Source organism: Myotis yumanensis, unplaced genomic scaffold (genome assembly GCF_028538775.1).
Source record: "Myotis yumanensis isolate MYYU_CA2020_CCGP unplaced genomic scaffold, mMyoYum1.0.hap1 SCAF_19, whole genome shotgun sequence".
In the NCBI taxonomy this organism is placed as follows: Eukaryota; Metazoa; Chordata; class Mammalia; order Chiroptera; family Vespertilionidae; genus Myotis; species Myotis yumanensis.
The window spans coordinates 14,220,148-14,362,448 of record NW_027223770.1 but is presented as its reverse complement, the minus strand read 5'-3'; the positions used below and the strand labels follow the sequence as shown (position 1 = coordinate 14,362,448).

Below are 142,301 nucleotides of genomic sequence, written 5' to 3'. Positions count from 1 at the left end.
ACTCAACCCGCAACAGGGAACCGAAAGTCACACCCCACACCAGTCTGTCTCAGCTGTTCTCGGGGCGCCTTCCTGTCCCGAGAAGAGGTGGCCCCGACACGGACGGGAAACTGAGGCACACCCAGGGCTAGAGCTGACACCGGTGGGTGGTCCCATCATTATCCCACCAAGTGCGGAGCGCAGGGCTATCTCGCGGAGCTACAATACTTGTCCCAAATATGCCTCCCGGGCGGGACAGGAGCTTCCTGTCCCTCAGACTCCAGACAGGACCCACCACGCCCCTCAGAGCCTGGGCTCCCCATCCACTCCCGGGGACAGGGCCACAGCCATTCCGCTCTCCCCGGAGGCGACAGCCCAGAGGAAGCCAGCGAAAGGCCCGTCTGGGCACAGGATTCTCTGCTCTGAGCATCCTCTTCTGGCCTCTAGCCTGACATTTCCAGGGTATTTCCATCTATAGAAAGAAGATACTGTGGGTCTTTGAATATGAACCCAAGGATGAACTACAGAGGGGTGGAGAGGGAAGCATTCGCCCTGAGAACAAAGTTGTTAATAGGACACGTGTTTGTGCAAATGGCTCTCAGCCCGGACCCCACCCTGTCCCTAATTCTTGGGAGTGCCCAGGCCCTAAGTGCAAGGTCAGGGAAGTGGAGCAACAACTTCACCAAACAGGTTAGGACCCAGGATAATAATGAGCTTGGCTGCTACCAGCCAAGAGAGGGCAAGCCAGTTGTAAAGCCCTCTGTGAATGCCAGGCAATGGCAGGAGGGTGTGGTGGGGGGAGGGGGGAGCGGGGGGTCAGTGGCAGAAATAAAGACAGCAAAGCAGAGGCCAGAAGGTAAAGGGATAGCGAGGAAAGAAGAAGGGGCCAAGGAGCCAATATTAGATGATGGAAGTTACAGAAACACCAAAGGCAGAGCGCAGTTAACAGCCGCTAACTTATTCCTTAATACACCGCACACTGTGGACAGTCCTTTATTCTCATCCATCTGGGGAGGGGGACTCCACGTCTTGTTTTGCTGAGACGAGTCCAGGAGACACTTGCTGTCCAGACCAGCTCTGGAGTCAGTAGCATCCAACAGGCATTAGGCTTCTGTGGACGCAGGTTAAGGGGCGGAGAGCAAACTAGAATGATTAGCTAATATCCTCAGGAAGACAGCTACTTGTGTCTCGGGGGCTGAAGGACGGAGAAAGCTGGGAATACAAATGAGCTGCAGTTACTTGATACTACACAGGAGCGCATGGGCATCAGCGGGCGAAGGGGCGGGGCCGTCGCCAGGGCTCCAGGCTTGCCATCCAGACTCCAATAATATGGAAAACCCATCTTCCCATCTCAGACAGAGAAAAGCCGAGGAATAAGGCTCATGACTGCTCATCTCACTGCCCTCTGGAGATGCTGCCTTTGGGCCTCTCAGAAGACCATGTCTGTCTGGGGCGGGAATGCTCAGAGAGACATTAAGACTATGTCCTCATCCAGGCTTTCTACACTCAGTGGGCAAGCGGGGACCTTGCTGACCTGGTTGTACTCAGATGAAAGACAATTCTCACACACACCGTTAGCGGGGCCCTCCAGCCCATGTCTGGAGCGTCCTCTGATCACTGCACCTTGGGAGCCAGTTTTCTTAAACGTCTTGGAAGGCCCTGCACCTACTTGAGCACAGGTTCTTAGAGGAGCCACGTCACAAGGTCTCAGGCACTGCTACTCCACGTTGAACCCCCGAGGGGGAGCCCCCATTTTGGAAGTCAGTTTCTTTCTTTCTTTTTAAAAAAAATATATTTTATTGATTTTTTTTACAGAGAGGAAGGGAGAGGGATAGAGAGTTAGAAACATCGATGAGAGAGAAACATCGATCAGCTGCCTCCTGCACACCTCCTACTGGGGATGTGCCTGCAACCAAGGTACATGCCCTTGACTGGAACCCTTGAGTCTGCAGGCTGACGCTCTACCCACTGAGCCAAACCGGTTAGGGCTGGAAGTCAGTTTCTTAGACTCTTGAACAAAAATCAAACGGTCAAACCATATGACCGATTCCACTCCTGGAGAGTAGGTGAATGTGTGGTTCTTGTGATTCCTGACATGTGGGTGGTGTGGGTCACACCATGAAAATGATGAATCTGTATGAGCCCAGGTTGTGACATAGAGAAGTGGTGGCCCTCGAGCTGACAGTGGCGGCTGCATCTGAGCTTTTATGTCTCACCATTTCTACAATGCATGTGCTTCCTCTTATCCCAAAAGCATGCCTTCTTTAAAAATGTAAAAACCCACCACAATAAATGCACAGAAAGGCAAAAAAGAAGAAGAAAAAGGAGAAGAAGAAGAAGAAGAAGAAGAAGAAGAAGAAGAAGAAGAAGAAGAGGAATATGCCCCCATGTGTGGCTCAGTGGTTGAGCGTTGACCTATGAACCAGGAGGTCACAGTTTGATTCCCGGTTTGTGGGCTTGATCCCAGTGGGGAGCATGCAGGAAGCAGCTGTCAATGATTCTCTCTCCTCATTGATGTTTCTCTCTCTATCTCCCTCTCCCTTCCTCTCTGAAATCAATAAAAATATTTTTTCAAAATAAGAATATGCCCTTGCCCTAACTGGTTTGGCTCAGTGGATAGAGCGTCGGCCTGCGGACTGAAAGGTCCCAGGTTCAATTCCAGTCAAGGGCATGTACCTTGGTTGTGGGCACATCCCCAGTAGGGGCTGTGCAGGAGGCAGCTGATCGATGTTTCTCTCTCATCGATGTTTCTAACTCTCTATCCCTCTCCCTTCCTCTCTGTAAAAAAATCAATAAAATATATATTTTTTAAAAAAGAATTGTCTCTCATCTCATGGTGGCATGGCTATTGCTCATGGAGTGCCAACAAGCTGCTGGGTGCAGGGCCAGTCCTGAGACAGACCTTGCCTTATCCCAGCTACTTCCTGTGCATTCCAGCCCTTAATCTATGTTTTGGGCCAGATGACAACTGGGCCACTCCTACCAGTGCTCCTCGCTGGGCCCTATGGGTGAGCGGGGAAAACCCCTTTGCTTCCTGCTGCTCCGGGGCGTGCCAAAGAGGACGAGGTGGCTCAGATGCTTTCACTCACCTACACAAGCTCTCCACTCTTGACTCACCTGTTATTTGCCATCCCTTTCACACCACCTCCTCAAACCCCGCAGGGTGTGGGCAGTAGTATCTGAAGGAAATGAGGGAAGGGATGAGCTCCTGAATCCGAAACTAAAGGAAAAGATCCTCCGTTCTTATTGTGAATAGACCTGTAATTTTCAAAAAACGCTTACTATGGTTTCATGGTATCAAACACCTGTAAGACGGGCGCTGGCTGTTAATGGCCTGTCTGCCCACTGAGTATCAGGCCCTACTACTAGCAAGCCCTACTGACCGTCCACAGGAGTTTGGGGCAGCCAGTGTCTGTTTAGGCCTTTCAGACATGGCAACAAGTGTCCTCCCTGGGTTTTTCAAAGGGACCCAGGGACCCAGGGACGTGACTGCTTGAGGAAGTCTATGAGGCTAAGTGCCAGGAGAATAAGCCATTAAGCAACAGAACCCCGACTTTCACCACACGCACAGGCATCGCTATTTGAACAGTCTGTACCCGCTGCCTCCCACTTCTGTCTTACTAACCAGAGAATAGTCCACCTTTTCATGATAGAATCAAGACCCAGGCCCTTGATTAATGGGGTAGGAGTGGGATATTAGGAGAAATAGAGATTATTTAACCTTTTAAAGGTTCAGTTTCATATTAGGTTTTTTTTTTGTTGTTTTTTTTACTGAGAGGCCAGTGGTGGCTTTGAGGCAGAGTCCACCCTGGCGCAGACACTGCTTCTCTGCACCTCAGTTCTCTCATCTGTAGCATGTGGATAACATATACCTTGCAGAATGGCTATGAGAATTAAACATTATGTGTACAAAGGGCCTGGCCACATTAACTAGGTTTGGTAAATGGGGCAATTATTACGTCTTCATGAGCTTGTATATGATACTAGGATCAGATATTGATGACAATTGATAGAAACCAATGGCCATTTACAAGTGAGAACAAAATATAGGGGGTCACAGGATCAGAGTTCTTAAAAGTGAGTGCCATTATATAACAGGTTTGACCTGCTAAATTTTTAATATCCTGTGTGCACATAGGTGCATGTATGTGGGTATCTGTGTATGCATGTGTACACATACACAACTTCACTCACTGAGTTATTGTAAGCATCAAGGTAACACATGTTGAATTTCAAGCTGACAAGGGTGAATGTATGGGTTGAGTGAAGTGTCATAAAACGAGCAAAGCTATTATTATCTCAAGTGTGTCAGATGTTGAAATCTTACTAAGGGTTGTTATTAAATTCCTTCCAGCTAACACCGTCAAAAGATAGATAAGCAAGGTGACCATGTATCCAAAAAGACCTTGTTTCTCAATAAAAGACAATGTTCTAGAAGGGCTTGGCAAAGAGAGTCCTGCCATTGATATAACTGGTCACAAATAGGGGCTTCATCTCCTTAAGACTGGATTGATGGGTCCCATGGCATGAAGAATGGGAGACCATTCTCAGCCAAGCAAGGGGGGCAGCCCTGCTTCCAAATGGTCAACCAGTGGCAGCAGCAGGAATAATGAGGACAACCTGGAAGCAGCCAGCCCTCAGGAAGGGAGGAGTCGATTCGGCAAGTGGTTAAATTTATTACAGTCTCCCGAAGTCACTTTGTTCGGGGGGGTGGGGGGAGGGAAGGGGGGGTGGTGGTGGTGGTATATAAAGCAATATACGATACTGCTAAAAGGAAGGCAGCCTCTGGTGGCCTAGGCATACAAGCTGAGGACAATTTCTCGTTGCTCCAGTATCTGAAAGTAACAATTCACTTATTCACTTAACAAATACTTGCTGAGTGCCAATTATGTGCCAGGCACAGTACTAGGTGCTGAGGGTACATTGATGAATAAGACAGGCACAGCCCGAACCTCAAAGAATTTAGTTAGTTGAATGGGACAGAGCCACGCAGAGACATAATTCCACCTCAAAGAGCTGTAGGAGAACAAGCAATCGCTTATAGAGGTATGTCTGTACTGCTGGGCTAACTCTGGGAGTGTTTGGAAGGCGTCACAGTAGGAAACGTGAGAGGCAGATTTGAAGGAGAGCTAGGCGCATGCCCGTGGAAGAGAGAACAGCAGGACCAGCAGAGCGCATGAGCCCTAGTGTGTGCACCACCAAACACGAGGAGGAAGGGGACAGTTAAATGCCACAGGAGGAACTCTGTGGAGCTGGGGACACCTGCGCACAGTGAGGAGCTGCAGAAGGTATGGCCACTGTTACTTAGGATGGGACAGTCGAGAGCCTTAAAAGCCAATGTTAAGGAGTTGGAATTTTATCCTTGGGACAGTTGGGTGTTAAGACAAAGAGGTTTTTAAGGAGGGTTGAGACATAATCAGATTTATGTTCTTAGGGGAGAAATGGCCATGTTGAAGCCTTTTGTCAGACTTCTGGCTCTAGGCCAAGATCGAATAGATGCAGTTCTCCTTAATTTACTTGCTAAATACTAAAAACCCTGGCATTATACACAACGTAAAAAAAACTCTGGTCCTAGCTTGTTTGGCTCAGTGGATAGAGCTTCAGCCTGTGGACTAAAGGGTTCCAGGTTCAATTCCGGTCAAGGGCACATGCCCAGGTTGTGGGCTCGATCCCCCGTAGGGGGTGTGCAGGAGGCAGCCGATCAATGATTCTCTCTCATCATTGATGCTTCTATCTCTCTCTCTCCCTCTCCCTTTCTCTCTGAAATCTATATATATAAAAGGCTAAGTGTCCATCCGTCCAACCAGTAGCTATGATGTGCACTAATCAGCAGGGGCAGATGCTCAGCGCAGGAGCTGATATGATGCGCACTGGCCATTTAAAAATAAACGGCACCACTGACCAGGCACTGACAAACCAACACTTGGCTTCCCCCAAGTGGGACACAGGCCCTGCCACCACCCCAGAGTGACATCCCACCAAATCGCAGCCAATGCTGCCAAGACCCCATGATGCAAAATGTGGCCCACAGCACAGCCCTGAAACGGTCGCTGTGGGCACCGGGTAATGACATCACATAGCAACGCCCAGCTTTCTCTCCCTAGCGACTAGCCTCCTTGGAGTTTCTTTAGCCCAGGAACATGACTTGCTTTATAGCCAGGTATAAACATTTTACAGTTTAATCAAATGTTTGTGAGGCATTTTCACATGCCTCATCTCATTTGATCCTCACAAAAGTCCTGGAGTAGTTAGATAGGAGATTTGGTAGAATCCCATTTTCTTTTCATTAGCCAGAAAAATGGAGATTTAGAAAGTTTAGAAACTTGACTGACTGAAAAGAAGTAAGAAATGGTGGAACTTGAAAATGACTTCAGGTTTTCCCATTGCACAGAATATAGTCAAACACTGCTGCAGTTAAATACTTTACCTTTTGTTCTCCCTGCGTGATCTACAATAATAATCTGCTTCGTGTTGATATTTACTGCTGTGTTGCTGACAATTACCTGAAAGAGAAGTTGGGGTGCTTCACTGGCCTGGAAAAGTTTAGCTAAATCAGAAAGCAGGTCTAATTAAGCAAGTTTATTCTATATTTATAAAAGGCTAAGTTGACTCGTGTGTGCGATACATAGAAAGCTCTCACTGGCACCAATCGCACATGTGTGTTTCTACCTGTCATTGTTGATCATGAATTTGGTTGACACTTCTATTATAGAGAAAGGGTGAATAGCAATATTAAAATATTTCTTCTGCCCTGACTGGTTTGGCTCAGTGGATAGAGCGTCAGCCTGCGGACTGAAAGGTCCCAGGTTCGATTCCGGTCAAGGGCATGTACCTTGGTTGTGGGCACATCCCCAGTAGGGTGTGCAGGAGGCAGCTGATCTATGTTTCTGACTCTCTATCTCTCTCCCTTCCTCTCTGTAAGAAATCAATAAAATATTTCTTCTAATTAATTTCCTTTCAATGTGCACGAATCTGTGCACCAGGACACTAGTAAAAATATATTTTAAAAAAAGAAGACTCTGCAAAAGTAGAGAGAAGGCAGATTAGTGAGGAGCCTCCAGACCTAAGGAATGACAAAGTAGTGTTTTAGAGAGAGAGGGAAAGAGAAAAAGAGAGGGAGAAGGGGAGGGAGAGGGAGGTAGGAAGAGAGAGAGGTAGGAGGAGAGAGAGAGAAACATCGATGTGAGAGAGAGGCATTGATCAGCTGCCCCCGCCCCCATGCATCCTGACCAGGGCTTGAACTCAAAACTGAGGCATGTGCCCTGATCAGAATCAAACTGGCAACTCCGAGGTGCATGGGAAATGCTCAGCCAACTGAACCACACTGGCTAGGGCTGGGTTTACTTTTGCTTCACCTCCCCTTGACTGGGTGCTGGAGAAACGAGCAATCTACAAGTGCCAATCACACAAACAAGAAGAAAGAAAAAACACCAATAAAAGCTGGCTGTATCCAGCTAAAGGAACAAGAAACACTACAGAAAACACTTCCATCTGCCCCACCCCACTGCCATCAGCCTTGACTTCCATTTGCACCTGGCTGGGATGAGTTGTCCCCTGAGCCCCACCTTCAGGAGGGTGTCAGAGAACTCCAAACAGGAAGCCAGGACTTACACGCCATCTTCCAGTGGCAATGAGCACCCCACCTCCACCCCCACCACCATGGGTTAGTGGAGGTCATGTGGGGAGCAGGAAGGAGGCACCTGCTCCCTCCCATGCTGGGTGGTGTCAGTGGAAGCCCAGGAGGGAGCCAGAACTCCCACTATCCAAGCAGTAATGAGGTGCCCTCCCCCACCCCGCCAAGGGTAGCAACCGAGGCTAAAAGGAAAGCTGGTTGCTACAGCCCGCCTGGCAAAGAGGAATAAAAACTCGATCCAACTACATGCTATCATCACTTTCTTAAAAAAGTAAACATACACTCATGGTACAACCCCAGTTGCACTCCTTGGGCATTTAGTCCCAATAAATGAAAATATCTGTCCATACAAACCTGTTCATAATGTCCATAGCAGCCTGTAATAGCAAAAAACTCAAAACAACCACAATGTCTCTCCATAGGAGGATGGTTAAACAAGTTGTGCTACATCCACACCATTGAATACTACTCAGCAATATAAGAAACAAATCATTGATGATGCAACCACTGGATGAATCTCAATGGCATCATGCTAAGTGAAAGAAAGCTATCTCAAAAGATCATACTGTGATTCCACTTATATAACATTCTTGAAATGACAAAATTATAGAGGTGGAAAAAAGATGGGGAGGGGTGTGGTATGGCTCTAAAGCTGCTATTTTCAATTGGTATGCTGCAAGAATATTTAAAACATGCAATACCTGACTATTTAGTCAGGGACACTGACCTCCTTTCCCTTAGATTGTCACATTAAAAAACAACAACAGGCCCTAGCCGGTTTGGTTCAGTGGATAGAGTGTCAGCCTGAGGACTGAAGGGTCCCAGGTTCGATTCCGGCCAAGGGCGTGTACCTGGTTGCGGGCACATCCCCAGTAGGGGGTGTGCAGGAGGCAGCTGATCGATGTTTCTCTCTCATCGATGTTTCTAACTCTCTATCCCTCTCCCTTCCTCTCTGTAAAAAAATCAATAAAATATATTAAAAACAACAACAACAGCCAACACAACAATAGCCATCGAGTGTGAATGCCCTGTCTTGAACCATAAATAGGTCAGATAATAGAGTTTCACCTTATTGGTCATGTCGTATAATGAGGTTGCGTGTGATTGGCTAATTCTTGGTACCAGAAATCCTTATATACAAGTGTGGCACCTGATTTTTTTAAAAAGTCACTTTGGAGTAAAAAGGGTAATTACTATTATTTTTTGTAAATCAATCAAAATTATACTACTTCTTGTCAGATCAGCAACAAATTTATATTTTGGTGTGCTGCAGAATTTTAGTAGTTTATGTGTGCCATGGGATGATCATGGTTGGACATCACTGCTCTATAAGGTACGATCAGGGAAATGTTTGTGGCAATGGATTAGTTTTGTCTCGATTGTGGTAGTGTTTACAGAATCAACACATGTGAGAAAATGTCACACATAGAACTATATGTACACATTGTACCACGGTCAGCTTGGTATACTGGACCTATCTGAACTATTTTTGCAATTTCCTGTAGATTTATAATTCTTTTATAAAAAAATTTTGTAAAGAGTGGGGGCAAAGCAGCCCTTTGTCAACCTTTTTAAATGTTTTTATTATTATTATTATTATTATTATTATTATTATTATTGATTTCAGAGAGGAAGGGAGAGAGAGACGGAAACATCAATGATGAGAGAGAACCATTGATTGACTGCCTCCTGCACAACTCCCCACTGAGCTGCAACCCAACCTGGGCATATGCGCTGACCAGGAATCGAACCGTGACCTCCTGGTTCCTAGGTCAATGTTCAACCACTGAGGCACACCGGTCAGGCCCTTTGTCAACTTTTCAATTTCTTCTAGTACTTCTCAGTGTGATAATTCTAGAAACAGGGGGCTGGGGGGAGGGGGTCCTTACCTTTTAAATAGAAATCTTTTCCCTTGAGAGCATGCAGTGCAGCAGCATGGTCAGCTGTCCTTGTTAACTCCAGTTAACACCTAACTCACCCTCATCAGTGCAGATTTCAGGATACTCCCTGCCTTCCAAGTTATTCTTACTTAACTTCCTCTTCACCTCCGGATGGCGAGGAGAGATAACACTCTTTCCTCAGACAAGGACATGTAGGCTTACAGAGGAGAACTGGTACCTGAGCCACAGTGATGGTGGCGAGATGAGATACCAGCTCTCCCAAGGGCAATCAGCTTCCTTCTCAGCACCTAGGGTAACTATGGGACTGCCTACCTGCCTTACACTGTTTTGTGTCTATAATTGGGAATACCTTTTTATTGTAACTTTGTGAAGCAAGAGCAATAAAACAGGGAGAACAGGTTGGACAAATGAAGTTGAAAATTAGGTTTAGAAACCAGAAGCACGTGACTTCAAAGACCTATGATTTTTTTTCCACAGGAAAGGACTGAAAGGTCTTTAAGAGGAGACTTTTACTAGGAAGATTAAAGGTCTGAGTAAACAACCCAGGGCCACACAGTAAGGACTGGAGGTAGTCCTGCTACCCCTAGATGTCTATGGCAGCAAAGGCAGACACTGATCTGGAAAAACTCTTACATCTCCTTTGGCCCAGCACTACCTTCACCCTAGAATTTTCTCACAAAACTCCTTAGTTCTGGTTCCTAGTCCACTGTTGGCATTCCCAAAGAACAGGCTACAAGATGCAGAAATCAAGTCCCAGATTGAAATTCCTGAGTAGGAGGGTTCTGATCCTAGACCAGTGATCGCAAACCTTCTGAGCTCGGCGTGTCAGCATTTTGAAAAACCCTAACTTAACTCTGATGCCGGGTCACATATAGAAATTTTTTGATATTTGCAACCATAGTAAAACAAAGACTTATATTTTTGATATTTATTTTATATATTTAAATGCCATTTAACAAAGAAAAATCAACCAAAAAAATGAGTTCGCGTGTCACCTCTGACATGCGTGTCATAGGTTCGCCATCACTGTTCTAGACCAACCTTCTGAGAAATCTTACTCTCAGGCCCAAGCCTCCCTCATTCAGAACTAAACATCATCTAAATGTTCCCCTTTATGCCAACCTGAGCTCCAGTCATTTCTATTTACTGAGCACTGTTTCTGAACCTTTTGCTCCTTCCTACTAATGCACATGGAGAGGTTCCTCCCAGTTTCTAATGACAGAGCTTCAGTTGGGGGGAAGGGGATGCCCAGGCATCTCTAGAAAAAAACCAGAAAACTCGTCAGTCTCTTTCCAAATCCTGTGCCGCCTTATTAAGTCCTTCAAGTCTAATCAAGACCGTGTCTATTTATTGCATAGAATGAGATTTAAGATGCTCACACAAGCCTCAAAATTAAAAAATTCAATCAGGTTGCAAATAGATGAACTATAAATGAATACACAGCTCGGTTAATTAACAAGTATTTAAAAAGTCAAATCTGAGTTTTCTTATGAAAATTTCCAGCAACACAAACTTAAGAAGACCTGTATGCTCACCTTTATAATCAGATCCAATCTAATGAGACTTAGTTTGTGATCAAGAATTATCTTTCTTTGCCCTAGCCTGTTTGGCTCAGTGGATAGAGCGTCAGCCTGCAGACTGAAGGGTCCCAGGTTCGATTCTGGTCAAGGGCACATGCCTGGGTTGCGGGCTCAATCCCCAGTAGGGAGTGTGCAGGAGGCAGCCGATCAATGATTCTCTCTCATCACTGATGTTTCTATCTCTCTCTCCATCTCCCTTCCTCTCTAAAATCAATATATATATATATAACATATATATATATAATTATCTTATATATATATATAATTATCTTTCTTTGAAACTATTTTTATCAAAACAAGAAAGGATACAGAAAACATTTTATGCTTCAGTGGGAAATTATGCATTATCCAGAGAAGTCTGATTTTAGCCCATAGTTGATCTAATTTACAATTCTTCAAATTGTAAATAACTATGGAAAAGATCAGTTTTGCGTCCATTTGGACTTTCAACATTCTTTTAACCATATGAGGTTTTTTCCTTTTCCTTTTTTTTTCAGAATCAGTTATAACATCTGTTTATTTCCCTAATGAGTTAAAAAGTCTTTAACACATGTTCATTTAATATCTGTATGAGAGTCGTGATTTTACCTTTTTAGGAAAATTATCCTTTAATATATATAAACAATTATCATGGAAGGCAGAACAAAAATATGTGCTACATAGAGTTACAACGAGTGTACCAGGTTAGCCAAGAGGAATTATTGCTTCTGATTGAGAGAAATCAGGTAGGTTTTTTAAAAATTCTTTTTTTATTGATTTGAGAGAGAGAGGAAGGGAGAGGGATAGAGAGATAGAAACTTCAATGAGATAGAAACATCATCCATCAGCTGCCTCCTGTATGCCCCCTACTGGGGATCGAGCCTGCAACTGGGGCATGTGCCCTGACCCAGAATTGAACCCCTGACCTCTTGGGTCAATGCTCAACCACTGAGCCACACCAGCCAGGCTCAGGTAGGTTTTCATGGGGCAGGTAACTCTAAGTTATGGAGGAGTAGTAGTACTTTGCCTTAAGGGTGAGTAGAACTTCAACACTCAGAAGTGAATGGGTATTTCAGGCAAAAAAAAAAAAAAAGGCCTGCTATTCCTAAGGGACTCTCTTGACCCAAACGTTATTAGCACCCAGCACCCTAGAGTCCCAAAGGAAAGGCCAGACTCAATCCAGAGATTCATGTAGGAGCAATGCTCAATTTAGAACCAACCCCAGAGGACGTCCCTATATATTATCCTACCTGGCAAAGCTTACAGTTCCCACTGCTCTGCGGAGGAAGGGCTCCTGGCAGGCACAAGGAGCATGAGGCACAAGAATAACTGGGACAACTGGCCCCATTAATTCAAAACAGTGTGTCTTGAAATGAGCATCACAACCTATTTCCTGTATGTCATCTAGCAGAACTATGCGACAGCCTAAACAACTTCCCTACCTCCTGCTGCCTCCATAGGCCAGGTATAAAGTTGTATGGATCTAACTGCATCTCACTTCTGGGGTCAAACTAATTTCATTAACAGCTATTAATCTATACATTTCCATTTTGCCAGTGATCAAGAGGAAGAGGTAGATAAGGGGTTCAGAAAATGTAATAGGTAAAAAAAATACATATTTAGCAAAGCATTTACTAAGTCTCTAGATACCACTGTTGACCCGCATCAGATTATATTCCTTCATGAATGGATTTCCCAGCCTAAGCCACTACGTGAAAGTCATACTTTCTAGACTTCCTTTTAAGACACTATAGTGTGAGGCACTAAATGTGAATCTACTAACAACAAACCCATCCGCAGTCTTCAGAGACATATGCCTAGCTAAACTACTGACTCCTATGGTGTTGGTTCAAGCTCCAACCCTACTTGCAAACTCTCTTTTCCCTTGATCTTCCACTGTTCATCTGTCTCAGTCCTGCTCCTTGCATTTGTCTGTGTAGTCAAATCTCAGCTGTTTCTGGTCCCCCTTTATCTACTATCCCTGACCCAAGTTACTTGTACGATAAGAAAAAGGAGTTACCTTCTATGAAAAAAGTCTCCCTGACCCTGAACCTAAAAGACTAAGCTGTATAACAATCAAGTTTTATGCATGGGATATAAAATCCTAATGAGTGACAGATAAAAATGTGCTTGTCAGCTCTAATGGCAATTGCTTTCAACTCCTTAGTAAAAACAGAGAGCCCACCTGGGAAAACAGGGCAAGGCATGTCCTTCCTCTGGCTCAGCCATCCATTACTCAATCTTGGCAATGTGATGGAGTGGGTGGATCCTGCTGGATGAGGGTACTTACCTGTTTTCAGCCTGAAGAATTCAAATGTAGGCATCATCTCGCCCTCTGGTTGAGCAACAAAAGGCGTTCTAATTTGCAATTTAAATGATATACCGATCCATTTGGCAACTAGGAACTCTCTTCCCTTGATTCTCCCCCTTCTAAAAAAAAAAAATTGATGTTAGTGGTAAGAAGGCTCAGTGTAGGATGGAACAATGAGTCAAATCAAATCAAATGTCAATGTCATCATAACTTAGGGACATAGAAAACTTTTTCTCTTAGGCATTAATACAGAAGGTCAAATTGGATGTGTACCCATACCTACCTCACTCACTCCTGGCTAAAATATCCGAAACATCAAGGATTCCATGTGGCTAACCAAGGAAAGCATCAAGGCCTTGTCTCTTTGTACTTAACATGTTTCAGGCACTATGCTAACCACATACTATCTCACAACAACTCTGCTTAGTAAGTACTAAGTTATTTCCATTTTGCAGATGATGCCCGCATACAGGGTCTAAGTAACTTGCTTAAGGTCACACAACTGAAATGTAGTAGAACCAGGATTTAAACCTGACAGTGGTCTTAACCACTGCATACACTCTCCCCTAGCAGCAGGGCCTTTGAAAAACAGAGCAAGAAAGAACTTTAACAACAAAGAGCAATTTTTCAATCTCTGGAACAGTGACTTTCAACCTTTTTCATCTCATGACACACATAAACTAATTACTAAAATTCTGCACACCAAAAAAAAATATATTTTTTGCCAATCTGACCAAAAAATAGGTAAGATTTTTATTCATTCACAGCAGATGGATATGGTGTTGGCTGTTGTTTTTTATTTGACAATCTAAGGGAAAAGAGATCAGTACCTCTTTCTACAGAGTCAGGTATTGCATGTTTTAAAAATTCTTGCAGCACACCAGGCTCTAGAAGACTCTAGGGAATATAGAAATATAAGTGACTTTTCCCATCGCTGAACCGAACCATGTAAATATTCTCTTACTCCCAATTCACCCTAAGATTTCAAAGCTTCTTTTATTAAATTACTATTTTGTTCTTTATACCCTAACTAGAGGCCTGGTGCACAAAAATTTGTGCACTCGGGGTGGGGGGGTAGGGAGGATCCCCTCAGCCTGGCCTGCGCCCATTTGCAGTCCAGGACCCCTTTGGGGATGTCCACCTGTTGACTTAGGCCCACTCCCCTGGGGATCAGGCCTAAGCTTGCAGTCAGACATCCTTCTAGCAGCCAGGGAGTCCTCAGGGGATGTCGGACTGAAGGCTTAGGCCCCCAAGGGTTCGGGCATAAACCGTTAGTTGGACATTCTTAGTGCTGCCACGGAGGTGGGAGAGGCTCCTGCCACCACCTCTGCGCTGGCCAGCTATGAGCCAGCTTCTGGCTGAGTGGCACTCCCCATATGGAAGTGCACTGACCACCAGGGGGCAGCTCCTGCATTGAGCGTCTGCCCCCTGGTGGCCAGTGCGCATCATAGTAACTGGCCATTCTGCCGTTCAGTCCATTTGCATATTAGCCTTTTATTATTATTATATAGGATGTCCCTATTTCCCCCCTTCTGCCCTCTCTACCCAGCTCTTGCCCCCCACTTCTCTCTGGCCATCACCATACTGTTGTCTGTGTCCATGGGTTGTGCATATATTTTCTTTGGCTAATCCTTTCTTTAAATTCACTTCTTTAAATTTTTATTTTCAGATAAGTGCTTATAACTGCACTATTATATATTTTCTATTATATCATTTAGAATTAAGATATTTTTTAATTGAACCCTTATAAATTTTAGCACAATTTAATAAATTATGCTAGACACAATTAGGAGAAGATTTTTCATGTAATGCAGATACATTTCAATTAATATTTTAATTTTTAATTTTTTAATATTTTAATTTGAAATCTCATACATGTAAAAAAACTATAAAATACGACAGCATATTATATGTACCCTTCACCCAATTTCTTAGGTATTAATAATTTAAACATAACCATTATACAACTAACAAAATTTGGAATATATTTTTCTTATAATCACTTTAATGTTACTTAATCCATTTACTTTGTTTTTGTTAATCTTCACTGAAGGATATTTTTCCATTGAATTTTAGAGAGTGAAGGGAAAGGGAGAGACATATTGATTGGTTGCCTCCTGCACATGCTCTGATAGGGACTGGGGATCAAGCCAGCAACTGAGGTACATGCCCTTGACTGGAATCTAACCTGGGACCCTTCAGTCCAAGGGCTAATGCTCTATCCACTGAGCAAAACAGGCTGCAGCTTAGTTCATTTACTTTTAATCTATATGTGTCTTTATATTTAAAGTGGGTTTTGTTTTTGATTCACCCTCATAATCTGTCTTTTAATTGGTGCATTTATGCCACTGACTTTCAGAGTGCTTACTGATAGAGTTACTGCCATATCTGGCGGCTTCTGGGGCTTCCGGGGCCCACCAGCGGCCCGGGACCAATCCGGTCCTGGGCAGCAGGCAGGCAGCTCCTTGGGCTTGCAAGAGGTTTCTGGGGTCGCCCACAGGGGCCTGGATGGCGGCTGGCGCTGCCCCGCCCTGCCTGCAGTATGTAAATTAGCCGCCATCTTTGTTGGCGGTTAATTTGCATATCTCGCTGATTAGCCAATGGGAGGCATAGTGAAGGTACGGTCAGTTACCATGTTTGGCTATTATTAGATAGGATGTTCTTCATGGTCTTTCACCCCTGATCTTCTCAACCTTTATATGCCTGGGAATTCACCAGATTATAAAGCCAGGTGATTGAATGCCTAGCTGATTACTCAAGGTGTCTCTCTGATTACTTAGGGTGTGAGCTATGTTAGTGAACTTCCATACAGACCTGGCCTGCTGGAATGAACCTAATTTCTATTTAATCAGTCTTTCTTATAGAAAGGCCACAAAATACTGCAGCTTCTGGGTTCTAATCACCACCTGATGATAACTACCATGTCAGAAGTCCCACAATTAAGGGATATTCCTTTACTACCTAAACCTATTATTTGGGGGTAAGTTATAATGCTAACAAGGTTCTTTCAGGCCCATGGTTTTTAAAAGAAAAATTCACATACACACAAAAATAGAGCAAATAGAATAAAACTCAGACCTGCCAGTTACCTAGATTCACTAGCATTAGACTTTTGCTACTTATTTCATCTATTTTGTTCAATTATTTTAAAGTAAATCTCAAACATAATTTAATTTCATCCATATGTGCTTCAGGACATATCTATCTGTAGATATTTTCTTATACATCTCTAATGCCATCATCATACCTAAAAATTCCCAATGGCTTCCAAGATACCTTTTTCAGACTGTTGTTTTCTTTCACTTCAGGATCTAAACAAGGTCCATTCATTATAGTCTGTGATTGTAATATCTATAAGTCTATCAAAATCTTCCCATTTTTATTTTATTTTATTTTTACTATTATTTAAATTTTTATTTATTGATTTTAGAGAGAGGAAGGAGAAGGAGAAAGAAATATTGATGTGAGATAGAAACATCTATAGGTTGCTTCCCACACATTCCCTGACTGGGAATTGAACCCACCACCTTTTGGTGTACAGGAAAACACTCTAACGAACTGAGCCACACCAGCCAGGGCTATTATATTTTTTAAATCATTTTTTATTTTCCATTACAGTTGACATACATCATTATGTTAGTTTCAGGTGTATACCCCAGTGACCAGACATTACATAACAAGTGATCACCCCAATAAATCCCACACCCATCCAGCACACTTAGTTATTAGTATATTATTGACTATATTCCCTATGTTGTACTATTCTGTAACAATCAATTTGTATTTATTAATCCATAGGTCGCCAACCTTTTGGACCTCACAGACCACCATTGGTCTGCGGACCACTGGTTGGCAACCACTGTCTTAATCCCTTCACCTTTGTTGCTCATCTCCCCAACCCCTCTCCCATCTGGCAATCAACAAAAAGTTCTCTGTATCTATGAGTCTGTTTCTGTTCAGCTTGTTTACTTTGTTTGTAGATTCAATTGCTGATAGATATGTTTTTATTGCCAGTTTATTATTCATATTTTTTAATCTTCTTCTTAAAGACCCTTTAACATCTCTTATATAAAAGGCCTGTGGCCATGACGCCGTAATACTGTCACGATCAAATGAGCAGCGGCTCTCGCATGAGCTACTAGCAGCAGAGAGCTATGAGTGGCAGAGGACGGGGCATGAGCTACTAGTGGCGGAGGGCTACGAGCGGTGGAGGGCAGGGCAGCGAGCTACGATGGGCAGGGCGGCCAGCTGAGGCAAGCGGAAGCGAGCTATTTGTGCATGATTTTGTGCTCTCTGGGCCTCTAGTTTCATATAATACTTGTTTAGTGGTGGTGAATTCCTTTAGCTTTTTCTTATCTGGGAACTCTTTATATGTCCTTCGAGACTAAATGATAGCTTTGCAGGGTAATCTTGGTTGTAGACCTGGTTTTTCATCATTTTAAATATTTCTTACCAATCCCTCCTGGCCTGCAAAGTTTCTTTTGAGAAATCAGCTGACAGGCTTCTGGGAGCTCCTTTGTAGGTGACAAATTGCTTTTCTCTTGCTGCTTTTAAGATTGTTTTTAAACTTTTGCATTTTAATTATGATATATTTTGGTGTGGGCCTCTTTGGGTTCATATTTGGGACTCTCTGTGCTTCCTAGACTTCTATGTCTGTTTCCTTCATCAAGTTAGGGAAGTTTTCTGTCATTATTTTTTCAAATAGGTTTTCAATTTCTTGCTCTGCCTGGCCAGTGTGGCTCAGGGGTTGAGCGCCAACCTATGAACCAGGAGGTCACGATTCAATTCCTGGTCAGGGCACATGCCCAGGTTGCAGGCACATGCCCAGGTTGTGGGCTTGGTCCCCAGTGTGAAGTGTGCATGAAGGCAGCCAATCAATGATTCTCTCTCATCATTAATGTTTCTGTCTCTCTCTCTCTCTCTCTCTCTCCCTTCCTCTCTGAAATCAATAAAAATAAACTTTTAAAACATTTCTTGCTCTTTCTCTTCTCATGGCACCCCCATTATGCAAATGTTGGTACATATGAAGTTGTCCCAGAGGCTCCTTACACTATCCTTTTTTTCCCTTTCTTTTTGCTGTTCTGATTGGGTGTTTTTTGCTTCCTTATATTCCAAATAACTGATTTGATTCTCGGCTTCATCTACTCTGTTGATTCCCTGTAAATTATTATTCATTTCAGTTACTATATTCTTCATTTCTGACTAGCCCTTTCTTATGCTGTTGAGGTGCTAAGTTCATTGAGCATCCTTATAACCAGTATTTAGGACTCTGCATCTAGTAGATTGTCTCTATTTTGTTTAGTTTTTTTTTTTCTGGAGTTTTGTTTTGTTCTTTCATTTGAGCCGTGTTTCTTTGCCTCCTCATTTTTCCCAGGCCCCTGTATTTGTTTCTATGTATTAGGTAGAGCTGCTGCATCTCCCAGGCCTGGTAGAGTGGCCTAATGTAGGAAGTGTCCTGAAGGGTCCAGTGGCACAGCCTCCCCAATCACCCAAGCTGGGCACTCAATGTGTGCCTCCTGAGTGGGCTGTACACACTCCTATTGCAGTTAAGTCTTGATTGCTATTGGCACATCAATGGGAGGGATTTACCCAGGCTGATCAGCAGGGGCCCCACTGCACAGAGCAGAACTTACTTTAGCAGTGCTCTAGTATCTACTGGGTCCATCCCAAGTGTGTCACTTGTGGAGGTGGTTGGGTGCTGGTGCTTTGATGTGGTCTGAAGCTATCCACTGGGTACGCTGGCTCTGGGGCCCCCTGAGAGGTGAATGTCTAAAGTCAGCCACTGCCTGTCTTCTGCCTGGGGCCACCTGCAGAAGCAATCTACAGAAGGCTGCTTCTTATGCTGGGCTTGGAGGTGTCCAGGCAAGGCCAAGCTATGAAACCAAGGCTGGCTACTGCTGGTTCCAGGCCTAGGGCCTTATCAAGAGGTATAGAGCTTGCCGAAGCCAGATGCTACTTGTGAGATTTTAGGAAAATGTGAAGCATGAGTCAAGACAGGCCAGCCTATGGAGAAGCCACTGGAAGCAGTTTGTATGGGCCTAAAAGTTGGATGGAGCGGGGCCTCAGGGAATCGCCAGGGTGGGGGAAACAGTGTGATCCAGGATGATGGAATTTCAGATATGGCGCCTGACTGCTTTGTGAGGGAAGGGCTCATCAAAGGAACAATGGCTTCTGCCAACACTTCTGTCTAGGAAAAAGCGGCCCCACCCTGATGCCAAACAATTTACTTCCTCCCCGTATGCCTCTGATGCTTTTCAAGCTGCTGCCCCTGCATGGGAGCTCAGAGGGAGTGTCTGAGTAAGACTGTGTGCAGGCCCTTTAAGAGGAACTGCCAGGCACTCCCGCAGTCTCAGCCTCCCTCAACCTCAATCCTTGCTGGTTTTTACAGCCAGAAATTATGGAGACTTTTCTTCCTGGCACTGGAACCTGAGCTGGGGAGCCTCATGTGGGCCTAGGACCCCCTCGCTCCTCATGGGGGACCTCCACTGCTGAGATATCCCTCCCAATTTTTACCCACCACACCTGGGTACTAGACCAGCCTTTTCAAGTCTTTGCCCCTCCTACCAGTTTTGATGTGGCTTCATTAATTTTGTAGTTGTAGGACTTCTATTCAGCTTGATTTCAGGTGATTCAGAATGATGGTTGTGTAGTTTAGTTGTAATTCTGATGTGATAGTGGGAGGAAGTGACTACCACATTTACCTATGTCATCTTAGCCATAAGTCCTCCCCATTTTTAAAATTCAAGCCATTAACTTGTTAAAGAACTTGGATCAGTTTTCCTATAAAATGACACATTTTCTTGCTATCTGCTTTCTTGTGGTATAATTTGTTTCCCTCTCCCCATTCCTATAAATGGGATCCTTAAGGCTTTTCTCTTTACATATTATCTTCATCTAAACCAGAGAACAGAGGAAATTATTTGAATGACAATTTCCTCAATTCTCCCAAGTATGGTACATAACTAGTACCATTCTATTCTAAATGACTAGAGATTAATTTATTACATACAATGGATTCCCTAGGGCAGTGAGACTTAATTTTGTCCCAGAACCCAATGAAAACTGCTTAAAGGTTTGATAATATTGAGTTTCAACTTTTTGGAGGGACAAAACCACTTCACAGAAGACACTGTGTACTTCATACTGTGTCACATTAGGAGGCACAATGTCCTCATGTTTGTTAGTTATGCTTTTTTAATTTTAAAAAAAGGAAGCACAATGTCGGCTTCTCTCATTTTTAGTGATGTAAGGGTGGATGTGGGTTCAGATGATGACAATGTCCAATAGTTCCATCCATTAAGGATTGTTCTATGTGTTTTGGCGGGTGAGAAAGGAACCTAAGGCAAGAGTTGAGTGTTAACTTCTACCAAGGATGATCTCATCGTGGGAGCCTGGAAGGAATGATGACCCAAGCAATACAACACCAAACTGTCTTAAACAAAAGGGATCAATTTGACTTCTCCTTGGCAAACCTCTCTAATAGTGGTCAGTAATACTGAGAACAAGACCGGAGATAGACCACTCATTTATACTTTGAGAGCTTTAAAAATCTAAGTCAACATATTCAAAGTCTTTCACCCAGAAGAGTGGGCCTAACATGCCAGGAACACATTTGCTTTTATCTTCGATAATAGTTCCAATCTTCCAAATCTTTTTTCTGAGAAGCATGAAAAAAATACCCAAAATGGGACACAAAGAAAATAAATTATGCTCGCTACACTTAGAGGAAAACTAAAAGAAATATTTTGCTTCCCAAACCAGAATCTATATAAATAAACACAGAAAAGTAATAACTGCTACCTCCTTTATCACACCTTACATGGTTAGAAAACATAAAAGCAGCAGTTTCTAGACTCTTCACCCAGTGGGTAGTAAAAAAAGTTGGCAATCAACCTGGCCAGTGTGGTTCAGTTGGTTGGAGCCATTGCCCAATGCACCAAAAGGTTGTAGTCAGGGTGCATGGATGTTTTCTCCTCTCTCTCTCTCTCTCTCTCTCTCTCCAAAAATAAAAGTTGGCAATCTTATTCTTGCCCATCATAAAAGGCAAGGGTGAGGCCTGGACAATTAAGTAATAAACTGGAACAATGCAAGGGAGAGGACAGAGTTGACTAAATTAGAGCAATTTGTGCAAGCTGTTTAGGTTGGAATGTGCAGGAAAATATGTTGTGCATCAGCTTTCTGATTTTTGTTGTTGCAGGAAAACTAGTACATAAATATCCTCTGCCACCACCACATTCTGGCATTACTTCTATCACATATATGTTCCATCTCCTAGCCTGGATCCTGTAAGTGATAAAGTCCCTCTGGGGAACAGCACAGCCAAGCTCTTCTGGAGCTGTGTGCCTCTTACTGGACGTATGCCCATACTTTCCTCCATTCTTCTGTTCTGCCCTCCTAGTCCACTGTGACTTCCTGAACTTGCATCTACTCTGACAAGATCAGTGCTGAAGTCAGAATGAACTTGTCCCACCCTTACCTCACTGTCCACAGTAAAACCTATCACTAGATTTTTAGAGAGAGAGGAAGGGAGAGAAACAATGATCGGCTACATACCACATGTCGCTCCTGGGGATTGTGCCCTGGGCATGTGCCCTGACTGGGAATCGAATCGGCAACCCTTTGGTGAACGGGATGATGCCCAACCAACTAAGCTACACTGGCCAGGGCTCCCAAGCTCACTTTACAAGGCCAGCATTAGCTGAATTATAAAACCAGATAAAGACACTACAGAGAAAATTATAGGCCAATATTCCTTATGAATATAGATGCAAAATTTCTCAATAAAATATTAGCAAACTGAATTCAGCAAAAACATTACACCATGATCAAGTAGGATTTATTCCTGGGGTGCAAGATTGATACAATATCCACAAATCAATTAACATGACAGACCACATAAACAAAATGAAGGCTAAAAATCATATGATCATACGTCCAGTAAGAGGCACACAGCTTCAGGTTTGGCTCAGTGGATAGAGCATCGGCTTGCGACCGAAGGGTCCCAGGTTCAATTTCTGTCAAGGGCATGTACCTTGGTTGCAGGCTCCTCCCCAACCCAGGCCCTGGTCATGGTGCGTGCAGGAGGCAACTAATTGATGTGTTTCTTTCACATCGATATTTCTCTCTGTCTTTCCCTATCTCTTCCACTCTCTCTAAAATCAATGGAAAAATTGAGGATTAAAAAAAAATCATATGCCCACAGCAATAGATGCAGGAAAAGTATCTATTGACATAATCCAGCACCCATTTATGATAAAAACTTTCAGCAAAGTGGGAATAGAAAGAGTACATCTCAACATAGTAATACAGGCCATATATAATAACCTATAGTTAACATCATATTCAACCATCAACATCTTAAAACGTTTCCTTGAAGAACAGGAACCAGACAGGAATGTCCAGTTTCACCACTCTTATTAAGCATGGTACGGGAAGACCTAGCCACAGCAATCAGACAAGAATAATAAATAAAAGTCCTCCAAATTGGAAAGAAAGAAGTAAAACTGTCATTATTAACAGATGACATGTACTATATAGAGAAAACGTTAACGATTCCACCAAAACACTACTAGAACTGACCAATGAATTACGTAAAGTAGCAGGATACAAAATAAATATTCAGAAATTAGTTGCATTTTTAAACACTAATAATGAACTATCAGAAAGGGAAACTAAGAAAACAATTCCATTTACAATTGCACCAATAAAATAAAATACCTGCTAATAAATTTAACCACGGAAGTAAAAGACTATACTTGAAAAATTATAAGATACTGAAGAAAGAAACTGAAGAAAATAAATGGAAGTGTTAGCATCATTAAAATGTTCACACTACCCAAAGCAATCTGCACACTCAATGCAATTCCTATCAAAATGTCAATAGCCTTTTTCACAGAACTGGAACAAATAATCCAAAATTTATGTAAAAACAAAAGTATGAATAGCCATAGCAATCTTGAGAAAGAACAAAGTTGGAGGTATCACACTATCTGCTATCAAATTATACTACAAGGATACAGTACTCAAAACAGCATGGTACTGGCATAAAAAGACATACAGATCAATGGAACTGAATAGAGAGCCCAGAAATAAACCCACACCTTTATGATCAATTAATATTTGACAAAGAAGGGAAGAACCTAGTATGAAGTAAAGACAGCCTATTCAATAAATAGCATTGAGAAAATTGAACAAATATATGCAAAAAAAACCCTGAAACTAGATCACCTTCTAATACTGTATACAAGAATAAACTCCAAATGGATTAAAGACTTAATTGTAAGACTTGAAAGCATAAAACTCCCTAAAGAAAAGATAAACAGTTAAATCTCGGACATTTCTCTTAGTAATATTTTCCTGACATATCTCCTTGAGCAAGAAACAACAGGAAAAAATAAACAAATGGGACTACATCAAACTAAAAAACCTTGCACAGCAAAGGAAACCATCAACAAAACTTAAAGCCTACTGAATGGAAGGAGATATTTGACAATGATACATCCAATAAGGGGTTTATATCCAAAACTTATAAAAAACTCAAACACAAAAATCCAATTAAATAAAAAATGAGCAGAGAAACTGAATAGACAGTTCTCCAAAAAGGACAGACAGATGGCCAATAGCTATATGAAAAGATGCTCAAGGTCACTAATCATCAGGGAAATGCTAAGTAAAACCATAATGAGATACCCCCTCATACCTGTCAGAATGGCTATCATCAATAAATCAATAAACCAGTGTTAGCAAAGATGTGGAGAAAAGGGAACCTTTGTGCACTGCTGGTGGGAATGCAGACAGGTGCAGCCACTATGAAAAACAGTAAAAAGGTTCCTTAAAAAATAAAAAATGGAACTGTCTTAAGACCCAGCAATTCCACTTCTGGCTGTACAGGGTGGGACAAAAGTAGGTTTACAGTTGTTCATAGTTGTTATGACTACTGAATTGAAAATTAAAAACATTTTTCAGAATTATCACCACTATGGTAGCTTATTGGCACCTTTAGCAATCTCTTAGCTTATTAACACCCACAAAAATTGTTTCCTTCTATTAACGTAATTATTCCCCTTCCCTTTCTCGTAAAAACCCCTTGCCTTACTCCCTAATCAAAATATTGTTGTGAAACAGATCTCCACAACTTATTCATCTTGCAAAACTGAAACTACCCATTAAACAACTTCCCATTTCCCCTCCCACCAGCTCCTGGGTATGACCATTCTAATTTTTGTCTCTGAATTGTAGCACTCTAGGTGCCTCATATAAATGTAATCATACAGTACTTGTCTTCTGGTGATTGGCTTACTTCACTTAGGTTATGGTTCCTTAAAGCTCATCTATATTATAGCATGTGACAGAATTTCTTTCTTTTTTAAGGCTGAAGAATACATTATTCCATTTTATGTCTATACCATGTTCTGTTTATCCACTCATCTGGAGATGGACACTTGGGTTACTTCCACCTCTTGGCTATTGTGAATTCGTGCTGCAATGAACATGGGCGAGCAAATATCTCTTCAAGACCCTGTTTTCAATTCTTTTGGATATAGACCCAGAAGTAGGATTGCTGGATCATGGAGGCATCTCTTTAGAGTGACAAACGTGTTCTAAAATTTGATAATGGTAATAGTTGCAACAACTCTAGAATATACTTAAAACCACTGAATTGTATACTTCAGAAGGGTGAATCATATGGCCTATGAATTATATCTCAATAAAGCTGTTAAAAAATACAACTCTTAAAGGCTGAATCAAGGATATTGTTACTTAAGGATTTTGACTGAACTGGACGATGAATCTAGTTAAATAACCAATAAGTTTTGTCACACAGATCATTTTGATCCTTATTTTCCATGACCTGGCTAGATGTTTAGGTGTTTTTGAGACATAACCTAAATGCTCTTCAACAATGATCATTAGAGAAAGTATGAAAAAGAAACTGCCAGTATGCTCTTAATTGACAATATTAAACCTTTTCATATTTTATGTCAAAAAGCATTATAAAGAAATAACAAATCGCCCTAGCTGGTTTGGCTCAATGGATGGAGTGCTGACCTGGGGACTGAAGGGTCCCAGGTTTGATTCTAGTCAAGGGCACATGTCTGCGTTGCGAGCTCAATCCCCAGTGTGGGGTGTGCAGACGGCAGTCGATCAATGATTCTCTCTCATCATTGATGTTTCTCTCTCTCCCTGTCCTTTCCTCTTTGAAATCAATAAAATATGTATTTTTAAAAAAAGATATAACAAATTAATACTAGCTATAGGAATTTTTATGTCATCTGTTCTGTAGGTATGCCATTCAGCAAATTTTTAAAAGATTGGGAACTGAGGCAGGATTTTACTCACTTTGACTTCAGACGCACTTTTGAAATGTCACACAATTATTTCACAAAGAAGATGCTCAAAAGACAGAGGGTTTATTTTCCCTTTTTTGGCAATGAAAATTATAAAATTAAAAAGGTGTATGCCCAATTCATTGAATGGGGAAAGAGGTAATAAAACACACACACACACACACACACACACACACACACACACACACACACACACCAAAAAACCCCCAAAGAAATTTTTAGAAAAAAAGTGCATCAAATTCAAATCCTTCTCATCTCTAATTGTTATACACAACTAGAAAAGCTAGCAGGAATCTAGATGGCCACTGATGGTTGGAAACTCATTTCATCATCTTTCTTTTCTGCTTCTTCCAGACATTTCCAATTTTGTTAAGACTCAAAGATACAGTTTTAGAAAGACAATAAACACGGTAATCTCAAAGATTTCTCATGATCTCTTCAGATCAGAACAGAGCAAAGTAAGATAAATCTTACTGGTCTGACTGATCATTTTTAAAACAATAAACTCCACATGGTTCACAGCAAAGAGGCAAGTGTGGAAGTCAACTTTCCATCGTGGTCCCAAGATGGAGACTGAAACAATGGTTCCAATATAATTGCAGAGACTGTTGTTACGTGGGACAGTCTTCCTTTCCAGATTATACACGTTAACAGTTTTTCCTAAACAATCTCTCAGAGAACTGATTTTAAGTGAAGGCTGAAATACTAACAGTTGATTTCAGATTCTGAATATACATTTTTCAAAGTCCGTCTGTAGGCAGAAGCAAAATTATGAATGGCAGCTCGAAGAATCAAGGTCCCTCTATCACAGGAATTGATGACTGAATATAGTGCCCGGGTATATGCTGCAAATAAAGGTTTGAACCATGATGAATGAAGTCATATTTTAAACAACTCTCCCAACCTCTTTCCTATTACTACTGCTTCTCCACCCAGTCTCATAGGTATTAACTTTACCTATTGAGTAAATATTTATTGAGTACTTACTACATGCCAAACTCACCATGGGGATAGAAAAGAGAATGGAGAGGATGGACAAAAATAATTGCAGTGCAATAATTCCAATCCAGAGACATACATGAAATGTCACCACATAATGAAGTTTGGAATGAATTAAAACTATCTAAGAGAGGATGGAAAAGATTTCCAGAAGTGGACATTTTAGATGGTCTGAGGTTTAATAAGAGTAAAGGAAAGAAGGCATTTTAGGCAGGGAATCAATGTGTGAGGTTCCAAAGGTCTAACAAAAAATGTGACATGTATTGGGGTGTAACAATAGCAAGTTTGATAAAGCTGGAGAGTCTTGTCTGGGGCCAGAGAGAAAATATACCAAATGTAAAAACCTAGAGATTTGAGAATAGGGGAATGGCATCATCAGATCTGTAGGGTTTTCATTTTTATTGATTTCAGAGAGGAAGGGAGAGGGAAAGAGAAATAGAAACATCAGTGATGAGAGAGACTCACAGATAGGCTGCTTCCTGCACACACCACACTGGGGATTGAGCCCGCATCCCAGGCATGTGCCAGGACCAGATATCAAACACTGACCTCCTGGTTCCTAGGTTGATGCTCAACCACTGGAGCCACCCCAGCCAGGCATCGATCTGTGTTTTTTAAATATAACTCACAGAACTGATAAGAAACTCCTATCATACAGATGCACTAGGAATGTATATACTTGCAGTAATTTCAGTGCGCGCATCAAGCCTACATAATCATCACAGTGTGTAAACCAATATATTTAAGGATGGACAGGAAACAGAAACATTAGTGACAATAGAAAGGACTCCATTTCCTCCAGTTGGGATTCCTGATGAAGACAGAGTTTACACTGGTCCTCATTTTCCTCAGGATTCCCTGGCAGAACTGGCAGTCTAACGTGGATACACATGGTCATAAATCTGCGTTAGATAACATTAAAGTCTTTGGATAACAGGGAATTCAACTAGACAGAGGCCTAACTTAATGGCCATAAAGGCAAACTAACATTCTTCATTTACAGAAGAACCTGGAACCTACAGTAGAGTAAGCTGGAACCATTTCCCCAGCATAAATGGAGAAAGGATGATAATAGATCTCAAAGAGAAATAGAACTCACTATCATCTATTTTTATAGCCTCAGAGTGGTTTTATAAAGGGGTTGTAACAGCCTCTGATATATAGTAAGCACTCAATAAATGCTAAATTACTACAATCACTACTTTTTAAAAAATTGCCACCAGGCCCTAACCATTCCTTTAAGAAACTTACCTCTGTGGTTTTTATAGAAAATACAATTGTTGGCACAGGTATTAGGATGAGCATCCCAAAAGTCAGGACCACAGCCGCACAGTGGAGGTAAAGTAATATTATACAGCCGCATTTTCTCTTGGATCTGGACCCTTAAAGCTTCTAGATACCTAGAGAAACACAGTATGATCAGTGAACCACTAGAAAGAGAATGAGCACGAGTCCCCATTTTACTACCAGCTTTAACGGTTAAAACTATTCTGCACCTCTGTGCTCGACTCTTCCTCTTTGTATTGAGAAATAGGAATACACAGTGCTATTCCCAAGAGGTACTTGGTGAAGTTGTATGAAAAGACACAGGCAACTCTTGTAAGGAAAAGAAGAACACTGACTTCCCCAAGTCTCTTCTAGATCCAGAATTCCATGCAAGGATTTTGGAAGTACCTTTGGCATTCCCTTTCTCTTCGTTGCTGGTGTTTTTCTCTGGCTTCTTTCATTTCCTCGAGCTGTAGCTGCGCTAACATCTCACTCATCTTCTCCCCTGAATATGGCTCTTCGTGAAAGTTCATTCTTAATATCCTCTGCTCTTCAGCATAACGTTGCTGCTCTTTCTTTCTCTTAATTCTGAGAATAAAATCATAACATGGTTAGGAATTTTATAAAATCGTTATTTAGAATTAGCTTCTAGGTCCAAATAACTCAGGAAATTCCCAGAACTAAGGGAGTCAGAAAATGAGTTTAATATCCTAAAACAGCTTCCAAAACTCCTGCTGACTCATCTGAGCTTACCCTACAGCTCATGTATATAGAAAGAGCCTCTCAGATGGAAATGAGAGGTTACTATCAAGAATCCTATATAATAAAGGACTAATATACAAATTGTCCCCTCAACCAGGAGTTCAACTGAGGGTTGGACCAGGGGGCAGGGCTGGCAGGCCAGACACCCACGGCCCCTCCCCTCGGCTGGCCTGGTCCGATGGGCCCAGATTGGGGTGGGCCAGCCGGACCCCACCCATGCATGAATTCGTGCACTAGGCCTCTAGTTTGTCTATAAGAATCCAAGTACAAGAGCTTTCTCAGATTAAAACTACAAGTAGACAAGACTTCTGTTTTTGGCAAAAATAGAGTAACAGGGTCCAGAAACCAGGCCTTCCCTGCCACCCTACACAACCAAATCTATAATAATAAAAGTGTAATAGGCTAATTAGACCGGACATCCTTCTGGACGACCCTCCAGATGAAGCTGGGGCTGTGAGGGCCAAGGTGGTGGTGGGTGAGGGCTGAAGCAGCTGCCGTGGCAGGCGGGGGCTGAGGCAGAGAAGGTGGCCTCCGTGGTGGCGGGGCCGAGCCCCTTGCACCAATTTCGTGCATCAGACCTCTAGTACATAAATAAACAAACAAACCAAACAACTAGACAAAATACAAAAAACGATTGTTTTCAAAAATTTTGGACATCAGGCAACGAAAGACAATGATCCTTGACAGATGAGGTGAGCCCTGTAACTGCCCAAGCTTACTGACTGCAAAGTTTCCAGGCAGCAGTACAGGGCAAAGCAGTTGAGGTAGAATGTAGTGGATTCCCTGAGCTGAGGAGATGAAGGTGAAAGTCCAGGGATACAAAGGCAACCAGAGTTCACAGGACAGAATAGCAGAGAGGAGAGAGCTGCTCAGAGAGAGGACTCAGAGAGCTACAGAGGTCTCCTTCTAACACCCAGCAGACTACTGTGCATGCATGCGAGGAAAGGACCTGAGGTGAGGGACAGCCATCTAAAAGGGTATCAGGGAACAGTGCCTCGTGCTCACACAGAGCAGCGAACAGTGCCTGTTCCGCCAGTCACACTTAAAAACTACATCATGCACAGGCACTGGGTGGTTTTCAGGAAGATCTATGTCAGTTGAGGGGAATAATAATTAGTCCTAGACCGAGCACTGCTCCAAACACACCTAACAAACTGTAAAAACAAAGCCCCAAAGTAACTTAACTGCATCTGAAAACAAAGCTCAGGAAAATTCATAAGAATATAAAGATATCCAGCAACCAACAAAGTAAAATTCATAATGATGGACATCTAATCAAAGATTACCCGGCATGCAAAAAAGAAGGTAATCACATCTCATAATGAAGAGAATAATCAAGCAATCAAAACCAATGCAAAACTGACAAGTTATTAGAATTAGCACATAAGAACATTAAAACAGTTATTACAACTATATTCTATATATTCAAAAGTTAAGATATGAAAAAAATGAATCAAACATCTCAATAAAACTACAACTTTTGAGATGAAAAATACACTGAAGCCTGGCCAGTGTGGCTCAACTGGTTGAGCGTCGTCTCATAAACCAGGTAGTCACCAGTTCGATTCCCAGTCAGGGCACGTACCCGGGCTGTAGGCTCAATCTCCAGGAGGGGGCATGCAGGAGGCAGCTGATCAATGTTTCTCTCTCTCTCCCTTTCTCTTTCTCTCTCTGAAATCAATAAAAACATTTTTTTCTTAATGAAAAGACACGTCACAGACTGGGAGAAAATTTTTGCAAAGCGTATATTGGATAACGGACTTACATCCAAATTAATTTAAAAGCTCTTAAAACTCAACAATAAGACGACAACTAACTTAAAAATTTGGATTTGAACAGAAATTTCAACAAAAAACAATATACAATTGAAAAGATGCTCAAGAACTTTAGTCATTCGGGAAATGCAAACTAAGCCATAATAAGATACCACTACACACCTATATTCAAATAGCTAAAATAAAAAGGACTGACCATATGAAGTATTGGTGAAGATGTAAGGAAACTTGAATTCTCTTACACTGCTGGTGGTAATATAAAATGGTATAACCACTTTGAAAAACAGTTTGACAGTTTCTTTAAAAAAAATGAAATTTATACCTATCATATGATCATACTCTCCACTCCCAGGTTATTTGCCTAAGAGAAAAGGTAACATATTTTGAAAGATGTGTACATGATTGTTTATTTGTAACAGCACAAAACGGGAAACAACCCAAATGTCCACCAACCCGTGAATGAATGAACAAATTGTGGTATCCACACAATGGAATACTACTCAATAGCAAAAGGGAATGAACTCTTTATACACACAGTAAGGATGAATCTCAAAATAATAATGTGGAATAATTGGAGCGGGCCACAAGAACGTGTGTGTGTGTGTGTGTGTGTGTGTGTGTGTGTGTACTGAAGGCCGGGTGCACGAAATGTGTGCACGGGTAAGGTCCCTAGGCCTGGCCAGTGATCAGGGCGGATCGGGGCCTTCCAGTTGCTGGCCAGGGCACTCCTTCATTCCGTGCCACCCCCTGGTGGTCTGCACATGTCATAGCGAGACATCGAACTCCCAGTTTCCCACTCAAACTCCTGAGGGGACACTTTGCATATTAGCCTTTTGCGCGCGCGCACACACACACACACACACACACACACAGTATGATTCTAGAAAATGCAAACTAATCTATAGTGACCTAAAGCAAACCAGTGGTCCAGGGGAGGAGAGGTCAGAGAGGGGCCGGAAAGAGGGGCTATCATGGGCATGAGGAAACTTTTGAGGATGAGGGATATTTTCACTATCTTGATTATGGTAGGGGTTTCATGTATACATATGTCAAAACATCTAAGTTTATACTTTAAATATGTGCAGTTTCTTGAATATCATTTCACTTATTTTTAAAATCACCTACAAGTAGAGAGGAAATGAGTAGCTCATTGATTCATAAGAAACCTAAGTAAAGAGCTTTTAAGAAAAAGGACTAACTCAGGACTAGAACTTATAAACATATGCTGATAATTTTAGTTTCTAAAAATTACTTTGAAACAAATGAGTTACTATTTTCTGAACAGCAGTATGAAATCAATTCACACACTTAATAAATCACTGACTACTGAAAATTTTGAGCTATCCATTAATAGCAGGCTAATTGCTCCAGGGGAATTAAGGTGTTCCTTTTATTAGATTAAGAAGTAAAGACATATAAGGCAGTGACACAGGAATGTGAGAAAGGTGATGTGGGAGAAAGGTCAAAACAGGCACATGCTCATTCACAACTGACTTGAAAATATACGTTGCCTTGCTCTCTAAAAGAGTACTAAAGTTAAAAGGTCACAGTGGCTCTTGGCTTGGGATCTACTTACATAGAGATTTTATTCCGAAGATAGCCAGTAAAGAAAAGAATTTTGAGGACATTCATATTTGCTTAGTTCAATAACTACTTACCTTGTGAAAAAGGCAAATAAAACAATATTTTTTCTGTAGATAATTAATGAAATTGAGGCTTTCATTGGTGAAATTTAAGTAGAACCAAGTGAATGACAACAGGAAAGCTAAATCACTTATAATTCCCTATACCAGTGGTCGGCAAACTCATTAGTCAACAGAGCCAAATATCAACAGTACAACGATTGAAATTTCTTTTGAGAGCCAAATTTTTTAAACTTAAACTATATAGGTAGGCACATTGTTATTAACTTAATTAGGGTACTCCTAAGGCTTAGGAAGAGCCACACTCAAGGGGCCAAAGAGCCGCATGTGGCTCGCGAGCCACAGTTTGCTGACCACGGCCCTATACCAATTATTCCTTATACCACTAAACTAAGAGTTAAGGAAGCAGATCAGCATTGTTTTTCAAATACTGGCACCTTAGGTCTTAATAACAGGCAGTTACTATAAATAATGGAATCAGCCTCTCCCCTTCTCCTTGTCTTTATTTCCTGATGTCCTCACCCACTCCAATATGGCTTTAAGACCTATGAATTGTTCCACTGAAACAGCTCTCTCTAAGGTTAATGGCGTATAGGTCATTTAATCTATCTAGCACAGCAATTTTCAACCTTTTTCATCTTATGGCACACATAAACTAATTACTAAAATTCTGAGGCACACCAAGAAACATGTTTTTTGCCAATCTGACAAAAAAAATAGGTATAATTTTGATTCATTCACACTGGATGGCTATTGTTGTATTGGCTGTTGTCAGTTACCATCCACTACCACCTGTAACTCATAAAGCTACAGCGCCATCATAGACTATTCCCCTGAGAGTCAAACCAATTAACTACCTGCCAATTTGACATTTCCACCGTAGTATTTCAATGATATTTTTCTGGGAAAAGAATCCACAGCTTTGGTCAGATTCTCAGGTTTAAGAACTATTGCCATGCAGTAGTTTCAAAAGGATCATAAAATAAAAAATGACAAAGATGCCCTGCTCAGTGGTCAGAGCGTTGGCCCACAGACCAAAGGGTCTCGGGTTTGATTCCAGGTCAAGAGCAGGTACCTGGGTTGCAGTTTAATCCCCAGACCCGGTCAGGGTGTGTGTAGGAGGCAACAATCGATATATCTCTCTCATGACAATGTTTCTCTTTCTCTCTCTCTCCCCCCGCCCCCCAAGTCTCCACCCTACCTTCCACTTCATTTGAAAATCAATGGAAAAATATCGAGTGAGGATTAAAAAAGAAAAAAATGACAGATACATAAAAAAGTTGTTATAAATAACCATTTTATAAACAAGTTTTTAATCTTTTCTGATGTCTTTTAAGGCCTCTTGCATAAATATATCTTTTACTTATACATTAAACTAGGTCAGAAATCAACATGTCAATATATGCTTTTTTTCCAGAGCACTGACGTGAATATAATTATAGTAGTTTGCTGGGATGCTAAAGGTATTCTGAAACCATCGTCAGACTTCTAGTAAAATCAATAAATTATAAATAAGGTAGGTCCCATAAGGCTGTCAGCTCATTTCTCAACAGGAACTTTGCAGGCCATAGGGACCAGCACAAAATATTCAAACAGATGAAAAGCAAGGACCTACAACCAAGATTATTCTACCTAGCAAGGCTCTTATTTAGAATCAAAGGAGACATCAAGAGCTTCCCAGAAAAAAAAAAAGCTAAAGAAGCTCATTGCTACCAAAACAGTACTACCAGAAATGTTAAATGGACTGCTTTAAGAAAAAAAAAAGAGGAACATAATTATAAAGAAAATGGCAATAGCCCTAGCCAGTTTGGCTCAGGGTTGCAGGCTCGATCCCCAGTAGCGAGCATGCAGGAGGTAGCCGATCAATGATTCTCTCTCATCATTGATGTTTCTATCTCTCTTTTCCTCTTCCTTCCTCTCTGAAATCAATAAAAATATATTTTTTAAAAAGAAAGAAAATGGCAATAAATACATACCTATTAATAATCATTTTACATGTGAATGGATTAAATACTCCAATCAAAAACATGGGGTAGCTGAATAGATAACAAAACAAGACCCATATATATGCTGTCTACAAGAAACCCACTTCAGATTGAAAAAGAAACACAAACTAAAAATAAAGGTATGGAAAAAGATATTTCATGCAAATGGAAACAACAACAAAAGCTGGGATAGCAATACTTATATCAGACAAAACAGACTTTAAAACAAAGGCTGTAACAAAAGGCAATGAAGAACATTTTATACACAATAGCCAAAATATGGAAGCAACCTAAGTGTTCATCTACAGGCAACTGAATAAAGACGTGGTACATATATACAATGGAGTATTACTTGGCCATAAAGAAGAATGAAATCTTACCATTTGCAACAACATGAATAGACCTAGAGGTTATTATAAGTGAAATAAGTCAGAGAAAAACAAATACCATATGATTTCACTTACATGTGGAGTCTAAATAACAGAAACAAACAAAACAGAAACAAACTCATATACACAGAGAACAAACTGGCGGTTGCCAGATGGGTGGGGGGCTGGAGGCAGGAAGGGGGAAGGCGAAGGGATTAAGAAGTGCAGATTGGGCCGAAACCGGTTTGGCTCAGTGGATAGAGCATCGGCCTGTGGACTGAAAGGTCCCAGGTTCGATTCTGGTCAAGGGCATGTACCTGGGTTGCGGGCACATCCCCAGTAGGAGATGTGCAGGAGGCAGCTGATTGATGTTTCTCTCTCATCGATGTTTCTAACTCTCTATCTCTCTCCCTTCCTCTCTGTAAAAAATCAATAAAATATATTTAAAAAAAAATACTTTAAAAAAAAAGTGCAGATTGGCAGTTTCGAGATAGTCAAGAGAATGTAAAGTACAGAATAGGAAATATAGTCAACAAAATTGTAATAGCTATGTATGGTGCCAGGTGGGTAAAGGACCTACCAGGGAAAATCACTTTGTAAGTTATATAAATGTCTAACCGCTATGTAGTATACCTGAAATGAATATAATATTGAATGTCAACTATGATTTTAAAAACTGTTATAAGGGACTAATATAATATTGCTATCCCTGTGTTTGCACAATGAAACAAATAGACATCAATATTTACATTTTAAAGAGACTCCTAAAAATAAAATATCACAGGTAAACTACATTAAAAGTATCCTATATAATAAAAGCCATTAATATGCTAAGTGTCCGGTCGTCCATTCAACCAATCAAAGCGTAATGTGCTAATGATATGCTAAGGCCACTCAACCCCTTGCTATGATGTGCACTGACCAATAGAGGGCAGATGCTCCAACTGGTAGGTTAGCTTGCTGCTGGGGTCCAGCCAAACTGGACTGAGACATACCCTGGAGCCCTCCCAAGGTCCCTCCCCGGGTGGTCAAACTCCTGCATCCCTCCCTGGCCCTGACTGTGCACCAGTGGGGTCCCTTGGCCTGGCCTGCACCCTCTCGCAATCCAGGACCCCTTGGAGGATGTCAGAGAGCCAGTTTCAGCCTGATCCCACTCAAGGCAGGAGCTGCTCCCTGGTGGTCAGTGCGCTCCCACAGCCAGAAGCTGGGCTCACGGCTGGCAAGCGTAGCGGCAGTGGCAGGAGCCTCTCCCGCCTCCGTGGCAGTCTGACATCCCCCGAGGGCTCCCAGACTGCAAGAGGGCACAGGCCAGGCTGAGGGACCCCGCCCCCAAGTGCACAAATTTCGTACACCAGGCCTCTAGTATTCTTATAATTTCAACAACTCAAGAACTGTTGTTACTCAGTCATATATGATAAGGCCATACTACTAATCTTTTACAAAGTTAAAAGGAATTCTGCTTCTAAGATTAAGAAAACGATTTATTTCAGGAGTTAAAGAGGTGCCCTGTTAGAAAAATAACTTCTCAAGGAAGTGGAAGAAATCTTCCTCTTTGACAGAACAGGATTAAGGTCTAATCTGGCATGGTCTAAATCTTTGCCTGCTGATCCTGTTTTTCTTTCAACCTTCCTGTCTACTGTTTCCTGATTCTGACAGCATTCTTTCTTAGTGGTTTCTAAAATCATTACTAAAAATAACTGAATTATTTCCTACTAGACTCTCTACTTGGATCTCCTTTAAGCATGTCCAACCCAATACGCTCCAAACTACATGTATACTACCCACCTCTACCTACCTCCTTCCTGGAAAATCTGTTTTATGGCACCCCATTTACCTGGTAGCCTAAACCATAAACCTAAAATTTACGCTTGAATTCTCTGACAAAATCTTATCAATTCTCTCTCGTACGCTCTTAAAACTGCCTTCTCCTCACTGCCTCCTGGCCCTGGCTTATCTGAAAGGCTGTGTTACAGATCCAAAGAGGTTAGGTGTTGGAGTCAAATAAATCTGGGGTAGACTCCCAGTTCTACCATTGGTAGGTAAGATCTTAGGCAAGTTTCTTAACTTCTCTAGGGTTCATTTTTTTTCATCTGTAAAAGGCAAAGAGTAAAATTTACCTCACGAGGTTACTGAAGTGAGGAAATGAACTAATGCCTCTAACACCCAACACTGTGCCTGGCACACTGTAAACACTCAGGGAACAGTAGTTACCACTACCCTGCAGGATTGTGTACCAATTAGAGACAATTATGTAAAGTGCTTGACACACAGCAAGAACTTTACTGTAACGGGACTTTGTTTAAAATTTAATTTCATCTCTCATCTTCTAAGTGTATTACTTCAATGATCTCCTAATACATAGTTTCAGTCATCTTATCTGTTCCCCACTATGCCTCTATATGGCTCCTGTTTTCAAGATAAAATCCAAATTCCTTGTCATGAGATACAAAGCTCTTTACGATCTTGTCTGTCCTTATTCCTTAAGGCTTACCTCTTGCCATTATATTAGCCCCAATCCCATCAATGTCAGAAGTGTCACATTCTCTCAAGAGTCAATGCTTTTACAAAGCTACGCCTTTTGCCTAGAATTCCCATGTATGCTTTTCCCCAATCCAATTACCATTTTCTCTCACACTACGGCTTCTAATTCTCCAAAACTCAGCTCAGGAAGTCTTTCCTGTCCTGCTATACCATACCCCCAATTTGGGGTTCAAAATACAGTCTCTGGGCTCTCCATAGTCTTGTAATTTTTTTCTTCTAATGATATTACAAACAATAGTTTATTTTACTTGAGGTTTTTATAAGAGAAATTAATCTGTAATTTCTTTTTTATAAATGTCCTTGTTAGGTTGGTATTAAGGTTATAATGACCTCTGTAATTATTTGGGAAGCATTCCCTGTTTTCTATTCTCTGGGATAATTTATGTAAAACTGGGTATAACTTTTTCCCTTAAATATTTGGCAACTAACATTTATTGAGCACATAGTATGTGCCAGGTTCGTATTAAGCACATTTACATGTTACCTCATTTAATGCTTATAGCAACATTATGAGGCATATACCATCATCATCCCTGTTTTATAGAGAAGAAACTAAGGCTCACAGAGGTAACATTCCCAAAGTCACTCAGCTGGTAGGCAGCAGAGCAGGGACTTGAATACATCTCTCTCCATGTTCTTGACCACATGCTACATTATCTTGTAATACGTAATATATAGTATTGTCATTACCTGTTCATTTATCTGCCTCCCAATTAGTCAGTAAGATCCCTGAAGAGTGGGATCATGTCTTTCATTTTTTGTACCCCCTAAGTCTAGCTTCATGTCTACTAATTAACAGATGCTCAATAAATATCTGCTAAATAAATTAATGAAAACAATCATTTGATTCTTATTGCAACTGGATAAGTAAAGCAGTGTTCATCGGTTCCTGTTTAGAAAGCTAATATATGTTTACTTTAGAATGCTGTTAAAGAAATCTTACCTTTCACAACAGCATGGATGGACCTAGAGGTTATAATGCTAAGTGAAATAAGCCAGTCAGAGAAAGACAAATAACCATATAATTTCACTTAAATGTGGAATCTAATGAACAAAATAAATCAACAAACAAAAGTAGAAACAGACTAGCCCAGCTGAGGTGGTTCAGTTGGTTTAGCAGCATCCCATGCACCAAGAGGTGACCGGTTTGATTCCCCGTGAGAGCATGTGCCCAGGTTGTGGGCTCCATCCCAGTAGGGGGCATGCAGAAGGCAGACAGCTGATATTGATGTGTTTCATTGATGCTTCTATCTTTCTCCCTTTCCCTTCCACTCTCAATAAAAACATATGTGCGTATTTTTTTAAAGAAACAGACTCATAGATACAGAGAACAGACTGACAGCTCTCAGGGGGGTAGTTGGGTGGAAAAGGTGAAGGACCAGCAAACAAACAAACAAAAACACCTTATAAACAGTATAGGGATTACCAGAGGGAAAGGGGGTGGGAGGAGGTAGACTGTAAAGAGAGGGATAAATGGGGATGAAGGAGACTAGACTATGGGTGGTGAGAACACAATATACAGATGATGTATTATAGAATTGTACACTTGAAACCTATTTAATTAACCAATGTAACCCCAATAAATTCAATTTTAAAAAAGCTCAATGAAAAGATGGGCTAAAGACCTGAATAGGGACCTCACCAGAGAAGATATACAGATGACAAATAAGTACAGTTGATCCTTAAACAACATGGGTTGGAAATGCGTGGGTTCATTTATACTTGAATATTTTCCAATAAATCTAAAGTTGGCCCTTTGGATCCCCCAGGTTTGCATGTGTGGACTCAACCACTGCAGATGGAAACAGTATTTCCAATCTAGAGTTAGGAATCCGTGAATGCCAATGCCAATGCCATACCATAAATAAGGGACTTGAGCATCCACAGATTTTGGAATCCATAGGGGGGTCCTAGAACCAATCTCCCATAGATATGAGTGTAGTTAAGCTTTTGGGGAGTCAAAGCAATATGCAGATATCCAACTGTGTGGGGGTGTTGGTGCCCATAACCCCAACATAGTTCCAGGGTCAACTGTATATGAAAAGATGTTCCACATCATATGTCATTACGGAATTGCAAATTAAAACAATGAGATACTATTAGATACTTAGAATGGCCCAAAGCCAAAACACTGAAAACACCAAATGCTGGCAAGGATGTGAAACAACAAGAATTCTCATTCACTGCTGGTGGAATGCAAAATGGTTTCGCTACTTTGAAAGAAAGCTTGGCAATTTCTATCCAAAGTAAACAAACTCTTACCATACAATCCAGCAAACGCATTCCTTGGTATTTACCCAAAGGAGTTAAAAATTTATGCCCACATAAAACCTGTATATGAATATTTATAGAAACTTTATTCATAATTGCCAAAGCTTGGAAGAAACCAAGATGTCCTTCAGTAGGTGAATGGATAAATAAACTGTGGTACATTCAGACACTATAATATTACTCAGCACTAAAAAGAAATGAGCTACCAAGCCATGAAAAGGCATTGGAAGAACCTTAAAGCATATTACTAAGTGAAAGGAGTCAACTGAACAGGCTTTTTGGCTACATCCTGCACGATTACAACTCTGTGGCAGTAAACAATGGAGACAGTGAAAAGGTCAGTGGTTGCCAGGGATTGGGGGAGGGAGAGATGAATAAACAGCTGTAGGACGGGATTTTTAGAATAGTGAAACTATTCTGTGTGATGCTGTAATGATGGATACATGTCATTATACATTTGTCAAAACTGTAAGAATCTACTACACCAAGAGTGAATCCGAATGTAAAATATGGATTATAATGCGTCTACATAGGTTTATCAGTCGTAACAAATGTACCACTGTGGTACAGGATGTTAACAATAGAAGAAGCAGGGGGTAAGTGGGAACTCTTTGTACTTTCTGCTTAAGTATCACTATTTAAAAACATAGCCCTTAATCATCTATTAATACTTCCATCCAGATCAAAAATAGTTGTTCCCACTATGGCTCAGAAGGCAAAACCACTACCTGATTATTTCTAAAACTTAGCTTCTAAAATCACCTTAACTAGTAATTTAAGGATCACAATGAGGATCAAAAAACTCACTTTTCAATTCTCTTCCTGCATTCTTTTTGCCTTTGTTGTTCTTTTACTTTTTCTCTTTCAATATCCATGAAAAGTCGCCTATATCTCAGGTACCGCTTTTGACGCTAAAGGAAAGAAGTTAAAATTGTTAAGATTCTGCTCTCAGAGGACTTTCCAAGGAAGGAAATGATCTTTGTGCCTTAGACAAGAAAACGATATGATATGGAAGCCACATGGAACTAAGTCCTTAATTTCCTTCTATTTACGGTGGCTCAGGATATCACATATAGCAAGACCTTTATATCTTCAAGCACATGGCCATTATATGTTACAGACAAATTGGAGAAAGAAGCACTAATTTAGTTTGCCCTTGGTACAGTCCCTTGTTAATGGCACTTGAGGAAATGACTATACTTGGTAGGATAAAATATATACTATATTTATTATAACCAAGTAGTAAGTACCATAGAAGCCAGGCCACAGAAAGAATGTGAGATGTATTTTATAACAGTAGTCACTAACTTTTCAAAATTAAAACCACACTCTAAGCCTAGCCTAACGTGGTGGGGAGCAGAGAAGGACTGAGGAATATAAGAGCATCATACTTTTCAATGGAACAGGTATAACAAAAGCAAGTGCTACTACGATGTGTGATACATTCGTATCTCTGGGTTTATATATTCTCTTTTAAGGACATAGCTACTCAAATAGCAATAGTATACACACAGACATGTTTGTAACCTTTTAGTAAAAACATTAAAAGTCTAATAGCAGTTCTCAATATTGAAGATATAGCACAATCATCAGTGACACTTTTTAAAAAATACAGATGCCCCAAACCTACCTTTTCAGATACCAAAAAAATATATATATCTGAAAAAAGCTCCACATCTGATACTGGTGCATGGACAGTGTTAAAAACTGTTAGTTTACACTAACTTTGGATTGAAAGGGGAGGAAAAAAGGAAGCCATAAATGAAAACTCTTCCTTTAAATAAGTTATTGTGGCAAATATCACTAATTGAAGAAATTCAGTAGGATAATATCTCTGATTTCACATCAAGGTACCCTAAATCCTAGGAGCTTAGAAGTTTAACATATTATAATAACTCAAGTAATTTCTTAGCCTTTATGAAATTTTTAGTATTAGCTCTTAATTATTAGGGCACAACAAATTATTTCTAATTTCACATATATTGTTACAGTAGAAACACTGGTGTCCAAAAGCATTTATCATTACATACCTCTTTTTTGTCTTCTTCTTGATTTACTCCAAACTGAAGTCCTAGTGGAGTTTGGAATTCAGTGTTCCATCCTGATTGATATTTATCATAAACCTGTTCAAAAGTCCAGTCACACAAAGTGACAAAACTGCTAAAAGTTAGCCCCTTGCACACTTTTGGTATTTCCATCTATTGATTCTTTTCTCCTGCAACCTTGAGCTCAACTGAATAAAAAACCAAATACATATACATATAATATATATAAAAGAATAAAATTTTAAAAAGAATGAAAGGAAGCAGTTTCAGACTGAATTAACCAAATAAAAACAATAAACCAAAGAAAAAGATTCAGACCCTAGCTGGTTTGGCTCGGCAGACAGAGCGTTGGCCCATGGACTGAAGGGTCCTGGGTTCAATTCTAGTCAAGGGCACGTATCTGGGTTGCAGGCTCGATCCCCAGCCCTGGTTGGGGTGCTTGTGGGAGGCAACCAATCGATGTTTCTCTCTCTCTGTTTCTCCTCCTCCCTTCCACTGTCTCTAAAAATCAATGGAGAAATATCCTCGGGTGAGGATTAACAAAAAACCAAAAACAAAGAAAAAGATTCAAGTCAAAAACATGGATGAACTAATAACAAATCAAAATGCCCAGAATGAAAGTTCTTCTGATATAGTCACTTAATATCATTCTATCATGAGTGTGCTTGGGATTGAATCCAAGATATAAAACCAGCTCCCTTAATGTCTCAAATATATAAGCATTTTCAATTATACAACTCTCTTAAGAATAAGAGACTGAAAATATCTTAACAAAACAACTGACAAAGAGGGAGAAGACTGGAGCTAATTTCTCCCACATTATCAGGAAGTCTTATAACATAACTTGGTCTACTTACTTGGACATCATGAGTCAAATTATGATCTCTAACTTTTAGAAATAAAAGCTTAAAATTACTTTAATCTTTTTAGTTTAAAGATTATTTCTCTTTCAGGAAAGTTGCAGGATACAAGATCATTATACAAAAATCAATTGTATTTCTATATACTTGCAATGAACTATCTGAAAACAAAATTAAGGAGGAAAATTTATTTATAATACCATCAAGAAATACTGAGAAATAAATTTTTAACAAAGAAAGTGTAAATTTTATACTCAGAAACTTACAAAACATTGCTGAAAGAAATTAAGATCTAAATGAATGGGAGGACACCTCATATTCATGGCTCGGAGGACTTAATGTTGTTGAGATAGCAGTATTCCCCAAACTGATTTAATGCAATCACCATCAAAATGTTAGTTAGATTATTTGTAGAAATTAACAAAATGATTCTTTAATTCATACGAAAATGCAAGGGACCCAAAATAGTTGAGATGATCCTGGAATAGAAGACAAAGTTGGAGGACTCACTCTTCCCAATTTCAAAACTTACTACAAAAGTAGAGTAATCAAAGATCGTGTGGCACCAGGATAAGGATAAATTATATAGATCAACAAAATAGAAATGACTTTTCAGAAATAAACCCTTATATTCACACTCAAATGATTTTTGACAAGAGTGCCAAGAGAATTCAATGGGTAAGAATAATCTTTTCAACAAATAGTGCTAGGATAACGGGATAGCCACATGATAAAGAATAAAGTTAGACCCCTATTCTAACACTACATACAAAAATTAACTCAAAGTGAATCATAGACCTAAATGTAAAAGACATAAAATTCTTATGGGAACACCAAAATCAAATGCCACAAAAGAAAAAATAAACTAGTCTTCATCAAAATTAAGACTTTTGTGGCTGCAAAGGAAACCATCCAGAAAGTAAAAAGACAACCCACAGAATGGGAAAAAAACATTTGTAAATCATATAACTAAAAAGGAACCTGTATGTAGAATATATTAAGAACTCACATAACTCAATAATCGAAAGACAAAAAACTCAATTACAAACTGGGCAGAGAATCTAATAGTTTTCCAAAGAAGATATACACATGGCCAATAAGCACATGAAAAGATGCTCATCACTAACCATCAGGAAAATATAACAATGAGATACTACATCACACCTATTAAGATAGCTATAATTTAAAAACGCAGGTAATAGCAAGTGCTGGTGAGAATGCAGAGAACTGGAACCCTCATATACCGCTGGTGGGAATAAACAATAGTACAGCCACTTTGGAAACCAGTATGACAGTTCCTCAAAAAGTTAAGCATAAAGTGACATTATGTCCTAGAAATTTCACTCCTATGTATATACCCAAGATAAATGAAAACATATCTCAACAAAAAACTTGTACACAAATGTTCACAGCAGCATTATTCATAATAGCCAGGTAATGGAAACAATCCAAATTCCATCAACTGATAAATGGATAAATAAAATGTGCTAAATGCATAAAATGTAATATTATCCAATCGTCAGGAATGAAGTAATGCTACATGCTACAAGATTGATAAACTTTTGAAAACATGATGTTCAGTGAAATAAACCAGTCATAAAGGGTCATATTTTGCATGATTCCATTTATATGAAATGTCCAAAAAAGGCAAATCTATAGAGGCAGAAAGTAGACTAGTAGTTGTCTAAGGCTGGGGGTAGAGGTGAGGGAAAAAGGCTATAATGGGTATAAGACTTTTCAGAGTGATGAAATGTTCTGAAATTGTTTGTGGCCATGCTTGTACCACCTTTTAAATATGCTATAAACACAAAATTGTACAGTTTAAATAGGTGAATTGTAGAGTATGTAAATTACAGTCAATCCTCCTATTCACATATTCCTTATTTATGAATTCACCTATTTGCTGAAACTTATTTGAAATTCCAAAATCAATACTCACGGTGTTTTTGTGGTCATTTGCAGACATGCACAGAGCTATGAAAAATTTGAGTCACCAGATGTGCACATTACCAGCTGAGGCTGAACAAGTTTGATACTGTAAACAAGTATCCTTTTCAAGGTATAATTAGTGCCAAGTTTTTTGCTTTTTTGTTGGTGATTTTGCTGTTTAAAATGGCCCCCAAGCACAGTGCTACAGTAGTAGCTAGTATTCCTAAGCATAAAAAGGCTATGATGTGTTTTATGGAGAATATACATATATCAGATAAGCTTCATTCAGGCATAGGCCACAGTGCTATTAGCCCCGAGTTCAATGTCAATGAATCAACAATATACTATATTAAATAAGGGGTCTTTAAACAACAATTCATATACAACAAGGTAATGTATTGATCAGCTAACAGAAATGTGATCAGATGCTCCCAGGAACCTAACCTATATCTTCCCTAGGAGCAATGGTTCAGAATTCACTAATTTGGTGTCTGAGGCAACTATATAGAACATAGCTACCGTGAATGACAAGACTAGACTGTATATCTTAATAAGGCTATGATTTTTAAAGTGATTCATTTGTTTGTTATAGGAAAATGAGAAATAGCAAAAGGCTTATGATGGTTCTCTCTGGAATTTTTGTGGATTTTTTTCTTTCTGTTTGGATTTACTTTTGCTACAATAAAAATGAAATTATTTTCTGCTTTCAAAAAAGAAAGAAAAACTAGGCTTCCAGCACTGGTAAAGGAGTAAGCCCACGACAGATTTCTCTCTCTCTCTCTCTCTCTCTCTCTCTCTCTCTCTCTCTCTCTCTCTCATTGATTGTAAGAAAAATTGTCGTCAGTGGGATCTGGGGAGTGTAGAGGGTGGGTATCCTGAAGGGGAGCGAGCTAGAAAAGTGGATCCTTTAATTCCGTGTATGAACTGGCACACATCCCAGAGTCACACTGAGCTGTGTGTGTACAGGGCTGGACCTAGAGGAGGACAACGAAGGCTTTGAGAACTGAACACTGAAGTCACTGTTCATAGAAGGCGAGAAACTATTGAGAGTCTGAACCCAGCCAGGTGATGCCTGCTGCAAACAAAAAGGATGCAACATTCTTTAGAGGATTTTGACAGAAACCAAAGTCTTATATAACATTCAAAATTGGACACGGACGTAAAGGTAGCAGGAGAATCCAGAATATGGGTCCAAAGAGAGACAACTCTTCCTCTGAGATAGTAAGAATAGGCAGAATAGCGAAAAGTAAATGGCTGAGGCAGTTTTGTGTGATGGCTTCAATTTTCTTTATGAAAGCCAGAGAGTACGGGGAACAGCAAGAACTTTAAGAAGTGTTTAAGGATTAGAATTATCAGTGTGGGCTATCGGAGGGGCAGGCAAGAAAAATGCTAAGCAGTACTGGGGACCCAGCTGGGACTGTAAATGCTAGTATGAATGTGGTTCAAATCTACATGAATAAAGTGTTTTCTTCCATGAGGCTCGATTATTTGGGAATCTAAAATGAAAAAGGACTGATCAGGGCTGAGGATTTTCAGGGCTGGATGGCAGAAGGACAAGAGGAGGCTGTGACTACAAAGCCACACCCTCCATTGAACAGTCAGGGTTGGGTACCCCTCTTCTGTGCTTAGATAATGCCCTAATGCCTTCTCTACAACTAGCCACGTTGCTTCATAAGCATCTGCTTATGTCTCAGTCTCTCCTGTTTAGAAATTGAGTGCTGTGTCTTCTTCAGCATGCTATCTTTGATATTTAGAACCTAAATAATGGCTAGCACCTAACAGGTGCTCAATAAATGTTTGACTGACTGACTTATTCATTCAAAACATATTTAGCAAGAGACTACCAGGTACCAGTATTGTGCTAACGGCTGCCCATACGGAAGCTTACAGCCCAGTGGAAAAGATGTAAATAAGTAAATAATAACAAAGTCTTTTTTGTACTGAGAAGGAAACAGAAAGCAGGGATTTAAAATAAAAACCAAAGAAGAGGCGAGACCTATTTTTGATAATTTGCTCAAGGTAGTCTTTTCTACGGAGGTGAAATTTTAGCTGAAACCTGAAGGATAAGAAAGGACCAGCTTTGTGAAGAAAAAAAAAAAGACTATGCAGGGAGAGGGGGGAAAATATGCAAAAGACCTGAGGTAGGAAAGAGCCCAGCATAGTTCAGCATATATAAATGATGATGCAGAATAAAACATGACAGCAAACCCTTAGGCCAACCTTATAGACCCAAACTAAAAATCCCAAAAGAGTGGCAGTCTAGTTCGGAAAACCTCAGCCCAAATCTTACTTTCTGCCTTTGTGCCTCCTTTTCTTTTTGCTCTCCTAAAAGAGCCAAGAGGAAATTTCTCTTTATCTCTTTCATATATTGTAACAATGCTGGTTACCTGAGGCTGTTTTTAAAATAACAAGATAAAACCACAAGATAGAAATTATCCAGACAGTGGTAAAATTCTAATAGACTTCAGTTAAGCCATGGAAAAATCTTACTAGGGCCAGGGTATTTTAATATTTTCTTGAAAAACCATTGATCTTCACTCAAAACACCAAAACTTTAACAATATAACAAAACCCTAACAAGCTCCAGCCCAAACTCTGAATAGTTTATCTCTTGGTGACCCTGCCATATGCTCTAGCAGCTTATGAGGGAGATCTAGTCCTGGCCATTGGCTGGAAGATCCCCCTGACCCCTCCCCCTCAGAAACCACTCATTTCTTCTCCTCTCACACCATAAAAGAGAATAGCCACCAGAAATACACCTTTCACAAAGAACATACATATAACATGTAGTTTTCCCAATAGGCAACAAGTGCTCCTGAGTATACTGTAGGTTTCAGTGAGAGCCCTAGAGTAATCTTAGGTCAGGATAGGTTTTACACTCTATGATATAAAACAAGAATCTGCTTTGTGCTCAGCCTTACCACCCGCAGTGCAGTAAGTGCCTGTACTCCTGTTTACAGTCTACTGCTCCTACCTGCCTTCTGCTGGAAGCCTCTCTCCGGTGCTTGGCTGGAAGATACTGATGGCCATCCAGAAGCAAATCGCGCCACCTTTCAGCTGTCCCGACAGATGGCTGCTGCCTGGAGTATAAACTCTAAAAAGATACAAAAGCACCCACCAAATGTATGAGCAGTGGCAGAATGGTAGTGAAAATACTACAGGCTGCAATGATAGCCCTGAGATCATCTAAACAGGTCAGAAGAATATGATATAGTAAGGTATAAAAGTAGACATACTTCTGGCTACTATTTGGACCTTAACAGTGTCCACAAAGCAATCAAAAGTTTCTTCAACTATAAAACAAGGGTAATAATAAAATCTATCTCCCAGAGTTATTGTGAGAATTAAATGAGACAATGGACATAAGGTTCTAGATCAATTTTAGCTTAAGAATGTAAACTGTCAGTCATAATATTAATATTATTAATATTATTAAGAGACAACACTATCACCATCATCATCACTGTTGTTAGTAGCATAGCCCAGATCCAACTCTAATTTACTTTCTGCTGCTTACTTTTTACTCTGCTCTGCCTGCTCTCTGGCAGAGCCTGAATCCTGGATTTAATGTACGACATATTCATGGCACTCCAGAAATAACTCCCTTCTCCATATCTCAGCTGTCATATTACGTGAGGCCTGCTCATAGTTCCTGTGCTAAAAGATCTCATAAACACTGAATATTTTCCAAGCAGGAGCATCATGCCAGGGCAACAGTGAATGCTTCAGTGAAGAGGCCTGAAGTCGTTTCAATAGGTCAGAATGGTGTGATACATCACAAAACAAGAAGATATTATATCTTTGTCCATTATTACTGACCTTAAAACTAAACCCCTGGAGCAGTTACCACACTGCCCTGTCAATCTTGAGACAAAACCGAAGCAATTTACTCTCTGCTACTTACTCCTTATTAGAGCATTCTCTACTCATTCTCTGGAGAGCCTAGGTCTTGAATTCTGGGTGAAACAAGCCAATGGCACTCCAGAAGCAATTCCTGTTTCAAACTCTCATTTCTCAAAAAAAAAAGGGGGGGGAGTTGTTGCTTGGTATAGTAGTTTTAAAGAAATAACAAAATACAAAACTAATTGTATAAGCAAAAATGATGGGTTAGTGACAATAATGTAGACTTCAGTGACAATCCCAGAATAATGACACTAGGGTAGGATAATTTAACAGGGGTGTGTGTGTGTGTGTGTTTAATATAAAATTTCCAGACACACATCAAAATAGGGAAAAAACAGAGTATAATGAATCCCAAGATACCCTTCACCCAGCTTCAATAATTGGCAACGTTTTATTTTTTCATCTATCTCTTCTCCCACTTTTTTTCTGGAGTATTTTAAAGCAAAACCCAGATTGTTCTGGCACTTTTTCTTTCTGCAATAGCATAGTTAAAAGAAGATAAAGCAACAAGGCAATCTATATAATAAAAGCTTAAGTGACCATTACAGTGGAACGAACAGAAAGACGAGTTGCTATGATGCGCACTGACCACCAGGGGGCAGACCCTCAATGCAGGAGCTGCCCTTGGTGGTCAGTTGCTCCCACAGGGGGAGCGTCACTCAGCCAGAAGCCGGGCTCACACCTGGCAAGCGCAGTGGTGGTGGTGGGAGCCGCTCCCGCCTCCATGGCAGTGCTAAGGAGCAGTGAGCTGAACAGTAAGGAACAGCGAGTAGGTGGGCAGTAAGGAGCAAGGGGTCCCGGATTGCTAGAGGGATGTCCTCCTGCCAGTTTAGGCCCACTCCCAACGAGAAGTGGGCCTAAGCTGGCAGGTGGAAATCACCCAAAAGGTCCTGGACTGCGTGAGGGTGCAGGCCTGGCTGAGGGACACCTCCCCCTCAGTGCACAAATTTCGTGCACTGGGACTCTAGTATTTTTATAATGTTGCTAGCATTTTCTCAAGGAAAATCCAGGAGACAAGTTGGTGTCATTTTCACAAGTACTCCTACTTGGTGTCCCCAATAATTCATGCACAAACACTAGTAAAGTTCAGGAAGTTCTGAGGCAGCAAATAGCTTGTTGTAGCCATCATAACTGGTCTGCAAACTGGATGCCTGGGTTTGGTATCCTGCATTTGTTGATCAAAAGTAGACTCCCTTCAGCATTTATAAAATAACTAGAGGCCCGATGCAAAAAATTCGTGCAAGAGTAGGCCTTCTTTTCCCCGGCTGCCGGCACCGGCTTCCCTCTGGCACCCAGGCTTCTCTCCAGCCGCCAGCAGGCACCCGGGACCCAGGCTTCCCTTGTAGCCCTGGCTTTGTCTGGAAGGTCATCCAGTCTAATTAGCATACTATGATTTTATTATTATAGATGTATAAGGCCAAATAAATAGGCTAAAGGACTTGAGTTTAAAAAAACAATTTACTGTTAACCAATTATATAAATCCTGTCTCTCAGTTAACTCAAATCACAAGCAGGGGTCCACAAACTATGGCCCGCGGCCCACATGCGGCCCACCGAAAACATTTATCCGGCCCACCGGGTGTTTTTGCCGCTGCTGTGTGCATAGGAATTTTCATAGTATTTTTCAAACTATAGTCCGGCCCTCCAATGGTCTGAGGGACAGTGAACTGGCCCCCTGTTTAAAAAGTTTGAGGACCCCTGGACAAAGGTATGCTTTCTCATCTGCAGTCTTTAGAAGGGGCTCATTTTGAAATAACTGAAAAGATGATATTGTTAGCCTAACTCTAGAAGCCTCCAATCTATGTATCCTACATATAAGCTACCTTGATAAGCTCCAGCCCAAATCTTAATTTGTCTCTGTTACTCCTTTGAAAAGTGACATCCTCCCCACAGTCTTCTGTTCTACCTGATCTCCAGGGGAGGCTTGGTCCTGGACTTGAGGGTTAACATAATGATGATACTCCGGAGGAAATTCATCTCTCACTCTCACTTCTCTCAGAAAAGATGACGGCTGCTCGAAAAACATGTTCTAAAGAAAAAACAAAAACAGAAAAGAAATTGTCTAACCAGGGTAACATGCTAATCATAATGTTGTAGGCTGCAATGAGAACTCCAGGGAAATGCTATCAGGTGAAGATATTCTGATACATTTTGATCTGAACAAGAAGTGACACTTTTAGCTCAACTCCGTAGGCCTTAATTTTTAATCCCAAGCCATATACAGAATAGTCTCACAAACTCCTCAAATTTTAAGTAATTTAGGATCTACTACTTCTTCTTACTTTATTCATGTCAGGGCAATTACCACAAGGTAATTCCACTAGCTTCAGCAAAAGCTGTAATGTAATCTTAGTAAATTAAAACAGTCTGATTCTATTCCTAGAATATGAACATGGTGCCCTAGTCGGTATTGCTCAGTGGGTAGAGCATCAGCCTGTGGACTGAAAGGTACTGGGTTCGATTCCGGTCAAGGGCACATACCTGGTCACAGGTTCGATCCCCAGCCCTGGTAGAGCACGAGCAGGAAGCCACCAATAGATGTGGCTCTCTCACATAATGTTTCTCTGTCTGTCTCTCCCCCTCCCTTCCACTCTCTCTAAAAATCAATGAAAAAATATCCTCAGGTGAGGAATAACAACAAAAGTTGAATATGAACATGATTTATCAGCCTTCTGAATCACAGAACTGATTTGACTGATACAGTTCATTAGACCAGGGGCCTTTGCACCAGGCTCCACACTTCACATTGCCAGTTGTTGAGAATGTCTAAAATCCAGCACTTTATTTCCCATTTATCTCTCTCTTATTCCGATCTACCTGATCTCTGATGCATACCTGGTCCTGGACTTTAGGAGTAGGAGACTGATAACCTGCCAGAGAAAAGCCATCTCTCCCTTTCTCATTTATAACAGAATATGGCTCCTTGAAGTGGACTTTCTAAAAAAAGAAAATACAAACTGTAAATTGTCTAGTAGGAGTAATATGATAGAAATAACATTCTGGGCTTTATTGTAAACTTTATGGTAATTTTATAAACTCAAGAAACTATGGAATAAAACAGAAAACCATACTTTTTGTCCGTTCTAGCTGAGAACAATTTTTGCAAGCTCCAAACTAAACCCTGAACAACTCAGTTCCTGCTGGTCTCTCTCCCTTTTGTGTCCTACCATGTCCCTGATGGAGGCCTGATTTTGATGGACATCCAAAGAAAATACCTCTCTCCCTCTCCTACCTCTGGAAATTGATGCTGGCTGCTTTAACTTGCTTTCTAAAACAGAACAAACACAAAATAGCAATTGTTCAGTTAGAAAGACATGTTAACCAATAGTACTTTAGGCTATAGTGAGAATTCTGGAGTTCTCTGAGGTCAGAGAATAACTGGACATCTTATGGAATAAAAAAAACACTATACTCTATTCCACATTAGCCCAGCCACACTCCTAAGTAATTCCTGTCAATCTCTTCTTCCTTTTGGTCTAACTGATCTCTAGTAGAGGGCTGGCCTTGGAACCTGGTAAAAGATACTTTTGGATACTTGTAGGCCACACATTCACCCAACTTGAGCTGTCAAAGCAGATTCTGGCTGCCAGAAATAGTTCCTCTAATAAAGATTTTTTTTTTAAAGTAAATTGTCCAGCCCTAGCTGGTTTGGGTCAGTGGATAGAGCATCAGTCTGTGGACTGAAGGGTCCCAGGTTCAATTTCGGTCAAAGGCACATACTTGGTCACAAGTTCGATCCCCGGTCCTAGTGAGGGCACATGCAAGAGGCAACCAATTGATGTGGCTCTCTCACATAATGTTTCTCTGTCAGTCTCTCCCCCTCCCTCCCACTCTCTCTAAAAATCAATGAAAAAATATCCTCAAGTGAGGATTAACAACAAAAAGAAGAATCTAAACATGGTTTATCAGCCTTCTGAATCACAGAACTGATTTGACTGATACAGTTCATTAGACCAGGGACCTTTGCACCTGACTACACTTCACATTACCAGTTGTTGAGAATGTCTAAAACCCAGCACATTATTTCCCATTTATCTCTTTCTTATTCTGCTTTACCTGATCTCTGATGCACACCTGGTCCTGGACTTTAGGAGTTGGAGACTGATAACCTGCCAGAGAAAAGCCATCTCTCCCTTTCTCATTTATAACAGAATATGGCTCCTTGAAGCGGACTTTCTAAAAGAAAATAAATACAAACTGTAAATTGTCTAGTAGGAATAATATGATAGCAATAACATTCTGAGCTTTATTGTGAACTTTATGGTAATTTTTAAATTCAGGATACATTGGAATAAAACAGAAAACCATACTTTTTGTCCGTTCTAGCTGAGAACAATTTTTGCAAGCTCCAAACTAAACCCTGAACAACTCAGTTCCTGCTGGTCTCTCTCCCTTTTGTGTCCTACCATGTCCCTGATGGAGGCCTGATTTTGATGGACATCCAAAGAAAATACCTCTCTCCCTCTCCTACCTCTGGAAATTGATGCTGGCTGCTTTAACTTGCTTTCTAAAACAGAACAAACACAAAATAGCAATTGTTCAGTTAGAAAGACATGTTAACCAATAGTACTTTAGGCTATAGTAAGAATTCTGGAGTTCTCTGAGGTCAGAGAATAACTGGACATCTTATGGAATAAAAAAAACACTATACTCTATTCCACATTAGCCCAGCCACACCCCTAAATAATTCCTGTCAATCTCTTACTTCTTCCTTTTGGTCTAACTGATCTCTAGTAGAGGGCTGGCCTTGTAATCTGGTATAAGATGCTACTGGACACTTGTGGGCCACTCCTTCGCCTGTCTTTAGCTGTCAAAGCAGATTATGGCTGCCAGAAATAGTCTCCCTAATAAAGATTTTATTTAAAGTAATTGCCCAGCCCTAGCTGGTTTGGGTCAGTGGTAGAGCATCAGCCTGCGGTCTGAAGGGTCCCGGATTTGATTCCAGTCAAGGGCACATGTCTGGGTTGTGGGCTTCTGTGGGGGGCATGCAGGAGGTCGTCAACCGATGATTCTTTCTCATCATGGATGTTTCTATCTCTCTCTCTCCCGCTCCCTTCCTCTCTGAAATCAATTATATATATGTATATATTTAAAGGTACATCGTTCAGACAGGGTAACATGCTGCTGATATTACTTTAAGACTTAATGAGAACTCCAGAGCTTTTAGAAATCAACCAGGATATTATCTTTTCCAACTATGAATCTCCAAATTAGTTGCAATCTAGTCCCTGCAAATCCCACTCCAAACCTTAAGTAGCTTATTTCTTCTTGCTTTATCTCCTTCCCACTCCATTTTACCTGATATCTGGGTAGAAAATCCTGGTCCTGACATTTGTATAGAGTATTCTGTTCATTGGAGAAAACATGCTGATCTTTGGTGAGAACACATTGCTCTCTGGGTAGAAAATGCTGGTGTTGAAATTTGAATACGCTATTCTGGTTGTTAGCAAGAATATGCTGGTCTTTGCGTATAAAATGTTGGTTTGGACATTTGGGTATAAAATCCTGGTCCTGATATTTGGGTTGAATATCCTGGTCTTTGGGGAAAACATGCTGATCTTTACGTAGAATATGTTGGTCTGGACATTTGGGTATAAAATCCTGGTCCTGATATTTGGGTTGAATATCCTGGTCTTTGGGGAAAACATGCTGATCTTTACGTAGAATATGTTGGTCTGGACATTTGGGTATAAAATCCTGGTCCTGATATTTGGGTTGAATATCCTGGTCTTTGAGGAAAACATGCTGGTCTTTGCGTAGAATATGTTGGTCCTGACATTTGAGTAAAATATTCTGGTCATTGGGTAGAATGTTCTGGTCTTTGGGTAGAAAAGCCTGATTTGGGGATAAAAAATCATGGACTTCCAACATATTTCCATCTTCTAGTTCAATACTCTGGGCTTCCAGCATCAGACTCTGAGGTTCTATCTTAACAACCTGGACTTTAAGTTCAATGGCCTGGGCTTTGGGTTCAACAACTTGGCCTTCCATAGGCTGGCCTGCCAGCTCAACAGCCTGGGAATGTGGCTCAATATTCTGGGCTTCCAGCTTAACACTCTGCACTCCTGTTAGATCACCCTGGGTCTCCAGCAGATCACCTTGGGTTTCTGAAAGATAATCTTGGGTTTCTGGCAGAATATCCTGTAACTCATTTAGCTGTTCCTCTTCTATTACAGCATATAATGGAGTTTTAAATTGTATTTTCTAAAAGTGAACATAAACATCAAATATAGGTTTTCCAGAGACTCTTAAAATAATCTTAAAAGGATATGGTAGTCAAACAAATTATTAGAATAAAATGTGAAATTATAGACTTTGCTCCACGTAACCATTTAGATTTACTATAATCCCAAACCAGTACAACAGTACTGGCATCCCTAGTCTAAGTCATTTTAGTTTAATTTCAATTATACTAACTCCTTTCACTCTGCTTTACCTGAACTCTGCTGAAAGTTTTGTTCTTCTCTTCAGAAAAGAAACCCTGTTGGTTCTTCCAAAACAATTTTTCTTTCCCTTTCTTGTCTATCGTAATCGATGAAGATTCCTCAGAGTCAGGTTCCTAAAGAACACACAAACAAAAATGAAAATATTATGTCTATATAAAAATTCTAAAAATCCAAATGTATCTATTACAGGTGGAAACAATGTGACTGCAATAACATCCTAGGCTTTACCACACTACTAATACAATTTTAGTAGGTTAGTATAGTCAAATATTACAAAAACAGGACATCACAAAATAAGTGCAAAAATGTACACTCAAAACTATAAAATATTGTTGAAATGAATTAAAGAAGATCTAAATAAATAGATCTCATCTTCATGGATCGCCAAAGACAATATTGTAAAGACAGCAATAAACTCTTACACTTAATAGTACAGTCAACTAATTTTCAAGAAATGTCAAGACAATTAAATAGAGAAAGAATAATTTTTCAACAAATGGTGTTGGGACAAGTAGATATCCATATGCAAAAGAATTAAGTTAGAACACTTCTTCACACCACATATAGAGATTAACTCACAATGGATCATAGACCTAAATGTAATAGCTAAGACTATAAAATTATTAGAAGAGCATATAAGAGGAAAATTCAGGACCTCAGATTAAGCAATAGCTTATTAGATACCACACCAAAAGCACAAGCAACAACAACAGCAAAAAAACTAGATCAATTGGACACACCAAAATTAAAAATTCTGTGCTGCAAATGATAGCATTAAGAAAGTGAAATGACAACAACTCACAGAACGGGAGAAAATACTTGCAAATCATGTATCTGATTTGTACTGAGAATATATAAAGAACTCTTACAACTTAATAATAGGACAAATAACCCAATTAAAAAATGGTATCACACTGGCATTTTCTCCACAAGAAATACATAAGTGGGCAATAAGCACATAAAAAGATGCCAGTAACAATTTCAGAAAGCTTATGATTTTTGTCTTGGTGACCTGACAGCAGGCGAGCAAGTATATCTTCTGCTTAAAGCTCCAGGTCTGGAACAACAATAACAACCAGACAGATTCTAATGTCAGTAAAAAAAAAAATCTAACAAGGAAATGAAACCAGAATTCAAATAGACTATAGATGGTTCTCCTTTCTGACTGGAAGGTTTCCACTTCAGATAACTGAGAAGGTAGAAAACTTCAGATCTGAGGGAAGGATTACATATTTGAAATAAGTGATAAGAAAAACTTCACGAATTTCTTAATCACTCTCAATTATATGGAGATTTGTTTCTGATGTTACACCTGAAAAATATACATGAATTCTTTGAATTCAAGCAGCAGCCTGAATTAAACATCATCGTCATCACCATCATAATAATGTATTGCACTTAAATGGCATCTTTGACGTATACAACTGGCTTATCCAAGGATGTTATCTCAGGCTTAATCCTCCTTCCTTCTACTGGATAATTATTTCAGTCAGACCTGTGAACAGTACTCTTTGTGGGAAAAAACAATTGAGCAGTTTGAACATGTTCCACACAATATAAAATAACAATCTCTAGCATCAAATAACCCTTTTTCTCTGGTTTATTAGAATGTGTCCAATCGCCTCTTTCTAACAGTACCCTGGAATCAGTCCAAATCTAGGGTAGGTATGAAAAGTGTCAAGATACCAAGCCAGCCGAAACCGGTTTGGCTCAGTGGATAGAGCATCGGCCTGTGGACTGAAAGGTCCCGGGTTCGATTCCGGTCAAGGGCATGTGCGTTGGTTGCGGGCACATCCCCAGTGGGAGGTGTGCAGGAGGCAGCTGATAATATGTTTCTCTCTCATCGATGTTTCTGACTCTCTATCTCTCTCCCTTCCTCTCTGTAAAAAATCAATAAAATATATTTAAAAAAAAAAAAAGATACCAAGCCACTGAGAAGAATTTAGGTACAAAAGAAACTCTACGTTGAGTCTCAATATGGCAATGCTCTTTAGGAAAAGGTAACCAGTATGAATGCAACTAGATGGAATGCCATATATGGATACACACCGCTGCCCACTTGTATTTTGAAATTTAATTATAAATTTCTTAACACTGGGGAGGGAGACAGTATAGTTTAGTATTCTACCAACTGCAAACATATAAGTGACAAGTGTTTTTGACTGTTGAGATACTTAAGAAAAAAATACAAAAATAAAATATATATGTACAATGTAGGAAAATATAAAAGAATACTAATTGGGAAGCAAAGCTGAGGAAGAACTAAATAAAACAGAGTCTATGGTAGCAAAAATAAATAAATAAATAAATAAGCCTAATGGTCCATTTTTCTAGATGCTGCCTACCAAAACTTGAAATTAATCCCAAAATTATGTAAACAAAGGAAAGTAAAGGAGTTTAGCATCCAAATATGTGAACACTGAAATAAGTAGGCACCAAAACAGTGTTATTTTACAAGTATAGCCTTAAATATCCTTTTCAGTCTAGCTCCGCATTTGGGTTCCAATTATTCACTCTTATGTTATCTGTTGAATCAAAACAATTTCTTTCTTTTTTAAAAATAACAGTATTTTTTCCTAATTATAAAGCAAAATATATACATTATAGAAAAAATTTTAAGAAATTTTCTTTTAAGAAAGGAAACCAAGAGAAGAAAATAAAAATCACCTATAATACAACTACTCAGAAATAATCAGTATTAACTTCTTGATCCACTTCTTTCTAGGCTTTTGTCTATGTACACAGTATTCTCTCCCCATCTCTTTATTTTACTTTATTTTTTTTTCATAGCACTTACTGTTAGAAATTATATTCTACATAGAATATAATAGATATCTCTTTATTATATGCCTCCCCACAGCACAGAAGCTCCTTGAGGCATCTTTGTTCATCTTTTCACCTGCTTCTAACACAATGTCTTGGCATTTGTAGATGTCCCATAAATATTTGTTGAATGAATTTTTAAAATTGAGATTATATTGTATATAATTTTGTATCCTACTTTTTTCACTAAACTTTACCTTACAGACACTTTCCCTTGTCTTCAGATGTTCTTTGAAATCATGATAGTTTTTAGAATGGTTGTATATAGATGTATCATAATTTTTTAACCATTCCCTGCTATTGGATATTTAAGGTTATTTCCAATTATTTTACAGTTGTAAGTAATGTTGAAATTAGATATAAATAAATCTTTATCTATATTTTTATCTCTATTAAAAAACTTATTAGAAATTAATTTACCTGTTGGGTGGGACAGCTTTTCCTTGTATCTTCTGGAAACACTGCTGCATATTTTTGACTCATAGTTTTAAAGGATGCCAGCTGGTGACGTGCCTGTTTCATGGTTTTCCTAAGCTGTCAGGGGAAAGGGAAAAAAAGCAAACAAATGTCTTAATACCAAATTCACTAAAGTGTTCCAACAAGAACACAGGCCCCTATTATTAAGAAATGAGAGACCTAAGACAAGAGGATTACTTATAAAGGAGACTGTGACCTGTTGATAGTGTTTTTACATTATTTTTATTAAGAGACTGCATTTCATAACTTGATTTAAGGGCTCAAATTTTTTTAAATAAGGTATGTTTTATACTCTGTACACAAAAATATCAGAACCTAAAAGTTTGAATTATTACACTAGAAATTATTGAACAGACTTATTACCTTCTGGTCCTTGCATACCTAATTACCTTTTATTACTCCTTGCTAGATGTCTCTAATTCCTAGTCCTCCTAAAATCCTTTTTTCCTATTTACATGAACCCTTCTTCACCCCTACATTTGAAGAATGTTGTTATTTAAAGTATTTTTTCAAATCTCCCTTCTTCCATGAAGCCTTCCTAAGTTACCTGAGGACACAAACCCCAACATCTCAACAGAACCAATTAGTTTAAGTACTCTAAGTAACAGCTGATAGTGAGTATTAATACCAAGTATGTTGACTTTGTGTTCATTACTAATCTCTACCTAGTAATTTCAGTAAGCATCTATTTTTAATTCTTTTTCAGAGTAGCACAGCCTACTCGATATTTCACAAATCTGTATAGAATGTTCCTTAAAGGAAAATACAGAAATGAACAAAGTACCTTTTATTTAGGCTGAGCACTATATGTCATATGGGAGGAAAGCATATCCCTGTGGCACACAGTGAAATTATGGCAAAGCAGGGACCAGTTCTAACCCAACCAGTGAAAGTTTAATGAGATTAGTTCTCCCTTGGAAGGAAAATCATGACTCTTATTTATAGATATCTATCTATATAAAACCCTAATATGCAAATTGACTGAATGGTGTAACCACCGGCAGAACGACCAGTTGTTATAATGTGCACTGACCACCAGGGGGCAGATGCTCAATGCTGGAGCTGCTCCCAGCCCGCAGGCCCCAACTGGCTGCGGCAGTGGGGGGCAGGACTGGCAAACGGGCAGCACCAGGCCAGCCAAGGCGGGTTAGTGGAGGCCCCCGATTGCCCCATTGGTCACCCCACAGATTGGCCCTGATCCTAGGGACCAGGCTTAGGGAACCTACCCATGCACAGATTTCATGCACCGGGCCTCTAGTAAATAGTAAATACTGTTGCGATTTTTACTAATAGTGAAGTAGGGATAAAAAACACTTTCACAACCAGCCCATTTTCCTTACAGCATATATCACCTCTGTTTTGTTCTTGCTTCTACAATGTCTATACCTCTAACCAGAGAAATCTGCTTGAAACATCACTCTTTATTCAACTAGGAAGGAGATTTCTACATTTGGTTAGCACAGAGTAGCTAAAGGGATCACAACAGTTACTTAAAATGCAAAAAGAGGTATATGTGCAGTTGAGGTTATAAAAAAATACAAAGCCATGAATATGTCTCCTTTTAAAAATATATTTTTTATTGATTTTATGAGAAAGGAAGGGAGAGGGATAGAGAGAGAGAAACATTGATGAGAAAGAAACATCGATTGTCTGCCTCTGCATGTCCCCCTGGGAATTGAGCCTGAAACCCGGGCATGTGCCCTGACTGGGAATTGAACTGGCAACCCCTTGGTTCATGGGTCAATGATCAGCCACTGAGCCACACCAGCTGGTGAATATGCCTCCTTTTACTCATTGCCCAGTAGGATGCATGTTATTGCCCTACACAATGTAACAGATTTAAATGAGGATACATAATTTTCATTTCCCATTGAGTTTAAAACTCAATTAGAGTCACAGATTGATTTTAGTCCCATAAGCAGGAATTTCAAGTGGCCAAAGCAGTTGGAATATATATTATATTCATTCTTTTGCTCTGTCATTATCTAAACCCTTCGTCAAAACTCAACCCAAAGGCCCTTTCAGTGACCTGCTATGAGGACTGAACAATGGCTACCCAAAAATATCTGGTCCCAATACCTGAAACTTTTAAATGTTTCTTTATAAGAAAAAAGTGCCTTTGCAGATGTGATTAAGTTAAAGATCTTCAGATGAGGAAATAATACTGGATTGTTCAGATGGGCCCTAAATGCTATCACACATTCTATATAATCCTATATAATAAAGAGCTAATATGCTAATGGTTGTGATGCCCTCACACCATAACGACTGTTCAGCAGGAAGCTGCCTGCGCGGCAGGGCAGAGCCACGGCATTGCTCCGGAGACAGGGTGGCAGCAGGGAGGTGCCTGGAGGAGGCGGGACCATCCCGCGGCAGGAAGGGCAGGGGCGAGGGCCCGTAGTGCCCCCTTCACCGGCCCTTTGCCACCCACTGCTTGCACTCAGCATGCCCGCTGCCCACCTGCCAGGGGAAGGAGCGCAGCGCACGCGCCACCAGGAAGCGGCGCTCGAAACTCCACAGCAGGTACAAGGCTTCCACACTCTCCTCTGGCGCCATGATGGGGCGGAGCCGCCGTGTTGCTCTGGAGATGGGACCAGCCAGAGGCGACTCATGGGACTGAGGGCCGGGCTTGAAGTGGATAGAGAAGGCGGAGGTGTCGGGGCGGGGCCAGGCACACTCAAGCTCTGGATGGAGAGGTTAGGGTGTCAAGGTGGGGCAGTGGGTGGGTGGGCAGGGCCATGCAATTTCGCACACCAGGTCACTAGTATCCTTACAAGAGACAGAGGAAGATTTGACCCATAGGAGAGAAGGTGATGTGAAGACAGAGGCAGAGATTGGTATGATGTGGCCACAAGCAAAGGAATGCCAGCAGACATCAAAAGCTAGTAGAGTCAAGGAATGTAAAAATCCAAAAGGAGAAAAATGATAACTATAATCAAATACTTGATGTGTTCTTAGAGATCACCATGGTATTTTATCCTCTGTAACTTGAGAGTACAAAACTAGACCCAGAGTAAAACTTATAGATTTTTACTCAGTATATTGAAAAAATATTTGTAATTATTTCAAATCTTATAAAAAGTAAAGTCTAAAAAGTGAGTTGATCAACAGTGGCAATGTTCTAGCAGAAATTAGAGGGCCATATGTATACTTGAAACACTATAAAAAGAATTCCTTAGAGAGAGAAAGGTTAGACTAGATAATGTCTTTTCTTGTCTAACATTTAATGTAAAATGTAAATAAATTCAAATATATTAGAAACTTCAAACACATATAAAAGTAGACAGAATACTGTAACTCTTGGCCAGTCTTGTTTTATTTATAACCCCCTACTTCACCTCACCCTTACATTATTTTGAAATACATCCCAGATGTCAAACTATCAAACTATTTCATCCTTAAATCACAAGAAAATTGAAAAGTACACTTACATTCAGAACTATTTACTCAACCAGTTCTAGAAAAACTAAAGGTGGCTGTGCTTGAACAGTCTCGCTGTCTAGCTCTTAGTGACATCTAGTGGATAAGAACTGCAACAGAAACAGTAAACTTTAAAAAGTGTCTATTGTCATGGTATTGTGTGGACAAAAGTTTATAGGCTTGAAGTAGTTTACAGCGGTCGCCAACCTTTCGGACCTCGCGGACCACTGGTTGGTGACCGCTGGTTTAAATCACTGAACATTTAGTAGTTCATCTTTTAAGAAAAAAACATACTATAAAAAATTTTTGAAACATTTAAGGCTTCTCATAACTTGATTTCCTCCTACCTAACCTCATTTTCTGTTTTTTCCTCTATAAACTAGCATTAGAAAGGTTCTATCACTTACTCCAAATATATCAGGCTTAATACACATTCCAGACTTTTAACTGTCCCTCCTATCTCAAAATTCTCTTGAATTTACCAATTCAATTCAGCTTAACAATTCAAAATATACAGCTCAATTCCACCTCTTCCAGGAATTCTTTCCTAACTATTCCTTTGGAATTTAAATTTTTTTGAACTGCCAAAACACAACTTTATCACCAAATACAGCAAGTATCTCTATATTAATGTCTACTAAATTGGGGGTCTATTAGCTTTGTATGTCTACTTGTAAATATAAACCCACAAAGGGTCCTATTTCACATTTTATTAGTATCCCTACAATGTTGAACAAACAGTACATCTGGTGGACTGATCTATTTATGTTTTATACAGATGAAGTAAAATTCTTACTTCAGTGGGATTTGTAGCTACAAGGAACATAAAAGCAAGGACTGCGTCTGTCTTAATCAATTTTCTATCCCTTTTACTGTATGCAGTGCCTGGCTCAATAAATATTTGCTCAACAAATTATTCATAATCTTATAAAAGAAAACAAAAATGTTTATAAAAATGATGACTACAAACTGAACAAAGACAAGAAAAAGTTGTAGTTTTGGATAAAGAAAAAAAAAGTTTTTAAATATTTCAACATAACATGTGCTTATAAAGCTTTCCCTATTTATACTAATAGCACAATTGGATTTGCTTCATACTGTGATCAAACACGTTAGCAGTTACACAACTTTTATTTGCACAAAATCATCATTTTCCACATTTTGCTTTCCTCTCACTATCCCTAGGAATATAATTTTTAAGTGGTAAGATGAAGATAATTCCCACAGCAGACCTGAAATATATGATATCAACTGGACAAAAGCTCAGGCATACTATGAATAGAGTTGACTGGATAGCATCAAGTGATTCAAGTGAATGGATCTACTGATGGTGGTTAATTTTGAAATATCAGGTATAGAAAATGAATCACTAAATAAAAGTTACAGGTAAAAAAAACCTCTGAATGTGTTAATTGAGAATTTCCTATATTATTACTTGACTTTTAGAACTATTTATTATGAGAATCGGATTAAACGACAAAAAAAATTAACAAACAAAATCCCCCACATATGTAGTAACCTTTTTTGCACCAAAGGTTAGGATCACCTTGCCCATATGCTACAAACTGAGAGAGATGGAGGAAAGGAGAGAGAGAAAAACAATGATTTGTTGTTCTACTTATTTATGCATTCGTTGATTGATTCTTATATGTTCTCTACTGGGGATTAAACCCACAACATTGGTGTATTAGGATGACGCTATAACCAACTGAGCTACCTGGCCAAAGCTCTTTCTAATAACTTTTGAACTTTAACACTTTGGCACCTTATATAAGATGATTCTAAATTGTCTTACCAAAAACAAATATAATATTTTTTAACATATATTAAAATAAACATCATCCCACTATTTCCCACTTTATAAAGATTTTTAAAAAGGTGAGAAAAAGCAAAGTTGAATGTGATACCTCCTAATCTCTACTTCACATCCTAATATGTCATACATCTACAAAAAATTGTAGATATACAATAAATATGTACTTACAGCCAGGGCATGTTGTATTAATTGATTCTCATTCTCTCTATCTTGTATTCCATCATCAAGCTTCTGGGAAGAAGGTGACCAAGCACTTCCAATAGCAGCATTCAAAGTCTTCGGAAAAACTCTTGTTCTTTTAGAAGTGAAGTGTTCTAGATCTGAAGGCAGCATACCTACAGTGTCTTCTTTTTCTGCCTATACAAAGGAAGAAAGAGTGACATGATTCTAGTGAGATTCCACCCCAACCCAGTATAAATAATGTCTATAAGCAGCCCAAAAGATTTAAAATTGGTGCCAGGGGGAGGTAGCAGAAATCTGGCAAAAACACATTTACCAGGCACTTACTATGTGCTAATAATTTATATTATCTCATCTAATTCTCACAACAGTCTTATGAGACAAGAATTATATCCCCACATTATAGGTGAAGAAACTACAGTCCAGAGAAGTTGTCATTAGCCCAAAGTTCACATTGCTAATAAAAAAAGCATAAGCCAGGTCAGCATCATGGAAAAGTGAGAAGACCCCTTTGCATATCCCCTTACATCTACAGCAAGTAAAACATCTATACCATCATATACCATGATCAACTGGGATTCATTCCAGGGGTGCAAGGATGGTTCAACAGCCGCAAATTAATCAATGTGATATACCACATTAACAAAATGAAGGATAAAAATCACATAATTCTGCCCTAACCGGTTTGGCTCAGTGGATAGAGCATCGACCTGCGGACTCAAGGGTCCCAGGTTTGATTCCGGTCAAGGGCATGTACCTTGGTTGCGGGTACATACCCAGTAGGGAGTGTGCAGGAGGCAGCTGATCGATGTTTCTCTCTCATTGATGTTTCTAACTCTCTATCCCTCTCCATTCCTCTCTGTAAAAAAATAATAAAATATATATTTTTTAAAAATCACATAATTCCTTTTTACGAAGATGGCATCGAAAGTTAAGAAAGAAGCCCCTGCCCCTCCCAAAGCAAAGACTTTGGAGGCAAAGAAAGCAGTGTTGAAAGGTGTCCACGGCCACAGAAAAAAGATCCGCACGTCACCCATCTTCCAACAGCCAAAGACACTGAGGCTCCGAAGTCAGCCTAAATATTCTCGGAAGAGCGCACCCAGGAGAAACAAGCTTGACCACTATGCCACCATCAAATTCCCCTGACTACCGAGTCAGCCATGAAGAAGATAGAAGACAATAATACACTTGTGTTCATTGTCGATGTCAAGGCCAATAAGCACCAAATCAAACAGGCTGTGAAGAAGCTCTATGACATTGTTGTGGCCAACGTCAACACACTGATCAGGCCTGATGGAGAGAAGGCGGCATATGTTCGACTGGCTCCTGACTCTGATGCTTTGGGTGTTACCAACAAAATTGGGATCATCTAAACTGAGTCCAGCTGCCTAATTCTAAATATAAAAAAAAATCATGTAATTACCTCAAGAGATGCAGAAAAAGCATTTGACAAGTTATAATATATACTTATGAAAAAAAAAACCTAAAAAAAATGAGTATAGGAGGAAGTACCTCAACATAATAAAGGCCAATAAGATAAACCCACAGCTAAAATCATACTCAATGATAAGCTGAAAGCTCTTTCTTTAAGATTAGGAACAGACAAGATACCCACCTTACCTATTATTCAACATAGTATTAGAAGTCCTAGCCAGAGCAAAAAGGCAGGAAAAAAATTAAAGGCATCCAAATTCGAAGGAAAGAAGGAAAACTGTCATTAATTGCAATGACATGATTACATATATCGAAAACCCTAACAACTCCACCAACAAACTACTAGAAATAATAAACAAATCACATTCCTCAACTCCAAACTTTACTACAGAGCTATAGTAACCAAAATGATATAGTATTGGCAGAAAAATAGGTATACAGACCAATGGAACAGAATTGAGAGCCCCAAAATAAACCTACATATGCATGGGCAACTAATTTACAACAAAGGAGCCAAAAATATACAATGGAGAAAGGAAAGTCTTTCCAATAAACAGTGCTGGGAAAACTGGACAGCCATATGCAAAAGAATGAAACTAGACCACTATCGTACATCATACACGAAAATTACTTAAAATTGAATAAAGACTTGAATCTAAGACCTGAAACAATAAAATACATAGAAAAAAAATTAAGTTCCCAGACATTGGTCTCAGAGATGTTTTTTGTGAATTTGACTCCAAAGGCAAGGAAAACAAAAGCAGAAATAAACAATTGGGGCTACAGCAAACTAAACAGCTTCTGCATAGCAAAAGAAACCATCAGCAAAACAAAAAGGCAACCCACCAAATGGAAAAGATATTCACAAATGACACGTCCGATTAGGGATTAATATCCGAAATATATAAAGAACTCATAAAACTCAATAACAACAAAAAAAAAAACCCACAAAAAATCGGATTAAAAAATGGGCAGAGGATCTGAACAGCATTTTCCTAAGGAAGACATACAGATGGCCAACAGACATGAAAATATATTCAACATCACTAGTTATTAGAGAAATGCAAATCAAAACCACCTCATACCTGCTAGAATGGCTATTTTAAAAAAGACAAGAAATAGTAAGTGTTAGAGAAGATACGGAGAAAAGAAATCCTTGTACACTGTTGGTGGGAATGTAAATTGGTGCAGCCACTATGGAAAACAGTATGGAGATTCTTTTAAAAATTAAGAATAGAACTACCATATGACCCAGCAATTCCTCTTCTGGGTATTTACATGAAAAATATAAAAACACTAATTCATAAAAATATATGTATCCCTATGTTTACTACAGCAGTATTTACAATAGCCAAGACATGGAAACAACCTAAGTGTCCATCAATGGATGAATGGATAAAGATGTGATATATATATATATATATATATATATATATATATACACACACACACACACACACACACACATACACACACTACTTAGACATTAAAAAAAAATTGCCACTGTAGTAACATGAATGATCTTGAGGGTACTATGCTAAGTGAAATAAGTCAGATGGAAAAAGACAAAAATTATATGACTTCACTTATATGTCGAATTTCAAACAAAAAAGTAACAAACTAACAAAACAAACAAAAACAAACTCATAGGCAACAGACAACAGAATAGTAGTTACCAGAGAGAAAGAGCAAAATGAGTAGAGACGGTCAAATATCTGATAACAGAAGAGAACCAAATTTTGGGTGGTGAACATGTAATAGAGTACACAGATAATGAATTTTGTTGTACATCTGAAATTTATGTATTATTAACCAACTAGAGGCCCGGTGCACAAAAATTTGTGCACTGGGGGGGGGGGTCCCCCAGCCCGGCCTGTGCCCTCTCACAGTCTGGGACCCCTCGGGAGATAACAACCTGCTGGCTTAGGCCTGCTCCTGGGTGGCAGAGGGCAGGCCCAATCCCTAAGTGCAGCCCCTGGTCAGGCTCAGAGCAGGGCCGATTGGGGAGTTGGGGCACCGCCCCCTGTCATGCACAGAGCAGGGCGGATCGGGAGGTTGCAATGCCACTCTCAGGGTAGACTGATTGGGGGGTTGGGCACCGCCCCCTGTTACACTCAAGGCAGGGTCGATGGGGAGGTTGCGGCGCCACCCCGTCACGCACAGAGCAGGGCCGATCAGGGGGTTGGGGCGCTGCCCCCTGTCACTCACAGAGCAGGGCCAATCAGGGGGTTGGGGCGCCGCACCCTGTCACACACAGAGCAGGGCCAATCAGGGGGTTGGTGCACTGCACCCTGTCACACACAGAGCCGCAGGGCAATCGGGGGATTGGGGAGCTCCCCCCTATCAGGCACAGAGCAGGGCTGATCAGGGGGTTTGGGCGCTGCCCCCTGTCACGCTGATCCCGGTGCCGGGAGCCTCGCTGCTCCGCTGATCCCAGTGCCGGGAGCCTCATTGCTCCGCTGATCCCAGTGCCGGGAGCCTCATTGCTCCGCTGATCCCGGTGCCGGGAGCCTCATTGCTCCGCTGATCCCGGTGCCGGGAGCCTCGCTGCTCTGCTGATCCCGGTGCCGGGAGGCATATTACCCTTTTACTATATAGAATAGAGGCCTGGTGCATGGGTAGGGGCTGGCTGGTTTGCCCTGAAGGGTGTCCTGGATGAGGGTGGGGGTCCCCACTGGGGTGCCTGGCCAGGCTGACTGAGGGGCTGAGGGCTGTTTTCCCACTGGCAGTTGACTAAAAGCTCCCAACCGCTCCTTGTTTTCTTTTTTTTTATTCTGGACCAGCTTTAGCTCTGAGGCCTCGCTGCTGAAAACATGGATACAATGTTGCGGTCCAGGGCTGGTTTTGTTTAGCTTCTTATTTGCAACATAGTAATAGTTGCTTAGAGTTGCAGTTGAGAGTCTGGCAAGTGAGGCGGCAGTCCCTGGAGGAAGCAAGCCTCCCTGCTCGCTTCAGTGCATGGCTGCTGGCCGCCATCTTGGCTGACAGTTAATTTGCATAAGGATACGCTGATTAGCCAATGGGAAGGGTAGTGGTCGTACGCCAATTACCATGTTTCTCTTTTATTAGTGTAGATGTTACCTCAATAAATTTAATTGTAAAAAATAGCATAAGCCCGAATTCAAACCCCAAAAGGAATCCAAAACATTGTTTTTAATTAGTAGGAGCAAAAAATGAGTCAGAACAACACAGGAATAAAACATGGTTTCTCTACATACAAATCTACTGCTCTCACCAGCAAATCAGATTATACAAAGCATGGAATCTAAAGAAAGTGAGCTGGTACTGTCATAGCTTATCTCAGAACACATACACTTCCCACTCACTCTTTACCCAGGGCTCACTTTGAACTTACTTCTTCACAGAACTTCTGAAGCTGTTGCTTTTTTCTTAGCCTAACTCGTTGATTTACTCGGTGTTTGGCTTGTCTCTGAAAACGCTTCAAAGCTTCTTGTTTTTTTCTTAACTGTTCCTTTATTTCTTTCTCAATTACATATGCTGCAGTCTTTAAAGATGAAAGACAGAAAATGAACTTTAATGTCAACCATTTTTCCCAATAGGGCTCTGTTATAAACACAAGTCAGGAAACAATCCTGAAAAAATAACTCAGTTCTATAATCCACAATTCCCAGTAGAGTAAGGAAATCACAGGAGTTCAGAGGTGATAATCTAGACATAGCTAGTGAGTGCTGAGAACTTCAAAGCAAATCACAAACTAAAAATTGGAATTTGAGCCGAAACCGGTTTGGCTCAGTGGATAGAGCGTTGGCCTGCGGACTGAAGGGTCCCAGGTTCGATTCCGGTCAAGGGCATGTACCTGGGTTTCGGGCACATCTCCAGTGGGAGATGTGCAGGAGGCAGCTGGTCGATGTTTCTCTCTCATCGATGTTTCTAACTCTCTATCTCTCTCCCTTCCTCTCTGTAAAAAATCAATAAAATATATTTTGCCCTGACTGGTTTGGCTCAGTGGATAGAGCATCAGCCTGTGGACTCAAGGGTCTCAGGTTCGATTCCAGTCAAGGGCATGTACCTTGGTTGCGGGTACATCCCCAGTAGGGGTTGTGCAGGAGGCAGCTGATCGATGTTTCTCTCTCATCGATGTTTCTAACTCTCTATCCCTCTCCCTTCCTCTCTGTAAAAAATCAATAAAATATATTAAAAAAAATAAAAAATAAAATAAAATATATTTTTAAAAAATAAAAAATAAAATGAAAATTGGAATTTGGAGTATTCAAATCCAATCTGAATTTTTCAATGAACTGAGAACAAACAGTGTCTTCATTAATTCTTAATGAATCAATTCAAATCCATCTTATGTTCTACATTTTCTAAAATAGTGAAACAGTCCAGACACACCAGATTGCTCATCACTCACCAAAATATCTTATTCTAAAATGCCTTCATACTCAGAATTATGCTCCATTTTTAACCCCGCATGCCCTCCTGTAATCTCTATCTAGTAAAGACCTACTCCATCTCCCAGACCATCTAATACCCACCTCCTAGTACCTCCCACAATCCTTTCTTCCTCTCAGCTCTGTTATGCTTAGTACCTCTGATTAACGTTAACTGAGTACAGTGTTTCTTGATTCCTTCATTAGATTATGATCTCTTTGAGGGCAGGAAATGTATTTAATTCTCCTTTATTTCCTCTATATAACACAGAGACTTGAATATAAAGGTATTTAATATCTGTGTAATGCTCAATTCCAATACATATCCAAAACAATTTGGAACATTTTATCGCATTTGAGTCCCTGATCAGTATTCACAAAGTCTTATCTTTCTTCTTTAAATACCATAGTCTTAGCACTTAATCATACATTACCCAAACTCTTAAAATCCTTTCTGGAAATAGGCAGAGTAGAAATAAATGAATATGTACATACACACTTACATACATAAAAACATAAATAAAATAAACACTGCATTACTATTTAACATTTACTTTAAACATACCTCATTTCTCCTCTAAGGACCACTAAGTAAACTTCATACTTTTCACCTTCATGCTCATCATCCTGTCTATACTATACATTCAGAAACCTTCACACACTTTGTGCATTCCATAAATACTTACCGAATGCCCATATTTGTTAGGAACTAAGATGAAGATGGAAATGTGATAAGGTTTTTTCCCCCCCTGTGATCCAGGAACTCACACTCCATCAGGAAAAGTAGATATGTAAACAACTTATTATGAATGTAATGTGTTAAATGTCATAATAAAATCTGAACAAATAGCGAAGTGAAACAGGTTTGGGTGAAAGACTATAAAAATCTTCTTACAAAATTATCCTCATGCCCTAACCGGTTTGGCTCAGTAGATATAGAGTGTCGGCCTGTGGACTCAAGGGTCCCAGGTTCGATTCTGGCCAAGGGCATGTACCTTGATTGCGGGCACATGCCCAGCAGTGTGTGTGCAGGAGGCAGCTGATTGATGTTTCTCTCTCATTTTTTTTTTTTAATATATTTTATTGGATTTTTACAGAGAGGAAGGGAGAGAGATAGAGAGTTAGAAACATCGATGAGAGAGAAACATCGATTAGCTGCCTCCTGCACATCTCCTACTGGGGATGTGCCCGCAACCCAGGTACATGCCCCTGACCGGAATCGAACCCAGGACCCCTCAGTCCGCAGGCCGACGCTCTATCCACTGAGCCAAACCGGTTTCAGCGGTTTCTCTCTCATTGATGTTTCTAACTATCTCTCTCCCTTTCTCTCTGTAAAAAATATATTTAAAAAAATTATCCTCATGTGTTACTTAGTAGTAGGAGTCTAACCATGTAAACAGGCACACATGTAAACTTTGCAGAAGTTTCCCTTCATCTCCTTCCTCCCTGCCATCTTGTACTTACAGCAGATCCATTCTTTAAGGACCAACACAAGCTGTATTTCCTCATTCATTCATGCAACACGTATTTCCTGAAGACCTACCATAAACCAGGACAGGAACGAACAGCACATACAGGTCTCTGTCCTCATGGAATTAATAGGTACACATTTCCTCAGAATTCATCTTTTCCTCCTCTATTCTCTTACGGCCTGAATCTCCACGACCAAACTTATCTAAAACTGTAAGCGGTGCCCTAGCCAGTTTGGCTCAGTGGATAGAGCCCCGACCTGTGGACGAAAGGGTCCCAGGTTCGATTCTGGTCCAGGGCTCATGCCCAGGTTGCTGGGCTCGCTTCTCAGGAGGCAGCCAATCAATGATTCTCGCTTGTCACTGATGTTTCTATCTCTCTCTCCCTCTTCTTTCCTCTCTGAAATTAATAAAAAAAAAAATGTTTAAGAAAAACTTTAAGCGATGAATGTTGCATGAAATGTGGCCAACTGTGGTCCTGATTACACTGTAGAAGATATAGACGTTGCCTATTGCTTGTGCATAACAAGCACTCAAGAGTTTGTGAAGTAAACTGAAATACATACATGTATACATATGTGAGTTTTGGCAAATACACCGTGATTGTTCTATAATGCTAATGCAAGAATATATTATTTATGACCGAAGAGAAATTGCATCCTCAGACTGTTTATCTTTAAACACCAGAGAGGCAAAAAAAAAAAAAGGGAGGGGGGGGGAAAGATGGGGTAGGAACCCCAGTATTTAGTATTTCGGTTCACACTGACACTCACATACGCTGTGTTTCCCGAACTGTGCGGCGAGGCGGGTTCCACCCACGCCCCCACGGGCACGACAGGCTGGTTCCTCTCCGCCAGCACTGCCAGCACGTCCTTGCTCTTCCGGGGGTTTAAGGCCAGGGGCAACTTGGGGGTGTTTGGACGCTTCTTGAGGGGGGCCATACTTGCTGAAATCTGTGACTCCTGCTTAGGAGAAAGGACAAGCCTGTCATCTTCAAACGACCGCGTTAGAAGCTCAACTTCCTAACCCATGAGCCGCAGGCCCCTTGGGGAAGGCAGCCGCCTGACCAAGTGCAAGAACGGGGATTCCTGAAGAAGGTGCGAGGAAAGAAGGGAAAAGCAGTGGGAAGGAATAAGGGGGGAGGAGGAGGCTTAAAGATTGCCTAACGGAAGAAATGGGGGATAGAAGGATCTGACAGAGGACGGTACCCAGGGGCGGCACGGCGAGGTGAGACGGGAGGACCGACCGCAGCAGCGGGATAGAACGGGGGCTGGGAGCGGGGGTGAGAACCTGGGTCTGAGGGAGAGTCCAAATAATCCGTATCCGGTTACGGGGAAGACGCTGAATGAGGAGGGGGTCCCAGGACAGAGAGAAGCCTCTTTCTGAGGCCTTGGGGCCCCGCTACCGCTGAGACAGCGGCCGCAACTCGCCAAACTCAAACGCTCCCGGGGACGCTAAACGAACCCCCTCCAGTTAACTGCCACTTCCGGTGGGGCGCCCCGCCCCTCAGCCTCTCTGACCCCGCCCCTTCCTGCCGGACTACCCGGGGGCGGGCCGATAAGGTGTGAGGGCGGAGTTCGGGCCTAGTCCGTCACTTCCGCTGAGGGGGCGGGACTTGTGAAGGCGCCAGGAACCCGGCGGAAAGGAGTGGGTGCGCGGGGTCGCTGTGTAGTGTTCCCTGCCTCGCGCGTTGGTCTGAAGAAACTGCTGAGCCGTTACCAGTTTGGCTCAGTGGATAGAGCGACGGCCTGCGGACTGAAAGGTCCCAGGTTCGGTTCCGATCAAGGGCATGTACCTTGGTTGCGGGCACATCCCCACTAGGAGGTTGTGCAGGAGGCAGCTGATCGAAGTTCTAACTCTCTATCCCTCTCTCTTCCTCTCTGTAAGAAATCAATAAAAAATATATATATATATATTTTTTTGCCCTGACCGGTTTGGCTCAGTGGATAGAACGTCAGCCTGCGGACTCAAGGGTCCCAGGTTCGATTCCGGTCAAGGGCATGTACCTTGGTTGCAGGCACATCCCCAGTGGGGAGTGTGCAGGAGGCAGCTGATCGATGTTTCTCTCTCATCGATGTTTCTGGCTCTCTGTCCCTCTCCCTCTCTGTAAAAAATCAATAATATATATATATTTTTTAAAAAGATTGCAGCACACTTTGTTTGTTGTTGATGGGAATTACCCAATAGATAAGAGAAAACTGGTGACAGAGGAGAGAGATGGGAGAATTTTTGCATCTACGTCCTTAAGTGGGCAAGAGGAAATGGGAATCTAGTGAACAGGTGGAGGTAGTGTTTCTTCTTATGTTGAATCCTGTGTATGACGATCTATCTTCTTAGTGTCCCTGGACTCACTACTGGGAACCCAATATTTCTCTTGCTAATTAAGCTTTGTTTTCTACAGTCCCTTTTGCCCACCTTGATAAGCTTCACATCTTATTTCAGAGCCTTCCTTTTTCATACTGGTTTTTTCTTCTGGGCCTGACTGAATGCAACTTCTTTCAGGAGTATAGTATGGACACTAGGCAAAGAAGCACAGGCTGAGTTGGAACTATGCAGACTTACAAAATACGTGATTTTGAGCAGGTTCCTTAACCTCCGTGTTTCTCCTTGAAAAAAAAAATCCTGAACACAGAGTTGTTAGAAGAGTAAATAATATTTGAAAAGACAGTTTGTAAGGGGCAATGCAAATGTATCACCAATTATACTTACTTATAGAATTAGATGCTGCTTTTCCAACTATATTTAAGCACCTAGACAGGGATTGTCTTCTTCTACTTTTGAATGAGCCTCCTTCCGCCCTACCCTCCTCCCACTCCTCTTAGTGTTAGTGTAGGTAGCTAGTTAGTATCAATAAAGGAAGGGAGCAAATAGAATCAGACAATAAGCCTAATAAATTAGGGAGTTGAACCAGAAGATAAGCCTGGTTCACTAGGAAGCCACAGCATTCAAAGGGGACTGACACATCCTTGGCAGAAGGGACTTGATCTCATCCTGCCTTGTAGCAGGATTGGGGGGGCGCGGGGAGGAGAAGTGCATTCATCTTGGGCACATGCCCAATAGAAGCCAAGATGGTACAGAGGGAGGCAAGCACATGTGCAGTAGAAACCAGATGACAGCAGCAGAAAGTTAGGACTTGCAGCAGTAAAAGCAAAGACGGTGACCATAAAGGGGAGGTCTCTGGCCTGGGAAAAGAATCATTGGATAAGGGACACAGAACCCCAGAAAATCTAGGAAATGGATTGGTTAGGAGGAGGATCCAGCACAACCCCTGAAGGATTGGGAAAGAGATTGGTCAGTTTGAAAGACCGGGATAATATAATCAAAGCTTAACATAAGCCTGCGCTCGCGCTCTCTCTCTCTCTCTCTCTTTCTCTTTTTCTCTCTCTCTCTCTCCCTCTCTCTCTGTAGCATGCATTCATGGGGGCCCAAGTGAGGGCCCCAAGCGTGAACCTGGGAACAGCAAGGCACCATTGGCTGGAGCACAGCTGGGAACAGAGGCTAAGCCAGCTGGATGGGGTCAGAGACCGAACTGGGCTAAGCTTTGGCATGGATTGAACCAATGGCCCAGAATTTCTGGACCCTGGCCCTTCTTCTGGGCTTGATGAAAACAAGGCTGGACTTCTTCCACGTGGGATGGATGGAGATAAGACATGATGGACCTAGCGGCAGTCTTTTATTTGTACCCCAACCTTACCACTACACCCTCCCGTGTGTCGGTTCCTGGAAATGCTTTTCTTGCTACTTGGTGGAAGGATCCCATTTCCACCAGCAACATTACTCATCTCTGGAACTTGGAGTGCTCTTCACACAGCAGACTAGCTGATTTCCACTTCGGCCCCTCCCTCTTTGAAAAGGGGCGAGAGATGGAGGATGGGAGTGAATCCTTCCTGGACATGGTTGGTGGGAGGACACCATCTGAAAATCCAGGAGAAGGAAAACAATGAAGCCTTTCATGAGTTGGGGGTATTTGTGGCTTCCCCATGATTTTTCGCTCTGTTTTTCTTTAAGCACTGAAGCTTTAGAAGAACAGGACTCCAGAAATGTTCTCTAGAATGCCCTCACTACAGCTTAAATAGGTCAGCAAACTGGATCTTTCCGTCACTTGAAAGCCAATTAATTTCTCCTCTTTGTTCCTCTGGAGAGCTGCTGAATAGGGCACGTTCAGCAGCCATGGACACAAGCCTGAGTTCCCCTCAGTTTCCGCGGGGGCTGGAATTCTATTCAGAAATCAAATATTTACTCTCAGCATAAAAGGCTTTGGTGTTTTTCAGTTTTCCAGTATGGAAACGGGAGCAGCTCCTCTGCCTTACAGAAACGCACCCAGGACCCCATGCCACCCCGCACCCGGATCACATATTTCTCCCAACAAACCCAGACCTTTTGAGACATCTTCTCTCTGCAGAATGCTCTTCCTCTGAGTGACCCCTCACAGTTACAGAAATCTGCAGGCAGCAAAACCAACATTCAGGACGAGGCTATGGGAAGGCTTTGACTCCATCTCCACTTTCTATTCGATGTTTCTCAGCAGCAAGCCAGAGCGGGGCTACCTAGGAGAACTTCAAAAAAGAAAAAGGAAAGGAAAAAATGCCCTCACGAGGGCCATTCCTCCAGGGCCACAAAAAAATAAAAACTTGTTTTGTTCCAAAGAGAGCTAGCTAATCTGTCTTTTTTGGTGGCTACTAGAACAGCAAGGCTCTGCCTCCTCAGTACAAAGCCTCACACATTCCTTGTTTCCCAGGCAATGCCACAGCTCTACAAACTCTCTGGCTGGCTTGGCCTCCTGGATCCTCTCTCTCTCTCTCAAACTTATGGTAGGGACCGCTCTAACACCGTTCACATATAGGCTTATGGAACAAAGAATCAAAAATAACTTCAGCTGTAATAGGGGGCACAAGGAGTAGAAAGGCCACCTTCCATCATGTAGCTTAGTCAGAGAGTAAAGGCTACGGGTAAAAGGTTAGACCAAGCCTGAAACACACACACACACACACACACACACACACACACACAGAAGTTAGAGGAGGGAAGGTGTGGACAAGATGCCTCCATGTGAGAATCAGCCAGCAGTCTGAGGAATTAGCTTCCCCTCTCCCCTCCGAAGCTGCCCTCGGCCTACATCTGATGGTGACTAAATAGCCCAATTCCCTGGCCCCTTGGATGGGATAACCCTGAGGCATGGTCTTCATTATCTCCCAGAGTTCCCTGAAAGGATTAAGCTGTTGCTGCCCGTGATGGTCATTTGATTGATACGTAGCCTTTATTGGTTTCCTGCCCTTCCATGTCTCATTTCCCCAATATACTGCCTGGTTTCACTAGGATCACCTTTTGAATAAACCAACTTCTTATCTCAGGGTCTGCCTCTGGAGGAACCCAAACTAAGGTACCAATATTCAAATTTCCAAAGTCCTAGGACAGGACAATCTTTGACTCCCAAATCGTGCTTTCTCAGTATATAATCTCTCTCTCTCTTTCTCTCTCTCTCTCTCTCTCTCTCTCTCTCTCTCCTGTATTAGTTTTTTCTTTTATATTTATTGTTCATCTTTAATACCGATTTAACTGGATGTCGTGTATTTTTTTAAAATATGTTTTTATTGATTTAAGAGAGGAAGAGAGAGAGAGAGAAATATCAATGATGAGGGGAAATCATTGATCGGCTGCCTCCTGCACTCCCCACACTGGGGACCGAGCCCACAACCACGGTAATGAAACCATGACCTCCTGGTTCATAGGTCAAAGCTCAACCACTGAGCCACACCAGCCAGGCTCTCCTGTATTAGTTTTCTATGCTGCATAACAAATTGCCACAAATTAAGCATCTTGAACGGACATGCATTTATTATCTTACAGTTTCTGTGGGTCAGGAGTACAGGCACAGCTTAGTGGGTCTTTTGCTCAAGGTTTCAAAAGACCTCAGTGAAGGTGTTGGCTGGTGGGCATTCCTTTCTGGAGCTTGGGGTCCTCTTTCAAGCTCACATGGTTGTTAGAAGAATTCATTTTCTTGTGATTGTGGGAGTGAGGTCCCTATTATCTTACCAGCTGTTGGCTAAGGGTTGCTCTCAGCAACTAGGCTGCCAGCCATTGCTTGCCATGTGGCCCTTTCATACCATGGCAGTTATTTTATTAACTGAACAATCTCTCTCTCTCTCCCTCTCTTTCTCTCTCTCTCTCTCTGGTCTGCTAAGTCTGGGTCTTACATCATATCACCTAATCAAGGGAGTAGCTATCCTATCATCTTAGCTATATTCGATCAGCTAGAAACAAGCACACATACTGCATTTGTGTGTATTGAACTTTTCAGAAGACGGAAGAGGAAGGGTTTTTAGTGTAGCAATGCAAGTTGTTCAGGTTTTCTTCAGCTCCCCACCAAGTTGCTCTCTCCTTCCCTCTCCCCTTCTTCATTTCTCTCCCCTAATCTTTCCCCATCACCAAAGTCCTGTTTATTTCTAATATACAGTGGTTTATCTTTTTGTTCCCTGACTACTTGTGCTTAAGGTTTTACCTTCCACTCCATATGGCATACCTATATATTTTTCTTGCTAAAGACAGTTCCCTCTGTAAGAGGGATTTGGGTATCATTTTTGGAAGATTTTTTCCATTCTGCTATGAAAAATTATTTACAATTTAGTGAAGGAGGCACAGATACGACTCAATAGCAGGAAGTGAATGAAGAAAAGGTGGGGGGGGATGCTAAATATAAAAATCCCCACTGATGTTATGCCATTAGTAAGGCCAAAACCTCTCTAGTAATGTCAGTGCCAGAACATTCTTCCTGGAGCCTGGGAACAAAGGAACAGGCCAAGTGGGTGGGGACATCCTGAAATCTAACGGTAGAGGGTGTGGAGAAAAGGGAACCCTTGTGCACTGTTGGTGGGAATGCAGACGGGTGCAGCCACTGAGGAACGCAGTACAAAGATACTTCAAAAAATTAAAAACGGAACTGCCTTATGACCCAGCACTTTCACTTCTGAGAACTTGTCCCAATAAACCTAAACCACTAATTCGAAAAAATATATGCATCCCTGTGTTCATTGCAGCATTATTTACAATAGCCAAGATTTGGAAGCAGCCTAATTGTCCATCAGTAGATGAGTGTATAAAACAGCTATAGTACATTTACACAATGGAATACTACTCAGTCATAAAAAGGAAGAAAATTTTACCCTTTGCGACAACCTGGATGGACCCGGAGAATATTATGCTAAGTGAAATAAGACAGAGAAAGACAAGTTCCATATCATTTCATTCATATGTGGAATCTAATGAACAAACTGAACTAACAAGCAAAATAGAGACAGATTCATTCATAGAGAGCAGGCAGACAACTCTTGGAGGAGGTGAAAGTATTGAGCAAAAAAGAAAAAAAAGGAAACTCATGTACACAGACAACAGTGTGGTGATTGTGTGTGTGTGGGGGGGGGGGAGTGGGTGGATGTAGAAGAGGGTATAGGGGGATAAATGGAAAATAAAATAAAATTGGTCATTATTTACATATCGTGTGTGTGTGTGTGTGTGTGTGTGTGTGTGTGTGTGTGTCAGGGCTCCATTCTGAGCTTCAGGAACACATCTGAGTGCGCAGCACAGAGGTGTGAGTTCAGCAGGCCAGGGCTGCCATGGGTGCAGGGATGAGGAGTCAGGATCCCAGAGTCCCAGAGGAGGTGCCAAATAGGAGTGTGCAACTCTGTGCAGCAGAAGGGCCAGGAGGACCGACCGGCCTGTGCTGCTCAGAAGAGGACAATGCCCTCGAAAATGCATCTGTTGAAATGCTCAGAGGAGGAAGGGGCATGGCCTTGGCTAAGCAAGGCCATTACCGCTGTCAGTCAAGCATCTGTCCACACCATTGTTTCAGCAGCCACATTATACAGAATTCAAAACCAGGCCCTGCGAGGAGACCTGTAAGAGTGGAGAGTTACCGTTTCTGCCCCAGGGAGTTTCCCAGGATAATGAGGAGATGGCAGCAGTAACCACATTTTCTGATTCAAAAGTCGGACAGGCAGACAAGTATAAATATACTTTTGAAGTTAAGAACGGTAATGTTTATAATCAGGATGTCAAAAAAAGAACACACAGCCCACATCGTCAACAATTATATGGGACAGACATCCAGGAGAAAAAAAAAAAACAAAACAACAGAACACATGGAAAGATAAAACAAGATAAGCAAGGACAGCTGAGGTCAATGTTACGTGTTATGTGTGAGAACAAGTTGGCTTGACTGTTGACTTATGTCTCTGTAACCCAATTGCCTACAGCCTATTGAATCAATGGCCCCTTCAAAGGGAATTCGTTACTTCCGGGAATTCACAAAGGGGTGTCTCGTGTCTTCACAAAGTGGTCTGTCATCGGCAGTCATTATTTGGTGCCCCCCCTGCTCTCCCTCCTCTGTCCCAGTTCCCTCTCACAGTTGTCCTTTATTCTCTCCATTTATATCTGTGAAGGACATCTATCCATGTTCTTTTTCTTGAGAAACTCCCTCAAGTTCTCGTCCATTCAATAGTCAGTAACTCTACTGAGCACCTACTATGTTTCCTGCCCTACATGAGGCAGTAGGGCTACAGAGACCAGTGAGACTCAGTCTTTCAATCGAAGAGCTCTCTACTCACTAGGAGAGAAAGTACATAGCAGACGATATGAACTTCCATTGGTCTACTCATCTTAAAAAGACCTGAAAGAGGACTGCAGAATGCCTCCTTCTACACTCAGACGTGCAAAGGAACTGTAGTACCTTTGTGCCTTTGCAACTGCTCTGATCTTCCCATGAGCTTCCCACGCCCAGGGCAGCAAAGGAAACTAAATGTTCATCCATCCTGAGAAGCTCAGTTTGACCAACCACTTTAACATTCTCTTAAGGGAGCTAAGTCTCTGCTTGGATAACTCTGGCAATTGCTTAATCAGTGATTCACTTCCTCCCCAACCCAGCTCCTGTCTAAGAAGGGTGGGGGTAGTATAGGTGAGGTGGCGCCAGTGACCTTATAGCAACAGAAGGAGACAGTGTGCATGGACTTATGTGGACTCAGGATTCCCACTGGTCTCTGATGAACTATATGTATGACTCCCACCAGGGCAGTTGGTGGCCCCAGTCATTGCCTGCATAGTGTGGCCCCTTTGCTCCAAGTCAGCCCTCTGTAGGTTCTTTACCCTCTCAGTACCTCCGGGTCTTCTCAAGGGAGCTTGTAGGCACTTTGAAGCATTTACACATTCTGCGTGGGTATAAGCCGAAAGTTCATTTCTAGGGCAGGGAAAGGGGGGATGTTGAGACTTTACATCCCTCTTCAGTCTTCCTCTGTCACATCAAAAAAATATATATATATATATATTTTTTTTTTCAGAGAGAGAGAGAGATAGAAACATCAATGATGAGAGAGAATCACCAATTGGCTACCTCCTGCATGCACCCCACTGGGAATCGATCCTGCAACCCTAGCATGTGTCCTGACGGGGAATTGAATCATGACCTCCTGGTTCATAGATCGAACGCTCATCCACTGAGCCACACCAGCTGGGCTCCTCTGTCACATTTTTCTTTCCACAGTCTTCAGGCTAAAAAAGCCAGACCTCAGACTATTTCCTGAACATCATATACTCTTTGTACCCTCAGACAATAAGCCTTAAGGCCTGGCCTTCACAGACAAAAGAGGCCATTTGTCTATAGTCCTGTAGAAGAACTCTGTTATCCAGTCCACAGGCTGTTGTTCTATGATATTTCAAGGGGGTAGATAAAAGAAATTAAAATATCCTTTTGTCCCTTGCAGACTTTGGCTTTCAAGCCTTTTGTCTTGCTACTGACTCTAAAAGACTATGTCAGATGCTGAATGTTGACTTTCTCTTTTCCATTTCATACCTGCTGAAACAACAATAACTCTTTCAGAGACAGACAGGTGCCTTGAGCTGTCTAGGGAAAAGTTAAAGACACAAAAATACAGACGGAAAAAAATCTTATTTATATAAATCAGAATGATTTTTGGAGTTCCTTTGTGAAGTTCAAAGCCAATGCTTCCCAACTCTTCTCCCCATCCTTTGACTCATTGGACTACACAATGGGTTTTTCGCTCTAGAAACTTGGTGGACTCGGGCTTTCTCCAGGATGTAAAAAGAATATTTTGAGAGGCAACTATTGCAAAACTAAGACAGTGTTAGAGATTACCAAGAGGGGAGCTGTAAACTTTGGTCTCATCATGATATAAAGATTCCTTACAGGAATGAAAGAGAAGAAGAAGGAGAAGAAGAAAGAGGAGGAGAAAGCAGAGGAGAAGTTCTTTTTTTAAAGTTTAAAATATCTTTGTAACAGAGAATTTCCTAGGCATTCTACTGTACCATATCTTCATCAATCCTCCTAACAATTCCTACAAGGAAGCTACTGTTTCCCCATTTCACAGATGTGAAATTGAGGGTTAACAAAGTTGTGAGCCAGCTTTCAAGACTGCACAGTTAGTGAGCATACATTCTACTGACAGCCCTCATGAGAATGGTGGACATAGCGATGAGGGGGCAGGGGAGCTAGAGGGACGCTCCTCCTCAAAGCCTGGAGACAAGAAAAGGCCACCAGGCTGAGAAGCTGGTGACAGAACCCCAGGATGCTGGCTGTTAGGGTGTTACCTTTGTCCTCACTCTGACATGTTGGAGAAAATTAGCTAAAGGCAGAGGAATAAACAGAGTGGCTTCTGGAAAGAGGCCCTCAGTACCTACGTGATTCTATGATAGGACAGAGAACCCCAAGTAGGACCCGACAGGTATGAAAATAATAGAATTCAGGCCGTGTTCCAATCTCCTTCCTTTGGGATGGAACAGGGGTTTCCATTTCTTCAGCAGTTCTCTGGAGTCTCTCATTCCCCAGCCTTTGAAAAGCTTCTATCCCTCCCTCTTCAAAATGTACTGGAGGTCTACCCCTGGCATACACCTGCCTTCTCAGGAACAAGGAGCATGAGGTGGAGACAGGATGGATTGGGACACAAGTCCAATTTAGGGTGTGTCCCAGTTCAGTCCCTATTGAGCCCAAATCCTCATCTCCCCCTCATAGTGGTTCTCAGCACAGACAGGGAAGAATTGATGGCCCCCCGGGACCCATTTGATTGGCACCCCCTCTGAAGATTATCTCCTAAGCAAACACCCCCTTCTAAACTGGGGATGTAGGGCTTTGAAACTAGAAAATGCCAGGTCTGAAAGAGAAGAAAGAACAAGTCCGGCAACACACAGGGCTCTGTGTATTCAGAGAGAAGTTGGCAGGATTGTGCTCGGGCAGAGAAACTCCGAGTGGTACAAAGGGACGTGCTCAGAGTGAAGAAATCATGCTAATTGTCTGCACCGAAGCTGGAGAACGCCACCCAAAATGAAGAGAGAAAGGGGAGCCCTGTCCAGAGCCTTCAGTGCCCTGCGCCTCACTCCTTTTGTCTACCTTCTTCTGATCCAGACAGGTAGGAGACCAGAAGGGTAAGAAAGCGTTTGGAGAAGGGACTGGGGCTTTCAAAGGTGAAGGAGGGGAGAGTGGAGGGCCAGCATGTCTTTAGGGTGGGAGGAGGGGAGAGCGCTCAGCTGCGTGGGAAGCATCTCAGTGAATTCAGGCATTAGTGTTGAATGTATTTCTTCATTCTGCACGGCCCCTGCCCCCTCCCCCAAAAGGCTGCATGACTTCGGAGCTCCCACGGCATTCAGGACATTAGATGAAGGGCAATGAGCCATTTTTATAGGATGACTTGTTGGTACGGGCCAGTTCGACATTCTTTGCAAGGATTATGGTGAGGCTTGGAGGGGTGGGGGAATCTTGGTTATGTGCTTCCCCAACCTCCTGCCCCCACTTCTCTGAGTGTAAAACAGCAAGAGATAGAAGAAGCTTTGGCGATAGCGAGCATCCTGATTTTGGAGAGTAACACCAAACTACCCATAACTCACCGTACACCGTAGACACCTGTCTCCTATTTCACCCCCTACCAACTATTTGGAGAATTGATCTTAATTTTAAGTATATTTGTTTATGTCCCCACACACTGTTCCAGAAAGCTTAGGAATTCACAATTTAGTTGGGCAGACAGATGCAGAGATCATTTTAATAAAACACAGAAACTGTTTTGAGTCAGATATGCAGAGGATGCCTGGGAGCAGAGAGAAGTCACCTACCCCACCAGGAAACGGGTGCTGGTGGTGCAGGGTGGGGTTGGGGGACTATCAGGGGAGGTCGCCTGGGAATGTCTGCACTAAATTTTAAAGGATCCGATAAAATAGGTAGGTGTGGGCGTGGGCATTAGAGTTGGGGAAATGAGCAAAGGTCGACGACAGCTTGAAATGGCATCCTGTGTTTAGGAGCAGCCCAGCTGTTCTCCACTGCTGGAGAGGAAAGTGTGAACAAGTTAGGCAAGAGCCTGGTGAACTACACTAAGTAAAGCAGAATAGTCTGTAAACAGTGGAGTGGAGAAAGCATTGAAAGGTTCTAATCTGGGGGCTGGGAGGGCCAGGCGTGTGTTGGGATAGCTCACTCTGTAGTCAGGCATTGGAGGGGAACTGGAGGCAAACAAGATAGGAAAGGCACCTGTATGCACTTCCTAGGGCTGCTATAGCAAAGAACCACAGACTGGATGGCCTAGAAAACAGAAATTTATTGTCTCACAGTTTTGGAGGCTAATAGTTTGAGATCAACATGTCGGCAAAACTCAGCTGATGGAGATAGAAAAGGATCCATTCTAGGCCTCTCTGCTTCTAGTAATTCCTTGGCTTATGGCAGCATAACTTCAGTATTTACATGATATTCTCCCTGTGTGTGTGTGTCTGTGTCCAAATTTCCCCTTTTTATAAGGACGAGAGTCATATTGGATTAGAGGTCCATCTTCATCTTAGCTTATTACCTCCACAATGACCCCATTGCCAAAGAAGGTGACATTCTGAGGTACTGGGATTAGGACTTCAACATATGAATTTTAGGGGACACAATTCAACCCATAAAAGGCTACTGCAGTAGTTCATGAGAGAAATAGCATGGGCTGGAATTAGAATAAAAACAGAGGGAATGTGGAATGTTGAGATAATATTTTGGAGGGAAAGTCAGGACTTAGTGATTGATAAGAAGTGAGAGGGTCCAGAGAGGGAGGTATGGGTTCTGTGTGAAACCTTAAACAAAAATTGTGGGGATATGATCATTACTGTTGTCCATGTTAAGGTTGAAATACCTACGACACATCTGTGGGAAAATGTTGAGTAGCCTAAACCTGGGGGGCAGGGAGGCCAGGGCTGACGAGAGGTATCTGGAAGCTGTCAGCCCATAGGTAAGATTTAAAACAAAGAATGGATAATAGCACTTAGGATGATAAAATAGACTGAAAATGGAACATTGAGTAACCCCAAGATTTGCAGAGGAAAAAATACCATTGGGGAGAAGGAACAGTCACAGGGACAGAGGGAGAACTAGAAGACTGTGTGTGCAGAAAGTCCAGGGAGTTGAGAGTTTTCTAGAGAACCAACATCAAATGTATCGAAGAGGTCCAGTACAATAAGTACCTAAAAAAGTCCGTCAGATATGGCATTTAAGAGGTTACTATTGGCCTACTGAGCAGAGTCTCAGTGGAAATGACAATGACTTGAGAAAATGAGATTTGGGGAATTGGGAATACAAAGTGCATATAAAATATACAAATCAGAGATGTACCTGACTCCTTCAGGCCATCATATGATAAGAAAAAAAATTACAGAAATATATTGTTAGTCAATGTGGCTGGACAAAAACAAAAGGTGGCAAAAGGTCTAAAGTGTGGGAGAATTAATAAATATAACAAAAAATTCTAAATATAAACTATGCTAATAAGATATTAGTTATGACCTATGACAGGTAAGAAATCAGTGCTGGGTCAGGCCATTGTACTGCTGTGATCTGAGAGCAATAAAGAGCTGACATTCTATAAGAAATTTCTGCCATCTTCAATAAATCAATTAGGAAAATGCCAACTTCTTTGACAAATAAATTCCAAAATTTAAGTTACTGGTGTTAACCATATAGTGGTATGATGAAGTTCCAGCTAGGCCTGGGATGAGGAAGGACTCTGCTCCATGAAGTTTTTCAGGGACAAAGATGCTGGAGCTCTGTCAACTTTGACATGTGTTTCCAATGGTCACCCTGAGATTTATCTCCATTTCTTCTAGGTAGAAAAAAATTTAAATGGGTGTGGGGGGTCCTAAACCAGCGTATAGAGGGTACCTATCACTTTCACTAGTTCATCATCTAGAACGAAGTCACCTGGCCAAACCTAACGTCAAGGGAGGCTGGAAAATATAGTTTTTAAGATTGGCACTAAAAGGGGAGCTTGGACCATGTCACCCAAGCTCCCAAAGATTTACCTTAATCCCTTGTGTTTATGGCAGCAACCACCAAGCCAGGCTCAGATAAGTAACACTCAATATTTAATGCTCTGTCCCTAATATGGATTAATAAAATTTTCCTAAATTCGTCACAGCCCAACTCATGGAACATGCAACTAAGGCTTTCCTAGAGGCCTGGACAGTATTTTACAGACATAAACACAGCATGCCACAAATCTAGATAATCTGATTTGCAAGATTTTACACTTTGGGATCTTATAACTATTCCATCCTCTAAGGACCCAAGAAGAAGAAGTCCCTTGCCTGGGTTCCATCCTTTTAGCCCTAAAATCCCCTTCACATGGTAATTGGAAACTTTTGCAAAGCAAAATTAGCACATAAAAATGAGTAGATGGTGGTGTCTTTAAAGGAAGAGGCTATTAAGGGAATCCGAGGCTATTGGCAGATACATTCTTGTGTTTTAAAGCTTGACATTGCTTGGTGTCACAGGAGGTCAAAATCCTTGATGAAGTCACCTACCTGACCCAGTGTGGCACTGTTTAAGTTGATCAGTCAATTTCCTTTTGTTCAGCCTTGGGTGGGAACAGACACTTCCTACATAATGATGCCTCAGAGACTAGAGGACAGTAATTAAGTTAATCACTTCTCAAGGTTGAATAGTCCTAGTCCCTTTTATTTCTACTGTGGATCACAATTGTTAGCCACTTCCTCGTTTCTGTGTCCTGCTTTGGCTCCTGTCCCAGTTCTCTGTGTCCCTTGAAAGTTGTGGAACCCTGAGCTTAATCCAGACTCCAGTTTTGGCAAGAATTTTGGGAAACCAGTGTTTCCTTGGCAAAATGCTCTCTTTGTCAGCTTCTGAGAAAAGCTGCTCCATTCACTTCTGAACACCCATACATACCCGTGAGACATGGCGGGAGGAAGACTCCCACCTAGAGGAGGGTAAGGCCTAGGGCAGTGGACGGCAAACTCATTAGTCAACAGAGCCAAATATCAACAGTACAACGACTGAAATTTCTTTTGAGAGCCAAATTTTTTAAACTTAAACTATATAGGTAGGTACATTGTTATTAACTTAATTAGGGTACTCCTAAGGCTTAGGAAGAGCCACACTCAAGGGGCCAAAGAGCCACATGTGGCTCGCGAGCCGCAGTTTGCCGACCACGGGCCTAGGGCAATCCATATGCTATAGCTTCTCAGTGTTTTCATCCTGGGAAACCAGGTTTAATTGGCAGAAAGAGCAGGTGGAACCCGATCTTACAAGGCCTTCTGATCCCAAACTTTTTTTTACTCATCCTAAATCCCTCCTGTAAAGGGAATACAAATTGGGCTGGAGTTTGGGTGAATTTCCAAAATCATCTACCCTATTGCAGGGCTGTTTTGCACTGGGTAGGCCTAGTAAGATGCTACATGCAGCTGGGGCAAGGGTAGGAGAGGCTCTTGGTCTAACTGGAAGGTGGCCCAGGTGTCTTCAGACCCCTAAACTTCCCCTTTAGGCCACCATCATGTGACATACTCCTTTCTTTGTGAATCTGTGTCCCCATGCTTTCTCCATCACCCAACCCCACCTCACTCTCCCAATTTGCAATCAAGACAACCTGACACATTCATTCTACGGTCTAATGACTTATAAGCTACAGAGGATAAAAGATGTTTGTCTATTTTGCTCAATGATATATCCCAAAGATACAGAACAGTGCCTGGCACATGGTAAGTGCTCAATAAATATTTCTATAAGTGGCGTGGGTGAGCTGGACTCTTCCAGAGGAAAACTACCAGAGGCAGAGGGCCAGAATGGAAGAAGAGTGAAGGGCAATGGGATGGGTGTGAGGGATGATGAAGGAGCAGAGGGGCCCAGAGCTACAGGGGGAGAAGAGAAGGCACCAGAGAGTCAGAAGGAAGGACCCCTGTGAAGGGCGCAGAATGAATGGAGAGACTTGAAGAGATCAGAGGAATTAAAGGTGATGCCGCCCTCTCCGCATGGGCCTCTGTTCACAGGGCCCCTGCAGGGCGTGAACATCACCAGCCAGGTCCGCCTGATCCATGGCACGGTGGGGAAGTCCGCACTGCTCTCCGTGCAGTACAGCAGCACCAGCAGCGACAAGCCCGTGGTGAAGTGGCAGCTGAAGCGGGACAAGCCAGTGACCGTGGTGCAGTCCATTGGCACCGAGGTCATTGGCAACCTGCGCGCTGACTATCGAGACCGCATCCGCCTCTTTGAAAATGGCTCCCTGCTTCTCAGCGACCTGCAGCTCACCGATGAGGGCACCTATGAGGTGGAGATCTCCATCACGGATGACACCTTCACCGGGGAGAAGACCATCAACCTCACTGTGGACGGTAAAGCACTCTGGCAGGGAGGGAGGTGGGCCGGGCCTGAGACTGGGGCAGGGTCTGTTAGGCCCTGGAGCACCAACACAAAAACCACTTGGGAGCTGAGAGGAAGCCAGTTGGACATTAGCAGTTAGCAGACAGGCTACAGTAAACAGGTAAAGAGTGCTTACTCTATTTCAGAAACTATTTTAAGTGCTTTGCCTAGATTGACTCTTAATGCTCACAATAATCTAGGGATAGTAAATATCGTTATCCCCATTTGCAGAAGAGGAAGCTGAGGCACAAAAAGGCTGAGTAACTTGCCTAAGTCTTGCAGCTAGTAAGTGATGGAGCCAATATTTGAACCCAGGCAGCTGGACTTAGTCTTAGGTGTGCCACACTGGGTCAGTTTAAGACATCTTAGGAAGGTATTTGAGGAAAAGGAGAGGGAAGGTCCATGAGGGTGCGGACCATGGCTGCCTGGTTCAGTATTCTACCTCCTGTGCTTAGTAGGTACTTGATAAATAGCTGATACATATGCATGCATATAAGCATAACCAATGGACATAAGACACTGGGGGGTAGGGGAGGCCAGGGGATAGTCAAGGGCGGGGGGCGGGGGGGGGGGGGAGGACACATATGTAATACCCTTTGTAATACTTTAAGCAATAAAAAATAAAAAGAAATCCTAAAAAAAAAATAGCTGATACATAAATGAGTGAATGGGGACATCTGTAATACTTTCAACAATAAAGATAAATTAAAAATAAATCAATTAATTAATAAATGAGTGAGTGAATGAATGAATGGATAGATGGATGGATGGTGGTCAAGAACTTGACTAATGATCTCTGAAGGGCCTCTCTGATCACAAACTGAGTTGTGTTGTGTTGAAGGTAGAGAGTGAGGAAGGCGGGAGGAGCTTTTGGCCCCTGGCTCACAGCGTCCCCTCCCCGGGCCCAGTGCCCATTTCGAGGCCACAGGTGTTAGTGGCTTCGACCACTGTGCTGGAGCTCAGCGAAGCCTTCACCCTGAACTGCTCCCATGAGAACGGCACCAAGCCCAGCTACACCTGGCTGAAGGATGGCAAACCCCTCCTGAATGACTCGCGAATGCTCCTGTCCTCCGACCAGAAGGTGCTCACCATCACGCGCGTGCTCATGGAGGACGACGACCTGTACAGCTGTGTGGTGGAGAACCCCATCAGCCAGGGCCGCAGCCTGCCCATCAAAATCACCGTGTACAGTGAGTCTCCCTGCCTGCCCTCCCTTCAGGGCTCAAAACCCATGAGGGGCTACAGACATCCCCCGACAGAGGGAGAGAGAGGCAGAGATGGGCCCGCTCTCCATGGAGAACAGCAACAGGTGGGAAGTGGGCCCTGGACAAGCTCTGCGGGAAGCCAGCCATGCTGCCTGGGGCTCCTTTATTCTTCCACCCACTGCAGGAAGCTCTCCGCACCACACCCGGAGTCTCTCTCACTTCTCTGCCTTTCTCTCTCCCTAGAAAGAAGCTCCCTCTACATCATCTTGTCCACAGGAGGCATCTTCCTCCTTGTGACCTTGGTGACAGTATGTGCCTGCTGGAAACCCTCCAAAAAGTCTAGGTAACTCCTCACGTTCCACACCCTGAGCATCCTAATCCTTCGAGCTCTCTTCTTTTCGAAGTCTATTTAAATGCCTTTCATCCCAGGGCCCTGCACTTCTTCCCAGGAGATCCATCTCACCACTGTGTGTACAGTGTATGGAACCACCTCCTGCGCTCACAACACCCCCTTCTCCCCCCATGACCCACACTGTTAATAATGGTTTCACTCGCAGGGCACCTTTCACGGGCTAGGCACTGTGGTTGTGGTTAGCGCCCTACCTTTTAAGTATCATTACCTGCAGTTTACAGATAAAGACACGGAGACTCAAATTGTCCACAGTCACGATGCCAGCGACAAACTTAGATTTGACTCATTCCAGCCCCTCCTCCTGTTATCAGGCCCTTTATACAGCCATCCACTCGCCCTTGTCCCCACTCCCAGACCTCCTCCTGCTCACACTCAGCAACTCTGCTCATGGGGTGCTGGGTTGATTTGCAGAAAGAAGAAGAAACTGGAAAAACAAAACTCCCTGGAATATATGGATCAGAACGATGACAGCCTGAAGCCAGAAGGTGAGCTCCCAGCGGCCCACTCACCCAACCCATCCTCACTCAGATCAGTGGGCTTCTGGGAAAAGGCAGAACTGGGCCTCAAGGAAGCCGGCTCTGCAGGGCCCCTTCCTCCACCAACTGCCCGAAGACTGCAGAGCAGGGAGAGGTGCGGCCAAGGTAGGACCCCACGCGTGGCTGATCCTTTGGTGGAGGTTGTGGCGGGACCTTGACTGGCCACTTGGGGCGCAGAACGTAGGTGCTGGCTGGTGGGGAGGGTTCTGGGTCGGGGCCAGCCACCCCATTCTTTGCCCTGTGCAGCAGACACCCTCCCCCGAAGTGGAGAGCAGGAGAGGAAGAACCCCATGGCGCTCTATGTTCTGAAGGACAAGGTGAGCAGCTGTGGACTGGGTGCCTCACAAACACCAATGAGCCCCTGCCACGTCCTGGTGCTAGATGTGCATATCCCTTTCTAGTACGCAGAATGACCTGAGAAACAGATGTGTCGTCCCCATTTTACAGGTTAGGAAAATAAGGCCGATGAAGGTGAAGGGACTTGCCCAGGATCAACCAAGAAAATAAGGAGCAGGTCTAGGCCAGTGGTCGGCAAACCACGGCTCGCCAGCCACATGCGGCTCTTTGGCCCCTTGAGTGTGGCTCTTCCACAAAATACCACGTGCGGGCACGCACGTACAGTGCGAAGTTGACTTAAAACTTTAAAGTTTATTAAGTTAATTTTAGGGAACGTTGTGGAGTGAAAGAAGATGTAGTGTCGAGGATGGAGAAAGGTATGTTGAGATGGTTTGGACATATAGAGAGGATGCACGAAAGGAGATAGACGAAACAAGTACACAAGACGAGTGTGGATGGGAGAGTTGGAAGGGGTCGACCTCAGCGAACGTACCTCAATCAGATTGAGGACGTTTTTAGCAAAGGCCAGCTTAGGAGTATCCTAATTAAGTTAATAACAATGTACCTACCTATATAGTTTAAGTTTAAAAAATTTGGCTCTCAAAAGAAATTTCAATCGTTGTACTGTTGATATTTGGCTCTGTTGACTAATGAGTTTGCCCACCACTGGCCTAGGCCTTTAGTTCAGGTCTTTGAACATCAGCTCGGGTCATTTCCCCTCTGTTCCACTAACGCTGCCCCGGGTTATCCTAGACAGGTGGAGAGAGGGCAATAAGGAACAAAGCACTCAAGTTAATGCATTTCACTATTTACCGAGCACCTGTTATCTGCCTGGCACCATGCTAAGTGTCTTGTATTGGGGGGATTGGGGGGGTGAGGGGGCGGGGAACCAGACCTCCGTCTGCCCTCTTCCCAGAGGTGGGAGTGAGGAGGGAACTATCTCCTTCACTTAGGTTTGCCCAGCGCCCCTTGAACACCAGTCGCGCCCCTAAACCGGGCCGCTGTCCGCTGACCCCGGCGCGTGTCCTTGCAGGACGCCCAGGAGCCCGAGGAGGAGCCTGCTCCGGAGCCCCGCGCAACGGAGCCCGGCCCGCCCGGCCCGCCCGGCTACTCGGTGTCGCCGGCTGTTCCTGGCCGCTCGCCCGGGCTGCCCGTGCGCTCTGCCCGCCGGTACCCGCGCTCTCCCGCGCCCTCCCCCGCTCCCGGTCGGACGCACACGTCTCCATCCCGGGCCCCCGGCTCGCCTGGTCGCTCGAGCATACTGCGGACTGCGGGCTCGCGCTTGATTCGCGAGCCGGAGGAGGCCCCCCCGGTGGGGATCAGCGCCTGAGCCGCCCGGGACCCGCCTTCCCTCCGGAAAGCCCGCACGCGCTGCGGCCGGCCGGGGAGGTGGGGAGGCCCGAGAGGCCAGAAAGCGGGGCGAAGGGAGGTCCCTGCAGGAGCGCACGGCGCACGGGTCTCGCCAGAGGACGTGGATGAGCTTGAGCAGATGGAGGAGGCAGCGGGAGCCGGAGATTCAGGGGTGGAACCGGGTCGCGTTTGCTTCTGGTTCGCTGGCAGTGTTCTCGGTGGATAAGGGTTGTGCCCCCTAAGGCTATTATATAGATTATTACATTCCTGGCCCAGTCCTCCAAGGGTCTTATGGAAACTAACATCAGTAACCTATCCCGCGCCCTTGCCACCCGCCTCCCTTCCCGCTGAAGGAACGCCTGGTTCCTGGCACTTTTGGGGCAAGCCCAGGTTACAGAGGCCTTTTGCTCAAAATGCACAACTGTCTAAAGCAGCGGTTCTCAACCTGTGGGTCGAGACCCCGTTGGGGGTCGAACGACCCTTTCACAGGGGTCGCCCAAGACCATCAGAAAACACATATATAATTACATATTGTTTTTGAGATTAATCACTGTGCTTTCATTATGTTTAATTTGTAACAATGAAGAGACATCCTGCATATCAGATATTTACATGACGATTCATAACAGTAGCAAAATTACAGTTATGAAGTAGCAACGAAAATAATTTTATGGTTGGGGGTCACCACAACATGAGGAACTGTGTTAAAGGGTCGCGGCATTAGGAAGGTTGAGAACCACTGGTCTAAAGGCAGGGGAAGTCAGATGCCGGTGACTGTGTGCACAGGGCACTGTTCTGAACATCCGGAAATCATTGTGAAGGCAGCGCCTCTGGGCACCTGGTACCTGGGTACCCACCAGTTAATGCGGGAGGAGCTCAAGCGCGTTCTTTTGCCCCCAGACCTGGGCCCTAGCGAGAACAAAGGATTCAAGCCCCGCCTTGGCCTCCTCCCAAAGCCTCCGTCAGAGAGAGGCATGCTAAGCGTTCCTTCTGTCTCTATTCCCAGAGAGAGGGATTCTCACTCACTCCCCTAGCCCAGAAAGCTAGATCACGTGAAGAACTGTTTTTAACCTTCTCACCTGTGCCTTCTGCCTGGCTTCCTTACACAACAAGCCTTTCAAACAATCATAACCCCCCTGAAAGGCTGTGGGCTCCCTCCAGCTGTGAGAGAATAAGGTTTGACTTTCCAGAGAAATGAAGTGGGGGGAGGAGGCTCATTGCTCCCCAGCATGTCAGGGAGACGTGATCCAACCCTTGGCTCCCGCCTCTACCTGCCCTGCTCCCAGATACTCAGATCCTAAGAGACTGGAGAAGGGCAGACTCCCTAACCACACAGCATCTGAATACAGGGAGGTAGGGCCACTGTGTAGCCAGGCCAGGCCCATGCCCCAGCCTATGGGCCAGTTTGTAGGAGAGACAATAATCTACTGTGTGAGGAGAGAGGGCAATTGAAAAGCTGGAAGAGGAGACCTTCTGTGTCTTCTGACCTCTGTTTCCTGATGCCTCTAGGGGTCCTTGCACCCCAGGCCCCTCCTCGACCTCCTAAGCTCCAGTTCTGACTCTCCACCATCCCACAGAGCAATTCCTAAGGCCCCTGTCTCCACGCTTCACCCTGGGGCAAGTTTTGTCCCAGCCCCAAGGGCAAAAGCATCTCTAGTTGGCCCCTCCCCCTCTGCCTGCCAGCGTGCCTGTGGCTCCTTTGAGCCTGCATGCTTTTGCAGCTCCCCTTAGTTGTCCAGAACTGCTCCCCTAACCTTCCCAGGTGCCCCATCCAGAGATAATAGGTGCAGGGTAAGTTGCTCAGGCAGGTGTGAGATGCAGGACTCAGAGAAGGGGAAGATGCTGGTCAGCCTTGACAGGCAGGGGTGAAGGTTAGGGTGGGATGAGATGGGAGTCTGCTGTATTCCGTACCCTGATGCTGAATCCCTGAGGGCCCAGGCCCAGCTTCCCTGGCTGAAGCCAAATTTACCTTGCGTGGGGTTGGGGAGGTTGGGGGAGTGAGGAACTGGATTTTGTTTCTCTTGTATTTTGTTTGGATCTTCATCTTTGTATCACTAGCATCTAGCAACGTGCCTAGCACATACTGGGTGCTCAATAAACTTTTGATGAAATGAAATGACAACTTTCTTCCACTTAAGCAAGGAGAACAAAACAAACTTAAAAACATCAGTCATTTCCCTTTTTCCTTCTCATCTTCCTTCACCATCCTTCATCCTCTTTGAAAACCCCAAATTGTCCATTCCAAAATCATTCACCCACACTCATCCATTCAGGTATTCTTTCATTGATTCATAAACACTTGTTACTCTACCATGGTCCAGGCCCTGTGATCGACACTGAGGAAACAGCATTGTTAGGTTTGCTGAAGGAGGGATGCACAAGGCCAAAGTGGTCAGGGATTAGAAATTTATTTGGTCATCTGGATACCAGAGGAGCTAACCCCGAAATGGCACCAGCACCCAGGGGCAGGGAGTCAGAGATTTATTTTTTAAATATATGTTTTATTGATTGATTTTTTACAGAGAGGAAAGGAGAGAAATAGAGAATTAGAAACATCGATGAGAGAGAAACCATCGATCAGCTGCCTTCTGCACACCCCCTACTGGGAATGTGTGCGCAACCAAGGTACATGCCCTTGACCGGAATCGAACCTGGGACCCTTCAGTCTGGTGCTCTGCGAGCATATAGGAGTGTTCTTTAACCCAGATTAAAGTATCTTGGAGGAGAATAGGCCTGAATTTCATGTTAGGAAGATTAGTTCATCAGGTGGAGGAGAAGGAAAAAAGGATGAAAGAACACATATTGGAGGCAGAAGGAGCAGCATGTATGAAATCTTGGCAACGTAACATGAATCCAGACTACTTAGTCCCCATAAAATGTGAATTGCCCAGGGATAAATATTTACATAGCCCTGTAATGGAAACTAGACTTGGACAAGTGACAAGGTGGGGGAGCTGAACCTGAGACGCCCGTATTAAGTTGGTGTCCTGGGAAGGGCCTCCAGTTGGTAGTATCCCAGGCTTCAACAATAAAAATTAGCCTTGGCTGGTGTTGCGCAGTAGGTTGGGCGTCATCCTGGTTGGGGGCTCAATACCTGGTGGGGCACATGCAAGGCAGCCAATCTGTTTCTCTCTCACATCGATGTTTCTCTCCCTCTCCCTTTCTAAAAATCAATTTTAAAAATATTTTAAAAACACGCATAAAATAAAATTGCAAAGCCTCTCTAGAGACAAGCACCTCCTAAAATTGTCAGAGATTAAGACCAACCAAAGATGAATTACAATGAAAGGTCATAAACACAGATGGAAACAAATCACCATGAAGGAGAGTCTGCAGATTCAAAAGCAATAGATTTAGACGCCCAGGAGGGGGCGTGCAAGAGGCAGCTGATCGATGTTTTTTCTCATCGATTTTTCGAACTCTCTATCCTTCTCCCTTCCTCTCTGTAAAAAAATCAATTATATATATATATATATATATATATATATATATATATATATATATATAATAACTGTTAGCCTAGAATACTTAGCAAAGCAAACTTCCATATCAGAGGGCAAAAGAAGGATATTATCAGAAAAACAAAAACTACAGTTTACCATCAACACTAAAAAAAACTCCTAAAAATATTTTAGGAAGAGGGAAAATTATTCCAAAAGAAATATTTAAGGTACAAGAAAGAATGGTAAGCAAAGAGATGAGTACAAAGAGAAAGGCAAATCTGAACAGTCCTTTATAAAATGATAATAATATCTAATCTGTGGTTCCCAAAATTCAGACAAATAAAATACAGGGAAATAATAGCAGGTAAATTGAAAGGGAGGTATCAGAATGAAACTACTCCAGGGTCCTTGAATTCTTTGGGAAGAAAAAGGTGGTCAAGATAGTAACTATAGAGGCTGCATGACAGCAGCTGAAGGGTGGAGGAGGTGGTATAGCTGTCTTGTCCTCTCCATGAGGTCACAGCTGGTGCTGATGTTCGGCGTTCAGGAAGGTATTCATTTAGTGAAACCACAGCAGTGGCACGCACTGCCAGTCACAGACCAAGTTTCCCGCCGCACTGGAGAACCAGATTAAAATGTCCACACTACCTAAAGAAATCTATAGATTCAATGCAATCACTATCAAAATACCGATGTCATTTTTCACAGAACCAGAACAAATAATCCTAAAATTTATATAGGACTGCAAAAGACCCAAATAGCCACAGCAATTGAGAAAGAAGAATAAAGTTGAAGGTATCACACTACCTCATCTCAAACTATGCTACAAGGCTATAGTAATCAAAACAGCATGGTACTGGCATAAAAAACAGACACATAGATCAATGGAACAGAATAGAGAGCCCAGAAATAAGCCCATGCCATGACAAAGGAGGCAAGAATATATAATGGGGTTAAAACAGTCTATTCAATAAATGGTGTTGGGAAAACTGAACAGATATATGCAAAAAATGAAACAACCACTTTTTTACACCATATACAAGAATAAACTCAAAATAGATGAAAGACTTAAATGTAAAACCTGAAATCATAAAACTACTAGAAGAAAACATAGGCAGAAAACTCTGACGCTTCTCTTAGCAATATTTTTCCTGATATATCTCCCCGGGCAAGGGAAACAAAAGACAAAATAAACAAATGGTACCGCGTCAACTAAAACATTTTTGCACAGCAAAGGAACCATCAACAAAACTAAAAGATAACTTACTGAATGGAAGAAGATATTTGCCAACGATACATCTGATAAGGGGTTTATATCCAAAACTTATGAAGAACTCAATTCAGCACCTAAAACAACAAAATTTTCCAATTTAAAAATGAGCAGAAAACCTGAATAGATATTTCTCCAAAGAGGACATACAGATGACCAACAGCCATATGAAAAGATACTCAATGTCACCAACCATCAGAGAAATGTAAATTCAAACCACAGTGAGATATCACCTCACACATGTCAGAATGGCTGTCTTCACTAAATCAATAAACAACAAGTGTTGGTGAGGATGTGGAAAAAGGAAACCCTTGGGCATTGTCGGTGGGATTGTAAATTGGTGCAGCTTCTATGGAAAACAGTATGGAGGTTCCTAAAAATATTAAAAACAGAAGTACCTGATGACCCAGCAATTCCACGTCTGGGTATTTATCCAAAAAAATCCAACTAATTTTTACACTAATTCAAAAAGAAATATGCATTCATTCATATGTTCATTGCAGCAACATTTACAATAGCTAAGACATAAGACTAACATAAATGTTCATTAATAGACAATTGGATAAAGATGTGGTACCTATATAGTATGAAATATTACTCAGTCATAAAAAAGAACAAAACCTTACCATTTGCAACGACATAGATGGACCTAAAAGGTATTATGCTAAGTGAAATGAGTCATACAGAGAAAGACAAATATCATATGATTTCACATATATATGGAATCTAGAAAACTAAATAAATGAACAAATAAAACAGAAACAGACTCATAGATGCAGAGAACAAACTGATGGTTGCCAGATGAGAGGAGGCTGGGGGACTGGTTGAAAAAGTGAAGGGATTAAGAAGTACAAATTGTGAGTTACAAAATAGTCATGAGCTGTAAAGTAAGGCACAGGGAATATAGCCAATAATGGAATAACTATGGATGGTGCTGGGTGGGTACTAGACGTATCAGGGGGATCACTTTGTAAGTTACATCAATGTCTAACCAGTGTCCTGCACACTTGAATCTAATAATATTGAGTGCCAACTATCATTTTTTAAAATGAATAAAATAAACTGAGAAGTAATTGAAGAAAAAAAAAAAGCCACAAAGAGTCCCTAGGGGTGGTTGAGGCTCACTGAGGTTGGTCAGGGAGGAGCTGTGCCGTTCCCAGAACACCCAAGGGATAATTAGCGCATAGCTAGTGTTCTCAAAGCACGTCCACATGCCCTACCCATAAACCTCATACCGACATATCCTGACGAAGGAAGTGGGGCTCGGAGAGGTTATGTGACATTCAAAGTCTCTCTGCCAGTGGAACCAGGATCTCCACATAGTGTAACTGCCTTCAGTCCTACCCGAATCCTTACCTTTTACCCCATTCGCTTGGCCAGCAGGCATCCCCCACTGCATCTTCAGAGAACATGAAATAGGAAGCCAGAGAAGCCAGGAACGAGAGGTGGGCATTTTTCCTCCTGAGGGTCCTTTAGAAGGGCACTCAATCCCTGCCCTTTCTCTCCCCTCTTGCAGGCAACTACGAGACACCCACAAGCCTCAACACTTTAAAACCAGAGGGCAAAGGAAGGTACTTTCTAAATTGGCCACTGGGTCTGCAGATCACCAGGGCAAGGAGCAGAACTTCCTTAAAACTGAAGGCACCTCCCACTGACAGAATCCGTTTGACTCATGCAGCCAACTCTTCCTTCGTGTGTGGGAATGAGACAGCCGGGATGCTGATGGGCCAGGTTGCCGGAAGTGAGCACTGTGGTCTCTGGGAGCCATCTAGAGCCACCTTACTGTTGGGAACTCCCCTTGGGCAACCACTCCATGGATCCCTGAGTGTCCCTGATGCTTAGACCAAGTAAGGGGAAGGACCTTAATGGCCTAGAGCAGTGGTTCTCAACCTTCTGGCCCTTTAAATACAGTTCCTCATGTTGTGACCCAACCATAAAATTATGTTCGTTGCTACTTCATAACTGTAATGTTGCTACTGTTATGAATCGTGATGTAAATATCTGATATGCAGGATGGTCTTAGGCGACCCCTGTGAAAGGGTCGTTCGACCGCCAAAGGGGTCGAGACCCACAGGTTGAGAACCACTGGCCTACAGGAACAGCTCAGAGTAATTGGCCCCTTCTATCCCCATCGGTTCTTAGCACTTGGCCCTCCAGAGTCTGGGAATAGAGGGAATGGAATGGAATGGAATGGAATGGAATGGAATGGAATGGAATGGGGGTGATCTCCAGGGATGAGGCACATGGCTGTGGGGCAGGGGCCATCCCTCAGGCTGCCGTAGCCTCTGAGGCTCTGTTCCTGCCGTCCAGCACTGGCACCTCTCTGCAATGTGCCACCTGTCCATTCTCACTCAGCTGAGGACAGGGCTAGTCATGAATCCGAATTCCTTTGGGACTTGCCATCTTTCCCCCTGAGGGGGTTTTATACCATCTTACTAGATTGTACACATTTGAGATAAATCCAGTTGGCATTCAATCCTTAGCAGAGAACTTGGTTAATCTCCCCAAGTCCAGTGTGCAAGCAGGAGAGGCTACCAAAGGACTGCTGACAGCAACATTCTTGGGGAGCCAGCAGTCAGGGGGCCAGACAGGCATCAGAGCTCTGTCTCTGGGAAATCTCAGGCTGGCAGGGTGTGCAGTAAATCCATCTGCCTCAGCACATCCTTCTTGTCACCCTTGGATGACTGCAGTGCCCACATGAATACCCCTTTATCCCTCTGGCTCCACGGGTCCTTGACCCAGTAAACTGCATTACTCCGCCTGGCACACATGCCGTGGACTTGACCACTGCCCGTAGCTCCTCCAGTTCTGAAATACCAAGCTCTCCTCTGGTCCCAGTCCCTAACCTTCCAGCTCTGTCACTCAATTACTTTCATTGTCTATTCTCCACCCCTTGGAAGCGCTCAGGTTGTAAAAACCACTGTGTTCTCTTGTTCTAATTGTCTCAATCAGTCTTGGTCTGCATTTGAAGGGGAAGAGGAGTTGCGAAAGAGGCCTTCCCTCCTCTTTATTTTTTTATTGATTTCAGAGAGGGAGGGAGAGGGAGAGGGAGAGAGAGAAACATCCATGATGAGAGAGAATCAATCAGCTGCCTCCTACACATCCCACACTGGGAATTGAGCCTGTGCTCTGACTGGGAATCAGACCGTGACCTCCCGGTTCATAGGTTGACGCTCCACCACTGAGCCACGCCAGCCACCAGCCGGGCCTTCACTCCTCTTCATAGGCTGTTAGGGCTGCGGCTGTGGCTGGTACCTTGCCAGGATGGGAAGGGGAGGAAGCGAGGGAGTAGCTGGGTTAGGGGCCTCACGGAGGAGCTGGCCAGGAACTACTGGAAACAAAGGCTGGACAGTCTTCCGTTGAGCCCCCAGAGCCCGGCCTTGGCGGCCTTGGCTTTCCGGGAACAGCTCCAGGAAATGGCTGACATTCCAGATTTGGAAGGAAGAAACCTGTAAACAGGAGGTGGGCTCTGAGAGGGGAATGCAGCCTCTCTCCAGGGAGGGGGGTAGAGAGCAGCAGGCTCAGAAGCTATAGGCCTGTCTGCAGCAGACACAGGTTTCAAGGCTGGAAAGACTCTTAAATATCAGACTCAAGCCACCATCCCCGGGCCTGAAGTATCCCAGCCGAGGATGCTTGAATAGTTTCCGTGATGGGGTATGCATCAAAATAACAGTATTGGTTAAACTTACTGAGCACTGATAATGCATTAGGTTACCGGACTAAGTGATTTATCTTTTATCTCGTCTCATTCTTGCTCATCCCCCAAGGTACGCACTACTGTTATTATCCCCACTTACAGATGAGTGACGTGCAGGGGTTAAGGAACGTGCCCACGGTCTCCCAGCTTATTTCCTCTGTCTCTGAGCTGAATAGGAACACACGGTGGGCATCTCCAGCTTGTCCCAGAGCCTCTGAAGCCTTCCTGTCTTCTGTCCCACCCAGCCCCCTGCTCCATCAATCCTTGGGGAATGGACCGAGGAGTGACCGCTCCACTTGACTTAGTTTCCTCTGGCTTTCCGGTCCACTCTAGCAAGGGTCACTTGAAAGCAAAGGATTAAGGATGGGGACTCATTAAATACAGGCTTAGGGTTAAAGGGTCAAAGCTGTGGTTAGAGTTATGGTTAGTGTGAGGATTGCCTTTAAGAAATCCCAGACTAGCCCTGGCCAATTTGGCTCAGTGGACAGAGCGTCAGCCTGCGGACTAAAGGGTCCTGGGTTCGATTCCGGTCAAGGACATGTACCTCGGTTGCAGGCTTTATCCCCAGTAGGGAGCGTGCTGGAGGCAGCCGATCAATGATTCTCTGTCATCATTGATGTTTCTATCTCTCTCTCTCCCTCTTTCTCCTCTCCGAAATCAATAAAAATATTTTTTTTAAAATAAAATAAAAAGAAATACCAGACTAGATGACAAGGTAAACCTCAGGGCTGGGGTTGGGAGCCAGGGAGTTTCTCTCCTCTGGGCTCCTCCCAGTTCTTCAAGGCACCGAGGGCCAGGCAGGAAGCATCGGTTTCCTCAGAGCTGCTTCCCTCTGGGGCAGACTCGGCCACAAACAACCACCAACGGCCTGCCCGCCCCTCCCCTCCCTGTGAGCTCAGAGACGCAAGACAAAGTGCTTGGGACCAGGACAGAGACCTGAGAGCAGCCATGGGCTCCGGAGGAGCGGGTCTCCCTGGGGTCTGGTGGCCCCTGCCTCTCCTGCTTCTGTTCATGGGTGAGTGTGGCCGTCCCCTCTCCTAGCTCAGGCTCCCTCGATCCAGGGCCTGGCCAGGGAAGAAGAGGCCCCCTTGCTCCTTTGCAAGAGATGATGATGATGTTGTTGATGATGATGATGGTGTGTGTGTGTGTGTGTGTGAGAGAGAGAGAGAGAGAGAGGAGACTGACAGACAGATTGAGAGTTCGAAAGGTCTCCTTCCTTTGAATTGATCCTCAGAGGAGAGAAGGCAGGTGAGGAATGCAGGGATCTGGGCACCTGATGGTAGTCAGACTGGGCTCCACCTCCCTTTCCCTTCCAGGAGGCACGGCTCAGGACTCCCCACCCCAGATCCTAGTCCACCCACAGGACCAGCTGCTCCAGGGCCCCGAGCCCGTCCGGATGAGCTGCCAAGCCTCGGGCCAGCCGCCTCCCACCATCCACTGGCTGCTGAATGGGCAGCCCCTGAGCATGGAGCCCCCAGACACACACCAGCTCCTACCTGATGGAACCCTGCTGCTGCACTGGCCCTCCACCCAGGCTCACGCCCGGAACAACCAGGCCCTCTCCACGGACCTGGGCATCTACACATGTGAGGCCAGCAACCGGCTGGGCACAGCGGTGAGCCGCGGCGCACGGCTGTCTGCGGCTGGTGAGGCCTGGGAGGGGAGCCGGGGGGGCGGGGGGGGCACCTGGGGTGATATGCCTGTGCTGAGGGAGGTTTGAAGCGGTATCTGTGAGGATCAATGTGTGTATGTGTGTGTTTTTTGGGGGGCAGGCTCCAGTTAGGCTGGTGTGGGCTGGTTTTGGCTGAGGTTACACTATGTGAGGTTCAACCTGGGATTGGTGTCAGAGGGAGGTTGGAAGGGATATCAGACTGGGAACCAGGAGGAGAGAGCTGAGTTGGGGGTGAACCTACATGGAATGCTTAGGAGGTGGATCTCTGAAGAGTGGGCACCGTCACGAAAAAATAGAATGGGGCAGGTGTGGCAGGAGACACCAAGGGGGGCCTTTGGGGAGGGGAGGACCGGGCACTGCTCCCCCAGAGCCTCCTTCCTCCCCACAGTCCTTCAGGAGGATTTCCGGGTCCAGCCCCAGGACACAGTGGCCACGGTGGGCGAGCAGGTGATCCTGGAGTGCTGGCCACCCTGGGGCTACCCAGAGCCCACGGTCTTGTGGTGGAAGGATGAGAAACCCCTGGCCCTCCAGCCAGGGCGGCACAGGGTGAGTATAGCTCCCTTCCCCGTGCCTCCTCCTGTCCTGGCACTATAGGGCCCGCCCTGGGGACTGACCCACCGTCTGAGTGCCCACTACAGGGCACCCCCAGGGGACTGACCCACCTTCTGAGTGCCCCCCGCAGAATTTGAGGCGAGGAAGGCGGCAAGGCCCTCAGCTTGCCTCCTCTGTCAGAGCCCCTCCCCTCACAGGAGACTGCGCATGTGCCTGTCCTGACAGGTGTCCAGTGGCTCCTTGCGGATGCTAAGAGCAGAGAAGAGTGACTCGGGGACTTATATGTGTGTGGCCACCAACACCGCGGGACAGCGGAAGAGCCGGGCAGCCAGGGTGTCTGTCCAGGGTATGGCAGGGAGCTAACATCAGGGCCAGTGCGGGGTCGGGGTGGGGGGTCCGGTTAGGCTGGTGTGGTCTGGTTTGGGCTGAGGTTAGGGTATGTGAGGTTCAACCTGGGATTGGCATCAGATGGTGGACCCCATCTTAGGGGAGGTTTGCTTCCCTATCCTACAGTGGAGATAGGAGCGCTCTAGTTCTGAGGAAGCTGGGAGTTTTGGGTTCTCGGCAGCTAAGGGATCCTGGACCCCTCAGTTCCTTCACTTGGGCCTGGAGCCCCCATCCCAGCCCTGTTCTCCCCCAGAGCCTCTGGAGCTTCTGGCCGTGCGCATTCAGCTGGAAAACGTGACCCTGCTGGACCCGGGTCCCTCCAAGGGCACCAAGCCTGCGCCTGCCGTGTGGCTCAGCTGGAAGGTGAGGCCGGTGCCCAGGGCTGGAGCCAGTCCGGGTCCAGACAGGACTGCGTTCCTGACCCCCCACCTTTCTCCGGACTCTCTCCCAGGTCAGCGGCCCTGCTGCCCCTGCCCAGTCCTACACAGCGCTATTCAGGACCCAGCCGGTGCCAGGGGGCCAGGGAGCTCCGTGGGCAGAGGCCCTGCTGGCTGGCTCGCAGAGCGCGGAGCTCAGGGGCCTCCGCTGGGGCCAAGACTACGAGTTCAAAGTGAGACCGTCCTCCGGCCGGGCTCAGGGCCCTGACAGCAACGTGCTGCTCCTGAGGCTGCCTGAGCAAGGTCAGGGGCAGGTGCCCACGAGCAACAATAGACCTCTGGTGTCACTCCAGTCTGGGGGGCCTGGAGGACTGTCCCACTCCAGTCTGGGGGCCCTGGAGGACTGTCCACTCCAGTCTGGGGGGGCCCTAGACGACTGTCCACTCCAGTCTGGGGGGCCCTGGAGGACTGTCCCACTCCAGTCTGGGGGGCCCTGGAGGACTGTCCCACTCCAGTCTGGGGGGCCCTGGAGGACTGTCCCACTCCAGTCTGGGGGGCCCTAGAGGACTGTCCCACCCCAGTCTGGGGGGGCACTAGAGGACTGTCCCACTCCAGTCTGGTGGCCCTGGAGGACTGTCCACTCCAGTCTGGGGGGCCCTGGAGGACTGTCCCTCTCCAGTCTGGGGGGCCCTGGAGGACTGTCCACTCCAGTCTGGGGGGCCTGGAGGACTGTCCCACTCCAGTCTGGGGGTCCTGGAGGACTGTCCCACTCCAGTCTGGGGGGCCCTGGAGGACTGTCCACTCCAGTCTGGGGGGCCTGGAGGACTGTCCCACTCCAGTCTGGGGGGCCCTGGAGGACTGTCCCACTCCAGTCTGGGGGGCCCTGGAGGACTGTCCCACTCCAGTCTGGAGGCCCTAGAGGACTGTCCACTCCAGTCTGGGGGGCCTGGAGGACTGTCCCACTCCAGTCTGGGGGTCCTGGAGGACTGTCCCACTCCAGTCTGGGGGGGCCTGGAGGACTGTCCCACTCCAGTCTGGGGGGCCTGGAGGACTGTCCACTCCAGTCTGGGGGGATGGTGGGTCCTGCTCCTGGTTCCCTCTGCCCTGGTCAGGCAAGCGGAGTGCTTATTCTCATCAGTGTGGCCTCTGCCCCTGTGTCCCCATCCCACCCTTCTCCCTAGAGCTCCCTCATTCCTATCTCCTCTCTCCTTCCCCCAGTGCCCAGCGCCCCTCCCCAGGAGGTGACCCTAAAATCGGGCAACGGCAGCATCCTTGTGAACTGGGCCCCACCACCTGCTAAAAACCACAATGGCATCATCCGTGGCTACCAGGTACCCCCACAAGCTGACACACCCCTTCCCGGGGGTGCCGAGGCCTCCCTCTCCCCTGGCATCCTGCGTGCCCTCCCTCTGGGCACTGAGAAGTGAACCCGTGCCGAGAAGCGAGGAGCACCCACTAGTGATAAGTGAGCGTCTGCCAGCCTCTGCCAAGCAGCTCCCTGGTCTCATTTCATCCCCCCGTCCACCTGGTTCTTATCCCCAATTTACAGACACGGAGAGTGAGGCTGAATGTAGGGCACAGGACGGGATGAGAAGTGGGGGTGGTTGTGAGGGGAGTGTTCCCTGGTCAACCCCAGGCTCGGAGTCTGACCGCAGAGGAAGGGCCCAGCAGCTGGGATGGTGCCTGGGGACACTGCTCACCCTGCCTGTCCTTAGGTGTGGAGCCTGAGCAACACCTCATGGCCCCCAACCAACTGGACAGTGGCCGGTGAGCAGACCCAGCTGGAGATTGCCACCCAAACACCAGGTTCCTACTGTGTGCAGGTGGCCGCCGTCACCGGCGCTGGGGCTGGGGAGCCCAGTGGCCCCGTCTGCCTCGTTTTAGGTGAGGAGTCTCCACTGGTCCCACCACATCCCTCAGCCCCAATGCCCACCTTCCTCTCCTTGTCCCCACTTCCCACTTCCAGCTCTTGCCCCTTCTCTGTCCGACCCTCGTTGCTCCCCCTGCCCACTACCCCTGAGCTCCAAATCCCATACAGAGCAGACCATGGAGCGAGCCACCCGAGAACCCAAAGACCCCGGCCCGTGGATCCTGGAACAGCTGAGAGCAACGTTGAAGCGTCCAGAGGTCATTGCCACCGGGGCTGTCCTGCTCTGGCTGCTGCTGCTGGGCACCACTGTGTGTATCCACCGTCGGCGCCGCGCTGGGGTGCACCTGGGCCCAGGTGAGAGAGGGAAGCAGGCTCCAGGGGGTCAGGACTCACTGGGTCCAGTAAGAACACTATAGGGGGGTGCTAGCTGGCTTGGTTCAGTGGATAGAGCTTCGGCCTGCGGACTGAAGGGTTCCGGGTTCAATTCCTGTCAAGGGCACATACCTGGGTTGTGGGCTTGATTCCCAGGAAGGGCATGCAGGAGGTAGCCAATCAGTGATTCTCTCTCATCATCGATGTTTCTGACTCTCTCCCCCTCTCCTTTCCTCTCTGAGATCAATAAAAATATATATTTTTTAAAAAGAACACTATTGGGGTTAGCTCTCTAGCCTGATGCTGGGGACTCTAGATTGAGCCTTCTTCCTGTCCTCTCCCAGGTCTGTATAGATATACCAGCGAGGATGCCATCCTAAAACACAGGTGAGACATGAAAGGGGTGTGGCCTGAGGTGAGGGAGGGGCAGGGGGACCCAGGGTTAGTGGAGCTGGAACAGAGAATTGGATGGAGTCTCCCTTACGCCAGGCAGTTTGGAGTCCTGCCTGGTATCTGTATCTCTCCTCAACTCCAAGTGAGAACTGTTTTCTCTTTCAATAATGTTACTATCAGACCACTTGACAGAGAGTAAACAGAATCAGAGACTTAAGTGGCTTTGCCCAAGGCAACACAGCTGGACTTCTGAACTCCTAATCCAGCGGTTCTCAACCTGTGGGTCGCGACCCCTTTGGGGGTCGAACGACCCTTTCACAGGGGTCGCCTAAGACCATCGGAAAACACATATATAATTACACATTGTTTTTGTGATTCATCACTATGCTTTCATTATGTTCAATTTGTAACAATGAAAATACATCCTGCATATCAGATATTTACATGACGATTCATAACAGTAGCAAAATTACAGTTATGAAATAGCAATGAAAATAATTTTATGGTTGGGGGTCACCACAACCTGAGGAACTGTATTAAAGGGTCGTGGCATCAGGAAGGTTGAGAACCACTGTCCTAATCCAAAGCTCTTATCACCAAGCTCTCACTGATAGTACTGACTACACTTTCCTGCTGAGTCAACCTCCTGGGTGGAGAATAATTAGCGTGGGAGGAGCAGCTAATTCCTGATTTTCTCTCTGCACTCAGAGTTTATCTAGCAGTGCCTTTGCCTTTGCTTTCGGTCCATCACTCAACCTATGGAGCCATCTTTCCTTCATGGTAATCCACCCACAGTTCCAGTAGAGGGCGCTCTGCCCCTACACCATAGGGCGGTTGCAGGTACCTCTGCTTCAAGTGTGTCTGGCTGCCAGAGCAAGTCTGCGGTTATGAGACAAGACACTAAGAAAGCAAGCATGCTTTTTCATCCTGTTGGCTGAGTTTTGCACTAAAATAACCATTTCATCTGCCCACATTCTCCTGCTCTTTGTCGCATTAGATTTCCTCTGGAAGGTTTCACAGCCCAGGTCTGCATCTTTCAACAGACATTTACAGAGCACCTACTAGGTGCCAGATACATCCAGCCAGACCCTTTTTCTGTCAGTGTCTCAGTTCAGAGCAAGGTTCCTTCCTGTGTTTTCTGTGCCCACTGGCTTTTCTCTTGAGTTACCACCTGGGCTTTGTCTGCTCTGCCCTGAACTTTCTCTGTCCCCCTGGGACTTCACCCCCATCCTTGAGGGAGATGCCTTCATTTCTCTAGAACAGTCTCCATCTGCCAGGAACTCAGTCTAGACCAGTGGCTCCCAACCTTTTTTTGGCCATGCCCCACCTAAGCATCTCTAAAATCCTGATGCCCACCCCCACCCTGTGACATATAATTCTTATTATTAAAAAAGTGAACTCCTTGCCCTGACCGGCTTGGCTCAGTGGATAGAGCATTGGCCTGCGGACTGAAAGGTCCCAGGTTCGATTCCAGTCAAGGGCATGTACCTTGCTTGCAGGCACATCCCCAGTAGGAGGTGTGCAAGAGACAGCTGATCAATGTTTCTCTCTCATTGATGTTTCTAACTCTCTATTTCTTTCATTTCCTCCCTGTAAAAAATCAATAAAATATATATATTTTTTAAAAGTGAACTCCTATTCACGTGGAGGAAGCCTAAAAGGCCATTAACTTGGTCTAAACAAGCTTTCAAAGAACATGGTGTCCATCAAAGAGAAAAAATAAAAGAAGGAAAGGATAGATGAAGTACTGAGAAAGAAATCACTAAGAAATTGTTAATAATTATAATATGAAGTGATATGAAAAAAATAGCAAATAAAGTTTCAAAACATATACCGGTAATAGAGAACTGGAATACATAAATATGTCACAATGTATATTTATAGACTGTATATGAGGCCCCTAGAATCATCAGAAATGCAAAAAAATCACTGTTAATAACTCATTCTCAAATTGTCCCCCTTAAAAATCAAATTGCGCCCTAACCGGTTTGGCTTAGTGGATAGAGCATCGGCCTGTGGACTGAAGGGCCCTGGGTTCAATTCTGGTCAAGGGCATGTACCCTGGTTGCTGGCACATCCCCAGTAGGGGGTGTGCAGGAGGCAGCTGATCGATGTTTCTCTCTCATTGATGTTTCTAACTCTCTGTCCCTCTCCCTTCCTCTCTGTAAAAAATCAATAAAATATATTCAAAAAAATCAAATTGCACCCCTGGGGGGGGGGTGCCCCGAGTTGGGAACCACCAGTCTAGACAGAGACATCCAAGTGAATGCAATCCAGAGTTGGATGCAGACACATGTACAAGATACGTGGAGGAGACTGGGGTGGGGAAATTCGGGAGGGAGATTTCACATTGACCCTGACAGTGAGAAGGAGAAGGCCAAAGCGGGCAGCCGGAAATCGCCACCATGTTCGCAGGGAAGGAAAAGCCGTTTGGTCTGCCTGGGGCATAGCGTGTGAGATGGGTCTGGTCAGGGAGTTGGAAACCAGGCTGAGGGCCCTGTTCGCCATGCCAGGCAGCCGGGCTCTCTCCGGGTAAATGGGAGCCACGGGAGGTTTCAGGCAGAGAAGCGCTTTGGCTGGTCCCTGTTGTTGAAACATGACTCAGGCAGCCTGCATGGCCCCCTGTTCAAAGGGAACCAGACTAGAGGTCGCGAGGCCACGTTCACGTAGCCAGCTCTGCTCTGCCAGCGCATGACCTCACGTTTCCTGGCCCCAGCGCACAGCATCAGCCTTATATGGAAGGGCGTTGTTACTTTTTCAGATGAAGAACTGGGGCTTAGAGAGGCTGACAGACTTGCTCCCAGGGATGCACAGCTGGGCTGCGACCAACGGGGATTTTTTTTTTTTTTTTTTTTTGCCAACCGGGATTTTCACAGGGTTTGTCTGGCTCCAGATAGATATTCTTTTAATCTTAGCACACAGCTGTTTCTTTTTAATACCTCTTATCTCTGGGCAACCTGGACTTCCTCTGATAACCAGGATAAGAAAGGGCACTGCATTGGAGACATCAGTGCAGAGATTTTAAGGAGTCTGAAGGGCTTAAAAGCAGGTAGAATAAAGCCTGTAGCACAGTGGTTCTCAACCTTCCTAATGCCGGGACCCTTCAATACAGTTCCTCATGTTGTGGTGACCCCCAATTTCATTGTTACAAATGGAACATAATTAAAACATAGTGATGAATCACAAGAACAATATGTAATTATATATGTGTTTTCCGATGGTCTTAGGTGACCCCTGTGGAAGGGTCGTTCGACCCCCAAAGGGGTCGCGACCCACAGGTTGAGAACCGCTGCTCTAGCACCATCTCCTCACCTCCTTCAGCTACCCCATGGTTCTTGCTTTACGCTGTTTCTTCTGCCCTTGTCCCTACCTCCCCGCTTTCCCCCCCCCCCCCCACCCCACCCCCCATTGCTGCAGGATGGACCACAGCGACTCCCCCTGGCTGGCAGACACTTGGCGATCCACCTCTGGCTCTCGAGACCTGAGCAGCAGCAGCAGTCTTAGCAGCCGGCTGGGAGTGGACCCCCGGGACCCACTAGACCGCCGGCGCTCCTGTGAGCATGCCCAGAGGCGGCCAGGGCCTGGCAGTGGAACAGAGACCCCAGGGCTGGAGGAGGGAGACGTGGGCAGGATGACTCACCATCACTCCTCCTATGGTGTCTTATTGCAGTGATCTCCTGGGATCCCCGCAGCCCTGGGGTGCCCCTGCTTCCGGACACCCGCACTTTTTATGGCTCCCTCATCGCTGAGCCGCCTTCCAGCCCCCCAGCCCGGCCAAGCCCCCAGGCCCCAGCTCTCAGGCACCTCCGACCTCAGCTGACCCGGCTCTCCAGCCCCTGGCCCAGTTCCGACAGCCTCTGCAGCCGCAGGGGGCTCTCTTCCCCTCGATTCTCTGTGGCCCCCGCAGAGGCTTGGAAGGCCAAAAAGAAGCAAGGTAAGGACGGGATCGCAGACCCAGCCCGGAGCAGGCGGGAGGAGGGCCCAGGAGTGGGAATGTGGTGGGAATGTGGCCTGGGCCCTGGCAGGCGGGTGTGGGTAGCACCCCACCCACAGCTTTGACTGGCTTGTCCTCCTGGATCCCCATCAGTGACGCACTCAGCGAGGGCCGCGCTGACCTCGGCTTTTCTCTACACGGCCTCTGTTTTCAGTTTGGCTGCACCAGGAGCGGCCCTGCCTCTGCAATCAGCTCAACTCCACACGTTGATAAGCGAACACCAGGGCCCAAGAGATACCAGACACGGTCCTCGCCCCCTAAGGGCTCAAAGTCTAACACAAGTGCCTGACCAGCACACCAGTCATTCCAGAACCTGGCAGGATGTGCCCAGAATGCGCCCAGTGCTGGCAGGAAGCCTCTGGTTCCCATGAACAACTCCCCTGTGCTCTACACAAGTCTGCCCAGGCCCGACTCTCAGCTTGCTCCCCAGAGGAGCAGTTCCTTTCTGCCAAATCTCTCCTGACTCCCAGCACCCTGCTTTGACTTGACAGAGAGACATCATTATAGTCTCTCTTTCTTTCTTTTTTTTAAATATGTTTTTATTGATTTCAGAGAGGAAGGGAGAAGGAGAAATAGAAACATCAATGAGAGAGAATCATTGATAAGCTGCCTCCTGCATGCGCCCTGCTGGGGATCCAGCCCTCAACCCGGGCATGTGCCCTGACCAGGAATAAAACCGTGACCTCCTGGTTCATAGGTCGATGCTCAACCACTGAGCCACGCTAGCCGGGCTAGTCTCTGTTTCTTTAGCAACCACTATGTTAGGTGCTTTACTTATATTTATTTTATTTAAGCCTCACAACATATTGACTTGGTATTATTTCCTCTAATTTCACAGATAGGGAAAGAGGAGCAGATTTGGGTAACTCATTTAAAATCCCACATCAATAAGGGGCAGAACTCAGAGCTGAAGTCAGAGTGGTCTGCTCCCAGGGCCACTTTGACTGTCTCTGGGAGTGTCCGTGGGAAATCCTATCCTCTCACTGACTCTTTTCTCCCATCTCCGAACATTGGCCTGCACCCTATCTGCTGTCTTCATGAGCCTTCTGTACTGATGAGTGAGACTTACAAATGCTCAACAGCCATTTTTAAAAAAATATATTTTTAATTGATTTCAGAGAGGAAGGGAGAGGGAGAGATAGAAACACCAGTGATGAGAGAGAATCATTGATTGGCTGCCTCCCACATGCTCCCTACTGGGAATCAACGAATCAAACCGTGACCTCCTGGTTCATAAGTAGAGGCTCAACCACTGAGCATACTGGTCGGGCTCAACAGCCAATTTTTTAAAAGTTTATAATTGAATTTTTATTAAGACAAATGTGGATTCAGAGTAATTAGGAGCTTGTCTAATATCCAAAATTTTATGTCTCTAAATATTAATGAAGCTGGCATTTTTTCCAGCTTTGCCTCAAAGCTATTGCATTAGAAAATCTCAGTGGTAATGAAATACCAACTAAAAAGAGGTTGCATGAATCTCATTTAAAAACCAGCTTTCCGTCCAGCCAGCATGGTTCAGTGGTTGAGCGTCGACCTATGAATCAGGAGGTCACGGTTCAACTCCCGGTCAGGGCACGTGCCCAGGTTACAAGTTTGACCCCCAGTGTGGGCCACGTCCCCACTAGTCCTCAACAGATCATGCTCTGACCTTGTCCAGAGCCATGGCGTCGGCTCCACTGCTGTCACCTAGCCCACGACTGATGGTCTTCATTTCCTAAAACGGGCAGGTTCTCTCAGTGCCCCTACTCCCCGTAACCTACTTATTCCTTTTTCCTACTGGTTGACTCTCGTTGGGGTTTTTCTCCATGATAGATATTATCACACTCTCCCGGGTCTCAACCATTATACCAGGTCCTTAATTCCCCATACTTTGCCAGATACATACACCGAATATTCTCATTAATTCAAACCAATATGTATTGCAATTCAGGGCTGGCCAGTGAGATTTGGCCTGACCTTGATAACATTTTTATTGCCCAGTTTATTATTCAAATAACATTGAAACTAAAATCCAAGTATTTCCGAGCAAAGGGGGAGGGGCTTATTGTTACCAGGGTCCTTTAGAGGAAATGGAAAGGGCTGGGACAAATATGGCCTTTTCCAGAATTGGCCTTTTTCTTCCTTTTCTTTTTAAATATATTTTATTGATTTTTTACAGAGAGGAAGGAAGAGGGATAGAGAATTAGAAATATCAATGAGAGAGAAACATCAATCAGCCACCTCCTACACACCCCCTACTGGGGATATGCCCGCAACCAGGGTACATGCCCTTGACCGGAATCGAACCTGGGACCCTTCAGTCTGCAGGCCGACGCCCTATCCACTGAGCCAAACCGGTTAGGGCTTCCTTCCTTTTCCATACAACCAACCAGCCAGCCAGCCAGCTAGAAGTGTCCCCGCTTCTGAGCTTAGTTACGAAGCCAGGTATTATGTCATTCAACGAAAGGAAATGTACAAAAACCAAATCAGCCGAAGTACGAAAGCAAACTTCAATAGAGGAAGTCCAGCCATTGTGTGGGTTTTATCCCAGTGGCTCAGAAGATCTGGCCACTGTCCATGGATTCCCAGGGCCCAGATGGGGTCTTGGTCTCATCCCTGCTCTGAACTGGCCATGGTGGCCCCCAAGGCTTTAGCATGAGACGGACTAGACAGCTCTGCCTCCAGGGCCCTGCCTGGCCTTTGGTCTGGGCTTCTGATCATGGGACACTAATCTGAAAGTTGTTTCTTTCCTCCTTTGCTCTGGTTCCCGGTCTGGGGAAAATCTGTTATTTTCTATTTATATTACCCAGTTCCTCTCTGGTTTAAACTTAGATCACCTGGCTTTGGGCCTGACCAGGAAGCATTATACGTGGCTGGGCCAGTCCTCTCAGTGACCTCGGCTTTCCTATTGTCAGAGTTCACTCAGCCTTGTCTCTAAGTGTGGTTCACCCTAAGTGGGAGTCACGTCTGTACGTGTTTACACCTACATCTCTAACAGCATCCTTCATTCACTCATTTAGCCAACAAATACTGACTATCTACGGGCAGGGCATTGCTCTCTGGGTGAGACCAACACATCTTCCTACTCGAAAGTGCCTCTTCCTTCACACCTGGCCTGGTCTAGGGTTACTTGTTTCTGTCTTACCCACTCATGACCGTCTAACCCAGTGGTTCTCAACCTTCCTAATGCCTCGACCCTTTCATACAGTTCCTCATGTTGTGGTGACCCCCAACCATAACATTATTTTCGTTGCTACTTCATAACTGTAATTTTGCTACTGTTATGAATCGTCATGTAAATATCTGATATGCAGGATGTATTTTCATTGTTACAGATTGAACATAATGAAAGCATAGTGATGAATCACAAAAACAATATGTAATTATATATGTGTTTTCCGATGGTCTTAGGCGACCCCTGTGAAAGGGTCGTTCGACCCCCAAAGGGGTCTCGACCCACAGGCTGAGAACCGCTGGTCTAACCCATGTCCCCAGGTGAGAGACGCTCAGGTTGCTCAGGGCAGGGCCGGCATAATGTGAAGATTTTCATAATGTGAAGAATGGAAATGAATAGATTCTCTCCAAGAGAAGAAGGAGCCAAAACTACCGAGAAGAATAACCATGTGAGGCTACAGAGATTGGGAAGATGGCAATACATCCAGTAAAGGGAAGAAAGCTATTAGGTGCCAGGAACATTTCGATCTGTGTTTATTTAATTGGAAAAGCCATCATTTGCTGTGGGTGTTTACAAATTCAACAGGCTCAGAAAGGTTCATGGATCTACCTGAGGGCCCACAGCGATTGCATGGCTCAGCTGGGCTACGAGAGCCCATTTTTTTACTCCAAGCCTGGGGCTCCTCCCACCCTCTCACAGCTGCCTGGCTGAAGGTGGGAAGGGTAGGAGAAGAGGGAGGGCGGTTCTTCCCTCTTTTCTCTTTGTCCAGGGGCCTTAAAGCGTAACTGAATGACATGGCCGAAGCTGGAGCCTGAGGTTGGGGTCTGACAGGCCCACCCTGGCCTGTCCCTCAATGGCCGATTCTTCCTTTGCAGAGCTGCACCAGGCCAACAGCTCCCCGCTGCTGCGGGGCAGCCACCCTATGGAGCTCTGGGCCTGGGAGGCAGGAAATAAAGGCTCCAAGAACCTTTCCCAAAGCCCAGGTGAGAGGAAGTGAGGCGGTGAGGTGGGGTGCAGGGGCCCACCAGCCCCTACAGCCGGCTTCAGCTGCCCTTGAGGAAGCTGACAGGTGGGGTGTAGGGGCAGGAAGCTGAGGGGAGGGTTGGGCAGGGGGCAGGCTGGAGTGTGAGGCTGATGGGGGTTCCGCTATTCTCATGCCCATGCTATTGTTCACCAGGACCTGTGCCCCGAGCTCTGGTTGCCTGGCGGGCCCTGGGACCGCAGATCCTCAGCTCCTCCAGCGAGCTGACTTGCCCTCTCCCGCCAGCACCCCTCTCTTCTCATGAACCCCCCACTCAGAATCAACAGACCCAGTAAGAGGGCATGGGGTCCAAAAGCAGGGGTGGGGTGGGATGGGGTGAGGGAGGGGTGGACAGGGGCTGGAAGGACCCCACTAACCATCCTGCCATCTGTCTTACATCAGGCACGCGGCAGAGCCCCGAGCTCCCTCCCCGCACCCCCTGTCAGCAGCCCCCATCCCCACCTGCAGGCCCTCCAGTACCGCCAGCCACTCCAGCCACCAGGCCTCCTCCCTGTCCGGTCCCAGCCCAACCTCCAGTCGCCTGTCCAGCTCTTCGCTGTCATCCCTGGGGGAGGATCAGGACAGTGTGCTGACTCCTGAGGAGGTGGCCCTGTGCCTGGAGCTCAGTGAGGGTGAGGAGACCCCCAGGTGAGTAGGCCCGTATTACAGTATGCTTGTCCCTGCCTCATTCCACTCTTCCCGGAGAAATGGTCCCGCCCTACGGCACCTCAACAATCCTACTGTCTCCCATGTTGCCTCTTCCTAGGAACAGCGTCTCTCCTATGCCAAGGGCTCCTTCACCCCCCAGCACCTATGGGTACATCAGTGTTCCCACAGCTTCAGAGCTGGCAGACATGGGCAGAGCTGCCGGAGGGGTAGGGTCCGAGGTGGGGAGTTTGCTGTGCCCACCTCGGCCCTGCCTCACCCCCACCCCCAGTGAGGGCTCCCTGGCCAATGGCTGGGGCTCAGCCTCTGAGGACAACGCCCCCAGTGCCAGAGCCAGTCTGGTCAGCTCCTCCGACGGCTCCTTCCTGGCCGATGCCCACTTCGCACGGGCCCTGGCAGTGGCCGTGGACAGCCTTGGTTTTGGTCTGGAGCCCAGGGAGGCAGACTGCGTCTTCACAGGTACGTCAGCTCACCCTCACCCCTTGGAGTGGGCGCAGCTCCTGTAAGACCCCCTTCTTCCCAACCAGGAGGCCACGTTCCTAGTCATGGTCTTCGTCACGGTCTTTGTCACTGTCCTTAGAACAGCCAGTTTGCATTCAATGATGACTACCTCCCAGGCTCCAGACCAGTGATGGCGAACCTTTTGAGCTCGGCGTGCCAGCATTTTGAAAAACCCTAACTTAACTCTGGTGCCGTGTCACATATAGAAATTTTTTGATATTTGCAACCATAGTAAAACAAAGATTTATATTTTTGATATTTATTTTATATATTTAAATGCCATTTAACAAAGAAAAATCAACCAAAAAAATGAGTTCGCGTGTCACCTCTGACACGCGTGTCATAGGTTCGCCATCACTGCCCTAGGATAAGCACTGTACGTGCATTCAATGACCCCTCTAGGAGGAATGCTCTTTATTCTTTTCCAAATGAGGAAATTGTAAGTCAATCAGGTTTATTAACTTGCCCAAGTTCACCCCATGAGAACAGGGACAGACTGTTCAAGTCTGAAGCCTGCAGGCAGCCAAGTGCGACCCACCCCCGTACCCGAAGGCCCCCCCCCCACCCAGATAGGGGTCTCCAGGAAGGGTGGCTCCAGCCCCTGTGATTCACTCCAGCCCATTGTTCAGGTTCCTCCTCACCGTGGGACGTTCTGTCTCCTCTTACCCCCTCCGTGCCTCCACGCCCTCCTTCTTGCCTTGTCTGTGGTTGTGGGGAGGAGCAACCGGGCTCACCCTTCACTGTCTAGTGGAGTGGGACCATCATCTCCATGTCAACCTTCACATGTCTAGTGGAGTGGGACCATCATCTCCATGTCAACCTTCACATGTCTAGTGGAGTGGGACCATCATCTCCATGTCAACCTTCACTGTCTAGTGGAGAAGGACCATCATCTCCATGTCAACCTTCACATGTCTAGTGGAATAGGACCATCATCTCCATGTCAACCTTCACTGCCTAGTGGAGTGGGACCATCATCTCCATGTCAACAGAGGCAGTCAGGGCTCCCCTTAGCTATTCCCTGCCTCATCTGCTCTATCAGATCCCCTGTTCCCGTCGTATGAACCCTAACTCTGCCCTATGCCCCAAGAAAAACAACCAGGCTTGTGGTGCACGAGAGAGCAAGGGTTATCCAGGGCAGAAGTTCCCCTAATGGAACGGAGGGAGAGGAGGACGCCAGGAGTGGGAGAGGATGGGCAAAGGCCAGTTCGAAACATTCTCTCTAAAGAAACGAATGGTTCCTGTCCCTGGGGCCAGAGATGCCGAGACTGATGGGCCAAGTTGGGGTTAGACTATACTTAGGGTTGGGTGTCCGCTTGAAGTTGGCCCCAAGCTTTGTTCCCTAAACTGGTTCCCAGGGGTGAAGGCCAACCCTCCACAGATATCTCTACCCCCACACAGGTGCCTCATCGCCTCCCTCCCCCCGGGATGACCGCCTGCTGACTCGCACCCTCTCCCTGCCCCTGTGGGAGTGGAGGTCAGACTGGCTGGAGGACCTGGAGAACAGCCACATCCAGCGGCTGGGCAGAGGGCTGCCGCCCTGGCCCCCCGACTCTTAGAACTCTCCCCAGAGAAGCCATCTCAGCTGCGCTGCACCCAAGGCTGGTAGTAAGTGTCTGTCTGCCTGGCTTGTGTGGTTCTGGGTGGAGCCGTGAGGGAGCCGGGGGTCTGCAGGACTGACAAGGAGCAGGGGGATGACTCCACTCTCCTCCAATTCTCCTAGAGACTCGTCCTGAGGCATGTCCCCGAGACTCCCCCTCCCGGCCCCCCAAGAAGAGACTCAGAACTCCCTCTCCTGTCAGCCACGGGCCCTGAGGAGGGCTGGGCCCTGGACTGCAGATCTTGGTCCGTGCATCTCTGCCCTTGGGTACATCTGGCCTCCAGGAGAGCTCGCCCTCCTTGACCGTGAAAAGGAATGAAGCAACATACAATCAGAGCAAAGCAGACCCGGAGCCCCCAGAGCAGAGAACGGTCTCCACCTGGCGCCTTGCTTGTCCTCGGCTCTGCCCAACCCCACAACCAAACTGTTTGGCTTAAGGAGCAGCCCATCTCCTGCTCCCCCATGCACGGGGATCGTGAGACATGGGGGAGCCAGGGGTCTTTCTGGGGAGCAGCGGCAGCTTGTGGGGGTGGGCCGTGGAGGAAGGGGCTCCTCAAGTCTCCCCTCAGCCTCAATGGACCGTGTTCCTTACGGGGCCTCCACCCCCAACACCATGTAAAGGAGATACAGAGCAGAGCCCTGAGCCACGAGGCCCAACCCAGCACCAAGGCAAAGTCCCAGAGGGACCAGGGAGGGAGCTCCGGGGCGGGAGGTGCGGAATGCGGGACAAAACCACCCTCCCCACACTGCTGTCAGTGAGCCCAAGGAATTAATACTATGACATGGCAATGCCTTGAGTTCCGTGAGCTCTTTCCCCGGAGCGTCGTTTCGGGGGTGGAGAGGGCACGTGGAGATAGAGAAAGAATTGCCTGAACTGGAAAGGGAGCAGGCATTCGCTGATGCTGGGCAATATCACTCATCCCTGTCCAGGAACTAAGGGGAGGATTATGTTCACCCATCCGATTGGAAGCAGGACCCAGGCAAGGGAGGGCTGGGCATGGTCAGGGCCTGCTGGTCTTGGCAACTGTTCCCCAGAAGACAACTCCTGCCTCCAGCCGCCCCAGCCCCCTCCCCAGAGACTAGTCCCAGGTGGTTTCTTAAAACAGGCAAAGTAGCTCATCCCACAAAAGGCAGAGCCACCTGTCATGATTGGCTGGCGCACATCCTTCCACCAGAGCAACAGAGCAAACCAGCGGTGTCGCGGGACTCCCGGGGCCTCCGCCACAGACAGCGGAGGGGAGCAGGTGACGGCGTCTCTCCCACGTGGCAGGAAAGGTCAGGGGCAGAATCCTCAGGTTGGGGGATGAGCATGAGCAGGGCCACAGGAAGACACCTTCAGGGAGAGCCCATTGGACAGGGCCCCGAGAGGGGGTGATCATCCCCCCCAAAGCCCTGTGGCTCTACTGGAGGCCACTCTCCTTTGGAGGCTGAGAAGGCGGGGCCCGGGGACGGTGCTGCCCGGACTACCCTGACCTGGCCAGTCTGGGCTGGAGGGTGTGACCCCCGAGGAGGGAACCGCGCTGCAGATAACCATCCTTCCTCTCCTACTGATTTTCCTCTTCTGGAATCTGCTTTTCTTTTAGCTTCCTGGTAACATTCCTTTAAAAAATATTCCAACCGTGTTTGCTAGCCCTAAGGAGAGAAAGGGGCTGTACCCACTTAGGACAAAGTGGCAGGAGCGGTCAGAGCCTGGGCATGCGGGCAGTGGCAATCCCGAGAGCCCAGGGTGGTTCCCGAGCCGGGGGAGAGCAAGCGGGAAGGAAACAGGCCTCGGCTTACCTGTGAGTGGCACTGGCTGTGCGTGAGGGGGTGATGGGGACCATGGCATCCACGGCCAACATTGTTTAAAACTCTGTGCCAGCCAAACCATCCCATCTGGGCCTAACCTGGCCAGGAGGTGCCTGTTCGCACACACCCTCTGTGAGGAGGGGCTCAGAGGTTTGAAAAGCCGATTCCTCTTTTTTTTTTTTTTTAATCCTCAGCTGAGGATGTTCTTCCATTGATTTTCAGACAGAGTGGGAGGGAGGAAGGGGAGAGAGAGACATTGATTGGTTGCCTCTTATATGCGCCCCGTCTGGGGCCAGCGATCAAGCTGCAACCAAGGTTTGACCAGGAATCAAATTGAGACCCTTGGGTCTGTGGGCTGATGCTCTAACCACTGAGCACCGGGTCAGGGCCTGTTTTCCCTTCTTGACCAGGGTTCCCCCGATGAACTCCTCCTTCCTTTGAGTTTAAAAGTTATTATTATGCGGGCATATTCCCTTGCAAGAGAGAAGCAGCACCCAGAGGAGGCACGAAGGGAGGGCCTGGCTTAGCTCTCCGAAGGCAGGACAAGTTTCTCACGGTTCGTTATTTGGAAAGTCCCTCTGGTTGTCACAGGGGGGACAGTGACTTCAGCTACTTCAGGAGGTGGAACAGGCCAGGTCTCTTAGCCCAGTCCTCACCTAGAGTTTTGACAGAAGTTCAAAAGGAAGGGCCCTAATATACACCCCTTGGTGGTCCCTCCTGCCCCGTATCCCGCGCAAAACCGGAAGATGGCCCAGCACGTCACTCCGACTCTTTATTGTCCTTTTTTACAAACGGGTCTTGGGTAGGTAGGATGGAAACGGAAGAGCTGTCTCCCCGGCTTCTCAGCCGGTCCTCAGGGAGCCCCACCATCACTGCCGGAAGGAAGAGACCCCTCCTGCTCCTCTTTGCACCCCCTCATTGACCAGGGGAGGGGCTCCTGGCCCGGGACAAGCCTTTCCCCCATGGAACTGCTGATTCTCCATCAAGCGTTATCTTGGCTCCTAGAGAGAGACACACAGGCTGGCTCGCAAGGCCTGGCCCACAGCAAACAGACCACGGGAGGCGATCGCCAGGCTGATTTCTCGCCCGCCTCCCCTGACCCACTTCTCTGGGAGCCCAGCCTCCTCTGCCATGTGTCATCTGCCTTCACCCTTTGTCACTGTTCCCCAAAACTCCCCCAGCCCCCTCACTCACTGGGCCGCCTCCTTTCCACACTTCCCCTGCAAGCCCTTCTCTATCTCCCTCTTCCCAGTCATCCCTGTCCTCCACTCTTGGTTTCTCCACCCCTAGCCCCCACCTCTCGGCATTTCCGTCCTGGCCTTTGGCTCTGGCTCTGGCTCCGGCTGCGGCTCCGGCTCCGGCCAGGGCCCCGGGAGCCCCGAGAGCTGCCGGAGCCCCTGGAAGAGTTGCTGGTGGTGGAGCAGGTGCTGGCGGCCTGGCCCCGGGACAGGAAGCTTGGTCGGCTGTAAGGGAGCCAGGCCTCTTCTGCAGCACAAGAGAAAAGAGTAGCTGGGCCTAGGCAGGGGGCAGGACACCACTCCTGGCCCCCTGTGCCACCCCAACCCTCCTCCCAGCTCTGGAAGGAGAGTTGAGGGCAGGCAAAGGGCTCAGGCCATCCTGGGGTTGAGAAGCAGAGCGGCCAGTGGCCAGTACACGGCCTTGACATCACACGCGCTCAGAACCCTGCAGGGAACACCCACCCCTGTTCTTCTCTCACGGAGGCTGGTCCTGAGACTGGGGAACCTCAGGGGATTTTGCTCAGAGGCAGCTGGAGAGACAGGTGCCTCTGATGTGATCAAATGCATGAACCCAATGAAAGTGAGGGGTGAGCTGGGTTGAAACTAGCCCATCATTGGCCCCGTCTGCACTGTACTATCAGCCTCCGGTCCCAAAGCCCGCCTTCTATAGCCGCGCCCTCCAGCCCGCCCTTGCCTCCTTACCATCCGGGAGAGGCCCCCGATGGGCCCCCAGAGGCCCCCCCTGCCCCCCTCTTCTCTCCCCGCTGCGCTCCCGTTCCAAGGAGGACATGCTGCCTGCTGCTCTCAGCCCTGAGGCCCAGCCCGTCTCTTCCTCTGGTGGCGGCAAGGGCGGTGGGGGCAAGTCTGGGGAGAGGCCTGTTTCAGCAGAGGGTCCCACTGCCCTGGTACCAGTCCCTCTCACTCCCTTTCCCTGGCGCCAGGAGGCTGCGAATGAACAGCCCAGGATGTGGGTTTGCCTGCTCCCCACCTCCAGCCTCCAGAGCCCGCCCCTGGTTTCTGCCTGTGTCTGCTACTGATTGTCACCACCCCCAGGCCCATGGCCCCTCACCCCCAGGACTGTGCTCCCGCCGCCCATAGGGCACGGCCTTGGGTTTCTTCCGATGGGCGCGGGGCCCTTGAAGTGGCGGAGTCATCTCCCTCGGCGCCTGCCGGGTTCTCCCTGTAGTGTTAGGAGAAGGGAGGGGAGCAGGTAAGAGAGAAGGTCTAGAAGGGGCTTCGGGGGGTGGTGGGATGAGGTGAGCGTTCTGTAGACTCACCTGGGGCACTGCTGGCGGTGCTAGGGACAGGGCTGGCGCTGAAGTGATAGGCGGCTGTGGGGCCAGCCCCGGGGCCAGCAGGCCTCCCCTCGTGACTGTTCAGAGCGGGCTGGGACACACTGAGCGGGGAACTGGGCTCAAGGGGCAGCCTCCTGCAACGACATAAGGCCTTAGCACTTGTTCTCTCAACAAACACTAAGCGCCTACTGTGTGCCAGGCACTGTGTTAGACACTCGGCCTAATACTCAAATGAACAAGACACAGCCGGCCCCCGCCAGGCTCCCGAGCTAGTGGAACATGAGGAAAGCCAGGTCTTTGAAACGCTCCCGGGAGCTGGCAAACTCCCTCCGAGGAGAAACAGTCTGAAGGGAATGAGAGGCCTTGTTAGCCTCCAGGTTTCTACCCAAATCATATTGCTATCCTCATGCACCCCAGATCCACCCATCCATCCTTCCATCCATCCATCCATCCACCCACCCATCCATCCATCCATCCATCCATCCACCCATCCATCCATCCATCCATCCACCCATCCATCCATCCATCCACTGAACAGATGTGTGCTGAGGGCCTATAACGTGCAAGGTGCCATGCGCCTCCCTACCTGGGCATCTGGTGGAGATGGGGAATGTCAGTGAGGGGCTGCGGAGGGTCGGGAGGTGAGGGGGTGAGAGTGGCTGTGGACTGCTGTCCGTAGGAAGGTGTGGGGGAGGGAGTCTCCCCTCGGGACTCAGGGACCAAGCACCCTCCGCTGGAGCTGGGCTCGGCCAGGTGGCTCCTCTCGGGCACCACCGGGGGGCACCACTCTCCTGGCTCTGAGCTGGAGAAAGAGGCAGGAGGTGAGGGTGACTGAGGAGCTTCCATATCCTTCCTTGGCCGTCCAGTTGCCAGCTCCCTTCCTCTCCAGCTCTCTGCCCTCCCAGCAGGCGGTCGGGGCTGGTCCCACGCGCAGGGCATCTGCAGCCAGAAGCATCCTTACCCGCCCTCGAGCTCCTCCTCAGGCCCCTGGAGGCAGCTCAGTTCACAGGAAGGAGGCGGTGGGGGCAGGGCTTCTGGCCAGTTGAGGGAGGGCATCTGCACAGGTTTCCCCAGAAGCTTCGCTTTGCCGGCCCTGGGCCCTGAGCAGAGCAGGAAAGGGGCAGAGGTGAGACCTGTCAGAAGCAAATGCTGGGCCAGGTCCCGAGGAGTGTGGGGCGAGGGGCCCGGGAGGCCTACCGCTGTCCCCCTGGCTCCATTCCGGGGGCGCATACTGGCTCCAGGTGCTCGGGTCCCCGGAGGAGTTGTGGGGGAAGCCCCCATGGAAGGTCTGCAGCTCCTCCCCGGCTGGGTCAATGGTGCTGTAGACAGGACCCTCGGGGGAGGCAGCCGCACCCCGGGCCGTCTGAGCCAGGTACAGGGAGATCCCAGCTTCTGAGGAGGAGAAAGAGGGGGCCCAGGGAGGAGGCAGGGCGGACACAGAGAAACAGGACAACAGGAGAATGGAGGGCAAAAGGAAACCCCACCGGGTCGCTTCTTCCCCAACGCCAAACCTTACTCCCAAACCAGGGTACAGGTGGGGCCAGAGGGACACCCCACTCACATCCTCCTGAGGACTGACCAACCTCAGGAGCACTGGGGCTCCCTGCAGTGTACCCCGGTAGGTGGAGAGAAGGGTGTCGGGGCCACACGGGCCCCCGAGGGAAGGAGAACTCCTCACCATTGTAATATCTGTCGTCTGGGTCGGGATTGCTGGGGCAGCAGCCCCCCCGGGGTTCCTGGGCAGAGGGGCTTCGAGATGGGTGGGGCCAGGAGTCTGCCAGCCAAGGGTAGGGAGCAGGGCCGAGGCCCCCGGGTGGCCTGGGGGAGAGCATGTGGATGCTGGGGTGGAGAGCCCTGGAAGGCCTGGGAAGTAGAGGAGGCAGGGGCAATGGGGGGTGGGGGGTAGGAAGTGGGGTGGTGGGCACGTCAGCTGAGGAGGCAGTGAGGCCTGGAGAGGAAGGGGTGTGGCCTGTCCCTGGAGGGGACTATCCCTGGGAAGGAAGTTGAGCAAATTACCTGGAACTGGCTCCCGAAAGGCCCTCCGAGTGTGGGAAGGACACTGGGGAAGACGAGGGGAGACTGGATGAGAGAAGAGCCCGGGCTGGGGTGTGAACCGCACGGGGCAGTCAGTGGTGGCTCACCTGCAGGCGTGTAGGCAAAGGAGGCTTCCGGAAAGGATCCCGTGGGAGAGAGGAGAGGGAACATGGAAAAAGGGTCAGAAATAGCCACCCTCTGGTCCACTCCTCCGCCCCGCCCGTCCCAGTTCCGCCGCTCAGGCTGCACCCGGGACCGATTTCATCAGAATCGATAGGAGTGAGAGGGACTCAAGCATTAGTATTTTCCTAAAGCTCCCCAAGTGATTCCCATGTGTAGCCAAGACTGGGAACTGCTGGTCTAGATGCTCTCGGATCTCTCCAGATGCGCAGGAAAGGGGGGGGGGGGGGGAGGGAGGGGGCCTCAGGGGGTAGCAGCGGGGCCTTTCCACCCAAACCCCGCCTCACAATGTATTGCCTGGGTCCTGGCCACACCCCTCCTACCAGGCCCAACCCTCACGAGTATGTCTTCTTAGACTCGCCCCCTTTATTTATTTTTAAAAATATTTTTATTGATTTCAGAGAGGAAGGGAGAGAGAGAGAGATAGAAACATCAATGATCAGCACCCCACACTTAGTTGGAGCCCACACCCCGGGCCTGTGCTCTGACCGGGAATCTAACCGTGACCTCCTGGTTCACAGGTCGATGCTCAACCACTGAGCCACACCAGCCGGGCTGACTGCAGAGCCCGCTCTCTCCTCCCTTGGCGTCTTCAGGGTAAGTCTTACCCCTTCCCAGGCTCAGTGTACCCCGGTCCCGCTCCTCCACCCCCAGTCCCGCCTGCCCTGGGATCCGCGCTGCAGGGGCGGAGCTCCAGCCCCCGCCTCCCACTTTGGAGAGGCTGAGCCTCCCACGCCCTCTCCGGGCGGCCCGCCTCCCTCCGAGGAAGGCGGCTCCAGGTTCGGTCCGCTCCGAGGCACCCCGTTCCGTCTCCCCGCGTCCGAGGGCGCCCTACGCCCCGCAGCCCCGCGGCCCCCCGACGGCTCTCACCTGCGTAATGGCTGAGCTCCTTGCGCTGCCTGCGGCGCCGGCAGAGGGCGCCGCCGAGCCCGATGAGCAGCGCCCCGCAGGCCGCGCCGCCGCCCGCCAGGAAGGCCGGCTCCCGCAGCACCCGCGCCAGCCGCTCTGCCAGCCCTTGGCCCGCCTCGAGCGCGGGCTCCCGTTCCCGGGGGGTCGCTGCGGGGGTCAGAGCCGTGAGCGCAGTCGGGACCTGGTAACTTGCAGCCCCTCCGGCCCCCCGCCCCCCACCTCCAGACTCACGCAGCTGCACGGACACCGGTGCACTGGCCACGCCCACGCCGGCGCTGGTGGCCGCCGCGACCTGGGTCCGGTAGGGGAGACCGGGCAGCAGCCCCTGCAGCACCGCGGAGCGCGCCCAGCCCGCCGCGGACCGGTTGAGGTGGAAGCGGCTCTCGTTCCCCAGGCACCAGATCTGGGGAGGCCGAGACCCGGGTTAAAGAGTCAGGAATGGGATTCTGGAAACTTGACGCTCGGAATGGCACAGGGCGCTCAGCCAGGCATAATTCAGCCTGGAGCGGGCACGGAACCCTCTCTCCTCCCCCAAAGCCTCCTTCCCCCACCCCCAGCCACAAGGCTGGCCCTAGACCCCTTCCAATCCTAGCCCGGGCCCTCCTCCCCCTCCCACCAGCCGTCTCCCTCCCACACACCCTGTACCTGGTATTCCTTGATGACCCCATTCTGCTGGGAGGGGAGCGGGGGTTCCCAGGACACCGTGATACTGTTGTTGCCTTCACCCCCCAAGGCTACTGCCACTGCCTGGGGGGGACCGCTGGGGGCTGGCCAGGGTGGAACGTGGTGAGAAGGACTCAGCCATTGAAAGCTGCCCCTCAGGCCCCAACCTCTTCCCACCCCCACCCCCGCCCCCAGTTCTAACATCTTAGGGAACTAAGGCTTCCCACCCACTTGCCCTGCTCTCCCCTCTGCAAGCCTTCACCTGCCCACTTCCCTCTTGTCCATCCAGCAGCTCCGGCCGCCCCTTACCCTCCTCAGGCGTGCTCCTGGCCACCAAGAGGCTGTCAGCACCCAGCCCCTCCTGGCCTTGGGCTTGCACCTTGATCTGAATGCGGGTCCCCGGGGGGAGTCCTCTCAGCACAGTACTCTGCTGGCTTGGGGACTGTAGGTCCAGCACTGTCCAGCTTCCCCCATCAGGACCTGCTACCCTCCAAGACACCCGGAAACCTTGCACCAGCTGGACTGGGCCATCTACCTGCAGGGGAGAAGAGGGAGCGTACCAGGCCCAGCCCCTCTTCCATTCACCCGTCTTCCCCAGCCACTCCCTTCCCACCCTCCCCCACCCATTCATGCAGGCCCCTATGTCCCCTGTCATTATCCCTGCCCTTCACCTCATCCCTCTGCCACACTCACAGTCCAGGACACCTGCAGGGTCCGGGGCCCAAGGACGATGGGCTCCTGCAGACGCACAGCCACTTCAGCCAGTCCCGGCTGGCCTCCCCGCGGGTCCTCCACTGGCCTGGATGGGTTGCTGTCTGTTGACCAAAGAGCCCGCTCAGCAGGGGCCAGCAGGGGCAGGGAGTCACCACTGACAGTGTGCTGTGTCCTGCCTCTGCCCTGCCCTGCAGACAGTCCTACTTAGTGCTCCAGAGCACACCCCAGGGTCAAGAGAGGCTGGGGGAGGGGGGACAGAGGTGGGCCTTCTAGTCCTGATAATCTACATATGCTGTAAGGGACTCCGGAGTGAGGTGTCACCAAAGTGACTGAATCATTCTCCACCCCGTGTGTCTCCTCCTCCTCCTCCTCTTCCTCCTCCTCCTCTTCCTTCTTGTTCTCCCTCTCCCTCCCCCTCCTCCTCCCTTCTTCCCCTCCTCCTTCTTCTCTTGTTCCCTCAATGAGAGGGAAGCATGACCCTCTGCTTCAGGCCAGCCCTCCCCCCCCCCCAATATAGACCTGGCACCATGGTTTGGGGGGAGGGGTGCTATGCAGTGTCACATGTCATAACCATGAGCCAGGGACTGTGCCCTTACCCTGGGTACGGACAGGCTCAGATACGGGGCTGGGCTCACTGAGGCCCCAGGCTCCCACCGCTCGCACCAGGAACAAGTAGATGGTGTTGGGCTGCAGACCACCGACGGTGTGTGTCTCCAGCTGCACGCCATCTGCCACTGTCCGCCATGTGTTGCCAGCTGCTTGGCTACAACGGGAATGAGGTGGCAGAGTTGTTTGAGCCAGGGACCCCCAACCTGCCTACTCCATCTCATCCATTCTCATTGGCCCCCTACTGCCTCCTCCCCCGGGGGAAAGGGAACTGGCAAACCTCTCCCAAAAATAGCAAAGACCCTAAGGACACAGGGGCCCCCTCCCTTGAACTGTCCAGGTTTGCACTCACAACCTTCTCTGTACCTGAAAGCCTCTATCAAGTAAGAGGTAACTGCGGCCCCAGCCTGCGGGTTGGGCTTCCAGGTCAGGGTCACGCTGTTCTTGGTGATCTCGGTGACCACTGGCTGAGAGGGAGGCCCCGGAGGGGTGCTGGGTTCTGGAGGCGGGCCTGGTAATTCTCCCCAGTCTTCTGCAGTGAGGAGATCATCTTTAAGTAGAAGACTGGGAAAAGAATGTAACCTGCCGCCTCCCCAGAGGGATGGTGGAGCTGAGACAGTGCTGATGGTGGAGAGAGGGACATAGTGCACTAATCTCTACTCACATCCGCCTCCCAAGGGCACCAATTCTGTCCTCCTCCTCCTCCTCCCACTACCAAGGCCATGGCATTGGGAAGATAAAATCAGTCCTGGGATTTGGCGCCGCATATTGGCTGCCTTTGAAGAATGTTTGGAGAAAGGCGCTGGCAAAGAAGGGAACAAAGGAGAAACTCACCCCGCCTCCTAAGCCAGGCACTCCACGTGGCCTCCCCTGTGGAGCTCCTGGCCACACAGCTGTAGACGCCCATGTCCGTCTCCTGTAGGGGAGGGTAGAGGACTGGCAAACTGGGAGTGGAACAAGGTAGGGTGAGAGGGTGGAGCCCAGCATTCAGAAGGATGGGGAGGATGTTGTGCACGCCAGGTGGTCTGAGAGCAGATGGTTAGAATGGAGCTAGAGTCCCAGTGGGTGCTTAACGGCAGTTGGCTGTTCTCAGTGACCTGGGCCCGGGGTGAGACTCACCTGCACGTTGGTGATGTGCAGGGTACCATTGGCCATTAGGTTGAGCTGGAGGCCATCCCCCTGCAGCCACTGCCCGTCCTTCTTCCATTGGACGCTGGGTTGAGGGTCCCCAGTCACTCTGCATGGCAGCCACACAGAGGAGCCAAGTGCCAGTGTCTGATTTGCTGGTCCCTGGAGGATGATGGGAGGCAGCCCATCCATCGAGGCTGAGAGAGGAAGAACTTGGGTACCTCAGAGGAGGATCCCAGGTTCAGGCAGCCAGCTCCTTGTCCTCATTCTCTGCTCGTTCCCAGAGCCCCCTCTCCCCGCGTCCCCCCCACCCTCCCAGGATTGAAGGGGCTTCCATAACCAACTATAGTCTCTGCCCGGAACCAGGAATCTACTATTAGTGGCTTCTTTCAAAACTTTGAGGGCATGACTCAGGAACATGCCCCCACTCCCCCTGCAGACATATTGTAGAGAATCCAAGAAAAAAACATCTCTTTTAAGCCATTATTTCCTTCCAGGCCTTGGGGTCCCATCTTATCTCCATAGGCACATACCTCCTTTTACCTTCAACAGGGCCTTGGCCAGGATGCTGCCAGCCACACTGACCGCCTGGCACACATAGTAGCCAGCATCCCCACTCTGCACGTCAGTGATGTTGAGCTGGCCTCTCGGGGAGACTGAGAAGCGCCCTGCGGGCTGAAGGGACTGACTGGGGAAAAGCAGCACCTGGGGACAGAGCAAGGAACCACGGTAGGGACTGAGCAGGCAGCTCCCCGTTCCCGTCGACACCAGAACTCAGAGCGTTCCCAAGGTTCTGATTCATGCTCTGTGCCCAGCCAGTTATGTGACCTTGGGCGAACTAGTTCAACCTATTCACACAAAAATGAGCTATGTGATTAGATGCTTTGGGGATGTACTCCCCAGCTCTGTGCAAGTTATTTGAACTTCCTGAGCCCAAATTTCCCCAAATAGGACTCTTAGAGGATAGTTATGAAGATTAAATGAAGTAATCATATGACACCCTTAATACATTGCATGATAAATGTTACATACTCTCCCCTTCTTTCTGGCTCTAACATTTTACATTGGATACATACACGGAAGGTAGTAGAGTAGGTGTGGGTCTCAGGACATATATGTAGCACCATGCTGAGCCCCTGACTCAAACCTACCCCCACCGTCTACCGCCACCAGCACTTTTATTCATTTCAGAATCTAATGGAAACACAGCAGACTCAGATGCTAGAGCAGATGTTGGGGGGAATTGTGGCCGTGGATTTGAAATGAGGTCATAGTGGCCTGGTTTCCCAGCGGGTGGAGTTCATCAGGCTTATTTTGTTATACTGATCTTGTTTTCCAGTAGCAAAATTCCCGCCTTTCCCTTACAGGAAGTTACTTATGTTGCAACCTCAGTTAATGTTCATTCCAGTTGTATGTTCTGGGATCTGTTTGCTACTATTGCGCGCCCCCTGGTGGAGGCCTCTTCTAACTAGAAAAGCAAATCATATTCTACCCTCTGCAGCTTTGATCCAAAGCTATTTGCTTTCTAGGGCAATGTATGAAGCCGAGGCCCGACGGCCTGGGGAAGGAAGGATCTAATTGAATTTGTTGCATCCTCAGGACATCCTTGACCCAAAGAGAAATATTCCAAGGAATTACTACACAGGACTGTTCCCTGCCACCTAAATATATTACCATTTATTTCAAAAGTGTTAGCTATGTGTCAGGCCTTTCATATTAATTATCTTATTTAATCACAAACAACCTGCAAGGGGTCCTGGGAGGACCAAAGGTAAAGCGGAACCCTGAGAGCAGTTTGCAGAATGTAGAAGGAGGGGTGTGAGGCCCCGAGGGAAAGCTGGTGGGGAGCCCCTGGCGTGGGCACCTACTTGACTTCCCTCCTTCTGCCAGAAGATGGCAGGTGGGGGGTTTCCTTTGGTCTCGCACTGAAACGTCACGCTCTCTCCAGCAGCTGCCATCTGGTCCTGGGGCTGGGTCACCAGCTGGGGTGGGACTGGCAAGGGGGTGGGGGGAGATAAAGGAACAGGGAGTCAGGGGTACTTAGAAGGGAGACTGAGGGAACAGGAGAGAGACGGCCAGGCTTGGCTGAGGTAGGAGCAGATTCTCATCCATCTCTTGCTCAAGTCTGTTTCGCTGTCTCCTTCTCTCTTGTCCAAGTCTCAGGTGACCCCACATCTCCTGCCTGTCCTTTCCTATGCGGCCCACCCCCCATTTCCCTCACCTCACCCCTGCTGCGGGCAGAACCCAGGGGGGCTCACCGTGAACGCTGAGGGAGCCAGCCGCTTCCACTCGGCCCACGCTGTTCTCCGCCACACAGGTGTACGTCCCCTCGTCTTCAGGCCTCACGCGCCCAATCCAAAGGCTGTGGTCACTCCGGATCTCATACCTGCTCCACTCCCCACCCCCAGGCTGGGTTGGCCATAGCTACAGACCACTTCTGTCTCCCCCAGGACAGACACCAGGGACAAGGCAGGCCTCAACAGGGACAGGAGCTCGATGAATGGAGCCGGGGACTGGCTAGGGCAGGGCCACAGGCTCTGGGGAACAGACTTCTCTGTGTGAGAGGGTCTCTGCCTCCCAGTTTTCCAGGGCGGGGTACACACTCGAGCGGGTTGGCTCTCCTCACCTGCCAGTGGGCAGTTCTCCATCCTCCTTTCTCCAGTGTAGCCGAGGGGGGGGATCCCCTTGCACCTCACAGGGGAAATGTGCAGGGGCGTCCGCCAGGACCACCTGATTCACCGGTCTCCGCAGGAACGAGGGGCGCTCTGTGGCGTGGGAGTGAGGGGACAGCCAGGGGTCTGCACGGCTGCGTGCTTCCCCGGCTCCATGCTCCCATAACTCCAAACCTCCACGTGCCTACCCTGTACCACCAGCTCGGCCGGCCCGCTCTCCCGTTCTCCTGCCATGTTGGAGGCCACACACACGTACATCCCTGCGTCACTCTTGTGTGCATGTGACATCATCAGCTTCCCTCCACGGATCTGCGGGGTAATCACAGGAACTCTGGTCCTTTACAGCCATCAGAGCATATTTGTTTGATTTTCACAACAAACCCAGGAAGAAAACCAGTGACGTCGATCCATTTAGATAAGAAATTGTCGCTTTGTCCAAGGTGGGGCTCAGGTCTGTGGCTTCTCCCAAGGGTCCCTGGGGCACCAGGCTCCACCTCCGCTATCTTATACCAAGTCCATCCTACCCAGCCTCATTTATCCCTCACTCAACACCTGGCTCTCCGCCTCTAGCCAACGGATGCCCTGATCTCAGATCTCCTGCCTTATCGCCGCCCGAGCGAGCATTATTCCCTGCCTTCCAAGACCCTGGGATTTCAGGCCTTACTCCTCGGAGGCCGGCGCCAGACCGTCAGTGCATGGCCCCGCCCCCTTGTGACTGCTGACTCCGCCCCCCTGTTGCACCCCCTGCCTGGCCCAGCCCTCACCGTGATCCTTCCCTCCTCCTCCTTGACTGGGGTACTGCCCTTCCTCCAGGTCACCGATGGCTCCGGGTGGCCGCGGGGGGGCACGCATTCCATCACAGCTGGCTCCCCCACTGCCACCACCACGTTCCCAGGAGACTGCCGGAAATCGTCGCGAAGGACTAGAGAGAGAGAGAGAGGGAGAGAGAGAGACTGACTATGAGTACATATATGACTATGACCGTCTGCCCCGCCGCAGGTGAGAAAATACCAGGCCCAGGCGTGGGCATGAGAGACCAAAGGCGCAGTCCCAACGGAAGATGAATCGCCCGAGATGGGAGCTGGTTCTAGTCGGGGTGGCCCGCGCCCTCCCGCACCCCAGACCCCAGAGCCGCTGGCTGACTCCCCGACTTCACCCGCCACTTCCAGCGAGGCGTTCCTGCTGGCGGCCGCCCCCAGGTAATTGCGCGCCACGCACGTGTAGACGCCCTCGTCGGGGCGCGCGCGGCGCCCGTGCACGATTCGCGGGAAGAAGAGGGCGCCGCTGGGCAGCAGCAGGCGGTGGGCGCGCGGGTCCTCGCGCGCGGTGGCCACGCGCGCCCCGTTCTTGTACCACTCGATGTGGGGCCGCGGCCGGCCCTCCGCGCGGCAGGGCAGCGTGGCCGGTTCGCCGCGGGACACCAGCAGATCCGGCGGCTGCTCCACGATGCGCGGCATCGCGTCCTCGGGCCCGACCCTTGACCCTGGAGGATGGGAGGGGCGCAGAGCGCTCAGACCGGCAAGTTGGGGAAAGATGGAAGCTCCAGAGAGAAAGGGGACCCCGCCTCTCTCCGTAGCGGGGGGGACGGGGGGGACCTCCTTCTGGGAAGACGCCCGAGGCTCTTAAACTCGAAACGGGCAGATCAGCCAAGGGGTCAGGACACCGTGCTCCTCCCCTCGGCCTGGGGTCCCCCGGGACGAGGAAGGCTTGAGTGATGGGCGCGGCCTGGGAGCCCAGGACCTGGCACACAGCCCGTCTGTTGACGCCCCAGACAATCATGTTTCGGGGTCCCGTGAAGCCACCGGAATTGACCCAAGCGGTAGTGGGAATGTGAGTGACGCTCTTTTCTGAGCGGGCACAGGTTTCGGCAGATGGTTCTCAGGGTGATGAAAGGCCACACACCATTGAGAAAGGCATTGCTCTCCTTCCCTGGTTCCCTCTGATCCGTCCACTGCGTGTTCTGCTCCTGCCCCTCCCCGGGCCTGCTGACTTCTGCTCGCTTCGCCTCTGCAGTGGTTTGGGATCCAGGAGCCCGGAGCGCGTCGGGCTCAGATACCCCAGCTCGATCCAAAGTGGCTTCGTGACCCCTGGCGGCCAGCAGGCGCCGCTGCCGCCTCACGGCATCTGTGTCCTTCACTAACCAGGACCTATGGACCCGGCTTCTGTTCTCCACCTCCCCGCCCCTATCCGCTTCTCCACGCTGTTCCACAATCCGCGGAACCGCTACTTCCAGCCTCGGTGTGAGCTTGGCTTTCACTTCCCGCCCTCCTCTTAGAAGTTCCGATGGAGAGGACGCGGGATGGGTTGCCCCTGGTGAGCGTGTATTTAAGGGGTCGGGGACAAGAAGATCGGTTTCCCTCCCACTTGGAGAAGGGAATCATTTTCTCCATTTCCCTTCTAGATGGAAACTTCCGATTCTCACCCCATTCCCTGCCATCCCATCCCAGGCCCAGTTTAGGCAAACCCCAGCCCCAGTTCAGGTGAGCAGCACTGGAATGACAAAGAGCTCAGGGATTGGCTGGAACAAACTAGGGCGGGAGTCTCAGGCCTCCACACTAACTCCTGAGAGAACTTGGGCAATTATTGAACTTCGCTGCATCTCAGCTTCTTTATAGTAATAAAGAACAGTAACCCCCTAACCGGTTTGGCTCAGTGGGTAGAGCGTCGGCCTGCGGACTCAAGGGTCCGAGGTTCGATTCCGGCCAAGGGCATGTACCTTGGTTGCGGGCACATCCCCAGGAGGGAGTGTGCAGGAGGCAGCTGATCGATGTTTCTAACTCTCTATCCCTCTCCCTTCCTCTCTGTAAAAAAATCAATAATATATATATTAAGGAAAATGATTCCCTTCTCCAAGTGGGAGGGAAACCGATCTTCTTGTCCCCGACCCCTTAAATATATATATTAATATATATATTAATATATATATTAAAAGAACAGTAATAGGGTTGTCATAAGACCATAATGTACTCCCCCAAAAGCACTCAATAAATACGGCTGGTCTAAGATTATTTCAGGGTTCTTCTTCCTCACCCACCTGACCTTATCGTGGCTACTATAGTCTTTACCTAAATCGGATTCTCCCCGGCCCCAGCATCCCCTTTGCCCTTCACATAACCATCGGACGTCATGGGAATAGGCAGGTCTGTTATAGCCACGCTTCGTGCTGTTTTTGTGCCCACTGGGGTACCGTCTATCTTCTCTGAATTTGCTTCCTCCACTGCGAACATGACCATCAATTCCTCCCCTACAAACCTCGCTGGGACAGTGTGGAGTGAACACCCTCAGTGAGGTGAGAGCGTTGAGGTGTCTGTGGGAAGGGCTCTGTGCTTAACCTCCTGGGGATCCGGGAGGCCAGCAGGTTGGAGAATTCCAGTTCATTCCCCATCTCCCTCCCCGCTCCCTCCGTGCAGGGCTCACCTTGCTGGTCCGCCCTTTCCCCCTAATTCCTGTAGACACATCTGCAGGCTCCCTTTCCCTGGAATTTCCTCCCTGTCATTTGGGGTCTCAGGAGAGGCTTCCACAGAAGCTAATGAATAGCTAAGGGTCATGCTAATGGGGCTCTGGGGCTTCTCCCCAGCACCTGAGTACACGCACGCACACACACGCACACACCACTGCCCAGGTCTCCTTTCTCGCCGCCTTGGGGTCTCCAGCGCAGCGCTCGCCCCAGATTCCAGTTGGCGGAGGCCAGCGGACCCCGGCTGGGGAAGAACCAGAGGGAACCCCGGCCCAAGTTCCAGGGAACGCGGGAGTTCCCGACGCGGCCGGCAGGGGGCGAGCTCGGCCCTCTCCCGGCTCCCGGGGCGCGGAGGAGCGCGCGGTCTCAGCCGAGATTTATTAATCAGCGTCATTAGCGCGGACGACCTCGCCCCCAGCGCAGCCTGCCCGCCCAGCTCTGCCCGGTGGACCGGCTGCGAGCCCGCCTCTGAGGGGCGAACTCCTAAATTCCCTGAATCAGTCGCTGCCTCTGTCGAGCTCTGTAGCAAACACACCCACCATTTCGGCTTCCTCGCCCTGGTCCTAAGTTTAGAGTTCTTGGCAAACTTGGGTTCCCGGTGGGAACCTGCTACCTGGGCGGGTCACTAAGTGGCCTGGCGACCACGCCCCTCCGCTGTCCTCCCCGCAGGGGGTCCCGGCCTCTCCTAGCTCCAACTTGCCCGCGCCACCCCTGTTTCTCCTCGCCTGGGGAGGTGGGGAGTAATGGACTCAGCAACCATCTCCCCCCAAACCCTCGACCCCCGCCGGGACACCCACTCAGGTGCTCAAAGCCCCATATCATCCCTTGATCCCACCCGGGGAGGCGCCCCTGGGTCTCCACGAGGGGCAGGCGCTCTAGGTCTCCTCCTCCTCCATGCCGCCCTCCCACCTTACCCCCCCTCGGGATCCCACGTCCCCGCGGGGCAGGGGCTTACCGTTGAGAGCAGGCTCGCCCGGGGCCAGCAGGCTGTGGTTGAGCGCCGCCCCCGAGGCGTTGAAGCCGAAGAGCAGTTCGCTGGAGTTGGACGCGTCCCCGGCCAGGGAGTCCGCGAACAGGTTCATCTGCAGCAGCGCGTTGAGCAGGTAGCGCAGCATGGCGCCACCCGACCGGGACCCGGGCGGGGGGCTCGGGACCCAGCCCCTGGGTCCGCGACCCGCGGGCCGGGAGCCGCCAGCCCCTCGGCCGCCTCTGCGCTCCGCCCCAGCCACGGTGCCGCTGTCCCGCCGGCCGGCGCCCGGGTGCCGCGCGTGCCTCCGCGCGCCCGCCTTCCCTGTCCTTCTCTCCACCCCTCGGCGCCGCGGCCCCCTGGGGGCTGAGCGGCGGAAAGCAGGTGCCACCCGACCACCGCGTAATTAAGGGATTAATCCCACACCCTGCCTCCTCCCGCCCCCGCCCCTATGGCCACGCGCAGGGCCAGAGACTGGTGTCGCTCAGCTAGAGTTGGAGTCCCCGCCCCGAGCCCCGAGCCCCGAGCCCCGAGCCGGGATCTGGACGTCGCGGGAGAGTTTCCTGCTCTCTTAAAGCCCCCCGAGTCGAGAACGGAGGCTCTGTCGGACTCTGTCCTGCCTGACTTTAAAACAGAAACCCTCCCTCCCTTTTCCGGGCCCTTAGGGAAACTGAGGCACAAAGCCCAAGATCGCTCCTCTAGTTCTCACAACCCCGGCTCCATTTCCTCGAAGGCCCCGGGAGACTGGGGAGGTTTGAGGAAGGAGTTGGGGGTGGGTGGGTGGTGGTGGAGAACAATCCCACGCGTGTCCACCCCTTTGCCAGCAGTCACCCGGTTTGCAACGGAGAGCCAGGGGGGGAGGTGGGGCGTCCTGACCCTAATCTAGCAGTTCCTATAGGAGACTCAGGGCCGGGATAAAAGTGCGGGCAGAGAGCCCCGGGACGCCAGGCAGCTCGCCTCGATTTGCATACTTTTGCATATTGCTCTGCTAGGACACGTTTTATGACATGGTTTGAGGAGACCGATGGGGAGCCAGGGAGCGCGGGACAAAGACAAAGAATATTTCTCTGGTGAAGGCCAGTGCGAGAGAAGAGATGGGCTTGATGCAAAAGTTCTGGAAATCTGTTAAAACCTGATAACTTTGTCTTCCAGGGTTGGGGAGGGGGGCATGACCCCTCCCTCCATCCCAGCCTGCTTCTGACTTTTCTGGAGTTCTTTTTACCTGCATCTCCCTGTCCCACATCCCCACCCCATTCTCTCTCTCTCTCTCTCTCTCTCTCTCTCTCCCTCTCTCTCTCTCTCCCTTCCTCACTCCCTCCCTCTCTCCCAGGCTGGGACAAGCGGGGTGTCAGGGGAAGAGAGAGGCCAACCTTCTTATCTGGGGTCAGGCCCTGCTGATGGGTGTCAGGTTGTGGCTAACCCCCAGGTGTGTGATGAGATCACCGTCGTTGGGTGACGGCTTCTGACCAGGGAGGAGGCAGGTGAACAGGTTAGAGCCAGAGAAGTGGACGCTGCCCAGTCATAGATGCCAGATAAGCCGAGTCAAGGGCTGGGGTATCTCAGGCAGACAGCCTTCAAGGGAACCCCATCCTTTCTCAAGGGGTGGGGGACTTGTCCTCTCCCCATCCACACGCCAGCCCTGGGGCCTCAGAATAATTGGTGTTTGGGTGTCTTCACTTGCCTCAGCTCCGCCGGAGACTTTGCAGGGCCAAACACAAGGTGCTGGGGGGTTGGAGGGAGGCAGGCCCCCCACCCCCCAGTAGTTCTTTGAGCCCCTCTCTGCGGGGCTAGACTAGGAGTCTGGCGCCCCCAGAGGACTTCAGTCCCAGCCCACCTTGAGGCTGAGAGTTGAGGGAGGTGGCAAAGGGGCTGATGACATTTCTCTTCTTTGGAAAGGACCAGCGTACTAAGAGATGGCACTTGGCGCGTGTCCCTGCTCCAGGGCCAGGGTGCATTCAGTGAGAGAGATGGTAAGGGATAGATGTGGGATGACGAACCCAGAAGCGGGATCCAATCCTGTATTTGCCAGTTAGAAGGCAAATAGACCTCAGGTGCTCTGCTCCTAAGGGTCCCCATCTCGGGGCTGGGACCTCTGCTCCTCCTCCCGCTGACCTAGGTCACCTGGGTTCCATCACACCAGAGGCCGAGCCAGGACAGAAATCTGGGTCCTGCAGGGCAGGGCGGGCTGTCCAGACAGGAAACGGAGCCCTGCCATGTGGCTCCTGCCCCATCCTAATCCCCTGATTTGCTCGCCATCAGCCTCTCAGCAAACACAAGGCCTGCCAGCGTCTAGGGGCTTGTCACCCTGTTAGCGGATTTGTTCGCAGAGGCGTCGCAGTTAATTGGCCTTTTATGTGGGGATCAGGGAGTATTTGCTCAGGGTTCCCTGAGTGGAGGCTGCCAGTCAGCCCCTGGGCAAGGCTGCTTCCCGATCTCCATCTTCTGGGTTTGGAGGCTGGACAAATGCTGGGGTCCCTCTCCTTCCTTCCTTCCTTCCTTCCTTCCTTCCTTCCTTCCTTCCTTCCTTCCTTCCAGGACTCTTCCGGCCCACATCTCCTATACCTCTTCTGCACCTTCTCCACACTTTTTCCTCTTCCCACTCTTAGGCTTGTTTCTCTCTGGTCTTTTTCTCTTTGTACTTCTCTGTATCTCTGGAATGCTCTCCCTTTAAACCAACTCAGACCTAATGCCAAAAGAGGGTGGAGCACTCAACTGGGGTGTACTGGAGAATAAACCCCCCCCCCATAGCCTCAGTTCCTCCCCCCCAATCTATGTCCCTAAACCTCTGGCCCAGTAGGGGGCTGGGCAGAGTGGGTGGAGTCAGCCCCACAGGGGTCACACACCCCAGCTCTGCTTCAGTCCTTTATGCCCTCCTGGCCCTGCACCTTTTCACCGCCAAGCTTCTCTCTGGTTTGTGACCATAGGCCGTTCTGGAAGGAGTTTCCATCCCTATCTCCTCACTCCCTGCCCACTCCCCCCAAATTACCCACCCAACTCTGCTTTGCCTCTGGCTTAGAGAGGGTAGGCAGCTCACTGCATCTGCTGCCTTTCTTACCCTGCAGACTACAGGCACTTGGATAGCACCCAGAACCAGGGCCCTCCAGCTGCACGCACTGTGACTGCAGGGCCCTTACTCGGGCTGGGGTTCCATCCAATTGATTTGTAAGTTCCCTCGGGCTGAAGAAAGAATCAAAGTTGAGTTCAGGAGTCCCCTCCCCTCCCCTGCCTTCTGCTGCCCAGGAAACTGCTTCCTTTCAAGAGTTTTATCCATAACAGTCTGCACTTTAGAAAGGGGAGAAAGGAGAAAAGGAGGGTGTGAAGGGAATTGGCAGAAAAAGGAGAGAGTAGCAAGAGGCAGGGTGGCTGGGGAGAGTTGAGTGTGTGGAGGTAGAGGGTAAGTTCATTCTGATAGAGTTATGGCATCTGGGAAGAAGTGTCTGTGTGTGTGTGTGCATGTGTGTGTACCTCTGTGTGTGTGTGTGTGTGTGTGTGCCTTTGTGTGTGTCTCTGTGTCTGTGTCTGTGTCTGTGCTGAGGGAGAGGACAGTTACCCACCAGGCCAACTTTCTTGTCCCAGTGCCAGCACCCTGGCCAGGGAATGTAGCTGGGAATTTTCAGTGCCCAGGCTGGAGGCTGTATGGGAGGCTTCTTGGTGGTCCCAAGCCCGCATGCCAGCTGGTAGTGGCTGAAGCTGCTGGCATGTAATTTCCCCAGAGGGCAGTCTGAAGACAATCCTGCCCCCATCTCGTACTGATTACTGCCACTGTCTCTCCACACACACACACACACACACACACACACACACACACACACACCGCCTAGTCCATTTACATCCCCCTAGACTAGAGCCTGCAGCTTCCCATCACTCTCCCTGCCTGGACCCCTGCCCAGGGCACTGATACACACTAAGCATATGTGTGTGTTTTGGGGGGGGGGGGGGGGCGGGGAGACAAGAAACTAACATCTGTCCCCCACCCTCACTGGGCCATGCCTGTGAATGGCCAGCAGGGTAGCTGGTTTCAGAGTTCTGATGCCAGGGGGCAGTGACCAGCCAGCAAGGGCCAGAGGGCCACACAGGAGAGGGAGTCAGAAAGCAAACAGCATCTGCAGGAAAGCAGACAGCAGGAGCCGGCCCCTGGCCGGAGCCGGGGTCTGTTGGCTCAACCCCTGTAGCTGCTGAAATAAGCAGCCAGCCCCCCTGCCTAAGAGTACCCCTTGCCCCATGTGGGTTCCGTGGGGGAGCCTCTGGGAGATACTTTGCAACTCACTCCAGCAAGTCTGGAAATCTGGAGGCAACTGGGCGGAAGTGTGCACATCCTCGTGCAAACAGAACAGCGGCTGGGGAACAAGAGCGTGCTGGTTCCTTATATAAAACTTGGTACAGAGCAAGCCCTCCATGAAGACTGGTTTAGTGAAAACTTCTATGCCAGTGATGGGGAACCTTTTGAGCTCGGCGTGTCAGCATTTTGAAAAACCCTAACTTAACTCTGGTGCCGTGTCACATATAGAAATTTTTTGATCTTTGCAACCATAGTAAAACAAAGACTTATATTTTTGATATTTATTTTATATATTTAAATGCCATTTAACAAAGAAAAATCAACCAGAAAAATGAGTTCACGTGTCACCTCTGACACGCATATCATAGGTTCGCCATCACTGTTCTATGCACTTGTTAGTCCTTACAACGGGCCCCTCCGAGCCCACTGCCTTCTCTGCCTCTCTCCACCTCCCTGTGAGCACACCCCTCCAGTCAGTTTCTGGGAGGTGTTCCATCAGCTCTGTGCCCCCTGCCACCTCCCTTGCCACTGCCTTAGTCCAGGTTCTCACCGTCTTTCACTCTGACTATTGCAGACTAACTCTCTGCATCCAGTCTCCCCCGAGGATCCACCCTCTGTGCTGCTGCTTTGGGGAGTTGTCCTGTGATTTGTTCAACCCTGTTTAGGAAGCACCTGCTAAGTGCTAGACACTCAGCTACATGCTTGTCTCTAATGTTCAGAACTGATCATGTCACTGGCCCACTTAAAATATACTGGCACCTCAATTCCTGCAGGGTAGACCCCACACATGTGACAACAAGAATCACCATAGTCTGCATGCTGTCTGCCCTCCCAGGATCTCCTTTCCCCCTCCCCTCTCCCCTCTGGCCATCTATGTCCCACCATCAAGCTACTTTCTATCATTCATGTTGGGTGCTCTTTCTACTTTTATGCCTTTGCTCTTGCCCTTCCCTCTTCCTGAAATCCTTCTCCCCTCCATTCTCCACCTGCTGGCTCCTTCCATTCTGGCAATCCCACTCCAGTCATCCGGTTAGTGAGTCCTCCCCGACTCTCCCAGACTGTGGGGTCCTCCCAAACCACTTGGTTTATTCCCCTGCTGCATAACTTAGGATGTTTTAAATTTTTTTGCTTACATGTCTATCTTCCCCATAAGCTGCAACTTCCCCGAAGAGAGCAGGAACTACATCTCATTCCCCATCTGAGGACAACCCTGCCCCTGATCTCATACTGATTACTGCCTGTGGGGGAGCTGGTGGGGGAGCCACTTTGCAACTCACTCCAGCAAATATATTTTTTTTTAATATTTCTATTGATTTCAGAGAGGAAGGGAGAGGGAGAGAGTGATAGAGAATCATTGATCGGTTGCCTCCTGCATGCCCCCTACTGGAGATTGAGCCCCCACAACCAGGGCATGTGCCCTGACGGGAAATTGAACCATGACCTCCTGGTTCCTATGTTGATGTTCAACCCCTGAGCCACGCTGGCCAGGCTCTTATTTATCTTTGTACCCCTGGTGCCTGACATAATGTGTAGCATGTAGTCGGTACTCAGTTAATATTAATGAAGATATGAGTTATAGTAGATAACATCTCCTGTGAACTTACTATTGCCAGGGCTATTCTAACTGGGATACTCATTTAATTCTCCTAAAAACTCTATGAATAGCTACTGTGGTTACCTTCATTTTACACATGGGGAGATGGGTACAGAGTGGTTAAGTAACTTGCCCCAAATCACGTGGCTAGTAAATAGAGGATCCAAGATTTAAACACAGGCTGACCCTACACCTGTAGGCTTTGTATACCACATATCACTCAGGCTGACCCTACACCTGTAGGCCTTGTATACCACATATCACTCAGGCTGACCCTACACCTGTAGGCCTTGTATACCACATATCACTCAGGCTGACCCTACACCTGTAGGCTTTGTATACCCCATATCACTCAGGCTGACCCTACACCTGTAGGCCTTGTATACCACATATCACTCAGGCTGACCCTACACCTGTAGGCCTTGTATACCTCATATCGGTGAAAGACCTGCATCTGGGGGTAGCAGAAGGAAGCCTCCCCCTGCTCCTCTCCTCTCCAACATGTTACTCACATATATATAATTCTAGTAACAGAATGACTTCTAGAGTCCTCTGCTGAGTATAATCCACTAAGACCACCAGATCTTTTTCTATCATTCTGTTTTTAGTTCCTAAATCCCTTAGTCCCTGCTACCCACCAATAATTAAACCTGCTGCTCTTTGCATTTGCTCATTTCTGTAAATGCTGGCACTTTTGCAGTTAGTCAGAAGTGGACTCTATTCTTTATCACTCTTCGTCTCAATTTGTCTGTCTTCATGCCCCCCTTCCTCCCCCCCTCTCTCTATGTAGGTGAGCACCAACTTCACAAAGGAAGAGACGCATTAATATATTCAAATCCCCTACATCCAAAGAAAGATGTCCCCTTCTTCAATTAAAAAGGATATTCCCTCACCTCGAATGATTTACATTCAAAGGAAGATGGTATTTGCATTTAATACATATGTGAAAGCCTTTCCACCCTACACCACTGAGTCTTTAGTCTGTGTTTTTTGGGTTGCTTGTGTGGCTGTTGGAAGATGTATTTGTATTCCTGAACACTGGGCCTATCCCCAGTATCTGCAGGGACCCATCCACCCTCGAGTCCCTCTTCCCACACTGACCTTCTTACATCACCAAGGGCCTTCTTACATCATCAAGGGCCTTCTTACATCACCAAGGGCCTTCTTACATCACCAAGGGCATTGTTTCAACAAAATATCCTGGAGCTAAATTCCTTGAGGTAAAGATGACTCCAAGATATCTCTGGGTTTCCCCAGAGAAGGGCAGTCTGACCTGGAAAAGTTCAGCCTCGCTGTGACCTCACTCCCGTCTGCACACTGAGTAGGATGCAACTAGATTTTAGGGCCATGCAGAGGAGTCACTCCGACAAGTCATGGGAACGTGCTTTTCCTTTCCTCCCTTTCTTGTGACCCTCTCCTTTTCCCCTTGCGTCCCTTTCATGTCTCTCCTTCCACCCTCCCTACCCCCATCCTGCTGCCTGTTCATGTTTAAAGCCTTACCTCCTAGTCCCTGATTGCATCGCTCATACATATTCAACATTTCCTAGAAGCAGCCTCGGAATGCTACTCCACCATTCGGCGTGTTCCCCCATCTAATCAGAAACGGGGCGAGGCTTTTCTCAGGGTCGCTTGCCTCCACCCCCGGAGCCCTGTACTCATCAGCGTGGGGCCTTATTTTCCCCCCACGGTCTTAATCATAAAGGGACTGCCCATTGTGGCTTTGGTGCCCCTCAGGGATTCCAATCTTGATAGGCCCCGAGACCCTGTCTCTAAATGTGAGAATTTTCAAATATTCCGTGATGAGAAGGTTTACCTACTCCATGGCAATACACACTTTATTTTTTTTAAATATATTTTATTGATTTTTTTTTACAGAGAGGAAGGGGGAGGGATAGAGAGTTAGAAACATCGATGAGAGAGAAACATCAATCAGCTGCCTCCTGCACACCCCCTATTGGGGATGTGCCCGCAACCAAGGTACATGCCCTTGACCACAATCGAACCTGGGACCTGTCAGTCGGCAGGCCAATGCTCTATCCACTGAGCCAAACCGGTTAGGGCTTAATACACACTTTAGTTGTGCTGAGTGATTTTCTATCTATACTAATAAAAGTGTAATATGCTAATTAGACTGGACATCTTCCGGACGACCATCCGGACGTCCTTCCTGACAAAGCTGGGCCCGGGTGAAGCCATCCGCCTATGGTCTGGGCGCCAGCGGCTGCAGCTGCAGCCAGGGAGAGGGAGAAGCCGCCCACCCCAAGGTTCCCTGTGGCCGTGGCTGGCCCGGGCTAAGCTGGCCCGAGTCCTGGGTGCCTGCAGCTGACCAGAGGGAGGGAAGCCTTCGTCCCGGGTGCCTGTGGCTGGCCGGAGGAGGAAATCCTGGGTCCCAGGTGTGGGGCTGAGGCAGAGGCAGTTAGGGGCGATCAGACAGGCAGGCAGAGAGGTTAGGGGTGATCAGGCAGGCAGGCGAGCAGTTTGGAGCCAGTGGGCCCGGATTGCGAGAGGCATGTCTGATTGGTCCTAAACTGGCTGTCGGACATCCCCCGTGGGGTCCCAGATTGGAGAGGGTGCAGGTCTGGCTGAGAGACCCCCCCACCACCATCCCTGCACAAATTTCATGCACCAGGCCTCTAGTATGCATGTAAAAGTGGAAAATACAACCAAAGTGTAATCAGTGGTTGAATTAGATGTGAAGGTATATGTATAATTTTTCCATCTTTCTTTCCGCCATTTAAAAATATTTTGTTATTAATAATGAAAAATATAAAAG

General features: G+C 46.5%; 6 protein-coding genes and 1 pseudogene across 12 annotated transcripts in view; 3 read left to right on the top strand and 4 right to left on the bottom strand.

Moving 5' to 3' along the window:
- Nucleotides 1-40, bottom strand: part of SLC37A2 (solute carrier family 37 member 2) — a 25,767-nt gene extending 25,727 nt beyond the window's left edge. The window contains exon 1 of one of the 2 annotated variants that reach the window (XM_070399668.1): nt 1-40. This exon is cut by the window's left edge and continues 362 nt beyond it. The gene's annotated coding sequence lies outside the window, so the exon portion shown is untranslated. The other variant, XM_070399669.1, reaches the window with a different exon arrangement.
- A 25,667-nt stretch (nt 41-25,707) lies between these two features.
- Nucleotides 25,708-97,298, bottom strand: CCDC15 (coiled-coil domain containing 15). Of its 2 annotated transcripts, XM_070399721.1 has the most exons (18): nt 97,105-97,298; nt 95,746-95,825; nt 74,914-74,978; nt 74,231-74,451; nt 71,310-71,498; nt 68,029-68,178; nt 63,228-63,416; nt 57,767-57,880; nt 54,514-54,636; nt 52,134-52,253; nt 50,913-51,014; nt 49,984-50,106; nt 47,149-47,268; nt 41,371-41,463; nt 40,148-40,251; nt 28,404-28,583; nt 27,981-28,129; nt 25,711-26,575 (listed from the first exon to the last, which is right to left on the bottom strand). In XM_070399721.1, exons 4-18 carry the CDS (start codon nt 74,309-74,311, stop codon nt 26,436-26,438), a joined length of 1,977 nt encoding a protein of 658 aa, XP_070255822.1. In that variant the 5' UTR covers nt 74,312-74,451; nt 74,914-74,978; nt 95,746-95,825; nt 97,105-97,298; the 3' UTR covers nt 25,711-26,435. The 2 variants fall into 2 exon arrangements, with proteins under 2 accessions (XP_070255821.1, XP_070255822.1); XM_070399720.1 differs by lacking the exons at nt 74,231-74,451; nt 74,914-74,978; nt 95,746-95,825; nt 97,105-97,298 and adding exons at nt 53,376-54,281; nt 71,827-71,971 and having other exon boundaries at nt 25,708-26,575.
- Nucleotides 64,158-64,625, top strand: LOC138997851 (large ribosomal subunit protein uL23-like; annotated as a pseudogene).
- HEPACAM (hepatic and glial cell adhesion molecule) lies at nt 81,684-93,151 on the top strand. Of its 4 annotated transcripts, none has more exons than XM_070399700.1 (7): nt 81,684-81,944; nt 86,827-87,168; nt 88,105-88,386; nt 88,645-88,744; nt 89,225-89,298; nt 89,599-89,666; nt 90,719-93,151. In XM_070399700.1, exons 1-7 carry the CDS (start codon nt 81,860-81,862, stop codon nt 91,013-91,015), a joined length of 1,248 nt encoding a protein of 415 aa, XP_070255801.1. In that variant the 5' UTR covers nt 81,684-81,859; the 3' UTR covers nt 91,016-93,151. The 4 variants fall into 4 exon arrangements, with proteins under 4 accessions (XP_070255801.1, XP_070255800.1, XP_070255799.1 ...); XM_070399699.1 differs by having other exon boundaries at nt 89,596-89,666; XM_070399698.1 differs by having other exon boundaries at nt 81,687-81,944; nt 89,225-89,454.
- On the bottom strand, nt 92,302-93,079 carry HEPN1 (hepatocellular carcinoma, down-regulated 1). The gene is given in 3 exon segments (XM_070400156.1): nt 92,302-92,568; nt 92,571-92,620; nt 92,947-93,079. Coding segments are annotated over 3 exon segments (426 nt in total). The 3' UTR covers nt 92,302-92,325.
- Nucleotides 97,299-100,291: 2,993 nt separating the features above from the next.
- Nucleotides 100,292-116,812, top strand: ROBO4 (roundabout guidance receptor 4). 2 transcript variants are annotated; one of them, XM_070399637.1, is made up of 18 exons: nt 100,292-100,460; nt 100,762-101,091; nt 101,506-101,663; nt 101,895-102,015; nt 102,310-102,419; nt 102,508-102,736; nt 103,652-103,764; nt 104,149-104,317; nt 104,472-104,657; nt 105,020-105,062; nt 108,486-108,622; nt 108,739-109,002; nt 113,092-113,199; nt 113,394-113,529; nt 113,706-113,885; nt 114,004-114,362; nt 115,806-116,012; nt 116,128-116,812. In XM_070399637.1, exons 1-17 carry the CDS (start codon nt 100,394-100,396, stop codon nt 115,961-115,963), a joined length of 2,868 nt encoding a protein of 955 aa, XP_070255738.1. In that variant the 5' UTR covers nt 100,292-100,393; the 3' UTR covers nt 115,964-116,012; nt 116,128-116,812. The 2 variants fall into 2 exon arrangements, with proteins under 2 accessions (XP_070255738.1, XP_070255737.1); XM_070399636.1 differs by having other exon boundaries at nt 100,293-100,460; nt 113,640-113,885.
- A 1,749-nt stretch (nt 116,813-118,561) lies between these two features.
- On the bottom strand, nt 118,562-133,803 carry ROBO3 (roundabout guidance receptor 3). The gene is made up of 28 exons (XM_070399341.1): nt 133,644-133,803; nt 130,388-130,714; nt 129,996-130,153; nt 129,420-129,540; nt 129,186-129,324; nt 128,818-128,945; nt 128,428-128,552; nt 127,093-127,264; nt 126,551-126,756; nt 126,266-126,347; nt 125,798-125,963; nt 125,422-125,588; nt 124,805-124,926; nt 124,421-124,646; nt 124,094-124,215; nt 123,680-123,851; nt 123,410-123,595; nt 122,467-122,490; nt 122,342-122,384; nt 122,004-122,143; nt 121,523-121,717; nt 121,287-121,425; nt 120,912-121,127; nt 120,308-120,459; nt 120,100-120,210; nt 119,733-119,894; nt 119,090-119,277; nt 118,562-118,793 (listed from the first exon to the last, which is right to left on the bottom strand). Exons 1-28 carry the CDS (start codon nt 133,801-133,803, stop codon nt 118,782-118,784), a joined length of 4,161 nt encoding a protein of 1,386 aa, XP_070255442.1. The 3' UTR covers nt 118,562-118,781.
- Between the last annotated feature and the right edge of the window lie 8,498 nt (nt 133,804-142,301).

Excerpts from the sequence above, each read along its gene's own strand:
- CCDC15 (XM_070399720.1), bottom strand. The coding sequence starts at position 71,477 with ATGGCCCCCCTCAAGAAGCGTCCAAACACCCCCAAGTTGCCCCTGGCC. Across the intron at positions 57,881-63,227 it reads TAATACAACATGCCCTGGCT|CTTAGGAAAACCATGAAACA; the intron begins GTAAGTACATAT and ends TTCCCCTGACAG. Across the intron at positions 28,584-40,147 it reads TGCAGGAAGAGAATTGAAAA|AATTAAGAGAAAGAAAGAGC; the intron begins GTGAGTTTTTTG and ends TTTTATTCTCAG.
- HEPACAM (XM_070399696.1), top strand. The coding sequence starts at position 81,860 with ATGAAGAGAGAAAGGGGAGCCCTGTCCAGAGCCTTCAGTGCCCTGCGC. Across the intron at positions 81,945-86,826 it reads CCTTCTTCTGATCCAGACAG|GGCCCCTGCAGGGCGTGAAC; the intron begins GTAGGAGACCAG and ends CTCTGTTCACAG. Across the intron at positions 88,387-88,644 it reads CATCAAAATCACCGTGTACA|AAAGAAGCTCCCTCTACATC; the intron begins GTGAGTCTCCCT and ends CTCTCTCCCTAG.
- ROBO4 (XM_070399636.1), top strand. The coding sequence starts at position 100,394 with ATGGGCTCCGGAGGAGCGGGTCTCCCTGGGGTCTGGTGGCCCCTGCCT. Across the intron at positions 103,765-104,148 it reads GCATCATCCGTGGCTACCAG|GTGTGGAGCCTGAGCAACAC; the intron begins GTACCCCCACAA and ends GCCTGTCCTTAG. Across the intron at positions 114,363-115,805 it reads GGCAGACTGCGTCTTCACAG|GTGCCTCATCGCCTCCCTCC; the intron begins GTACGTCAGCTC and ends ACCCCCACACAG.
- ROBO3 (XM_070399341.1), bottom strand. The coding sequence starts at position 133,803 with ATGCTGCGCTACCTGCTCAACGCGCTGCTGCAGATGAACCTGTTCGCG. Across the intron at positions 130,715-133,643 it reads GGGCGAGCCTGCTCTCAACG|GGTCAAGGGTCGGGCCCGAG; the intron begins GTAAGCCCCTGC and ends CCCATCCTCCAG. Across the intron at positions 120,460-120,911 it reads CATCTCCACCAGATGCCCAG|GAGGCTGCCCCTTGAGCCCA; the intron begins GTAGGGAGGCGC and ends ATGTCGTTGCAG.